The sequence below is a fragment of the Anser anser genome (genome assembly GCF_964211835.1).
Source record: "Anser anser genome assembly, chromosome: 3".
NCBI classification, from domain to species: Eukaryota; Metazoa; Chordata; class Aves; order Anseriformes; family Anatidae; genus Anser; species Anser anser.
Genome location: NC_139722.1, coordinates 15,329,798 through 15,454,666, shown reverse-complemented (window position 1 = coordinate 15,454,666; position 124,869 = coordinate 15,329,798). Strand labels below are relative to the sequence as shown.

At 38.7% G+C, this 124,869-nt stretch overlaps 1 protein-coding gene across 2 annotated transcripts; it reads right to left on the bottom strand.

Annotated features, from left to right (window-relative positions):
• Positions 1 to 5,253: 5,253 nt before the first annotated feature.
• ROCK2 (Rho associated coiled-coil containing protein kinase 2) lies at positions 5,254 to 110,011 on the bottom strand. 2 transcript variants are annotated; one of them, XM_083830563.1, is made up of 32 exons: positions 109,470 to 110,007; positions 67,028 to 67,109; positions 55,121 to 55,221; positions 48,031 to 48,168; positions 44,408 to 44,668; positions 38,762 to 38,906; positions 34,389 to 34,527; positions 32,577 to 32,668; positions 31,582 to 31,741; positions 30,812 to 30,875; positions 28,845 to 28,924; positions 28,510 to 28,558; positions 27,660 to 27,795; positions 27,449 to 27,540; positions 26,948 to 27,194; positions 26,498 to 26,604; positions 25,700 to 25,859; positions 24,445 to 24,605; positions 23,854 to 24,038; positions 22,561 to 22,630; positions 21,116 to 21,219; positions 20,799 to 20,985; positions 20,378 to 20,471; positions 20,181 to 20,275; positions 19,361 to 19,540; positions 18,957 to 19,125; positions 15,791 to 15,861; positions 14,742 to 14,830; positions 14,088 to 14,166; positions 13,614 to 13,875; positions 12,775 to 12,988; positions 5,254 to 7,377 (listed from the first exon to the last, which is right to left on the bottom strand). In XM_083830563.1, exons 1-32 carry the CDS (start codon positions 109,626 to 109,628, stop codon positions 7,374 to 7,376), a joined length of 4,176 nt encoding a protein of 1,391 aa, XP_083686689.1. In that variant the 5' UTR covers positions 109,629 to 110,007; the 3' UTR covers positions 5,254 to 7,373. The 2 variants fall into 2 exon arrangements, with proteins under 2 accessions (XP_083686689.1, XP_083686690.1); XM_083830564.1 differs by lacking the exon at positions 5,254 to 7,377 and adding an exon at positions 7,384 to 8,721 and having other exon boundaries at positions 109,470 to 110,011.
• Between the last annotated feature and the right edge of the window lie 14,858 nt (positions 110,012 to 124,869).

Here is a 124,869-nt window from a genome sequence, read left to right as displayed (position 1 = left end):
TGTGGTAAGCTAGTGAGTAACTTCTATCCACAGGGCTGGAAGTAATACTTCTCCATTCACAGAGCCTGTTGAAGCACTGAATTACACACCCAGCACTTACTCGCACCAGTTCACAATGCGTTGACAGGGTAAACCAGCTTTTCTTGGCTTGGAAAGTGTGGGGCCTACTGGGGCTTTCAAAAAGTATGAATTTTCTTGCCCATGACAATATAAAATTTGAATTCTAGTACAGCCCATTGAAATTTGAGTATAACCCCAAACCTCTCCAGCTATGAACTATGACTATGCCCTTGGTAATGGCTAAGCTGCAACCTGCATTTGGTGACAAAGCTCAGTTTAACAGCATGAAAGAGAAAACATTTATCATGACATATGGTATCAAAAAAAAAAAAAAGAAAGAATGAGGACATGATTCCAGAGATAACAGGTTGCAGTTTTCAAAGTGGGGATGTAGCCAGTGGAAGATGGGTTTGGTTTACGTTTCCCAAAAGCCTACTTCTGAACTGTCATTAGTGAACAGGAGTCGTACACAAACGCATACAGGCACCTCCCTTCCTTACAGGCCTCACTAACACTTAGTGGTTTGTGCAGAGTAAAACCACGTAGACACGGGTGTGTTTCTTTGCATTATTGTAATCCAGGAAAAGATTTTATTGCTTGAACAACTCAGAACTCCCTGTCCCTGAGCCTCTTCTGCTGGCTTGTGTGTGCATGTAGCTGCTTCCTAACCTGGCTCTGCTAAAGCAATCCAGCAAAACAGGAGAGCAAAGGGGTGGGGAAGGGGACTCGCACCGTAACTGCTGGCGTCCAGAAGCAGGCTTTTACAGCAGTTGGACTCTGGAGAAAGTCATCCACAACTAGCTAACAGGTCTCAGGCAGCCTTCATTAGGTCTTCTAGGTCTTCTACAAGAAGTAACATTACTATTCCCCCAACACTCAGAGCCCACAGGAAGAATTACCAGAATCGTGGCGATCAACACAAATGAAGTGGTTTCCCAGCCATGCATCTTTGATGATGAATAAATTATTTCCTTTATAATGCTCTTCAGGCTGATTTCCATTCCATTCCATTCCACATTCTTCATTGATAATCATCGATCACTGATAATTGAGATTCATATTCATGTATGTAGCAGAACATGAAATGTTCTGAACAATGCCCCAGGTTGGTATATGAGGAAGCTGAAAATTGTTGAAAAAGAAAAAATATATACAAAATCATAGAATTGGGTGTTATTAAATCTATTAAATTCTTGGTTTTCGTTGGAATTTAATTTGCTTGCTTTTGAGCTTCACTTCTCCATGACACTTAAGATTTCTCTGAGATAATGTCTGTTAGGGTCAAATAGGTGTCTGAGAGGCACGATAAACATTACCCAAGAACCTACCAGTTAATCACTGCTTTTGTTGTTGTTGTTGATTTGTTTGTTTTCCAGCTCTGCATAACTATCTTAAACTGCCAGTAGTTTAAGCAAGTACTTCTATATATTATGTGGTACTATTTATTCACAGGAAAAGCACTTTAAGAGGGCATAAATCTTGTTTTATCTGTCAAGTATTCTGGAAACTAAAGGGCAGTATCTGCACTAGGCTAAATGTGACAAGAAAAGCCAGCTAATAATGATTAAAACTGAATAGTAACATGGATCCATGCTAAAACATAATTTTACTTACCAGCTTACTGTAATTGCAGGTCTTCTGTGTATATGCCTGCTTTGGGACGTAGATAATTTTCACTTTTGAGTTTGGAGACATTAGTCAGCAGTACCAAGGTGCTGACCTGTCTCATACTATACCAAAAGGATAAATGGAAAAATTTGCTTCCTATGCCTCAGTGTCCCCCTGACGTGTAAAGCACAGTCAGCACTCTACTGAAGCATAAAGCTGAGCCAGTGTAAAACATATTTTTAAGTTATGCACTTACTGTAAAGAAATTGTCACCTTTGAGCTATTGACTACATACAGATTTCACTGAGCTGACTTCCAGAATGACTCATCTTGGGAGACTTTAAATTGTTTCCCCTGCAGTGCACAATCAGCATGACTTACCAGCGGTCCTCGTGGTCTCTCTGACCTCCAGGATATTTTATCTCAGCGATGCTGATGCTTCTTTTAAACTTGCGTGTATGCTCACCTTCCCAGTAACAAAACTCGCGCTGCCGTAGCTCTGAATGGTACAGGAAGCACAAAGGGAAGCTCCCATATTGCATTTATCAAGCCCTTCCATAGCTCCAGAGTGGCCACGCCGCTACACAGATCCTACTGATGTTTGTATGAATCTCGGTCGTCCCCCAGTACATCAAGGCTGTAGTACGCCAGACAACATCACACAGGTTCATGAAGCCATGGGACCCAGCAAATCAATGAGTCTTGAAGCTGCAGACCTAGCTGCAACCTGCACCTAGCTCCAAGATTAGCTTCCAGAGCCTGTCTCAAAGATGGAACACAGCTGGTTACAGAGACCACGCTGGGCCTGGCGAATGTGAGGGCGTTCAAACAGCGGGCTTCCTGGCTCTGTCAGAACAGTGAAGGTGTTAAATAGCTCAGAAAACTCCTAAAAAAGTTTCCACCAATTCACTTGTTAATAAAAAGTAGCACACGCTGAGATATGTTGCTAACAGGGCAATCTAGTGCTTAAGCTCCAAGCAGCTGGCAAGCTGAGGGGAACAAGGAGGACTGGCAGTGATCCCACAGGCCTTACATACTCCTTGTTTGGTGGCTGTGCTTACCAAGTGGTGCAACAGCATCCTGGGGGAAAGAATTCCTGGAGAGCTAGAAAGGGTGATGACAAATGACAAGCTAACTGGATTACCTAAGAGACACACTGGGACATGACGATGTAAAACTACACGTACAAGTAGGCTCACATTTCTGAACAAACGTTCAAGGCCTAGACCTCAAAATGGGGGTGATACGACTGAAGTGTCACACTCCGTTGCCTTGGCTGTGGAGGCATTGCTACGTAGCTCCTCCAAGCAACCAAAAAAGGGCCACAGGGACATAAAATTGCTGCTCTCTACCCTTTCGTTCCAGGGGGAAGATGCGTCTTTCCAGAGTTCTTTAGTTATGCACGAATACATACAGTTAAGGCTTCGTAATTTTGCTCCCTCGTACAGCAGTTCTTTAACTTTCATTTTGAAAGATCACTTTAATCTTGTGGCTTCTGTAGAATTAATGGAACAAGAGCAGTATTGATCAAATCTAGCTGCACACTTGCAATAGCAAGTATTAGACAGTAACTTGACATTCTTACCCTTCTCAAGCAATACTTCCTGCCTTCCAAGGGGCAAAGATTCAAAACCCCAATCTTCGTAACAAGACCTGGTAATTCGCAGCCCTGTGCTAATAAATTACAGTTCCTCTCATCAGTATTTTGGAGCTATGGTTTTACATTCATTGTAGTAGTTTCTGGAGTGAACTAGACTGGATGTGTTTAGACAGTGTTCCCATACATCTCAGCAGACTTGTCCCGTTTTTTAGATGAGTGTCTGAGTACACCATTGTCTACTTTACAGGTAACTTAACAAAAAGTATGAATTAGTTTCAGAACTGCTCTGCCAACATCTTTTACAGAGATCCAAATGAAAACTTCCCACTCTCATGAGGGATACTTCAAAGCAACAGGCAAAACCCTTTGATCTAATGGGACATTGATAATCCCTAGATTAGTTTATAGTGCCATTGCAAGATCATATATACATATGCTCAAATTCCTAACAACCATCTGAAACTGCCTGAGACAAAGCATGTTATTTCTAGCAGAAGCTTTGCTGGCCGTGGTGACTCAAGAGAGCCACTGAATGTCTGTCCAAGGTTCAGCATCCCCAAGAGAGCTAGCAAGAGATTCAGACACTTGCAGAGAAATGTCAGTGATGTTTTAAATTTGGCCACTGTTGCCGACTGCCAAGATACTTGAGCTTCTTGCATGTTTCCCAGTCCTTGGTGGAACTATGTTCCACGTCATGTTTTGGTTACAGCATCAATCATGCTAAGAAGCGCAAGAATGACAAATTTTTCTGTCCTACACACGCCTGGTGTTCTACCCGGCATCGCTGTGATGGGCTGAGCTTTGGCAGGAGTCCCTGGAACTAGGGAAGTGCAGTACACAACTAGGACAGAAGAGGAAATCTCCTTTCAGGAAGGCTCTTGTGACAGCTGCCACACACTGCTCTGATGGGGTCTTCCTGTCCAGTTTCTGTGCTGGTGAGCTATTGGATGGGAACCAAACAGCAACTTCACCGTGAATGTCTTGAGTTTCTGGCTCCCAGTCTGACCCCTGATATTTCCAGAAGGTTAATTTGCAGCTTGGCTATGCCAGCTGTGCAGTCTTGCGAAACAATAGGACTTGGAATAAGAGAATTTCTATAGATAGATTCAGCCAGGCCATAAAAATGTCCTGTTTGCTGCAATAGCCCTGTTACAAAAGAAAGCGTTTAAACTTCAGTGACTTTAAAACAACTATTCCTTAGTCCAGTAATATGTTCCATCTCTCAAGAATTTTAAATGATTACTACTGACAAAAAGGAAACAACACAATCCCCAGGAACTAATGTTGAAGAGTTCTTTGCAGTCCACAGCTCAGCAGGTGAAAGCCCCATCTCGCACAGAAGGACAAGCGAGAAGGACAGAGGAGCTGCTTTCCCTTTTCTGTCCTGGGTACAAAACAAGGTTTGCTCACATCATACCATCGGCCAAATTGTTTCCATGTTACAGCTCAGCGTGGCACACACCATTCCTTTGTTTTGATACAGAATTGCATGAAGTTGAGAACTGAGAAATGCTATGGTACTTCCATCCCTAGAGGCACTCAAAACTCAAATAGACCAGGTCTTGGGGAACTTGTTCCAAGTTGGCCTTGCTTTGAGGGAGAGGTGAGGCCAGAGCATCTCCAGTGTTCCCTACGAGCCCGTATCATTCTGTGATAGCTTCTCAATACAGCCTGCTGTATGTGTAGAGAATGTATAAACTGTGGCTAGTAAATACTGTAATACAGCACATTTCCAAAAATGTCAGGCTTAACAGGGCCCCAGGGATTCACAGTGAACGAGGGCAAGCCATGCAAAGAAGGTGCACCAGACCCAGCCCCGGTACCTGATGGCCTGCCAAACCAGCTCCGCTGAGTCTGCCCTTCCTCCACACACAGCCTTTGCTTGGCTTTCTTTTGAGCAGCCTTTGCCTTTCACATATCTGCCGCAGTAGTTGCCTATGTATTTAAATATTTTAATTAATTACCAGCTTGTCGAGTTCAGGAACTACTTTACCTTACTCAAATAGTTTATTTAAAAATATATATATAATACTCTCCAATTCAGAAAAGGATAGAACTTCCCACAATGTAACATTTTTTTTATATATATATATAAAATATTTATGCATTCAGTGAATGGAAACAGTTTTACTGTATACATTTTTAATGTTGTACTCTATGCAAATCTGCATTACCTAAAAATATACCGTACTTCTGTAAATCAAAACAAGCGGGGAAAAAACACCGTAGCTGTGCATTGGGTTATAATACCTAACAGAAATGATATGCAAGTTTTAGGTTTGGATTTAAGAACCCACAAACAACGTTTTACTTTGCGAGTGCATAAATAGAAGACTGAATACATTCTGGCTCCGTTAAGATGAACTGTAGTAGAGGTTACAAAATGCAAATATATTTATTCATTTTCAGTATTTCAGTGTTTCCAAGTCCACCTTTCATGATAGTGTTAAATAAATCATGGTCCTATCCTTCCAAACATTTCAACACTCTTTAAAAAAAAACAAAAACAAACAAACAAAACTTTAAAGTGAAATGTCCTCCTTCATTGAAGTGTTAGATCATATTTTAAATTACTGCACTCCCACACAATAGTTTATATATATATATATTTTAAATATATATATATATTTATATATATAAAGAGACCAAATAGGAGACTACATTTTTTACTGTCAATATGTTTAACATAGCATACTGTAGTTGTATAAAACATGCATTTTCTGGGATAATTATGAACACATCATGAATGAGCCCACATAAATTATATTTTTTGTACAACTCCAAGTAAAAAAAAAAAAAAAAAAGTCAGATTAAGTGCCTCTGAGGCCCTTTATTCCCAGCTATCAGTTCTCAAAACACACTACTGGAATATTTATCTATGCCTACAGCTATGTGCTGGAGAACCAGATTTAAAATTTTAAAATACATCTACAGTATGTTTTATTTTTTCTTTAAAGTTTGTGACAGTCCTTGGATACTGTGTTGTGAAATGTAAAAAATAATCACATATTCTCTTTTTTTTTTTCAGAAATAAAAACACATCTAGGAGAGTATGCAAAAACAAGGCAAAATGAAGTTTTCATAGCACTTAATGAGGGTTAATATAAGTTGATAACTAATATTGAGGTTTGTAAAAAGGGCTGGATGAGCAGTTACATGTATAAGCAAATGGTCTAGGAATTCCAATGTTATCAGACATTGTTTTTGTAACCAACACTTCTCCACCCTCAAAACCAGTCGATATACATTCAAAATAGATTGACATTGATATACTTACTAGGTGTAAAAATAGTGCACTATTTTTTCTGCCACGAAGCAAAATTGCATCCTAAGAGCTGGTAAACCTTCTTTTCCTTAAATACAGAGAATGGGCAAAAAACTTGAAAAAAATTAAATTAAGGCAATTAGGCAAAAACAGGACTGCCCATGATGACAAGCTGAAACTAGTATATACTTCAAAGTTAAACTAGCTGCTTAACATTGACACGCAGCTTCTGATAGACGTGTATGAATGATATAAACTTCAACATTATGGCTTTATACAAGTGCATAGTTGCAACTGCAATAAGTAACGGTATCTGATTAATAAGCATAAAAAAATAAAGTGGAAAGATTTTTAAAACCCTCTTGCAGTATTACAGTACAATATATATACACAGTATAATGGTCACTTCTTACAGATGCAGTCTATATCACTGTGATTGATCTTCCTCCTGTTCTTCTTGCAGACGTGCTGGTGGCATCTTTACGAAAGCTGAAAAGTCAGTTTCTTCAGTTTAAATATTCATTCCTCTCAATCCTTTTATGAAATGTAGTGTGTGTGTCTTGCCGAGAAAGCTTTTGTGGAACAGAGTTTAAAAGGTTACCTAACATATCCTTTTACTATTTACCAGCCATTCCTCATTTGATCAGTCACTCAGGGGAATACAGGAAAACCCTCAGAGATTAGTAATTTATATTGCAGCAAAAATGTAAACCTCTGATATATATAGCACAATCTCTCAGGAAAATATATATTTTTAATATATTTTGGGATATGTTTCAGTCTTGCTGTAACGGGAAGAAAATTATCACCTTGAATTGTGTCTGCATTCACGGAAAGCAGTTAGCTGAAAAAGAAGCAGGAAGTTTGGTCAGTAAAGGCAGTGAATGAAAATCTGACAAGAACACACTTCCTCAAAACCTTCATTTAAGATGAGCTCATCAGCATACTTGGGAGAAGTCATTCCTCTGCATTCAACAGCATCAAGTTACTTAAGTATAGTGCATCCTTACGCATTATGATCCCAAATCAATTAAACCCCCTTGTAATATATGAGGGTAAAGTACAATAGTCAGTAATAAAAGATTAGTAATTTAAAGGCTTTTTATACATAAAAATGCATTATATTTAATTAACGTAACGAGCTGGTATCTCAACTGAGTATATAGCTGAGGCACAGCCCTTGTGGTGCTGTCATTGCCCATTCTTTTATAAAGCTGAGACACACCTACGGAGTATTTAGAAAAATTCTTAAGAGGTCACAGTTTAATATTTAGGTTTTTCTGCAGTGTAAACGCAATATTTCATCAACATGTAAAATGACTAAAACATTGAGAACTACAAAATAATTTCATTCTCTCTTTCCAGTACATTCACGTTGCATATTTGAGTAAGCCATGGGGCAAATTAGATCAACAAAACAGCTGTATCTTTTCTAAAGCAGTCAAGGAAACCGTGTCACAGAAGCTGCAAAGCCTGCTTGTTTACATAGTTTTCAAATGCATTGTTAGGTACCCAAAAAGCACAGCACTGCAAAGAGAAGCCAAGTCAAATTCACTTCACAACACAGGTAGAAAAAGCAAAATGCAGAACTCCTGGGATTTCATGTCTGCTAGCCATGGACAAGTGAGTTCATGTTAAAAGTTTAAGAAAAAAAAGCATTTGTGAACACCGATTCTATTTCAGGTAAATATCCAACTTTTAAAACCTCCTTTTTAGCCTAAATAAATTATTTGCAGAGCAAATTATTTGCAGCACTACTAAGATTACTAATACTGCTAGTATTAGCACTACACATGAACAACTACTCTGACAACAACAGGTATTTTGTTTTGGGGGCAGGCAGACATGAATTTTGAACAAAGATCCAAAATTAGAAAAATAAGAACAGTGAAAAGGCAAATCCATCATTTTAATGAAAACAACTTCTCTAAAAATTTGACACTGTGAACAGAATCTCATTTTTGCAGTAAAAAATATTAAAATGAGATCTTGTGTTTTCTCTACTTTAAGAAACAAAATCCAACATAGCATGCTGTATTCAAAGGCAAACAAATCCATTCCTCACTATTTAGATTTACCCCTTATACTTCTTCAGAAATCAAAAACATCGTCATCATCATCATCACCATCAATATCATCAACATCATCAAATGACCAATCCCAGTCTTTAAATGCCAGATCAAGTAATCTGCAACAGGAGGGTTTGATATTTAATGTGTGTCACGCTTCTTATAGAATACACTTCAAAATTCCATTTGTTATCACTAAACCTTTCTAAAAAGACTGTCTTAAAATAGGTGGGCTCCTTCCTTTGTGTACCATGGAATATGAAGATTCAGTTACCTTTCATGTAAGCCACGAATGCTGTATTCAAAGGAAATGTATCTCACAAATCATTAAATTCTACTGAACACTTACCATATTGATTTTTCCCCAAAAATGTCAGTAGGAAAGACCATCTACATTTCATAAAATTAGCTGCTGTTTTGCTGCAGCTATTGTTGACCCAGGTGCAGTTTTATGCTCAGCTGCCGTCCCTTTCCAGACAATAATGCAAGACTAAATTTTTCCAGTAAAACTCAGTAATTTGGTTGTTGAACAGAACATCAAATTGAACAGTGTCATCTGAATTCACAAACAAATACAGTGAGATTATACTTCACAGCTGTCCTGCAGCTCATTATTTCACATTAGGCAATGCCAAAAAAAGAGGATGTATCACCGTGTTCTCTATGCATCGCTGCCGATGCTCCTTCTATGGTCACCAGAGAATGGAGGAGAGAGAGGCAGGCTTTTTCAGCAAATGAGTCATTTCACCTATTTTAGGCATTCGTTTTGGGATGGGATGAATCATTGTCTAAAGGCATTCATCTTTCTGCTATTATAGAAGGATTTTAGACAAACATCTCAAGTACTAACTTCTCAACTTACAAGAAATGAAATCCAGTGTAGTCATTTCTCCACTGAGCTCAGTGGATTTGAAATCAGGTTTATATGCCAACCTTATGAGGCAGAGATAGAAACTTTATTCTAAAGAAAGCCTTCAGGATATTTTAACTAAAACATGTTACAATGTTTAATATAGTTAATTGCATGCTTTAAACAAAGCAGGTTTCAGTTTTTATTGGGATTTCAGCTCTTAAAGTTTTTACACTTAAATGATATATCCCTAAAAAGGCTCAATATTAATCTATTATATGAACTGTGGTTATCATAATTCCTAAAACACAGAAATCATTAGGTATTAAAATATATTAAAGTTGTGTTTTTTTTTTTAATTTGGAATGATCCTTTTGGCACAATCTAGTTGAATGCGGAAACTATACGGTCTGTGTGACAAAATTCCTAGCACGGACGGCATTTATAGGACCATATGGGTTGCACGGGACTTCAGGAGGTCTCTCAGCCGACCTCCTGCTCAAAGCAGGGCCAGCTGCGAGGTAGGGCCAGCTCAGGCTGTGCAGGACTCCTTCCAGTCGGTTCTTGAAAGCCTCCAAGGATGGAGCCTGCCCAGCCCCACCAACCCTTCTCCCTGCTGACTGTCCTCATAGGAAGAGGCCCGATGGCCTCTGCTTGATTTTCCCCAGTTGGTCGAAGTCTTTCTTGAATCTGGCGGCTCTAAACTGGACGCGGTATCTCGCCGTAGAATAATGAGTGATATCTCCTCCCTCAGTCTCCTGGCTGAACTCCTTCAGTGCAGTCCCAGAGCCTGCCTCGCTGCCAGGGCATGCTGCTGGCTCATCTCCAGCTTGTCGCCAGCCACTCAGCTCCCGCATTTAGCTGGCAACTGGATCTTCACTCTCAGTGAAGTTTGTAACAGAAAATTAACTATTCCACACGGTAAGTGCTTGCACAAAAACCTCATGGAAGCACCAGTCAGATATTAACTGGCTATAGCAGTAACAGTGATTTTTAACTGTGTGGTTTCTAATTGAAAGTGTTTACATCCATACAGATTTCCACAGAACTTTGACAGACCTGCATTAAGGTGAGATGACCTCACAGAACTCCACTTTTCCATCTGTAACTCCTGAGCTGACAGGTACATTTCAAAAGTTAACTCGGAAAGTTTAACTGCAAGCATAAAACTGCTTACACAAAAAAATATTCATCCTCCTCCTTTTCCTACCATTACTAAACATACAGATAGAAAAATATACTGTTAGGCAAAAAACATTAAAGACTGATTTGGAGTGGATGAGAACCAAAATAGAAAGAAGGGCAAGCTAGATACAGTTCTGCAAGCATTCTGTAAAGAAACATCATGAAGATTGAAAGAAGGGTGTTACAACAAGAAAATTTTCTTTCTGAGAACACAAGCATAGCTGTGGAAAAAGAATCAGAGTATAAAATACACCCTTTATATGTCAACAATAAGAAACAGAATAATGCTGATGAATTAGAATGTAAAAATGCAGAAGAAAAGCTTTTTACTTGTCCCCCAGGTTGTCACGAATAATGTTTCCTTGCTCCAATCCAATTGTTGATATTTTCATTGATTTTGCACAAAGAATCCCTTCAATAATTAATCTCCAAAATGTGGAATTAAACTTTTCACCTCCATGGTTATAATCAAAAAATCTAATAATTTAAAATTCAAATTACTAGGTCAGACCTTCTTTTAAAGGATGGAAAATAAATCATCAAAAATTAGTTTGTATGGAAATTAGGAGGGAAGTGAAGTTATTTTGAGTCTTTTCACTATGTATTTCCCCATATTAAAATACATTTTTTATTTTTATTACTATCTAACTCTTCCTCCCATAAGGCTATTTTGCGATTGCAACAGCATCACAACACCAAGCATGCTTGCACTGCATTCCCCACTGTAAATCTGGTGACTCTTCCAACCCAGTTTTCAACCAGCCAGCTTAGATACTGGTGGCAGTCTGGTCACAGGGACAAGGAGACCAACACCATCTAGCCACTCCCAAATTGCTTCTTGAAGGAACAATTTTAAACCTTTGTTGAATTGTCCATTGCTGCTGGAATACTGCAACAAACAAAGCAAGTCAGACAGACCAAACCTTTCACAGGCTGTCAACAACCAGGGACTATTATGTTTAAGTATTAGCTTTATAACCCTAACTGTTCCTTCCTTCTTAACTAACTGTGCAGTACTCTAGACGATGAAAAAAAAGCAAACTGAAAAAATCCAGAAATTCTGTACTGTGCTATCACTTAACTGCAATCTGCAGAATGTTATCACTTCTATGGCTGCAACATAGGATTTTGCTCTTTAAAACTGATCCAATAGTAGATTACTGGGTTTTACATGCATATTTATTTCCCAAATTAGAGGAACTTGATGATAAGACTACTCTTTTAGGAAACATGAGACATAAGCATGAGTATTTCTAGGCTAAATAAGGAATTGAAACCAATCCCTCCCTTTGGCAAGTGCTCCAACTACTTGTCCAAACGGTGATCACCACTTCCCATCTACCAGCTCTTTCCAAAAGCATGAGTGATGCTCACACAGATGCCTACCACTGCAGAAAATGGCACCACACTGTGGAACCTGCATGGGCAGAGATGCAAAAGTGAGACTCATCTGAACTATTTTGCTGTGGATGTCCAAGAGTGCTTTATGCTCCCTTTCTTCATTAGGATGTTGTGAATTCAATCCTAAAACCAACTCTTCCTATATATCAACTGTAAGCAGAGTTAGACATAGTTATATACATTTGGTCAGATGAATCACACTCAAACACACACATCCTCAGTCATGGTTCTAACCTCAGAATGGGGCAGGAATTCAACACATTCCTCAAAACCACACAGTATGAAAGAAAAAGATGTGCAGTCTTTAGGTATGTGGAAGACCTTCTGGATCGCTTTTTGAAGGCACCCAGTTTTCTCCTAGGTTCATTAGAACCACAAGTACCTAATTTCATATTGCAACTTCAAATCATGTCCAGTAGTGGCCGTGTTGAAAGTCACTAAACCTTTTTTTTTCCCCTCAAAATCTTCACAACCCTGTCACTGACTCTGCCTAGTTAAATCCCACTTTCCCTACCAGCTGCCAGTTCACGGGAACAGTAAGACACATTATCAATGCATTAGGTTAACTATCATAATGGGTTTTCTTATAACTTAGATAAGGTTTATAGAATATGACATACTAGATCACACATCAGTAGTCAACAACATTTGTGGTCAGTTGCCCATATAAACATGTATCACATTAATTGTAGTAGAATGTTTAAAATAATAAATTAAATAGCAGCTCTTGTGTCACCTTGGTTTGTTTGGAGGAAGCTGTCGACTTGGTCGTCTGATGGACTGGTTTGGCTGTACCTTCATGGAAGTTCTGGGAGAAGATCGAGCAAAGGGGTCTGGTGCTGGAGGCTTCTTGGGTATTTTTTTCACCAGTCGGCTCACCCATTTTTGCTGTTCTTCCGTAGAATTAGCTAACAGTAGTAGATTCTTTGCCGTTGAAATATCATAATACACTGTAATAATAGTTTTTCAAATAAAAAATAATATTGTTATTTCTCTAAACATATACCCACAGCAAAAATTAGTGGTCAGATTACCATACTCTCATAATCAACAAGAGAAATCTGCAGAGAAATCAAAAGCAAAGTGAGGCAGATTTTGCCAAACTTAAAGTTTCCTTATGCCTCCTTATGTTTGTTTACAGGATAACAATTTAGTACTATGGAAGACACATATGTTAAAAAACAAGAAAAGGTAACACAAAGGCATGCCTGATCACCAGAAACCACAACCTAAGTCACAAGGAGCAACTTCACTGAATATCATCCATTTCCTAACCCCCACTAACATTATCATGTCAGATAGCAATGCTGCACAACATGCAACAGTGTGAGCAGTCTATCAACCACTAGGCTTTGCTGCATGAAGCTGACAACACAGCAGGTATGTACCTAATTAGCTACACGCTATTCACTCACAGCAGTGAGACAATCCTCTTGTAGACACCTTTAGGAAGTTTGACAGCTACATACCCATAAAAGAAAAACCTCCCTGTTTAAGTTGGTGTTAGACCATTACTGACATTAGAATGTTTTGTCATTCCTTGACTGTACACACAATCAAATACTTGCTAATTACCTTTGCAAGGTGCTATAATCTCTTCTTTTTTATCCATGTGATCTTTGTGACACTTGATATGGCAACGACGACATTCTAGAGCAGGAGGAGGTTTAAACATATGCCACAGAGGTTTCATACAAGCTTCACAATTGGTGGGAAAGTGATAAAGAGTAGGTATAAACTCATGTCCTTTGTGACAAATGTAATTTGACTTCTCTCCCATAGGCTCCACAGGAAATTCCTGTTCCTTTTTGCTCTCTCCTTCATTAGCATATAGAATCTAGAATCAAGGCAAAATAACCTCAGTACTCCTATATGACAAACATATATTCAGAGTAATTATCTAATTAGAAAGACTGAGGAATTACACCAGAATGGATCTTTTCAACAATTTTGTAGTAAATACTTCATTAGACAAAGTTATGAAAATATTTTTGACAATGTGATATACCATGTTTATTACATTAGAGGCATTTATTTATTATTAAGTACCTGGAATATCCTTGGAATTTCCTTGGCATCTGCTCTGTACACATCAGTCTGAGTGACTGGCCGGACGTGGAATAGTTTGCTATAGGAAATTATTTCAATAAATACAAAAATTAATGTTTCCAAAACGATAGGCCTATCTTAGAATCCTGCACATGAATTTCCAAACCCTAAATAAAAACAAGTCACAAGTATCCAGCTATACTTACAAAAAAAAATGACAACACTAAAAAACTGACATCATGTGACTTTAGTGATTGCTGGTAGCTTTCTAACACAATCCTCTGCCCACGCTCCAACCTCCGAATAGCCAGTCTGTATTTGTTACGGAAATAAATTAACTACGCCACCTGCTTATAAGCGCATGCTGTAAATGAAAATGTACAAACATTGAAAATTACAGTCCCTCGGCTACAGATTTCTTAACATTTCTTGCTACAGTGTGTGAGGTAAGCCTAGCTCAGCTAGTGGAAGCAGTTCAGTCAGGTCAGTTCAGTGGTCTGTGTAGGTCAACAAACATCAACAGAGCTTATTGCAAAAGTATGTCCCATTTGACATTGTGGTCTAAGACTGGATCTTTCTAAAAGGCCTTTGGTCAAAGCCTTTCTGACAAAGTCCACCTGCAAATCAGAGGAAGCAATCTTACAGAATACTTACTCTATATCTAATACCATATAGGGATTAGATTGTTCTTTATCTTGTTCGCTGTCATAGAACAGGATCTTCTTACTGCTTACAATTACATACTGTTCGGAGGCAGAAAAGCATACAATACACATTTTACTCCAACTCATCACATCAAAGATATCAGAGCAATTATCACAGATGTCAAAGCAATCTCTATCTATTGTTTTGTTAAATGGTAGCTAAAAGGACAATAGTAGTACTGTATTCTGAGTCCATGATTTGCCAATAAATTCATTGCACTACAGACAAGATTTTTATTACTTGATGCATCAGTTTATGTTATCAGATTAATTGGTATTTAAACAGATTTAAGTATATATGATGAGATAAGAATGGAAGTCGAGGAGAGAGTAACATTACATTCTATTTTACAGACTGAATCTTCACTTGGACTGACAGAATAGTTGCCATCTTACAATGCCTGTTTTACAGGTGCAGTTCACAACTAACAGGCATCGTGCCCACAAAGATCACTTATCAGTACTGCTAGCAGTTTTCATAAAACAGCTTGTTATCTATAAGACCTCAAATTTCTAGAATTTTGTCCAGAATGAACACTATGATTGAGCAGTAAGTGAACTAGTATAAAACTGTGCAGGCTATTCTTCGGGTGAAGACCCACCGAAGAGGCTACTGAAAAGCAGTTACCAAGTGAGGGCTGCACATAGTAGATGTGCAGCCACTAGTTTTTATCTCCTAAATAAAGTATTTCTCAAGGGCATCTTCTTCCAGACTACGTTAAGTTCCAGATACATGATGCTATTCAGATTGCTTATTGTTGATTGTATAAATGTCCAACCCCTGTTACTCTCAGACATAGCTATATCACCTAACATATTATACATACATTCACATATATATACACATTTAAGTAATGAGAGAGCATGTATCAAAAAAAATTAAAGTGCTGAAAATCTGTGGTGAGTGTAAAATCCAGTTTATGCATGAAAAAAGATTATATTTATATATATATATATATATTTACATATATATATATATACACATATATCTTTTCTTACCTTTTTAACCCATCCAAATTTTTTAGTGTTATTTCGAACAGGTAGTGATAACCAGCCTTCTAATCTTGATTCTGAAAAAAGAAATATTTAAGAACATAATTATTCACAAAACAATATTTTTGAGACTACTGTGCACTTAAAAATAGTCATTGAAGATCAATAATAAAGCAAAAGAGCAAACATGAGAACATGAACTATTTAAAAATACAATGTCTTGCAAAGTTTATCATAGTAAATTTTCAGGAATAAATTAAATTGCGTATTCCTGAATACAGCAATCACAAACAATGGGATTACAAAAAACTAGTAGGTATGAGGAAGAAGGTAGGAAGAGCAAACTTGCAATTATAGCACACACATTCCCTTAAGTTTTTGCTGGTTTTTTTTTGGTTTTGGTTTGTTTTATTTTTTTAAGACTTTAAGGTCTATCTAGCTTCACCACTTAGAACAACATCTAAAGATATTAGTAGAGACAACATGACATCCAGTTTTACACAAAAGACAAAACAATGCAAACTACTACCTTCAGTAAACATATATATCCTCTATATTCCAGGTAAAATTTCACAAGTTTTATATTCTTATTCATATTTTCCGCTCTATACATTTTTCTATTTTTCTAGTTCTGCCTAAATCTCCTAGACTTTCTAATCCAAAATAAGTGATTTTGGGCTAAACCCTAGGCCTTGCCTAAATTCAACTATGCTTTCACACACTTGTGATATTTTATATTTCACCATCACATTAGTCAAATGAGTTTTATCAATAGGATTAATAGGTCAACTGTTTTTTGACACACATTTCAGCAGCAACCAAAATCTCAACAGGATCAGACTTTCCTTGTGCTTGGTAATACATAGTAAGTATCTCACAGACTTTGACACTATTCTTATAGTTCCAAGTTATACAAGAATTTCTTTCCCCTGTGGTTTATTAAGAGAAATTCAATTGTAAACATAATTGGTTTCCCATCCTAGCAGTTAACCTCTCCTGCTGCAGACACCAAGGCTAAAATTCTGAAGCCTTCAGTATAAACAAACACAAATCCATGAAAGGAGCAAAAAAATTACCCCAAAGTGCAAATGTTATTTTTTTCTCATCAGATAGCATTTTCAATCCTGTGCCTATATTTAATATAGTGTAACAAATATTAGATATTCTTTGAATTTTTGTTACTTCTAGAGAGACTTGAGGAGTGGTTATTTACTGAGATGCGTTCTGTCTTCAAATTTTATTTCTCTGTAACCATTGCTATTGATGACACAGTTTAGTGTACGTGAAGCAGCTCTCTAACATTTATTTTGCCTCATACCTGTCACTTTAAATTATTCCTCTCAACTATGCCTGATACAAGGGGTAGCAAGCATAATGCTGATGCAAACATGCTTTCCCACGGTGGTACCCACATGCAGGAAGCACGTTTGGATTTCTTAATGTTGAGATCTTTTTTCCCAATTTTTCTCTGTAATCTCTCTGACTATAGCATGAAAGCGGACAAAAGAAGTTTCGTATTATACTGTGGCATTTCTGGCATCCATTCTATACTAACAGACCAGAGAAAAGCCAAAATATTCCCAAATTTTCACAGCACATGTTTGTAAGCACTAGGAGGAAAAAAAATCATCAAACCTCAAATCTGCTGCAAATATCTTAGTGAACAGTCCTAGCTTAGCTATGATTTTTACTTTACAACAAAATAAAACCATGCACATAACACAAGAGCAGCTAACAAGGAAAAAATATGTAAATACTCAATAATTCTTTCACCAAGAAGCATCATACCAAAAAAGCAGAGAATGAAGAAAATACAGGAAATGCATTATGCTTTACTCTAGTTTGAAGAAGTAATGTCAATATTCAGGAAAAAAAAATCAGCCTTTGATTGAAAGGTATTCACACTTTAGAAGAGCCTCAAGTAAAATACAGAAAATTGAATGTAATTAAAAAGCTCTGCTTCTGACATTAACACTAAATACAAGTTTTATTCAAGACAGTGTTCGTGTAGTCACGTAGAATGAGTATAGAATTAATAAAACAAAGCTCTGTTTTACCAGAGCTCTTTAATTATATTCTTTATGCATCTAGAAAAACAAATAGAAATGATTTTTTATTGCTTTATCATACAAGAATCAAATTTAAGATTCAAACTGAGGCAAAAAGAAAAAATAAAGGTAACACTCAGAAGACTGAATTTCTATGAACAAGTAATGAACACATATAGATTGTGAGGAGAGATATCTTGACATTTCACTGAAACACAAATACTTGACTTTTTGGTATCCAGTATCTTAAGGTCATGCAGATAACTTTAGATACTGCATAGAGGCTACCTATCTGAACAAGACAATAAGGAATAAGGATTTATTCAATGCTTTAATAAAAATGGTGTTTTGTAAATGGCAGCAAGCATCCGAAAACATTTAGATGAAACAGGTCAATTATTTCTTCATGCAAAATTTATCATGCCTTTGATTACAATGTTTGCTGCCAATTTTTTTTGGTTTGTTTAAATATATAATGTATTAATAGTGTTAGTTTTGAAATTGAGAAAAGAACACAATAAAAACAACACCAAGCAGTTCTCAGGAATGTCACCTGTGCTATCAACTTCTGTAGGGCTGTGGGAACAAGACAAAGGTTCTTCCTCTGAGTCAGAATCAGAATCAGAATCAAGAAGCATGCGAGAACTGGAAGGCTTAGTGGCAATACTGACAGAGGTGGAAGAGTGCTGGTAGGTAAAAGACATGGATTCCACAGTGTGGGATTGAGTGATATGGACTAAACATAAAGAACAAAGGAGGAAAAAGGCAGAAAAGAAGTCAAAACAGAATCCCTAAGAAGAGAGTATTAGTTTTACATTTCATCACATAGCAAAATAATTGCAAATTAACTACTGTCATAGAGATGAAAAAAAAATTAGTTCCAATGTAAGACAATACATTTTTTTCAAGAAATTTTTTCAAATAAATTTAAGAATGAAGTATGATTACAGATAGATGTAGTTAGTACATGGATAGTGAACACTATCAAAGCATTGATAAGATGACAGAAACACAAAGATAAAAAGCCCCAGAAACATCAGAGGAGTATTTCAATATTTCAGCTTCCATGGTAAAACGCAGATATACAACCAATTAATGCAGAAATATTAATAAAAATAACATACCAGGGAATCCATCATCTGTCTCAGTATCTCCAGGTCCACTGCCTATGCTACTGTTATCTAGACCAATGTGCAATGACTGTAGCTGTGAACGAAGCTGTTCAATGTCGCTATCTTTGCTGTCCAGAGTCATCTGCAGTTCAATGCGTATCTGACTCTCTTCTGCTATTTGCTGTAAGGATAAATGAAAAGATTTCCTATTGTCATTATATTCAGTTACTCAGAGAAAATGTAAGTAGAAAATTTTGGAGACTTTGCAGCCAGTCTCAGTAATATATACTGCACGTTTCTTTCGGACATGGAAATTCAGGAATAGACACTTTATATGCTACCTTAAAAAACTGAATCAATTCAATACATAATAAAGAAAATGCTATCAATGTTTATATTTGCAAAGAGAATCTTACTGCCTGCATTTCATTGATTTCTTTCTGATATTTGATCATCATTTGCGTTAACTTCTCTCGTTCAGATTTCAGTTCCATATGCAGTTTCCTATTTTCCTTTTCCTTCCGCCGTACATCAGTGTCAGCTCCACGTTTGACTGGACCCTTCCGATTCATGATCTCAGCCAATTTATTCACAGCCTTCCCATGGAAGAAAAAGAAGAAAAAACCACATCAATAAGTACATACTACTATGCTGTGAAGAAACAGTCTTCTCTCCCACCCATGACCAGGCACTTGTAACCTAATAGTAAACACTGCGTATCTGGTAGTACAAAGTTGTTTTAATTCATTGCATTGCTCAAAATTGTAAAGAAGGTCACGATTCCACTTTCACTTTAAGCAAACATTTGTTCAGAAGACTTCTACTCGTTTAAATATTCTCTTCAGTTTCCGTTAGCTAGCCCCAAAATACATATTTGGATTAAAATGTCACTAACTTTAAAAAACAACTGAGATTGACATTAGAAATTTCACATTTTGTAGAAATTACAGAGGAATATAAATCAAGAGGAAAACCATATGAATTTGACTGAAACCTAGACTTATGCTGGTGGACTGCATCCACCAGGAATTAGGATTAGAATGATTAGGAATTCCTCCATGATGAAACGTGAAGTTGAAGTTTCACCACACAGTAAGTCTACTTAGTACAGGCAAAATAAGATCAATTCAACATATTTTGATTCAGTGTAAAAAAAACGTAAACAGTAAGTTTTCTACTAAAAATTATTTGTTTCATGAACACTATCTCTTCATTCATTTACATACATTTGCTTACCTGAGTTTTCAATGTTCTTTCATTCAATAACTGTTTCTCAAACTGTGCTTTAATATTTCCTATATTTGCTTCTTCTTCTTTTAGTTTTGTAATTTCTGTAAAAAAAAAATCAATGAAAGTTCATTACAAAAGAAACAGTACTATTAAAAATGATACTGTTTTCATACTAAACTGTATTTGGTTCAAGGAATACATACGTTCTTGTACTTCCTTCAGTTTATTGTTCAGTTCTTCTTTCTCATTAGCCAGATTAGCCACATCGCTAGTTAGTGTTCTATTTGCTTCCTCCAACTGCAAACAAAAAGTACATGTGACTATGCAACTAAAAACATTTGACATATGAAAGCATTACAGTACATCAGGAAATGCCTGAGAGCAAAAATGGGACAACATAAGGGGACTAGTTATAGAGAGGTAGGAGCACAGAAGACAATGATCAGAGAGATTCATGGAAGAAACAGGGTATGAGATTTTTATTTCAGTTAATTCATAAAAAAGATGTATTTTTAAATATCAGTTTTACCTTTAAGTATGCTAAACAGCGTTGGATAAATCCAACTGCAAATGAAACTAACGCCCACATAAACCTTTAACAAAATTAGGATGCATATTACTCACAGAGGCTATGGTGGCATCTTTCTCAGTAAGTTCCTGTTTATGCCGAGCCATCATCTCTTTAATCTCCAGTTCTTTCATAATCTTCTCTTTTTCCAAATCAGAATACTGTTCTTCGGCAATGGAACGTGCAAGTTGTTCTGAATCTGCTTTTGTCAAGGTAATCTCTAGCTGAGCCGCCAAGGAATCTCTGCAAATTATTAGTACATACTATTAACTCAAAAAATAGAAAGTTACTTAAAAAACAAACAAAAAACACCTGAACAAAAGCAATAAAAAGCCATCCTTTTCTATGTATTAATAGCACTAGTAAAATCTACCTCTCATCCTGTAACTCTTGTATCTTTTGCTGTATTTCTTTACAAAGTTTCGTCTTTTCTTCACATTCTTCTTTAAGTTCTCGAACTTGTGTCTTATACAGAGTCTAGAATTTAAAGTAGGAAAAAAGGACGTGACTTCCATATTCTAGCTTGAAGGTACACAAAAATGATGTGATGATATAAGATGATGTAGTATACAGTATATGTACAGTACTGTATATATATATATAATCAGTTCAAGTACAGCAGTGCAATGCTTTCTCTAAATTTAACTAAAGGTCATCATCATTCCCGAATATGTCTTCATTTAAGATTTTTTGTTTTGTTTTGTATTAAACTTGTGTTATTTGTGAATGGATGTATGAGATACATTTTATATGCTTGCAAGCATACTGTGCGTAGGACTCACAATGTGAATTTTCTTTTCTCTACTATTTTAAATCCCTGTCAGAGGTAGATTAGGTTGAGCTTGGACTCTAACCATAAAAATGTATGAAAGCAACGTGACAGCCCAAGAGGAAAAAGGCATAAAGGAGTAAGAGAAAAATAGATTAGAAAAGTATTTGAAATTTAGATTTTTTCTTAAAGGGGTACAAACCTAGAGATACAGAGGAAATGAAAGAAAAATTACACTGCTCTGTGCACTAAGAATGACTGAAAACAGATAAAGTGCAAGTGGATTTAGCGCAGGACTTGTTAGACAACTCCCTCAGAATTCTCTCTCTGGCCCATCCACAGCAGTCAACTGACCTCAACTCTCCCATTCTGTCTCCTTTGAGATGTACAGCTTTTTGATCAGTTAGTCCTTTTCCTCACTGACATAAAGACCACAGTAGAAGCATAAGTTTCCTTTAATTTTCAAGCAAGTTCTCTGGCCTTTCCGTTGTGGCTGGCTGTGCACTATTAATATAAGTTAACCTTCATATGATAGTGATGATTTCTACCAACAATACCTATTTACTCTGTTGTACCTATCACACTGAAGCAAAAACTCTCAAAAGGTCTCTGCCAAGTGTAACTATAATGCAGAAATTTCCTTCAAAGCCTTAAATGCACATTTCATAATGCCATATGATTCTGAGAATACAGCTTTTTTCTCCCTTGCAGCACGGAACAGATGCTAAATACAAAATGCTTGAAACATGCAGAAAATCATTTACACTGTGGAAAAGAAGGAAAAAGCTGCTTGACTACCTCCCACTAAAAACTGTGCTTGGGACTCCCTTCCAAAGCTGTTACATTTCTTAACGCAACCACTTTTACACTGCTCAGTGATCAAGAGCAAAGAGTGGTAACAGGGCTGCAGACAAGACTGAAGACAGACAGAAGGAAAAGAACTAGCCTAAGATTTGAGCAGTGAAATGCCTCATGGCTGAGGAGGAAGAAGAAAAGCTAACATTACACCTAAACATATTAGTATAAAAATAAAGAAGCATCAAGCATACCGAGAAATACTGTTCAGCTTCAAGTTGGTCTTGAAGCTCTTTCATTTGTCCATCTGCATCTTGACGTTCCCTAGGAAGGAATATAATACCTTTAAATAAAAGATATGAAGATATTCCAAACAAGTAAACAGAAAGGAGTTCATTTACACTCTTAACATCCTCAGTCTGTCTAGATCAAAGTATAATCTGCAGTTAAACTTGACACTTCCTTCGGGTACCAGACTTTCTCTCATTTTCACCTGTGCAGCTCAGAACACTACACTAATGAGACATCAGTTTAACACTGCTCACTTACTAACTACAACAGTCTGACAGTTTAACCACTAAGACACACTGATAAAGCAAACAGCCACTGACAGAATCTTATTTCCATGTAAAACATCACTGATCTGATCTGACAGACTGTTTTGTTTCTTGTTTGCTAGAGCTCAGACTCTGAGAATGCCTTTATTCTTTGTCAGGCATCGTTTCTTGAATTCATCTTTTAAAACAACTCAGAAAGTCACTTAGTCACATAACAAAGAACAGTAATGTAGTAGAAAAGACTTCCACCATTATTTTATGTTATAGCAATCATCATATATAGTCTTCCAGGTGAGTAACTGCATCTTGCTCACAGAAAAGAAAAAGCACAAGGTACATCATCAGAAGTCTAAAAGAGCAAAGAATAAAACACACCTGATCTACATATTAAACTTGTCTTTTCTGTCACAAGAATGTTCTTTGTGTGAGAAAACCTTAATATTTATTTATTTTCAGTTGCAATAATTGCTTGTAAGCACTTGAAGAAGAATTGCTAGCATAACTCCTATTTGAAGGCCTACTACGTGTGATTAAACTCCCTTAGCACAGGCTATTTCCAATGGTTACACTTCACAGCTCTGTATTAGCATTACTGTCCAACTCTAATGACCTCTCCTAGACTAATAATGACAGCATCTTTCCTCTTTACTGAAGCTCGCAGTTGTTTAAAAGAAAATTTCCTAAGTATTCTCCTAAATAAATGTTTCTCAACTCTTCACGCTCCTGTGTTTAAGATTTTTCTTTTCCTTTACACCTTTTGTTTCTGATTATAGGTCTTCAGGGAAGCAAACATTTTCTATGGTAAATCTATACATTGCTCAATCACTAAGGCTAGAGTTGCTATAAATTATATTAAACAATTAAGTTTTGCATTATGGAATAGCATATTCTGTGTAAAAATCTTTAAAATTAATGTGGCTCTCAGCTTTTGCAAAAAGAAAATTAAAAATCAGCATTACTTTAAAAAATAGACTGAGCAGCTCTGCTTACTTGCGGAGTTCATTATTTTGTTTTTCCAGACTTAATTTGATTTCCTGAAGATGGTTATTCTCCTGTTTTAGCTGCTTCTCTGACATTTTTAAGGTATTGACCTGTTGTGTTTGCATCTTGAGGTCATTTTGAGTGAGACAACGCTTTTGTGTTTCTTGCTCTATTTTTAATGTCAGGTTTTTTACCTAAAAAATAAACAGAAATGTGAGTTTTACAAATCTACATAGGGAAATAACATTTAAACAGTGTTTCTTATTAACTCTTTCTACACTTTTGTGCAACTTGCACACATCTTTTGATAGACAAATCTATTTCTTGAATGAAGTTATTAGTACAGAATAAATAAGTTATTTTTCCATGTCCATCTCTTAGCATTTTACATTCCAGAAGAAAAACTTTTTAAGATCAAAAATGCCAGAATACTTCAGAAAAGTGAAACTACAGAAAGCAAAATTTAAATCCAAATACAAAGAAGTAAAAATTGCTACCATTTACTTTCAAATACATCCCTAAATACAGATATAACAGAGAAAATATGAAGACATTTAAAACAAGGTTCCAGCTGAGAATTCTTTTGTCATTGTTACGTACATCTTCATTTAGTATATCCTTTTGCCTAAGGAGTTCGTTTATTTTCTGTTGTGATTGTTTGAGATCACAGTCCAACATGGAACGTTGCTTTTCAGCTTCTAACAAACGATTTTCTACTTTTTGCTTTAAAGCTCTCTCTTCCAAAAGTTTCTTCTCCATTTCTGTGAAGGAGATTTAATATCAATGTAAAGCAGTCAACATTTCAGAGGGTTTCAAGAGTGAGAAGGAGGTGGGAGGAAGGAGGAGGTCTATCCCTTATTAACAACAAATAAAATGTTTGTTCTTTTAACACTGAAGAGAAAGATTGCTGAAAAGTAATTCATTAAAATTTTCACAGTAAACCATGAAAAAGCATCCAAGAGGATGCTTTGCAAGTATTTCTGCCTGAGACCTATTTCCTACTTCTGAGTTTCAAGATAACTTCTAGCTTATCTGCAACACATCTGGAATGGATAAAAGGGCGGTTACTTTTTAAAGAAATATTTTGTATCAATCTATGAAGCATTGCTTTGACAATAATAATCTGAAATCAATTAAGAAGTTGAAGCTGTTCAGGAAACTGATAGACCAAGTGACTCATACATTACCACTGCATTGTTTGTGCTTTTTTGAAACATCTGCAAGCTCAAAATTTTTGTGAATGCTCTGCAATTGGAATGATAAGATACATAGGTTGCTTTTTAATCCGTTGCAATAGACATAAGCAATTCAATTAAAAAATAAGAGCCATCTTCTGGAGTTGTTTGCTAACTCCCCTCTCTCTGAGAGATTTCAATTGTCAGGAGACACCAGAATACGCATGGTGACGATGGAAGCCTACCAAAGGCTTTACTGTTTTTAACGCTATCTAGTAACCTATTTAAGTTGTTACACTGCTGACATATTCTATTTAGCAAGACAATAAGAAATTTGACTACGTAGATAAGCTCTTGAAAGTTTATATTACTAGAACTGTTTGAAAGATTTAAGAAAAAGTAGTTCAGAATACCCTAGCACAGAAAATGAATTAGTGATGTCAGCAACAGAGAGCCTGCTTTACTCAGCAACTAACTGTCTTCAACCTAGCAAAGCAGACAGAGAGATTACAACTGATTTTTAAAATTGCTTTACGATGCTAATTGTGTTTAAAAAAAGAACAGAAGAACTGAAAGAAAAAAAAAACACACTACATTTAAGTTCCCAGTAACACTAAAAGATTATATTACCTACATTCTATAATTTATACTTAAGTCAAACTGTAATGTCAAATAAATACCTTTCATGGCTTCAGATTTTGCTTCCTCTATAGATTCATAAATCTTATTTTTGTCTGCTAGTCGTGCTTTTGTGGCTTTATGCTCAGCTTCCTCTTGTTCAAGGTTCTGCTGCATAACTTTGAATTTGTATGTCATATCTATTTCCATGTTGCTCTTTTCCTGTTAAAGAAAAAAAATACATTAAAATAAAATTTAAATACATCAGGTTAAATACAAAATTTTGGACAACAGTAACATCCTACTTGGAAGTAAGCTAACAGCAGAAGAAACAACACAGACCCTAAGGTACTAAGAATACATTTCATCAACTGTTTTTCTGGTGATAACGTGCTCTAGAAGTTCGCATTGACATTACCAGTTGCAAAAAGTTATAGAATTAGAGCCTTAAAAAACAGTGTTTTGTGAAAAGAGTTCAAAAATTACATTTATTGAAGAATTGTTTGAATACTTATGCTTCAATAAAAAAATATGAAAAAATATTAGCTGAAACCTTTTTTATTTTTGGCAATACTGACAGTTCAAAAAAGGTCAGATTTTGCACCAGAAATGACGTGTTATTTCTGCACTTCTAAGCTATACATTGGAGTGCATTATTACGTACTTCAGAAATACAATATATTGGAAAATGGTGTCTTTTTTCCCCACTTTTCAAATTGCAATAACAACAACAAAAAAGTGACACTGAAAACAACTTGTATTTTTTTCACAAACTTTGTCCCATGTCTCAATTAACAAATGCACAAGTTTTAAAATTAAATAAGAATGTAATACCAAAGTTTACTTAGAAGTGCTGTTACCTTCTCTAAATCTGTGAGCTTTTCCTGCAATTGCCTCTTCTCCATTTCCAGTTTGGCTAATGCACTCTTTCCATTTTTCACTTCTTCCTCCAGGCTAGATATTCGACCTAAAAATGAACAAAACATCTATGAGGCTGGGCAGCATTTGGAAAAAGAATGTACTGTATCTACTTAAACAAACATTTCAAACGTAACAGCTTCCAGTTCTGACTATTAAGAAGAGCTCCCTTCAGGGTGATTTTAGAAGTTACCAATAACATGCATTCTTATCTTATATATATCCTTGCTCATGTTCACTTTACTGTGTCCTCACTTAAATAACACTGTATAAAACAGCATACTAATCTAGTCACAGCAAACTAATCTAGTCACAGTTTGAAGCTCAAATAACATCACAAAACCTATTTTTACTTCTGAAACTAGAAGAAAGCTTAACAGTTGCTGTAATACCTTGTAAATCACTGATGATCTCTGATCCATGACTTCGATCTCTCCTTTCTGATTCCAGAGCTGACTGAAGATTGAGAAAGTCCTTCTCTAGTTTGAGTTTAGCATTCTCCAGCAGACAGTTCTTATCCTGAAGTTCTCGATTATTAGCTTCCAGCTGCTGGATTTGCTTTGTACTTTCTGTCTGGTTCTTCCTTAACCTGGTTGCAGTATCAGACTCTGATCGCAGCAAAGAATTGGCTTCATCCAACTAAGGATTGATAAAAACATACTTCAGAAACAATTAAAATGTTAACATCTGCCAGTGCTATTACAGATTATTACACTTAACAGATTAAAGAAATAAGAAGTGGTATTTTTTAAGATTATTTTTGAACACAAGAACATGAAAAAAAAGAATGGCTTTTAAAACTTCATTACACATTTTAACTCCCACCACTACTAACACAATCTGAACTTCAAAAAGCTACTATTTTAAAATAAACATATAAAAAGTTGGCATGCCTGTCTTTGTAGTTGATTGATTTTCTCATTGGATATTTGAGAGTTCTGATTCCTCTTTTTTAAATCTTCAAGCTGGTCTTTCAAACTGTTAACTGGAACAAAAACAATTCAAAATTGTTAATCAATGTAGTGAAAAAACTTTATAACTCATTTATTTTATCTTTTAAAAAGCCACATCAAAATATAACCCTTCAAACATTGTTCAACATACCCTCATTTTCTAAATTGCGTTTCTTATCTGCTTCATGTTCTGCTTTTCTCTGGTATTCTGTATTCTTATGCTGAAGAAGAGCCTTCTCTCTTTCTAGCTGTCTGACTGCAGACTCTACATTCTTCCTTGAAGTTATCTGGACACATTAAAAAAAACCACACTAATTACATACAGAATCCTGACATTTTTCAAGTGATAAAGGAACAGCTCATGCATTCAGTTTAGTTCAGAGTGGAGAAAGACACGTTCCATTTGCTTACTGCAAACACAGCATATCAGAGCACATGTTCAAATACAGCCCAGAATAACTACAGCCAGGAGCTTTTACCATTTAAGACTGTATGATGGCTTGACTTCAATGAATATTGTAATCTGTTAGCATCATGAAGCACAGAAACATACATGTACTGGAAGATCTCAACATTCACCTGAATGAACAGTACATTAAGTAAATTTGCAGTAGCATTAAGATGCAAAGCTGGGCAAAATAAGGACCTTTTACTGACACAGTTCGGACAGGTACAAAAAATGCTGCAAAGAATGGGCTTCCTTTTCTATCAACATCAATCTCACTTTCAAATACAATTACTAGAATTGTACATGGGGTATTTATATTATGTTATCCTCCAAATTAAAAATTTGGAGATTCTGAAGATAAGGAGATTAGAGAAGTCATAATGAAAATCTTTCAGGAAAGGCAACAATGTAATGCTTGTGAATATCAGGAAATCAGCTGGTGTTACTTGCCATAAATATACAGCTACTCAAAGGTAATTTTCTGGTTCCTAAGGAAAAAAAAAAGTAACACATAAAAACGCTCAAGTTCTAATTCCAGTAAGAAATAACTTACCTCTTCATCTAGCTCTTTCACTATCTTCTCTAAACGAGTATTAGTAGACCTGAAGGAATTTGAAAAATATTTTTAAACCTCACTGATCACACAATAATTAGACTGTTTGGATATGTCTCATTAATTTTATGTAAGCTACCCTATTTTCAGCAATCACATGAAATTTTGACGGCTGGGGAAATCACTCAAACAATAGAGAGATTCTTATGGAGAGATAAGGAAAAAAAAAAGTAGCCATGGGAGTAGCAAGAACTTTTAAGCTTTTAATCATTCAAAAACAAAAGGTGTAATAACACTTCTTTATGAACATATCAAATATTTCAAAATAATCTCACCTGTACTTCTGTTCTAGTTCATCTTTGGCTTGTAATTCATTACTGAGCTGTTCTTCTAACTTGCTTATTTTTTTCTGAAACTGAGCAAAATGTGAAAATAAGCATGGCCATTATATAAGATTGGAATCACAGTGTAAAACAGTTTAATAACAAAAAAAGTGAAAGCAAAGAAAATGAATTCAATCTACCATTATGTGTTTTTTGTGTCTTGTTTTTTTTAAACCATCACCAGAAGATTATTGCATTTCTATTTCTCATCTGTACAAGTTATTAATCTTGATAATTTTTAAAATACCGATGTGTAGTAATAGAATTTCCTACATGCTATATTAAAGCTAACTATCATAGAGTGATGTGCCACAGACTGAGAGTCATAAAATTTCTACAGGCAAAGAATGTGTCTGCTGGCCAATTGCTCTCCTTTTTCTCTGTCTAGAGGCCTGCTGGAGCAGAATTTTTGGGATAGTCTTTTCTAGGTAAAATATAAATCATAAAATAAAAAGGTGGGTACATAACTATATTGGACAATATTCAGAGAATATCAGACAATATTCAGAAAACACTAAACATGCTCAATGATCTCACATATTCAGAATATTTTTTCCATCTAGCACACGCAGAAGAAACACTTTTGAAATTTGGGAATGTTTTCTTTTCCTCAATAAAATATTAAAAAGATATTGTGAGTCAAGTAAAAATAAATAAATAAATAAATAAATAAAAAGGATTATAATTATAATGAGCTTTTTAAATTGACCCATGTCTTCAGGCTTTCCAATTAATTTCTTTTCCTCCCTTTCTCTTCCTCCTCCAACCCCTAAACATAAAATGTAAAAATGTGGTTTTCTAAAATACTTTGTAATTGTTACAATTATAAGATTACCGTAACAGGGACACTTAAAAAGACATCAAAACCCAAGACTCACTGCTTGAAAAAATAAAAATTAAAAAAGTTGTCAGAATGAAATGCAAAGTTTTACCAACTACATTTACTATCCCCATATAAAGCAAGTATCATGAACATGGCACTCTGTATTTTAAACAGTTGCATTTCGTATTAAACAGGAAACTAAAACTATTATTCTGTTCACTAATGACAGGAAGGAAAGAAGTGGAGTCCCATAAATATTTGCGCTTAAATTTATGCTGCCCAATACGTAATGCATTTCCTTTACAACTCCTTTTCAAAGTTTAACAATTAAGTAAGCTTTAACAAATGTTAACCATAAACTAGCTACACTTGAATAATACAAATGTTTAAGTAGTATAATGAAGTAAGTTTGTTACATGAAAAAATCTGTAGCATTCTCCTGTCATCTGCATATTTAAATTCAGTTGGCGATCCTCAAAAAAATGGATAAACGTGCTTCAGACACTCACTTCAACTGAGAGAAAGATTTATGCTCATAAACATTCCTTTATCAATGTAGGTGACAATTTACACTTCCAAACTCTGGATAAATCTGTCATGAATCACAGACAGTGTGCAGCCACGAATCACAACCTTTCCAAGAGTAATGCTGTTTGGAGCAAACAGAGCCTTACACATTTGTTTTCAAAACAAATTCTGGATTCCAAAAGAAGTCAAGAAAAATCTGTATTCATTCATCTTCACACAGGAGTGCCTTAACACTTGAATATAACAACTCATTCATAAACTATTTCAAAACATAATTGGTTTACTGTTAACAAACTGGTGAATAAACATTTACGGTATTTCATGATAAATCGTGTCCACACAAATCCTGTGGGAATGATTTGCTTCCTTTCATAATTCAAATAATACACTCACCTACCTCCTTGCTGTCCTGTAGACGGAAAACATAGTTTTTATCAATGAGCATTAAAAAACTAAAAGGCACCCCCCCCAACACCGGTTCTTGACACCGGTTTTGACTTTGCTTTTTCTTAACAGACTTAACCAAATTAGTTAACCATTCATTAATACTTACAAAAAAGGCACTAACCTCATTTTTACTAGATTGCACCGATTCATTTTCTCTGCAAGATTGAGAGGAGTCACTTAGCAACCTGTCAAAAACAAAAACAAATCCCTCCTGCTCTTATTCGAGTTTTCAACAACTCTGGCAACCTCACCAATCAAGGCATTTTAATCACTTCTCTCAAGTCTTAATTTGACCTAGGCTATTCTCAGAATGAAGCTTGTTTTACCTCGGTAAGAGCTTTCTAATTTGAATCTTTTCTAATTTGAATCTCTCTAATTTGAATCTTTTCTTAAGTGAAGTACAACATTGAAGACACTTCCAAATCCGTAACAGCTTATTTTTTAATTAATACTCACAATTATTTAATGACTACTCAAACACACTGAATACGACTAACAATGCAAAATAAAGGCAAGAGGGGGGCAAGTGATGCCTTAGCAAGCTATTATTTTGTGTAAACTTTTTTCTAATTCTACTAATATAAAATTATTTTAGAGCTAAATTACAAATCTAGTATTTTAAAATCTAGTATTTTAAACCCAAAACCAGATTTTCAAAGAGACTATAAATTTTTATGTATATAAAAATATTATTTATTTAAACAGAATTATCAAGGTAGCCACAATTGTTAAATTCTACTTAAATTCTGCATTTTGTATCTTCACAATTGGACACAAATGAAATAAAGCAATGAATAAATTATGTATCTAGGGTAAAAATAAAGGGGGGGATAGGATAGAAGAAAAATCTGCAGGTGTACTTCTAAAAATGCATATTAAATTCTCACATACAAATTGTCTCTATAGTAGGTAAATCCTATAAAAGGCAGCTGGTTTCCCACGAAGGCTTTGGGGATTGGAAAGGTTTCCACGTCTCCCTTGTCATCCTCAATGTCATCAAAATTACTGCTGTCTATATCACTGCTAAGCTCAGGAACAACAGGAGCAGCAGCTACAGAAAGGGGAGAAAAGATCAACTTTACTCCAGCCACTTTGCATATACTGGTATCTCTCTAATATTAAGAAGCATACAATGTAAGTTGTCACGCTAGTTAAATATCTATTAAACATGCAGTAGAACTGTAAATATTACTGTGAAGATTTTTTTCCCCTAAGGAAAAGTATTTTTTCATTATTTGCTTAATATATGGAATACCTAAGGCTCAAAATGTATTTGCTAAAGTAAGCACATTTTAGAATGGAACACTAAATACAATCACCATTTTAAGAAACTTCAGTAAATACTTTAGAAGTTATGATCAAGCACAGGAACAGAAGTACTTGTTTTTCTGCCTAAAGCTATCAAGTTCTCAATACTTTCAGTGAAAAGCAGTAAAACCAACAAGACCACTCTTATAGCTAGTCTTAATTACAGATTAAAAAAAAAAAAGGTTAAAAGGTTAAAAAATGAATAAAATAAAACAAAAACCCATCAGAACAACAATAACAAAAGTCACAAAAATAGAACCTAATAAGCATTCATTCTGCCAAGATTTCTAAAACATCCAGTTTTGCCGTTCAAATCTATAGAAATCTATAAATTCAAACATGATAAATGTGAGAATAATTTCAGTGGGAAAAACGTGTATTTATTATCTCTTACTGATACAGTTTTTATAATACAAATGATAAATAAGAAAGTTATCTGTAAGTTGTTATCTGTCCTGATAACAGAAAAGATTTGCTGAATTTATAGAGCCTAAAGTTTTTCATATATGCTATTACTGAACAGTAGCCTTATGCAAATACTTAAAAAAAAAAGCTTACTTTTAAACTAATTTACTTACTCTCTCGAATGTTGTCCCAGTTCCACTGATCACTCTTAAAGAAAGGGTGATGCTTTATTTCTTCTACCCCATTTCTCCCAAGTCGCACATCCCTAAACGTAGCAAAGAAACCAAATTCACATTAGGAAAAACTGCACTTTGTTTTGCTTTGTTTTTAAATTCTGACTTGCTCATAAGCAGCAAAGCAACTTTCTGTAAAGGCTGTCCCTGTAAACCGCATTAATAGTCAAATAAAAGAAAAAAAGAAAACCAAAAAACCACCAACCACAGATCTGTAGCTTCTTATATAAAATGTACTTGGTTTCTTAATATCCACTGCCTGCGACTGCTAAAACGTCCAGAAGTTGGAGTCTGCCACGTGGGGAGTAAAGCGAGAGAGAGAGCACTGAGGCAAAAATAAGAAGAAACTAAAAACAAAAACAAAACCCAACACCCTGGGGGAAAAAAAATTGCTGAAGTCCGGTGTCTGCCAAACCACATGACAAACCTTAAGACTCGAGTGCAGGAAGGTCTAACTTACTGCACAGAACAGTTATTCAAAGCTGAACTGAAATAAATATTTTAAGAATTCCATCCTCTGCCCCATAACTAACCCTGACACATCTTTTGCTGATATTTACAATGAAGCAAACCTAAAGTTCAACAAGAAACTTCCAGTTTGACCAAGAGAAGTTTCCCTTAAAATGATCTGCAGGAACAGAACATAAAACCAATGCGTGTAACACAACTAATAAATCACGGGGTAGATGCTTATTTCTTCTTGTCCCTTTAAGTGCCTCAGCAGTTATCACGCATACAGAAAGAAGGCATCTGTTTCAAATAAGTCGCCCGAGCACTGCATTAAATATAAACAGGAAGACGGACACACGTAGTGGAAGTACACCTCGCAGCATTCACATTATTAAATTCTACCCCTATTTTCTCTCCACCCTGCAGCTACTGGTTTGAAACACTTAACGCCTATCTTTCCTGAGCAAGTGGGATCCTGCTCAGCAGAACAAACAATTCTCTTTGAATGCAAAAAACATTATAAGACAATGCATTTCTGCATTTATTTTTACTAATCCCTCATTCTCTATAAGCTAGATTATCTACAAGTCAAATTTGGGTGATCACTGGAAAGCATAAAAAGGCATCATCAACCCATAGTTAACTTTGGACCTACAGCGTTGTTCGTTTAAATCAAAGAAATTTAACATAATCTGTGCTTTCTAACACTAAAAATTTAAATATTCAGGTCAAGAACAAGCTTACACAGCTAATATCAATGAGTAGAGCTCAGCTCTACCAAGGGAGACCTCTATGATTAATTTATAGCCAGAACAACATCCTCTTTGTTTGCTAGCTACACTTATCAATTAGTACCATAAGGTAAATGAAAAAAAGTTTAAACGTTCTATGAAAAAATGAACAAACTAGGTAAATGTATGCTTATCTTCATAAAAGCATGTTTTCATTTTTTATAAGCAACATCCACTTAGTCACTGAGCACAACAATTTGGTCCCCCTGCCTTTAGGGGCTTACAAATTACTTCCAACCTTACAGGTTTGTTGCTGTGTTTTACACCACACAACAGCTGGGAGGATTTGTTCAGCACAAATTATGTTGTAGCATGAGCCATCAGAACTACTCACAGAAATAAAATGGAGCACCTGGAAAACACCCCAAAAGAAAAACTAGAGCGCAGATGATTTTGCAGAAGAGATTTGAACATAAGTTAGGAAAAGCAATGGAAGGAATTCATTTTTACAACGTACATGTGCTAATACCATCTAAAATAGAAGCAGTACCAAAATAATACATACACCTACCTGTCAGTTAAAAAGGCACAGATGAGGTTCTTTGCGTGCTTAGAGATTTCCACATCATCTGGGAAATGTAATGAGTTCTTATGATCCATAATTTTACTGTATGTTCCTACTAAGGAGTCTGCATAAAAAGGAGTATCGCCTGAAAATAAAATAGTAAGTTGACTGATTTTCAGGCGTGTTCAAGTCATATAAGTTGAAGAAGACAAAAAAAGAGAAGAGATGTAAAGTCTACAAGCAGTTTAGCCTGAAATTGCCTTTACATTTAAGAGAGAAAAAAGGAGTACAAGGTACAAAATAGCATATCCTGCTAGAATATTCCTTTTTCAAAATGCCTGTTACACATTAAACCATTCTCTGTATGACATATCACTACCAAACTTTTGCCCAATGACTTGCATCTTTTGTTCTACCTGAATAGTGTCGCTGTGCTTTCTAATTTACGTGATGGATGACACCCACATGTAAGCCGCTCTTCAAGCACTTCCAAGGGTGTAGGGGAGGAAAACTCAGCAAGGATTTGCTGAGGCACATTCCTTGAAGAGACTCCACCACTGCTCTCCCAGCCCCTATCCAGGGGCAGGTGAGCCTGGGGCAAGGCAGTTCTGATCAGGAGCCTTCAGAGCACGTTACGGCACCACCAAACCCAGATTCTCAAATCTTGCTGACAGACAAATTATATCGGCTTGGGTGCCCATATTAACATGGGCAGGCAGCTTTTAAAATTCAGCCCTTTCTCACCCAGAAGCTTGCAGTGTAAGGTTTAGTTAATTTTAGTTTCTTTGCACACGTAAACTTAGAAAGGTAAAACTGGGACAACTGAAGAAGAATCAGTATCAATAAAGGTATGTGACATTGAAGTTCACTGACAACATCCTGCATATATAAATGGTTTGGGTCAGTAACCAAGAGGCCGCAACTTTTACAGAAATCCCTTTTCACAACCAATCCACAGGCCTAATGGAGGAGGTGAATAATTAATGGCTTATTAATTAAAATTAATTAACAATAAATAATTAAACAAGTGTGAAAGTCCACAAAGGCTTTTAAAAACGATTGTCAACTGTCTCTTGACAATGCTACTTCAGAATTGAAATGCTAATGCTAAAATTCTTTTATGTTAGGTACTGTTACTGGGGTGAAAAAAAAGAACTTTTCAACTGTCAAAATCCTGGGGGCTCAGCACAGGACAGGAAAGGAGGACTCAAGCAACACTCGGAAGTTCACAGGTCTTTTATTGGTGGTAAGTGAAAGGCAAGCAGGGGCCAGCTGCAGGAAGGTACCCCCGCTTCCCACGGGTGGTAAATCCACAGTCATTCCCCCAGTCCGTCCCTGGCTGGACATCGGCCTCCTCAGGCTGTGCCTTGATGGTCTGCCCCCATTTTCTTCATGGGTGCTTGTTCTTGGGCTGGACATCGGCCTCACGCGTCACCATGGCGGTCTGCACCAACTTTATTGGTGGGTGTCTGCCTGTGGCCTGGATGTTGTTCTCAGGCTGCGCCATGATGGTCTGTGCCAAGTCTGTTGGCGGGCATCTGCCTGTGGCCTGGACATTGGTCTTCTCAGGCTGAGCTCTGATTCCTTGCGCCAACACTGTTGGTGGCTATCTGCCCCAAACTGCCATCATTTTGTTAATGTCGACCCACGCCCTGATGGTCAGCAAATACTTTGTCAGTGGGTCCAATTCCAATTCTGCATCATCCACCTTTTGACGCTTACGGGGGGGTTGGCCATCGAGGTAATCCAGTTCTTGGGTGGATTTCCTCTTCCTCCCCAGCCGCACCATTTCATCCAGCCTTGGACGCTTACATGGGGGTTGGCCACTGAGGTGTCCAAATCTCACTTCTTGAGATTTTCTCTTCTGTCCCAGACGGAACATTACATCCATCCTTTGGCTTTTGCAATGCACCGCTCAAAGGCTGGCAGTTCCTGCCTGACTTCTCTGCACCCTGCCTACTCCAAGTCTCCTTGAACTGCAGGAGCGAGAATCTTGGCAAGATGTTGCCAGACACAGGGCAGCCCTTTTTATAGGGTGACCCTCACAGTAGATGGCAGGTGACATCACAGGAGGCCCCTTGGTGGCAAAGGAGGCAGATACTGAGTACACCCAGCATCATTTTGCTCATCCTTACCACAGATCTAAGAAGCAGTCTTCTCCATTTCATCTCCAATTCATCCATCTTACATGGCTCAACAAATGGTGTACCTTGCTGTGGGAGATGGTGCTGATCAGGAGAAACTTCTTAGAAAAAGTGGTTAAAATTGGAAGGGGTTGCCCAGGGAGGTGGTGGAGTCACCGTCCCTGGGGGTGTTTAAGGAAAGGTTGGACGTGGTGCTTAGGGACATGGTTTAGTGGGTGATGTTGGTGGTAGGGTGATGGCTGGACCAGATGATCTTGGAGGTCTTTTCCAACCTTAATGATTCTGATTCTATGATAAGAAAAGTGATAAGGGTTTCAAACGTCAGCTAGCCACTATCAAACACTCCAAGCCATCTTATAGGTGCCTGTTTCATAACAATACGCACGTGGGAGTAGAAGATCTGTCTTGAATAGTTCAAATACAAGAACCAAGAAAATTAAAAGGTTATCTAAGAGAAGCAGCATCTTGATTCAGACAGTGTCAAATGGATCTCACATGAGCCTCAAATACTGTGTTTGTAAACAGAGCCACTGAAGAAAATCATGTTGGTGCTGGTAGACAGGAAATACAACTGAGGTTGGAATAAGATGATGACTGTAGAACAACAAATAAACAAACAAATTACAGGGCATAACCAGGCCCTGTAATTTTCAGTATAAAGGTGAAGCAGGTTTTAACATTTCAAAAAGACTGCATAGATAGTAAATCACATATCCTCTTCAGAGGCAGAGAGAGGCTCAGATTAAATGAAAAAAGGGGGGGGGGGGCGACATGAGAAGCGCAAAGAATGAAGAGAGAGAGTTCAGCAGAAAGGGTACAGTGTTAATCACATCTAGCAGTATGACGTGGCTAAAACCAAAACAGAAACAAAGCCATGACTTAACTCCCATCAGAAAAAGTGTCTAAAAATCATAGCCTTTACAAAACCAAAGATTCCAGTCTAGAATATACACAATAAAAAATGATGTTGAATACTAAAGAAAAAAAAAGTAGTAAAAATAGTGTAGGTTCAAATATTATAACAAGATGGCCTTTGGTAGGAAAAATACATGAGACCTGTGAAATGTTAGGAATTTTTCAACACACAACTCCAAACTTTATGAAAAACTACACCAAATAAACCCTTTAAAATTAAATGACCCATACTGAAAGCCTGGAATAAAGCCACGATGATGCAGTGAAATGCAGATGGATTTTTGTCCTAAGCATGTATAGGATCCTTTACATAACCAAGCTTCTGTAAAAAGTGTACCTCTTCACTTTCACATCAAAAAATGTTTTCATTAGAGGGATAAAAAGGTGAGCAACCTCTTAGATACAGCAAAAAATGAAGTTCTGAGAAAACATTTCTGAGCAGCTATGTCCAGTATTCTAATAACTGAAGAATTCTATTTATTGCTAAAATTGTTTATGAGATTGATAATTACAAAATATACTTCTTGTACATCAGAATGCCTTAATTCCCAAAGGCATGGAGATTTCAATAGCAGCATACATTGAAGTGTCTTTCCTGGCTCAGGATGCCAGAAACATCAGATCTGCAACATTCCCAGAACATGCTGATTTGAATTTTGAGTAATTACATGCTCAATTCCATCCTTCTATAATCAAACTATAATACTGATCTTCAGTGTATTTTAAATCACAGATGACTCATCTCTTTAACAGATTATATTCTATGTTAGTTGCCATAGCAGTCCAGTTTACTTTATTGGAAAATCCTGACCCAAGCACAAAAGAAAGAATTAAGCTATACTTCCACAGTCATTTTGACATAACAGAAGCAATTGCTGGGAGAGGAGGGAAGAAACAAACCAAACCAAATACAAACAAAACAAAATAAAGCAACCATGAAAACAATCAAACAAACCAAACAAGTCTTGCCCTTCCCACTCTTTTCCCATCTCTGCATCCCTGACATCTCCATGCTGCCCCAAAAATGGGACAAGAATTTATTGAGATTGTGGGGTAGCTGATCCAAGTCAAAAACTATCCTAAGAATTAGTTTTAAGCTGAACCAAGTCAGGGAACTAATCGCTGTGCAAGCACCCAAACAGCTGTCGCAGCAGAAGAGTGACAGAAAGCCCAGGGAACAGGAATGAAACAACCGCACCAGGCAGAAGTCAGAAGCCGTGAGATAATGACGCACAACCAGCCCCCTGGCAACAAAGCACATGTGAAGGCACAGTAAAGACTAAATGCCAATGTTATTAGCAGAAAGAAATTGCTACTTACCAACTAGCATCTCAAAAAGGAAAACTCCTACAGACCACCAGTCACATTCCCGTCCGTAATAGCCATCGCCCCCTTGCGATTTCAAGACTTCGGGGGATATGTAGTCGGGGGTTCCAACAGCCGTGTCACAGCGCACCATGCCTGTCTGTGCAACAGCAGCAAGTCAAACAGCTCCATTAGACATACTGCTGAGTCTTCACACAAAACTGCAGTAGCGTATTAGTTAACCAGGATAACATAATAAAAAAATATAACCCGTAACGCTTGGTTTGAGGTACACGTTTGAAAGCTTCTATTTTTACTCCAAAAGCAATACGGATTGGAATGACAAATCCTGGTAACCTGCCCTCCTCTCCTTATTAAATATATCTCAAAAATTGAAAAATTTTGTGATTTTACTCATTTTCAATATGAACAAACACATGCTATATTGGACTGCTCCTTACCTCACTAAATTCAAGGACAAGTTTCTGAATAATTTTGATTAGCTTAGTTAGGCCCTACAAAGCAGGTACGTAACATTTTTGTGTAAATCAAACAATTCAGCAACTTACAGGTAAATTCTTATGGCCACGTCTTTTTTTTTACTTAGAAAAAAGTTAAAAGTTAAAGCTATGTTTAAAGAACAGCCAAGTTTTAAGAAAAATAAAGTAAAATATAACTAAGTGATTTTTATTAACATATTAACTTAGTTGTACTAATGGAGTGACTCTTTATCCTCTTTGCTTCACACTGACAGACTACAAATGCAGGGGCTAAGTAATGCAGAAATATCAGCAGATCTGCCAGCATGCTGGTTCAAACTTACAAGACTTATTTCCTTTAATGAAATTCATTGCATTCATGCCAGAGAGACCAGATGGATGAATGAAATAAAATCCTGGATGAAGCTAAAGAAGTACCAAAAATACATTCATCTTTTACTATGTCACTCAGCCTCGAGTCTTTTCTAAGTTACCTTACAAAGTTCTCTGTGCATTTTGCCATCACTTTTGGCTGAATATTAATACAGCCATCACCTTTGGCTGAATGTTAATACAGAGTATCAGTAGGAACAACTGAAGCCAAAATCCATATCTAAATAAATGAAAAGAATCAATTTTGCTTTTGGAACTATCTATATGCAGAAAAATTAAATACCAAATGAGAGTATTTCTTTTCACATATAATACAAACTGCCAGGAAATTTTATTTATGTACGAAAACAGGATCCTGGAAAGTCATGAACCAGTAGGCCAAAACACTAATACTGCAGGGACTTAAGGAGTACTGAAGATCTCTTCCTTGTAAATGCTTATCTTCCTCTACAACTCTATGCTGAAGCTAAAATGTAAAGGAAGTTTAATTTCTCAGTTCCAGAATGAAGAGCAGGCTTACTTCTGTTTCCTGCACAATGAGCCAGATAAAAGCATACCACTTGATCATCCTGGGCTAAGAAAATGAAGCAACTCATTTTAGAGGAGCTAATGCACTCTTTGGAGAAAGAAAAATATTGCGTTTTACATTAAATGACATTATGGAAATAGCACTGGAAAATAAGCTAAAGCCCAAAGGCTCCAGAAATCCAAAGCCAAGAACACTCAAAAACGGATCTGGCACAAGACGAGAACAATTACTTTGTCGTTCTGCTTCTAACAGCACTCAGGCAAGTAGGGCTGCGGCATCGTAATGAGGCAACTGCCTCCAGCACTGGTGCACGTCCACGCCTTCCTTACCCAAATGCAAAATTACAACAAGGGAATGTCTGTGCCTTCCCTCGGTGAAGCCTGGCTGAAGCCACCTGAATCCCTCCCCAAGTAAGAAGATACGTTAAATATAATGTCACCACAACGGTGCTGAGAGGCTTCTCTGAGGACTGCAGCTTCAGTCACAAGATCAGCTGCATCACCTTGACACCTAAGCACTTAATGACACCCCATTTCCCATTCCTCTGTAATTAATACAGCAAAACAAGAACACTTTTTAATATTTTATACATGTTAATGTTTTATGAGGAAAAGGCGGCCCTACCCAAGTCTGATGGCTGGTAGGTGGTGACAAGAAAGCTTCTCGTCAATGATGTTGTAGATGCTAAAGAATTCCACTGTACAAGGCCTTAAGTTTTTAGACAAGATGTCAAAGAACAAAACAAACAAACAAAAATATTTCTCCAGGCAAAACAAAAGGGCTCTGTGTGCTAACATCAGTTTTCAGAGGGCTGTATTTCTCTTAACCACGTGGCGTTGGTTACTCTTTCTCCCCACAGAACTCGCTACTGTCCGTCTCAGGAGCAAATCTAAAAATGTATTATCACTTGACTAGAAACTTGGGTGTTGTCCTGTATGTATTTTTAAGTACTGGGTACTCTTACTACCACAGTCGGACCAGCTTCTGTCATCTCTGGCATCTAAGCCAAGTAAACAGGGAAGTCCTCTCTGTGCGCTACATGACATCTTGACATTCTGTACATTCTGTGAGATGGCTTCTGCCTTCTGTATTTCATCAGCTGAGAAGAGATCTGAAGGGGGCCGTTTTCTCTGGACAAAGTGCCACTCCTGTGTTTCAAATCCTAAGCCCCTGTTTTATGCCGAACACCACACTTATTTATAGCAGTTCTGATACTAAACTTCCTCTCAGTAGTCTCAGGCTGGCATTTTTCCTGAGACTTTTCTCACCACCTCCAAAGATCAGGGTGGATCTTGGAACCCCATTTGAAGGAAGCTCCCGCAGCTATGTGACAGATGTGCAGTGAAGAGCTTAAAAAAAACACCACAAAACCAAACAACCAAAAAAAGAAGTTGTCAACAAGACAGTATGTTCTCACAGCTTGTGAAGATTTGGCTGTGAGGCTACTGTGTTTCCTAGGATCGATCGTACAAAACCATTACACTGCTGAAGGCAAAGCAGTTCTGGTTTCATCCTCAGCCAGACCCGAATGAGTTGCTGTCTTGGACCAAGGCTAAGAATTAGACTTTCATTCCCTCATGAATTTCTTATCAGCAAACAAGAGCTGGAGAGTGCTGGTGCGGATATGTTAGGACACTGCAGATCAGGTGTTAATACTACCCTCAGGCTGCAGACAACAAACTGAAGCAAGAAGGATCCAGCAGAGTCTTGGAGGAGCATCGAGGAGAAATCAGTGTCCTGCTGAGCAGGAGGGCTCGACCAGATGACCTCCAGAGGTCCCCTCCAACCTGAGCCATTCTGTTACTCTGTGAAATAAGCCAAGTTCTAAGGAGAGGCACATTTCTTCTTTCAGCTAAACTATCTGAGCCGAGGCAATAATCCCAAGTGATAAATGGTTCCTCTTTCAGTCACATCTCTTTTCAACAGACATTTTCTAAGCCTGTGCTGTCCTGAAAGCACAGTTAGCACAAGCCAGAGCTATGTACTGAGCCAGGCAGCACTAGCAGTTACTGGCTCTGCAACACCTACAGTAGTCAACCATGCTACTGCCTAGTTTATTACTTACAGCAAACCCAAAGAGTAGCATCTGGTGAAACCTGCACTGGGCTTCTTTTCAATACCTAAGTACCAAAAGGGAATTACAATTCCTACTAAACCTTTGAGGCCAACTCCATCCTTTATTCAATTACAGATATTCACGTTGTTGCAGATTTAAAAAAAAACACCACCACCACCAAAATATCACAACCAAGTTACAGAAAGAGGCCGGTTCCTTTCATGTTGGAAAACATCACTAAGAGACTTAGCAATTCTTTCCACATACTGGTAAGGAGGAATTCTGCTGCAAGTGTCCAGAGTGGCCTGGACAACTTAACACTCATTTCAATTCCACAGCAAGTATCAAAAAAGTCTCTCTTCCAAACTGTGTCTCTCACAAAAATTGAAGCAGAGTTTTCTTCAGCTCTCAACAGTGTAAGGAAGATGCTAATGTGTACAACTGCTAAAAGAACTGCAAGTCAGAAAAAATAAATAAGTGTTGGGTAAGCATATATTTTCTAGAAATCATCCTGCCAACATCAATATTATATTTACACAGCTGGGATGCGTTCATGTTTTGTAAGAAGTAGCATGAGATTTGGAGACAGTCCAGAGCCTCTCAACTTCTAAAGCTTCCTGTATAAAATATTTTTGCCATTCCACTGAGTCTGAGAAACATGAGGAACTTAAAATGTAGCCTGTTAAAAATTAACTTCTTTAAGAGATCACCGATTCATTGATAATGCCCAGTCCAAAATGGAGCTTGCTATAGCTCTTCACAAGAGCTGTGCATGCAGTTCTCATTACAGCATGATCAGCCACATTTTAGTATTCCATGCTTTTAGACAAAACAAACAAAACAAAGTAAAAAAAAAAAAAGAAAAAAACCAACTTAGGCTCACAAATTCTGGGCTCCCTAACATAGCATAAGTGATTTCCTTTTTTATAGATAAATGTTTTGAACTTTTTGAAGCTTTTTTATTGTCTCTTCTGATGAACATTAGATTTCCTTAAAACCTACAGTCTAATTGGCTCAAAATGAAGGATAATCTAAAGACTGTATTAAGAGATCAAATACCACTTTTGACTTTTCCAGTTAAAATAAAGGCTGTCCCCTACAATACAGGCAGCTAAATAAGAAAAGTGGAGGTAAACAATCTGTACATCTTTGGAATAACAACTACAGTATCAGCCAAACTAAACAGACTATTGAATCTCAATAAACAGATGTGTTCAAGAGTAATATATTGTCACTTGAAGGGGGAAAAAAATGACAGCAATTCTAGATACAGCTGGATAGATACTAACTTAACAATGCAAATGCAAATTAAGTAGGTTTCAGAAACTATACCAAGCACTACCTAAATAATACAGAATCTAACACATTAAAGCAAATAAGCTGAGAAAGGATCATCCTTGCCAACATTAACACAGAAATCTTTCAAAGCCCAAGTAAATGATACATTCATACAAGTTTTTGAGCATCTGTTTTAATTTCATAGGAAGAATGTATCATGTAAATTGCCTGACACTGTTTGTCAGGGAAGATTTGTGCAAACTATTAAAGATAGTTTTATTTCTATGTCTCCTTTAATAATACAAGGTAGCGCATCTTGTTAAAAATACAATAGCTATTCTTATGCAACTTCATTAGAAAACTGTATTTGGCTGCACATGATACAATCTAGACAGCTAAAATATGACATTTTGACTAATAGCAAACATAAATTTTAATCAATAGATCACATTCCACTGCTGCCTTACTGTGACCTCATTTTAATGACCACTAGAGGATGCTATGAGAACAATTAGACCTAGAAAAAAAAATATATATAAGAATGTTATATTGCCTATAAAATCATTTCATTTATAGAAAACTGTCAGCTTATGAACTGTTCCAAGGTTACTAATGTTGAAACTAGGAGTTGTCTCATAAGCTTTTCAGACATTTGGCAAAAAGATGAACCTCAGAAATTCATAAACACGCATGCTTTCAAAAATAACAAAAAGTAAGTTTATTTCCTTCTTCCATGTGCCAAAACAGTTTGTTATAGACAATGTTACAGTATTTAAAGTACCCTTGTATTTAAAACTAGGAGACAAGGAACAGCTTTCCAACCAAGTGGACCATTTGATAAGTATTCCTTTGGGTATTATAACTCATAAGAAAATATCCTTAGAATTACAGTTTATAGATGATATATTATTCAGTTGCATACTTACTTCATCCATTTTCATGCAAGTGCCAAAGTCTGCCAGCTTCAGATGCCCATATTTATCTAAAAGCATGTTGTCAGGCTTCACATCTCTGTGTATCAAGCCCATGGAGTGAATTGCATCAAGAGCAAGAACAACTTCAGCTGTATAGAACTTGGCCCATTTCTCAGGCACATCGTAATTGCTCATAAGGTTTACAAGATCTCCTCCTGGCATGTATTCCATTACCATATACAAGTATTTGTCATCTTGAAAGGCACAAAAAAGCTGCAACATAGAGAAAAAAAAGGAAAAGGAGCAATTATTTTTCAGAGACAGCTGGGAAAAATAATAAAGTACTTGAATACTTCAAGTTGCATTAAGCCTGAGCATACATTTGCAAGGATGTAAAATAACTTTATTTTATATATTCAAATAATCTCTATTTCCTACTAATTATTGCAGTAACTTGAAATTTAATGAGCTTTGAAAACTCTCACTTTCAGTTTTAAGGAAACAAAAAAGATTTCCCTGTTACTTCAGTGGTATGACTATGTAAATCTCCATGTTTCTTGGCATTAAGAAGTATCACTACTAATCAAAATGCCAAATATTGAATCTGAGAAAGGGGGTACCTTGTAAGGATTTGAAAATAGTTCAATAGTGAAGAGTATTTTACACATTTTCTGAATTTCATATACTATAAACATATATGTGTAACATTTCAATATATATTTATAAAAAAAAAAAAACAAAACCTGTCAATACTGATTTTTGTCCTAAAACATGTATGCTGAAATGAGAAAAAAATCAGAACAGAAATAACAACACAATAATACAATGTAAAGAAATTATCCTTAACAATGAAATCAACTGTTTGGTATGCATTGCAGCTACTATGTTTCCAACTGGCATGATAGTTAAAGTAAGTTTAGTCTTTTTAAAACATATTTCAGACCCAGAGCACTGAAATTTTATAGAATTTCACTCAGCAATCACCGGGTCTGAAAATGACCCAAAACAGCAAAAAGAATCACTATGTATCTGAAAGTCACTTTCTCAGAGAATACTGCTCTTTTACATTAAAAATTAAAAGTATTCACATCTTTAAGTTACTCACACAAAGTTCAAAGGCAATAAAAAAAAGGATGAATGGAAAGGAAGAAATCAGAACTAGGGAGTCTGTGGAGGACAAGGAACCCAGAAAGATAGGAAATTTATTACAGATTGGACCTTCATAGTAAAATTTACTGTGTATTACTTTTCACACACAGATAGTATATACAATACATAATGTGATCATGTATTTAATCATTAAAGTCTAAATTAAAATCCAAAACAGGGCCTGTATTCCCATACCTAAAGGCATTAATTTAACACAACGATAAATAACACTATGCCTTTATACAGCACTTTCAGTATAGTTCTCAAGGGATTTCATAAAATCAACAGTATGGGCTGGGGTCAACTGCATGAAGTTCAACAAGGCCAAGTGCCGGGTCCTGCACCTGGGCTGCAACAACCCCAAGCAGAGCTACAGGCTGGGAGATGAGTGGCTGGAAAGCTGCCTGGCCGAGAAGGACCTGGGAGTATTGGTGGATAGTCGGCTGAATATGAGCCAGCAGTGTGCTCAGGTGGCCAAGAAGGCCAACGGCATCCTGGCCTGTATAAGAAGCAGTGTGGCCAGCAGGTCGAGGGAAGTGATTGTGCCCCTGTACTCGGCTCTGGTGAGGCCGCACCTCGAGTACTGTGTTCAGTTTTGGGCCCCTCGCTACAGGAAGGACATGGACGTGCTCGAGCGAGTCCAGAGAAGGGCGACCAAGCTGGTGAGGGGTCTGGAGAACAAGTCTTACGAGGAACGGCTGAGGGAGCTGGGCTTGTTCAGCCTGGAGAAGAGGAGGCTCAGGGGAGACCTCATCGCTCTCTACAGTTACCTGAAAGGAGGCTGTAGAGAGGTGGGGGTTGGTCTATTCTCCCACGTGCCTGGTGACAGGACGAGGGGGAATGGGCTAAAGTTGCGACAGGGGAGTTTTAGGTTGGATGTTAGGAAGTACTTCTTTACCGAAAGGGTTATTAAGCATTGGAACGGGCTGCCCAGGGAGGTGGTGGAGTCACCATCCCTGGAGGTCTTTAAAAGACGTTTAGATGTAGAGCTTAGGGATATGGTTTAGTGGAGTACTTAGTGTTAGGTCGGAGGTTGGACTCGATGATCTTGAGGTCTCTTCCAACCTAGAGAAATCTGTGAATCTGTGAATCTGTATCTAGGGCTCTGCTTTCACTTTTTTTTTTTTCCCCCCACATGAAGAAGACACAGAGAAGCAGTGTGATCTGTCCCAGTTTCCACCTCAGAGAGCGGGACCTACATTTTCTTAAAACCAGCTCCAACCCCCCGGGACCACAATAGCTAAATATATCGCTCCTATACACTCCATCACAGAAAGCACAATTGCAGCTATAATACAGTTGACATTTTCCATTTACAAATATACATGCACATATAAATATCATGCAATACCCTTTTCTGTGATAATAGTCAGACATTTTCTTTCAACTGCATGATCTTTCAGTTCAACTGTAAAAAAATAAAAATACTTTCTAGACAACTTCTGTCACTAGAACAAAACCAAAGTAGTAAATAAGTCATCTATTCTGTTAGGTGTTTCGCCTGAATACAGGCAAGAATACAGAATATGCTCAGAAGAGCAAAACATCTAAATGAAAAAAAAAAAAGTGAAACGTTGCTTGCAGGCATGATGTAAAATATTATGAAAAATATATGGAGAGCTTAAGGCCTGTTTTTACTTTCTAAAAATACAGAAGCACAGCAATGTAACTGAGAGGATTTAAATGTATTAATTATTTAACAAAATATATTAGTAATACCATTCCCTAAACGTATACTTTCACTACACATTTTATTAATCCGTGTAGTCTACCAGTTATAACAAATTGCAGTATTTAGCACTAATTCTTCCCAAAAGGATAATCCATTTTACAAACATGATAACGACTACCATGAGACAGTTGCAAGCAACAGTGTTCAAGAACAGCTGAAGAAGTCAACTCTCCATCAGCAGGAGGATATTGCTTCTGAGCTGAGATGTGGTAACTGACCCCCAGAGAGAGGATGGTTTCAAGCAAACTACTGTTACAGTCTCCCGTCTTGCAGGACACTAGGAGTGTGCGCTCATCCACCTAGCATATCTCAACTTAAAGGCCAGTAACATCTTCAGGCACTCATAATACTAATTTCTTGTGATCAACTGACCATATCATCAAGAAAGACTGGAAGTAACGCTGGCATTTGTTTCTATATTCCTACACAGATTTTTTTCTAGCTGGAACCATAACTTCTCTTATCTCCGTTATTCCCAATAATTATTTGGATACTTAATTCTGTTCATTCTGGATACTTAAAATTCTGTTTAATTCCATTTTATGATGCATTTTAGTGACCAAAATACAAGTTAATCTACGTCCTAACATAACCAAATGCACAAAACTCACTGAAATTGCTGTAAACACGCATCTTTAAAAAGTACGATCTGAATCTAAACCATTGAGTTTAGAAGTAAATTCAAATCCAGCTCAAGACTAGGAATGATTTATGGCTTTAATATTATTATTTTACTCTTACATTTCTTCCTTACCTGAACCACCCATGGACTGTTGGCGAAGGCCATGATATCTCTTTCTTCCCAGAAAAAGGCTGAATCTGATCTCTTGATCATTTCAAATTTACTAAGTAGCTTCATTGCATAAACCTTCTGTGTCATTTTATGGCGAACCTGTTGGTTGAAAAGAAGCAAACCAACTTTTTCAATATGTCTCGTAAAAATAAAATGATAGCAATAAAAAAATTGAGTACCAACATAGCAAATTTCTCCTAACTGCAAACTGTTTGTTGGGATGAGATTCCTCCAGGTCTTCATATATCCAACTTGCTACACAGTAAGAACTTGAGAACTTTCAAACCTGGAAAGAAAAACCTGACAGCTGCTCCAAAAAACATAGTAGGGAAGAAACACGGATGCCAAGCAGATGCCAGAGCCTGGCCAACTCCCGCGGCTGCTGCTGCAACCCCAGAGGAAAAGTTGTGGGGCCACAGGAAGGACGTGCCTCAGGGCTGCAGGCTCTGTTTGGGATAGCTGCTTTACTGAAGATGGACTGATGCACAAACACATGTTCTTTGCTACTAAGGCTGTGACCGTAAAAATGAGAGCTGTCTTCAGTAGCCTGCTTAATCCAATTGCAACTGCTAAAAGATTTTCTTAGAATCCGAAACGTACCACCTTCCTATAAAGAGCAAGACTGCTCCTAGCATTTTCGGAGTGAATACGCCTACTTCAAATCACCAGAGTACTAGAAAAAAACAATAAAATAATTATTTTTACCGAAGAAAAAGAAAATGCTTTTCTATGCTCCCTTTAACAGTTTCGTCACGTAAGAAGAAAAAAATGCAACTCTGTTTACAATTTCTTATTCTGAACGCTATCTCTGCTTCATCAATCTGTTAGAAATTCTGCAAGCAGTCCACTTCAGATTCGTTCATCTTTTATGTTTTCATGAAAACACTGCTATTTCTTTTTTTGTTCTTAAATTCATTTTAAATGGTGTGAACTTAGTAATATGGATCTTGTTAGAAAACTGAAATTAAAACTTTTATCACAAAATCTGAACATATTTTGGAAAACTTCATCTGAATACGGACATGAAACAGAATCCTTACGACAGACTGTAAAGTCATTATCCTGTTAGTGAAATATTCCATTTATATGACTAATGAAACAACTACTAAAGGACCAATGTTGTAACATTGACAAGAGTTCCTTGCAGAAATCAAGGTGAGGAGTATTCATCTATGAGATGTCTGAGTCAGCAGAAATAATAAACTAACTATATCTTAAGTTTTGGCATATTTTATGCATAGAAAAAAAATAAAATTAAGTTGGCCTAATTTGTGACATCAAAACCAAATGGTAAAGACTTTGTGGTTCATTTAAAAACCTAACATTTAGTAAAATAAATCATATCCCCCAACCTGTTAGGTTGATGCAATGTCCAAGTTTAATCATGATTCTAGAAATACTGTTTAATAAGCTCTTTTCCTGTACAAATCGAAGCATTTCAGGTTCATTATAACTGCAACGCAAAGCTTCAGAGAAGCACTTATGCGGTCTACAAACATGGGAGCATCAGCCTCCTGTTCCTGAGGAGCCGTAAGCTTGAGCTTGTTGCTCAAGCCAACAGGAATGATTTGTAGAAACAGGAGAAACATTAGGTTAAAAATAAATAAATAAAAAAATCTTAGAAGAAATGAAAACATATATAGCAACAGGATTATCTATCAATTTACAGTTCTTGAAATTGTGTCTTTTTGCTTTCAAGAAACAGGTACAAAAATGTTAGTTAGCACCTTGCACAGTTTAACACTGACCAACAACTTTCTGCATAACTAAGTCAAAAAACCTCCAGCCAAACCCTAAGACAGAACCATGTCACCTGTGTGCATTACGAACATTAACAATTAATCAGCTAGTGAACATGTCTTCTAAGAAAATTTTGCAAACTACCTTCCTCCCATTTTCTAATCCCTGATGGAATTATTTACAAAGAATTGGTGGTACACCACAAACCATGCTCTGTAACGTAGAGCTTTTGTAATCCTGTTCAAAAACAGAAGAAACTCAGCAACAAGAAACCTCAAAGAAAATCTTGTTTAATTGCAGAAGCATTTTCTGTGAACCTGCATATACATCTCTGTAAGGCATTTTAGTAGTTTATGGTTCCTAAATTCATCGTGTACTCGTGCTTGGGTGTAGTTAGTATAGCTGCCTTCATTTACAAAAACAATTATCTCCAATTACTTAGAGAAAAAGACTCCAATAGTCAGTACACCCCAAAGAAGGCTCATGCATAAGAGGAGCAAAAAAAACTCGTGCACCTCTCTAAACAGTGCCATTAGATTATTAGTTGGCTAAATTATTTCTTGAGAAATTTCAAGATAGGTTTCTTCTGGCACATCCAAAGGCTGACTGTATCTTGGCTTGCTTCGCAGGTAAACAGACCTACCAATTATATTACTTCTTTTATCACGACGATGGCTGCTGAAGACAGCCTGTTTAGATGATGGCCACTGGGCTCTTCACCCAAGAGCTATATTTGTACATACATATATTGGCTCATATAGCAGATTGTTCATGTATTAAACTGTCATGACGTTTCATTTTCTTCCAACTGGTTAAATGAACTGCCAAATTTAAACTGCAGCTCACCAGAGTAACACTCAAAATAGGTAGGAAAATCCCTTCGTGCCATCAGCATAAAGTAACATGGCCTCATTTAACTCCTAAAACACATTAAGGAATGAGAATTTCCCTCTACTCTGCCTCGTCATTGACAGACCAAAAAAATCACATCAATCTAAGACTTTCAGGAAATCAGTATGCAGAAAATGCATCCATAATTTCTAGAGCATTCACATCAGATGATAATCTGCAGGCAAAGAAAACAGCAGATTAAATACGTAGTATGGATTAATAAAGGTAGCAACTCTTCTACCATGAAAGAAAATGAAGATTCTAGAGTGGAGTTGTGAAATTAACCCTCAGGTTTTGAAATAATCACAAATATTCTAAATTATGTAATAGAGCCATAGGAAATTACTGCAGATAGGGTCCTGAAGTTCACATCCTGATAAACTTTTGGGTAAGAGACCACGACTACTTTATATGCACTTTGACAGCAGCAGCGGCTGAGGAACAAAGCCTCATACAGCAAGCATTTCCTGGAAAATTCGAAACCAGCACCTGGTTACATATGCTATGACAACCCCTGGTTTGCAACACTAAATCATACCATATAGACTGTCACCCAGAGCATCCTTTACTACCCCAACACCAGAAGGATTCAGCTGTTAGTTTTCTGTTCCAGCATATGACCACGTCAGCCTGCTGCGTCACTGCAGTGTTACAGTACTGTGTAATTAGACCTGGGCAAAGGAACTGAGAAGTTTTGATTTCGGATCAAGAGGATTTTTCCTAAAGTAAAAACAAAAGAGGTACTCAGGATGTGCTTTCATAAATTGCTGTTTCTGCATGAGCCACAAGCAACAAATTAAGCACCATAATTCGATTTTTATGTCTGGCCTAGACACCAGTCACTTTTATTCGCGCCACTGCATACGAGAAGAAGAGATCTGGCTGCAGACAGGGATTTCTTAGCTTTCTTCACCATTACATACCCAGCAAAGGAGAAGGACAGAGTACAAGAGTCAAGTTTAATACTTCTCAAGTCCTCGGAAATTGCTTTTCCACCAAAATCAGATGCTCAGACCAGAGTCATCTGATCTCTCTTTACCGGACTGAATTTGTGTGTGATGGGGGGAAACTGAGGCGTTTTTTTTTGTTGTTGTTGTTTGTTTTTTAAATCTAGCTGTAAGATACAGCAGCAAAGAATATGTTTTTCTTTCTTTATAATCTGGGAAGTTGATATCTATGCTCCACTTGTTTCACCAGAAAATGCCATTCTGAAGCAGAAAGCTTGGGGGAAGAAAAAAATTACATGAAGGCAGTCACAGCTGTTTATTCTATGCTATATGTTAACGTGCTCATTTTTTGTCTTGTTATATTTAAATAGGACAAATATTTAAAAAATATTTGTTCTACATATCTTTATGCACAATGGCAGGCACTGATAACATGACAATCATGAATTTAACTCATACTCGAGCACATTTTATTTATGGTTCTTTCTGTAGCCCCCAGTGAAACAAATTTCTATTTTGATCACAGAATGTGTTGCAAAATATTTTGATTACTGCAAATCCATCATCTGCAACTGTGGTGTTAACATTATGAATGGAGTAGAAATAGATATAGCTTAGCTCAATAGTTTAAACTTGTATCATACCTTATGAGGCAAAAAATCTAGGTATGTATGCCCTCATCACCAGCTAATATTAGTTCAGATCTACAGTTGTATTTATTAACCCATTACTTTTTAGCTGTAAGACAATACAGCATCATGGTTTCTACTTGTATGTTTACATTCCAGAAAAAGAATGTTCTTTTAAGTTGGCATGAAGTACAAAAGAGCTCTATATGAACACAAAGAGATTTCCTTCCAGCACCAACCATTCTTTAGCTTTTTTATTTTAGGGCTTCAAGTGCCTGCTTAAAAAATAATAACAACTGTTTTGGTCATATATGACCAAGTTACTGTGTGTTTCAACATTACATTATAAAGATTAAGCAAATGAGAACTAAAGTTTGTCTTCAGACTACTCAAAACTACCTAGCTGAAGCATGTGCACTGTGAACAATTTCTACTTTAGAATTTTACAAAGGTATTCATGATACAGTACATTAAGAGGAAAAAAAGCACATTAAGAGGAAAAAAAATGTTTTCCTTCTAAGCCAGAACAAATTAAGAACTTGAAAATTAAATGTCAAAAAGCAAATGAAAAAAACAACTATTTAATGGTTTAGAAAAACAAAACAAAAAAAACATGAAGTGCTTAGAAATGTATATGAGAAAACAATGTATTTTCATTTTTGAAGCCCATTAAAAAAATTTGATTTTCTTGCATGCTTCCAGCAAATACATCAGTGTGACATCCAAAAAACGCAAACAATTTCTGTTATTGGTATCTTCTCCTTTTCATCTCCTCCCAACAATAAATGGAAGAGGAAATGCAGCTATTACAACTTGATTGTTCTTCAATAGCCATTCAAGCACATGGAAAAAGAGCATCTCAAAAGCATCCCTAGTAGATGCTCTAACTGCAAATGAAAAAATAATGAAAAAATGCCTAATAAAAGAGTTTAAAATGAAACAATTGACTATCAGTGAAAAGACAGGAGTAAGAATAGACCATTTTCTTACAAAGCTCTCTGCAGCAGTAGCTTCTCAAATACGTGGGGTTCTGCTGACAGTTTTGGTTTTGATCTCTTGCCAGCAAAGATATAAAAGCAATACACCCATTAATTCTTTAAAGTCTTGATTGAAAATGCCATCTTTGGAAAAATCCCTCTCTGTATTTCATAAATCCTTCTTGATAGAAATGAAGCACAACGGACCCAGAAAGAAATAGGGAAGAGGGAGCTACATTCCCATGTTGCCACACTTGGATGAAATTGCCTTAAAAAAATAATACAAAATAAATAAATAAAAATTGCAGATTCAATGCTGTTAACTGCCACATGAATGACGTCTAAACTTGCAAATTACCCATAAGGCACATAAGTAGTTTTAAGCTAGCCATCGTTTTCTCCCACTCCATTTTTTGTTTCATGTTGAAAAGCATGTTATACAGTTAGCCAGGAAGAGTAAGCAAGCAAAAGCTTCACCTTATTTACAGTGTATTAAACCACAAAGTCGAATCCACTATTCATCTGTTCTTACACCAAACCAAGACCTCTTGTATCTATTTTGAGACAATAAATATTGACTTATTGGTAATGAAGGATCAAAATTACATCTGTTTAAGACAACACAACTTTGATCAAGCCACTGCTGCAAAGTAAACAAGGAATAAAAATAAACAAACAGTTGTAAAAGCTTGTATTTATTCCCTGTTTCCAACCAATTTCACCAATACTAGTATGGAATATACAATTAATTTTATAAATGGGTAATAGGTTTATTACCATTACACATTGTGTGCCTCCTACAAGCACCGCAGATATAACAACTTGCAACATTTCTCAACAAAACTCCGAAATACTGTGTTTTCCAAAAATACCTTATATTACCAGGTGATATGACCTTCCCTTCTTTCTAGTACAAAGTTAGCACAGAACAGTAAAATGCCACTTCCATGCCAAAATCCCTAAGCAAAATACAGTTTTTGTTACCTTGTGGTAACGAGTAAACCAGCTTCAATTGCTGCAAATTAGTTGTTCCCCTTTCCACTGACTTCACATCTCTCACATCCTCTAAGAATGCTTACACAGAAAATTAGCATGGATCAGGCGATACACACGTACCTGTTAGCTCATGGAAACTTGTTTGTGTTATTCTCAGATTCCATTAGCTGCTTACACCTATAGCATGTTTCAAAACTGACATACCAATCCGTCTCATGTTCCAATGTTTCTGCTATTTATCTCACAGATTGTCCTGGGAATCCAGGACAAATCAAAATTAAATGCAAACTGTCTGTGCATGATATATTAAGTCAGACAGTGAAAACTTTTTTGTTTTGTTATTTGAAATAGAATTTCTCTGCAATATAAATTTTAAAAGTAATCCATCTCTGACAATAGAAATTATATAGGATAGGCTGTTTGGTAAAAATGTTAAGAGAAGAGTCTTAATGGGAAAAAAAATACACAAATCATATCAGTTAAATACAATGCAAGGATCAAAATTACAAGACAAAAACAAGTTTTTTTTTGGTTGCACTATTAGCTTCTTCTTTAATTGGAGGGTTCCAAACATTATTACATCGTGATAGTTGTGGCCAACAAAAATAAAACTGCCGTGAACTGCCTGTTTCATTTTGATGACAGTACGGCAAACTGTTTCCCAAGTCCTTCCCTTCCAATCCATCACATTCTAAACGTAGACTGTATCGGTTTACTATCCATAGAAATGACCTCAGGATACAATGAAAATGATTTCTACTTTAACATTTATTCTTTGTAAGAATGCATTTTTAGATATAAAGCATGCAAGACTGGGCAGAGTTTTGACTACAGCCATAACTCTGTTTAATCAATAAATTATCAATCTTACCAGCTGCACTTCTCCAAAAGCCCCTCTTCCAATCACCTTAACAACATCATAGTCTTCAGCTTTCATTTGTAAAGCTCGTATTTTTTCCACAATCTTCTCATCTAAAACAAATTAAATAAAATGTGTGATAATGCATGTGTTAACCAAACACAGTAATTTTCTTTAACACTTGCCATTTAGAGTCAAAATAAGACATTTGTATGCAAACGTTTAGAGCCTTCTTGGCAATTCTTGAAATCTGCAGTCACCATAAAAAAGCTCCTTTTGGTACTGTTGGAAAAACAACGAATGTGTATGTTTAGATGTAACAATTGAAATTTCCTTTGGATTTTGCCAATTCTCATTCTACACCTCTGATACTCATAAACAAGCTTCCAGGAAGGCTCTGATAAGGACAAGAACCAGAGATGCCCATCTTGAATTTTCAGACGTTTACTCATGGCCATATGCTGTGTTGCCACAACGATGGACGCTATGGAGAACACAGGAGCACCAAATCCCTCTTACACACAAAAGCGCTGCACGTGCAGCCTGCTCGTACGCAGCTGAAGGGTTCAACAACAGTCAGACAGTGAGGAATACAACTCAATAAACTTCACATACAACTTCAGGCTAGATCACACTAGGATACGATTTCCTATCAATTTGTTCATGATATTGTAATTCATTATGTTTATGTATCTACTGGTCATCACAAAGATCCTTCCTTAGTGTTCACCACTTCTGCAGTGTACGCCAACACCTCTAAAAATTAGATCTACAATATCACATTCTAGTATCCTCTGGTACAATATTCTGCAGGTAAGCTCATTTTTTTTTATTATTATTATTTTGGTTTGCAGTTGTGGGAATCTGTAAGGAAAGCCAATGAAATTCTGACCTTGGACAAATTCTAAAGAACTGCAAGGTCCAAGCCACTGTAATTTTGCAAATGCAGCATGCTAGTGAATGCGCTCCTGGCTAAATGCATTTAAAAAAAATAAATTCTATTCACAATGACAAAGCTAATGGAAGCAGTGAGTGGAATCCACAGTACTGGAGGTAATTTTTCTTAAATGTGCCAAATCTTGATGTTGCCCTCACACATACTTACAGGAAGAGCAGAAATGTGCAAAAAGGGCTGGCTCGAGCAAGACCTCTGCCAGGAAATAACATGAGCTTGTATGAAGAGCTGTGGATGCTTACATCCAGAGAGGAGTAAAGGTGTATATTGTGAGATCCCTGTTCACGGTCAAAGATTGTGGAATTCGATCCCAAGAAAGGAATTAAAAGGGACTTCAGACTTAATGGGGGAAAAAAAGGATCAGAGATGCAGTTAATTCAGTATGACATTAAAGACGGCATTGTCAGCGGGAAGTTAATGATAACAAATACCTGGTAAATAGTTTAACCATTCCTACATATTCCTGAAGGGCAACCTGGCAGGCTACAAGCAGTCTATGACATTCCTGACCATCGAGAGCATTTCTTTTAACCCCAGTGACCAGCAAGCCCAGTCAGGGAGGCACTCTGATCTGTTATTCACAAACCAGAAAGAACTGACCAGGGATGACAAAGTTAATGGCAGCCTTGGCTGAAGCGAGTGTGAGCTGGTGAAATTTAAGATCTGGAGAAAACTGAGGAGGGCAAACAGCAGGCCCTGGACTTCAGGAGAACAGACTACAGCTTGTTCAGGGGATTTACAGGCAGGATCCTGTGGGAAGCTACAGTGGAGGGCAGAAGAGTGGGTTGATCTTTGAAGATGACGTGTTCATAGCACAAGAACAGTCTGTTCTAGTTAGCTAGAAATCAAGCAGGCATGGCAGAAAGCCACGCTAGCTGAATGGGTAACCTCTGCCTCAACTCAAGCACAAAAAGCAAAGGTTTGGAACACGGAAGCTGAGCTGGGCTACCCCAAACCCAGCAGCAATACCCCAGGCACACGAGGATGGAATTGGGAAAGCCAAGCTCAGCTGGAGCTGAAACTAACCAGGGTTATGAAGGGCAACGAGCCTTTATAAAGCAGTAAAACTATCAATAAATGAAAGAATGATGCAAATGTGGGCCCCATGCTCTCAGTGGCGTAGGGCTTCAGTGGCAAAGGACATGGAGAAGATCAAGGTACTCTGTGCCTTTTTTGGCTCAGGCTTTACTGGCAAGCTCTGTTCACAGGCCTCCCAGCTCCCTGAAGCTAATAGCAGAATGTCGGGCAGCCACAGTAGAGGAAATCAGTATTAGGGACTTAATTACTACCTTCCCTGATAAGATGGAAGACGAAGGAAGAACAGTGTACGTGTCCTTTCCTTGACTGTAGCATGGCTTTCAATACAGCATCTCAGTGCATCTTTGCAGTCAAACAGGGAGGACACAAACTGCACGGAGAAATTACACGGCGAGTGGAAAACTTGCTGAAGCAGTGGTCAGAGGTTCACCTGTCCAAGTGGTTGCCAATTCCAAACAAGATGAGTTAGGATTGATACTGCCCCATATTGTTTAGTGTTTTTATGAATGGCCCAGAAGATAATAACAGTCTCCTCGTCGCAGGTTCACTGATAACATGGCAGGGAACACACTGGAGGGCAGGGCTGCTCTTAAGAGAACCACAGAATCATAGAACCACCAAGGTTGGAAAAGACCTTCAAGATTATCTGGTCCAACCATCCCCCTACTACCAATGTCAGCCACTAAACCATGTCCCTAAGCACCAGGTCCAACCTTTCCTTGAACACCCCGGGGACAGTGACTCCACCACCTCCCTGGGCAACCCATTCCAACGCTGACTGTTCTTTCTGAGAAGAAATGTCTCCTCATTTCCAACCTGAACCTGCCCTGGCGTGACTTGAGGCCATTCCCTCTAGTCCTATCACTAGTTACCTGGGAGAAGAGGCCGACCCCCAGCTCTCCATACCTTCCTTTCAGGTAGCTGTAGACAGCAATAAGGTCTCCCCCGAGCCTCCTCTTTCCCAGACTAAACAACCCCAGCTCCCTCAGCCGCTCCTCACAGGACTTGTGCTCCAGGCCCTTCACCAGCTCCGTAGCCCTGCTCTGGGCACGCCCCAGGGCCTCAATGTTCTTCTTGTAGTGAGGGGCCCAAAGCGGAACACAGTAGTCGAGGTGTAGCCCCACCAGCCAGAACGTAGCTTGAGAAAGGGGACCCAAGAGCCCTAGTGGACAACAGGATGAATGAATACGAACAAGCATTAAGCCTCTGCACTGACTGGACACCACCAGGCTGTTCTGGTAAATGCATAGCCAGTAGGCTGAGGGAAGTGATTCTTCCCCTAGTTGTTACTTCTGAGACCACATCTGGAAGGATGTATCCAGATTTGGTCTTCTCAGTGCAATAAAAAAAAATAAAAAATTAAACTCTCCCTAGCCTAGTGGAAGACCACCAAGATGCTTGAAGGGTTGGACCACACAAGGTACACTGAGAATATGAAAGAGCTGGAGATGTTCAGCTTGGGAAACCCAAATGGCTGGCCTAAACAGAAGCTGAAGGTTGTAGAGCCCAGCTCTTCTCAAGAGGTGCAGACTGAAAGGACAAGAGGCAACAGGTGAGTTGGCACATCAGAAATCCCACAGCACAGGAAAAAATCCCCACAAAGAAAGTGGTTAGCACAGCACAGATCGTCCAGGGGAACTGCAGATTCTCCATCTTTGGAAACTTTAAAAATTTAGCTGCACAAGGCCCTGAATAACCTGATCTAATGTCAAAACTGTTTTGCCTTTGAGCAGAGAGTTGGCCCAGATGATCTCCAGAGGTTCTTTCCAAACTGCACCATTCTACAATCCTGTGATTCTGCTGGCTTTCACTGCTGCTAGCACTGTGGCACACAAAATTTGGTGTACCAATAAGACTTGTGAAAGAATCCAGAGTGTGAACAGGAAAAGAAGCTGAGAGAATGCAGAGACCATTTTCTCGAGCAAATCATGAAAGCTTAGGCAGCAAGCACACAACAGCAACAGTGGTTCTCCCATGCAAAATTTATTATTTTGTTCATGCTGTGAACTAATTTTGCAGTCTGAGAAGGAAATGCAGTTATTCAAATGCAAATCAGAAGCTTTGGCACAAGACAGGGAGGACCAATGCAAATTTACAGGAAGCAGCAGTAGAGAAGGAGTATCAGCAGATTTCATGTCAGAGAGAATGTGCTATTCTCTGACTTGTTTGAGCCCAGAATGTTACATCTCACAAGGGAGAGGAATCACATGAATTTTATTTTCAAATGTTTCTGAGATGTTTCAAATGTTTTGAGGTATGTGAGATGAGATGGCACGGATTCAAACATGTAACAGTAGGTTGTAGATCTACATAGCTCCATTACTGGTCAGAAAATCACAGGAATACTTCAAAATATGTGTTCAAAATATAATAGAAACATTATGAACAATTTTAATACAGTTCCAGTGAAACTCTTTACGCAATTAGCATTGCAGTTAACACATTATATATATATAATGGTATATGTATTTTTATATCTATAAATATATATATCGTGCATATTTTGTGTGTAATCAAATGAGGTACCTGCTGAGGAATTACCAGTTTTATCATCCCTGTGAAATGTTAAAGATGGAATAATACTACTAACTCTACCAAGATTTAATGATCTTTGAAAAAAAATCTACGGAGACAGATGTTGTGGGTGTTATATAGATGAGATGGAGTTTCTGTTTTCTCATAAAGTTTAACAGATAGGGAATAGATAATCAAAGCATGGAACTAACTTGAAGCAAAACACAGGCTGCAAGAAGGCAAGCTCAGAGAAACCCTGAAGCAATGTCATATCTGCAGCATGCTGAATCATATGATTTGGTTCATGTATCACATAACACGACCTAACTCAAGGTGCAGAAGACCTTTCCAACACTATCCTTTTACTACAGAAAAACATTTCAGAAGGTTTGATGCAGCTCAGTTTGTATGCATAGATACCAGAGATTATATCTGACACACGAATTTGCAAAAACAGGAAGTCCAGCAGAAGAAAAATATCAACTTAAAATGTAGACACTAGATGGACTGCCCAGTCCCAGAATATGACGGCATTCTGACATTTGAGTTAAAATTTCTAAAATGTGAAAATATCATCACCTATGATTCAGGTTTCTTCATTGATATAGGAAGGACAAGGAATGCTAGACAGCAAGAGTGTTTAATGACACCTTCTGATTTACTACTTGAAAATGGCACTATAACCTTTAAACAAACGAAGCTTCACTTTCTGAAAGGGCAGAGTGGTTGGATCAGTCACTGACAGCTGGCAGCAAGAATGTAGCTGAAGGTTACAAGTGCTGGTGAAAATGGAACAAATACCTAACTAGAAGTATAAAACTGCGGGGGGCGAGGCTGGCGAGGCAAACTTTCATTCCTTTTAAAAAAAAAAAAAAAAGTTTCATATCCAGGTTATTTTCTTGGAAGTCAAAAAGAACATGTATCAGGCAGTTCTGGGGTGTGCATATACGAGGAATAGAGGAAGAAGAATGCAATGGAGTGAAATTTGACTATGTCTGATCTGTAAGAATAAATCACTGAGTGCTGCTAGGAAGTATAGTAAGTCGAAAGTGGCTGCTGTGGGCAAAAGTCTAGCCAGAAGTGAAGCTGAAGTACAGCCAGGAAGTGCTGCAATCTCACACCCTCCCAAAACCAAACAAAAAGCACAACAGAAATACTGAGGCAGGTATGCATTAAGTAAAGGTGTTTGGGGAACACAAGCTGCTGGGCAACTTGTGGAAGGAGCAAAAACTAGGACTCAACTTCAGACAGCCTAACGTCTCCTCCACAGAAAAGTAAGACAGACATTTTGTTTTCCACAGATAAAATGAATAGAATATACAGAAAGAGAAAGTAGCTTTCCTCTGACTCACAGAGGAGACATCCCTGACCTAATGAAAGTAAGCCTGCACATACCCAAATGGCAAAATTTTAATTTTCCATTTAATAACAATGACATATATTTCACAGCCCAGAGGAGGGCCACAAAAATGATCAAAGTGCTGGAACATTTCTCCCATGAAAACAGGCTGAGAGATTTGGGATTATTTAGCCTGGAGAAGAGAAGGCTCCAGGGAGACCTTAGTGCAGCCATTTAATACATAAAAGGGGCTTATAAGAAAGACAAAGAAAGACTTCTTACCAGGGCCCTTAGTGACAGGACAAGAGATAAGAGTTTTAAACTAAAAGAGGGTAGATTTAGGTTGAATATAAGGAACAAATTTGTTATGATGAGGGTGGTGAGATACTGGAATGTATAGCCCAGAGAGTTGTGAAAGCCCCGTCATAGCAAGTGTTCAAAATCAGGTTGGACCCCATTTTAGTAGTGACAACCTGAAAATAGTGACAGATATCCCCCTGCCCAAGGAAGGACACTGGATTAGTTTACATTTAAAGGTCCCTTCCAACCTAAACCATTCTATGATGCTATTTGTTAATACATGCAAGACATCCTGTCTTAAATTTTGTGGGCCTAATTCATGCTCCTCTTAGAAAAACTTGATTATTTGATATCTCCCCATCACTACGCTTAACAGAATGACAGCATTAAAAATGAAAATGAAGCCAAACCTGCTCTCGTGGCTGCAATGACCTGGCAAGTTGTAGCCTTAAAGAAGCCAAGAGAAAATAAAAGAGGAAATTAACTCATTAACTCAACATAAAATCTAAATTTCTAAGATTTCTCTTGGCATGCAACACTTCACCTGTGTCACTGACAAGAAGTACGTAACACAGAATTAGAATCATGACAGGCATTAATGCCATAAGAGATAATGAATTTCTGTTGATAACTGTATAGCACCTTCAAGTGACATAACAAAATGTAAGCGAAGGAATTAGAAATGTTAATTTTGCAAGAAGTTCATCTTAGTAAATACAACTCAAAGTAACCATAATTGCTTAGTTAACAATTGCTTGGAGACGAATATGGTAACAGCAACCTGCCAGGAAGTCTCTTCAAGCCTTTAGCTCACGCACAAGTGACATGCCTGCAGCAGAAGTTCCTTCTACAGTAAAGAAGTTTGTTGCCATTACACCTTGGAAGTTCACCATCCTCCAAAACATCAGCAAATCATTGTAACAATAGACGTTTCCAGTCTTTGAGTGGTGCTGGATAACGCATAGGAAGTTGTTGATCAGTTTACGGAGTTCAGGCTTCTGGATTGTACCAGGCCTGTTGATGGAACCATTCCCTATGCAGGCTGGTCTTCCTTGAAAACCATTCTTCATTCCCTTCTATTCTTGACAATAGATTATCAACAATTAAATATATTTTGTGCATAAAATTGTCGCTTAATTATTTAATTTTCCTTCTCCCAGAAGTTAAGGCAGCTAACAGGCTATGGTAGTACCATAGTGGAAGACAACTTGAAAAAGGCATAATACACAAGACATGATTCAACACTTAAGCAAATCTCAGATGGCAGAAAAAGAGACTTGGAAGAATTTACTCAATCTGTTGTCATAGCCTAGATGACAGGCAAGGAAAAGAAAAGGAAAGATTTATTACATCAAGACCATCCTGGAAAACTCAAGCTTCTTCTCTAAAATTAGCAAGCTAATTTTTGTTCTCAGAGGACTATGAAATTCCTCTCATTGTTTTTGGAATTAGATATTACGTTATGCTTTCCTGTCCCATGAATACTCAGAAAAAAAAAAAAGGCAGTTTAAACAGAATCCTAACAGTAGACTAAAGCAATTTAGAAAACTGAAAAGGAGTGCCCCATGTGATAAATACATGCTCTACTTTGGTTCCATGTTTTGGAAAAAATGGCAAGAAAACAGAATAATAAGGCATGGTGGCTTTTACCCATCTGCGCAGCTGAACTCCACCACAACTGCTCTCTCACTCCCCCTCCTCAAAGGGAAAGGGGGAGAAAATAGGATGGAAAGGGCTCAAGGGTTGAGATAAGGACAGGGAGATCACTCAACAATTAGTCATGGACAAAACAGACTCGGCACTGGGAGATTAATATAATTTATTGCCTACCACTTTCAGACTAGAACAGTGAGAAACCAAAAAGCACACTAAAACCACCTTCCCCCATCCACTGTCTTCCACCTCCTCCCCCCAAGCAGCACAGGGGAACAGGGAATGGGGGCTGCAGTCAGTCCCTGACACGTCTCCGCCGCTCCTTCACGGTCACTCTCTGCCCCTGCTCCACGTGGGGTCCCTCCCACGGGATGCCGTCCTTCCCGAACTGAGCCTGCGGGGGCTGCCCACAGGCAGCAGCTCTTCAAGAACTGCTCCCACACGGCTCCGTACCACGGGGTCCATCCCCCAGGAGCAAACTGCTCCAGCACGGGTCCCCCACGGGCGGCAGCTCCCCCCAGACCCCCTGCTCCTGCGTGGGCTCCTCTCCACGGGCTGCAGCTCCGGCCCGGGGCCTGCTCCTGCGGGGGCTCTCCATGGGCCGCAGCCTCCTCCAGGCCACATCCACCTGCTCCACCGGGGGCTCCTCCACGGGCTGCAGCGTGGAGATCTGCTCCATGTGGGACCCATGGGCTGCAGGGGGACAGCCTGCTCCACCAGGGGCCTCTCCACAGGCCGCAGGGGAACTTCTGCTGCGTGCCTGGAGCACCTCCTGCCCTCCTGCTGCACTGACCTTGGGGGCTGCAGGGCTGCTTCTCTTACATGTTCTCACTCCCCTCTTTCCATGCTGCTATTGTGCAGCAGGTTGTATTTTGTGTGTGTTTTTTTTTTTTCTTTACCCCTTTCTTCAGTCTTTCAGTCTGCTCTCCCAGAGGCCCACCCAGCATCGCCCACTGGCTCGGTGGTGGCCAGCAGTAAGGTCCCTTTTGGAGCTGGCTCTGATCTGACATGGGGCAGCTGCTGGGCTCTGCTCACAGAGACCGCCCCTGCAGCCACCCTGCTTCAAAATCTTTGCTACATGAACCCAATTCATAAGGGAAAGCAGGTGGTAAAAAAGTTTCTTGCATATTAGACACATGAAGAGACTTCTTCTGCAGCGTTAACAGAAGCAGAATATACCAAACTCTTACAGTACATGCAATTAATAAATTTTAACTCTGTGAAATGAGCTAACACTTGAATTTCAGCTTGAAACTATGCATTGAGCTGAGTATCAATTAATGTCTCATCTGAGATGTAAACTTTTCATATTAAAATAAGCCATCTACAAAACATTAAACCTACTACTAATGACTTGCAGTAAATTTGAATTAGGGTCTATTCAAATCCCTGGGACTATGGTAAAAAAATGCTCTTCTGAAAGTATTATAGTGAAAGAACTGATTAAATTGACTAAAATTGTCATGATTATTGCACCATTTTGCACATTTTTTAAAGATTCATGTAACGTGGATAAGAACACTTGCTTTACTTTGCATTATAGAGTGCTTAACTCACAAAATGGCCATGACACCTCTGTGCAGCTGCCTCAGGCCGCCTTTCTGCCTGGAAGAGGGATGCAGGCTCCAGATTCCCCAAACAGACCACTCACCAGAGGTCTGTCAGAACCTTTTGACAATAAAGCTCATCCAGGCATTTGCTACAGCTCTTCAGATGCTGACAAAAATGAGAAGAGACAAGAACTCGTTGTTCCCTAACCTAAGACAAGAACTTAGTCTTCCATAAATTAATACTACTCCCAACTCCTCTTCCAACACCACAACAGCAAGAGGCTTCAGCAAGCATGGGTATACTCTTCCCTTCAACTGATACTTACAATGGTTTCCAAAAAGACATGGATATTGGTTCAACTTTAAACTGCATAAAATGGCAAGGACAGTAAGAATCTGACTTTTTTTATTTATTTTTTTTTCCTGTACCTGATCAGATCCTTTTATGCTGGTACAAATAGTGGAGAAGTGATATGAAAATCTGCAACTGGTTGTTTTTTTATTTTGCCTGACTTGTTCTTACAAAAATAAACCAACAAAACTACCAACCCACCATCTGCATTAATTCTGATCAGTTCCCCAGCCTGGTTCAAACAAACCACACACACCTGAATTGGACAAGACTGAAACAAATCGCAGGTTTCTGATTCTTTCAGTTGCAATGCCAATGCATTACCAGCTTCAAAGGTCTAGAAAATTCTCACTTCAAAACACTTTTTTTTCAAAAGCTGTAAATCACAGAAGATATGCAGCACTACTTTTCATTCTCTCCCAGGCAGTACTGAAACACAAGTTACATTGGTAAATTCTTCAAAGAGATGAATGACTTCACAATGTGTGAACCAAAATAGTCACCTCTTACACGTTTTTGGTTTGTTCTCTCCCTCACTCCCCAAAGTACAACAGATAAGGATAAAGTGAAAACTCTTAATTAACTACTGTGAATTTAAAGACTTGTCTATCTGTAAGTGACAGATTTTTAAAAACATATCTGAGGTCTCTTTATCTGTTATTCATCTATTTCAACCAAAAACTGACAGCTGACTTAAAAAACAAGGGCAGTAATAAAACTGTGAACCAAATAAGGTGATTGTGTTTCTGCCACTGCTGGTAGCACGGCTGCCACATCAGATGCTTAGTAATATTTAACACAGTAACGGGAGAGAAGCTGGGGTAGAAGAAGGAGCAGCAGTCTTCAGAAAAGGGAACAGACAGCAAGAATATCCAGGGGCTGAAGAAAAAAAAAAAAAAAGCACATACATTTTCCAAGGTTTAGTTGTTTTCCCATAGCTTCTATTTTGAATGCCTCATGAATATTGGTCCTTGTAGAAAATGTTTATAGTTTTGTCTTACTGCAAAAATAGTATTCCAATGTACATGCGGATCTGAACAGCTCATAAAAGTTACTGTCATTTAAATCACTTTCATATTTTCTGCAAATAGGTCTTTTCCTCTCACATCACACTTATAATACACAGTTGCAGGTAACAAAATTACTTAAAACCCTGTTCCTGACCTTTTCTTTTAAAAATATCTACTTGCATTCATTTTAACTTAGGACTAAGAAAAATCCCAAGGTATGCCTCCACTTCTAACCTGCTGTTTCTTATTTATTCTGTATTCAAGCTATGGAGCTCTGCAAAACTTCACAGAGAAGCACTGAACTCCAAACATAAGAACTCACTACAAAGGACTACACCAGCAACCACTTATTTGAGAGGCATGAATGGAAATTCAAAGAAGTCCTAGAGCAATGGAGAGCAGACTCATAATTCTTACTGGAAATGAATCAAAAGAGGAGTGGCTGATAGACTGCATTCACAGTAACCTTGACACGTGCAAATTTTTTTTAGTTTAAACAACAAAGAGTTATCCCAAAAAGTCTTACTCACTGCAACTTATATTTTAAAGCAAATAATCCACTATTTGTACAATATTTTGTTTATGTATATATGTACATAGATGAAAAACATTTTAAGAAGATAAAGTACAGTTACTCTTAAGTTAAAGTCAAAATAAAGTTAACTCTTACTGTAACAGTCTTAGATTTTCACATGCTCAATAAACACTAAAATCCTGTCAACAATTAATTTGTGCAAAATCGAACATTTACACAAAGGTCCAAAAATGCACCCATAGATTTTAAGGTACAAAAATTAAGTTTTAAAATCAACAGAAGATGTCTTTGCCAGGTTAAATAAGACTTTCTATACAGTGTTTACATTTTGCATAATTCTTACTTCATAATAACTGGGATATGTTTTGCAAATTACTTCACAGCACATACTCAAAATAAATATTTAACATAGAAGGATTTTTCTAACTGTAGTTTTAAAAATTACACTCTACAGTCAGTATTTTCCAATACATTTTCATCAAAATAACAACTCCCTAAAATGAAACATCTCCATAACAAGTGGTCCTTCAAAGCCTTCTTTAACATCTTTCTTAATAAAGTCAGAGGTACAATAATTAGTAAAAAAAAAAAATCAGCAATGCATTTCTGACCACTCAGCTCCTACAACTACAATCACAACAATGTCATTGTTAAAAGGCCACTTGCAACTTACATCTATTTAGGAAATTATCAATGTTCTTGTTCTTCCTCAGTGCTGGGTAATCCAGATCAAGGACCAAAGAATTCAAGCCATCCTGAAAAGAAATAAAAATACGTTAACCGAGTACTAAAGGAATAACTACTAAAGGAATAATTACCACTTTTCTTAAGAGATACTATGCTGAGACTGGTTGTATGTTATTTAAACGTATTATATTCCTAGTAGGAAAATAAAACAAGCTCTCAAGTATGCTTATACACCACTCACCCCAAAGCAGTACACAAAACACAGTGACAGGTTCCAGGCTGGTCTAGAAACAGTGCAGATACACTACCACTAATTAGTGGCACTGGGACTTAAACTGAAGTAGTAGTTTTAATCTTAACCAGTAAGCAATCTTAATGCTTAAAGAGGGATTTAATTACCCACGTTATTATTTTGATCACATTCTCTCTACCTTCTCATTCTGGCTGTTCAAAATCTGACAGCATATTTTTGCTCTTCGAAGGAAGACATGACGGTTCACCACATAATTCAAGCTCACAAGACGATACCGCTTAATTTTAAGGTGAGTCAAAAAAAGAAAGCAGAAGCCTGTGAACCATCCTGCTAATCAATGCTTTCATCAGCTATCAATGCTGCCATCTCCACAACCGAGACCTCTCAGAACAGCAAAGAACAACATCACCAAAATCTGACCTAAAAATAGTCTCTTAAACGCCTGCTCCAAGGCTTAAACTCAATTCCACCTTTCAGCAGCCTAGAAGAACTTTACGGGTTATTCTCCAAAACACACAGCCTTTTCCAGTAACACAAGGACAAATAAAACTAAAAATTAGTTTCAGACATTGGGAGCCAGAGACTGCACTCATACTCAGCATCTCCAGTGTTTTGCCTTAACTGACGGTTTCGTTCACTGCTCTAAGAATAAAACCCAGAGATTCCTTCTTAAGGTTTTTGAACCTCGGCAGGGCACAGAGCTTATAGCCAGAGACCACATCATCTTTATTAATAAGCAACCAACAGAACTGCACAGCCTTCTTAACACCCAATACACATAAACGAGCCTATAGCTAACAATCCACACAATTATTTTTAAATATGCCTGGTAAGGGACTGTTTCTGTTGCAAATTCACTAAAATTATTATTGTTGTTCTAATAATATACCTACCTGGATAGACTTAAAGGCAGGGCCCAAGATTATTAGATACCCACCAAATGCCAGCCTATGCTAAATATGTATATATACAAATAAGACTCATCTGTAGAGATGTCACTTTTCAGTTTCACCGCATAAAAACATTAATGATTAAGCACATTTTCAAAGCTGAGACATTCAATTGCTTTGTTTTTATATTTTATCTTATTTGTTTTGCCTCCTGGCAAATGAAAGTGTCTTGGGAAACATCACTAGCAGCCACGAGACCGTTTATGGAAAACAGGAGTGGCTGAAGGAATCACAGATGTATTTGTGTGATTTCCTATACAGATGACTAAAGGTCAGAGACTACAAGCTTGCCTTTCCTCTTTAATTGGTGTGAAAACATAATTAGCATCCCATTAGGATCATCTGTGGGGTTCCTAACTGGACTACAATTATTGTATTTGACGTAATCATAAAACATCAGACTCACAGACGCATTACAACATTGCATGAAGCATAAAACTTCATCAAAGGCAAAAACTCTTGAAAGGTCATCCCAATAAGTAGGAAATCAAGCAAAGGAAGCAGGAGGCCTGCCTGGATGAAGAAAGAGCTGCACTCAGACATGAAAAGAAGCGAGGGCAGGTGACCCAGGAGGACGGACCTGATGTCCCATCGTGCAGGGACAGTGTCAGGAAACCCAAGGCTGACCTGGAGGTGAGGGAAGGGGATGGAGAAAATGCTCCTGAAAACCATTTCCAAACACATGAACGGCAAAGTGATCAGTAATAGTCAGCATGGATTCATGAAGGAGCAATCACGCTTTACCAAGCTGACAGCCTTCTGTAATGAGGCAACTAGTTTGTGGACAAGGGGAAAACCGTGGATGTTGTTTACCTCAATTCTATAAGATTTTTGGCACTGTCTTCCGCTGCATGCTCATAAACAAGCTGACAAAGCATGGGTTACACAAGTGGGAGGTGAGAGGATTGAAGACAGGCTGAAAGACTGGGCCTGGAAGACTTTGATCAGGGGCAGAAAGCCCAGTTGAAGGCCAGTCACTAGTGGTACACCCCAAGGCTCGATACTGGGGCCGGCAATGTTTAACAGCTTTATTAATGACTTGCTGCACCCTGCAAACAAACAAAAATAAACTAGGGCACGCGGCTGACACACCAGAGGGTTGGGCTGCTATCCAAATGGACCTCAACTGCACAGCAAGAACGTCAAGGGGAAATGCAGCAGGGGAGGAACAACCCCAGGCACAGGCTTCACTTTTTAGACCTTTTTTTATTTTTCTTTTAGACATAACTTTTTAGAACTTCTTTATTAAAGCAAACATAAAAGCATTAGTAAGCCCAAAGGGAAGGCGATGAATAATGCACAGTATCAATCGTTAATTACTTTAAGAACAATACTTATAGCCATTACTTAAGTCTCGATCATAACTGCTACTGCAAAACCCATTAAGGAGAAAGGAGCGATGCACTAGGACATCATACTCGTCTTTCAGAGGGATAGAAGACAGTACCTATTCTTAAATTTGATTAAATTTTTATGAAAGATACAATAAATCTAAAACAAAGTAACAAAGCTGTTAAATGCTCATGAATTAGTCCCTGCATGAATTGTACAGGAGTTGTCCGATGACCTGGACATAACCACCTGAAAGGATTCTGAGCACAGACGACTTCCTGCAAAATAATGTAATAGACTATGTCATTCCAAACTCTTTATTTAGCAAGTACTGCCTTCCAAAAAAGGACAACTTATTCTACCAGACAGAGCATGTCAGCAGAAATACACATCTTTACCTTGCAACATGTAGAAAAGGACCATATTGGATGATATGATGGAGAAGAGATGGGCCATCTTTTAAAATTTCACCTAGCACAATGAAGTCCCAATCCCAATGAGCTGGTAGTCTAGCTCTAACAACACGTAACTCTAACAACAAATACTTACACTATTTCTTTCTTCATAGTCTAATTCCTTATTTACCACTTATTTGCCATTCTTCCTTCTTTGTTACTGAAACTATCACTAACAACTGCCTGTGCATTTTAAGGGAGAAGATGTAAAACACATCTTCAAGATGTGTCAACACAGATCAGTGTGGCACATTTCTATTCTTCATATTTTGGGGGGAGAAAAGAGTGGAGCTCAATTGCTATTTTAATGCTTTCTAGGCAAAGATATTTTAGAGGTTGCCCAAGTAAAACATTGTTAGGATGCTCTATTTATATCTTATTCACAAAGGTAAAATAATAAAGTTAGCAACTCCAAAAGACGTTTTAGTGAAGCTGGATTACAAGGTCCAAAAGAACCATAACTTCCAATTTAAACTGAGCTGTACTTAATTATTTTAGATATCACCTTTTTTCCTTTGTCATTCCAATTCCAAAAGGTTTTTTTTTTTGTTTTATTTTTTGGGGGTGGGAGGAAGGCGGTGCAGGGATATAAAAAAACCTGAACCATATTTGCAGATAATTTTTGATTAGCTCTGTCTCCTTTTCATGGACCGCTGGTAACAATTTTCACAAGTAGCTATTAGAAACAGAAATTTGAGAAGAGCGCAACTGCCTGGTAACTATTTGGAAGTCTCCTAGCTCTTGTGGATATAACGATGCAGTTGGCATCAGAGAGGTGATTAGTATCAGCATCATGACAAACAGAGTGTCAATTTGTTTTTATCCCTGTGAACAAACCTTATTAGCATCTTTCAAAGACAGGATTCTATGCTCTTAAACATAATTTTAAGTTAAGGGATTGCAAATTCTTATCAACATGTACTTTATAAAGACTTGTGTCTTGCACGTTAGCATTTTGTTAAAAAGTGTTTCACTAAAGCTTTACATTTTCATTAAAAGGCCCTTGTTTACATTACTTAACACTAAAATTGCACTACAGTTAGGTTGGGTCAAAAGACTACACAGTAAAACAGAACACTCAAACCAAAGATAAGCAATCCAGGAAATGACATCTCCTCTGTCTAGGCCTCACAGATAAGTCACTTGAACCAGGAAATATGTTATTAAAGTGATTTCACTGTTCGCTTCCTCTTTCTGCCATTACAAAAGGTTCAGAAGCTAAACAGGACAAAAATAGCAGCTTCCAAACAAACACGTTGTTGGCAAAGACAGCTCTCTCTGCCCACACCATTCCATTAAAAGCCTTTTGCTCTTGGCAAACAGGCTGAAACACTCTCCCTAGATTGTCTTCCAACAGTGAAGTCCAAAGTAGATATTTTTGCACCACCATCCTACATCAGGAGAGAAGAGCTCCAGGCCACTGCGGCAGCAGAAATCGCCTCTGGGGACAACGTGGAGTTTTACTTTCTCAGAGAGCAACTTGTACTGTTGCAGACCTGGATGAAATCACGAAAAAATAGGCAAGAAAAATTCAGGAGATATGAGAACTAGTAAATGTTCGTTTTTTCTCTCTGACAAAAGCGACTGTTATAGGGAAAAATAACGGTAGCTTCCAACCAGGTCAATGTTAATTGCCACCGAAGCCCTTACAGAATTAAACCATGCCATGCCAATTCTGATTTTTAAAACTAAAACAGCTATTTTAACCCGTCCAAAGTTGATACACACATATACTTTCCACAGGATGCCAAAACAGCTTTGGCTACTTCAATTTACTTCTCATTTTCATGATGAGAAAAGAGTAAAACAAATCAAAACCAAAAAGTAAGAACACTCAATAGCAGCAGTATCAAATGCTTCCTTAGTATTCACAGGAAACAATTCATAACCCTGAAATATTTGGAAAAAAACATTACACGTAAGAAACCCAAAACACTTTTCCTTTCCCCTTTGCCAGCTTCCCAAATCCTCAAATAAAATTTAATAAGCTATGCTGCAGTAAGAAATAAGGACAGAAAAGTCTGTAACTTTGGACTACATTTTTCTAACTTGACCTACGTGCTTTTTAAAGCAGAACTTCCTCAATCTATGCACGTGTGAACTGACCATCTAATGATGCTTCACCATGATTATATCCCCACTATATTCTTCTGTATGCCACATGGACCCTTAAATGATTTTGGTCTTTCCTGATTAATTATGTCTTTCCATAATATAGAAGTTACCTTTGGATATAAGCTCAGTAACAGTATACAAAAGGAAAAAGAACCAATAGGTCATATGCAAGACAAACATACTGTTTTCCCAAGTTTATCCTACTCCAGCGATCATTAGGCTACCTTGTAATTCATTTTTATCTTATTAAACCTTAATTAGTTCCTGAAGGAATAATTCGCACCATGATAATGCAGCCAACATTTATTGTCAGAAGGTCTTATTTTTCTATAAGTTCTTTAACATTGTACATTAAATAACAGATTTAAGGTCAGACATGTACTGCGTATATATACTTTAGGAACCTAAAAGTAGTTGTTGCCACAAAATATGTATGTAAATACTTCACGGGTTGTACTTGCCATCTGATTTCTGTATGATATGGAGATAAACAAGTATTGATGCATGATTTAAATACTGTCTTTCAGTTGAATAGATGTAGATTCTTTTTTCATTGTACAATACCTCTCAGTGTCTGTCATCATGTGCTACATCCTACATGCATGTTTTAATGGTTTTACAGTATGTCAAACTCTTCAGTTGTAAAGATAGGATGACAACAGACTGAAAAGTACTTCATCCTTCAAGATTAGCAAAAGAATAACCACAAAGCAATTTTTCAAGATGCAACTAGAACAACAGAAAGGCAAAGATGTATAATCACTTATAGCTTACAAGTGACAAAAGGAAATGACAGAAGATATTTTATGTAAGAATGATTAAAATAGAATCATAAAATACCCCAAGTCGGAAGGGACACACAAGGATCAAAGTCCAACTCCTGGCTCCACGCAGGACCACCCCAAAATCAGACCATGTGTCTGAGAGCGTTGTCCAAACCCCCCCTGAACTCCAGCAGGCTCGGTGCTGTGCCCACTGCCCTGGGGAGCCTGTCCCAGTGCCCCACCACCCTCTGGGTGCAGAACCTTTCCCTCACACCCAGCCTGACCCTCCCCTGTCCCAGCCCCATGCCGTTCCCTCGGGTCCTGTCGCTGTCCCCAGAGAGCAGAGCTCAGCGCCTGCCCCTCCGCTCCCCTCGTGAGGGAGCTGCAGGCCGCCATGAGGCCTGCCCTCAGCCTGCTCTGCCCTGGGCTGAACAAACCAAGGGCCCTCAGCCATTCCTCATATGTTTCGCCCTCCAGACCCTTCATCATTTTTGTAGCCCTCCTTTGGACACTCTCGAATAGTTTTATGTCCTTGTAATACCGTGGCACCCAGACCTGCACACAGCACTGGCAGTGAGGCCGCACCAGCTCAGAGCAGAGCGGACAGTCCCTTCCCTCTACCAGCTGGCTGGCAGTGCTGTGCTTGATGCACCCCAGGGTACTGCTGGCCCTCCTGGCTCCCAGGGCACGCTGCTGGCTCATATTCAATTTGCCATCAACCAAAACCCCCAGATGCCTTTCTGTGGGGCTGATCTCCAGCATCTTGTCCCCCAGTCTGTACGTGCAGCCGGGGTTGCCCCTTCCCAGGTGCAGAATCCAGCACTTGCTCTTGTTAAACTTCATATTGTTGGTGATTGCACAGCTCTCTGATTTGTCATGATCTCTCTGCAAGGCCTCTCCATCCTCAATGGAGTCAACAGCTCCTCCCAATATAGTATCATCTGCAAACTTACTCAAAACACCTTCTGCTCCTACATCCAAGTCATTTGTGAAAACATTAAAAAAATGGAAAATAAAAGAGAACTGGAAAATAAAAGTCCATCATAGGTTAAGAAAAGCAAACCAAACACAGAAAGCTCAGGTTTTCCATGCTTTCTTCAACCTTTTTTCCTTAATGTTATATATCTGGACATATTTACAAGGGATAAGAACAAAAGAAAAAATCATAATGAACATCACTACACCTAAGAAAATGTCCTGAGAGCATCAAGATCAGCTGAAATTCACTCTAAAATACTTAAGGGGGCTGTCCTAGTCAGTCAATATTTTTTTTTTTGAGTACTCAGGAGAACAGGAGAGATCAACAGGACTAAAAAGGGCAATCCAAAGAATTACCTTCAAAGGGCAGGGGGGAACAACTTTCCAAACTATAGACCTGAATGCTCAGGGAGAGGGAGCTAGAAAAAGATTTTAAGTAATTTGTAAACACCCAGAACGGGTAAGATCCTCACTGCAAGTTTTTTGTATTTCTCTCAAAAATAAAATCATAGAATAGTATCATGTAACTGATTTCTGGCAGAACACGTGATAAAGCAGAGCATCTTACCATAGGAATAAAAGAGAAGATTCACCTTTCAAATTAGAAAAATAAGGAATTATACTGTACAGGGAATCATGGAGAAATGTCTGAAAGGTAATTATCAGGAGTTTGGTATAAGACTTTGAAAAGTGTGTCAAATAAATTCACCTGGGTTTGTCCTGTTCCAGTTCAACAGGATATTTTCCTTACCATAATAAAGAAAGAAAACGAGTAATTTATCTGTTAAAAGCAAACAAAAATCAGCCAGTGATACCAAGGCATAGAATTCTGAGCACATGGCTTTTATTGTATTTTAAATGATCTCAAAATGAAGAAATATTTTTTAAAGATATCAACTGAAGGGATGAGCATGAGAGAAAAGAACCCACCAACATATGCTTTTGACAGAAATGTAATTTACATAACATGAAAATGGGAATAATTAGTAAACAGTAAGATAACAGTAAAAGACGCAGGGTTACAGCAGACCAGAAGTCAAATCTAGGCTGTATAAACAGGAGGTTCACTGTGTAAAACCTCACAGAGGACTCATGTTGTTTACGTGCTGTTATAGTCTAAACCAGAGTATAATCCCTATAAGGGTTGCAAAAGAGCAGCAGCTGGAAAAGAACTGAGGGGAGGCTAACAAGAGTAGTAAGTGATAAGCAACATGTACTAGGGAACACTGTTGAAACCAGAGTCTTCAGTCTTAAAAAAGATCAGCTTAACAGGAGACATGACATCTCTTTTCAGAATGTAAAAAGCTGTTATGAGCAATGATGGATGGATGTTTCCCCACATTACCAGAAACACCGTAAGAAATTAGCTGAGTTTGGAGGAAGATTTAGGTTACAGATTAGGAAAAGAAAAAAAAATCTAAGTAGCAATAACGACAAACTGACATAATATACCTAACCAATAAAGCTGAGAAATCTGCCTTACAAGGGATTAACGGGTTAGACAAATAGCTGTTACAGTAGATCCATCCAACCATATATCCTACCTCTCTAAAGAAGACTGTACTAGTGATCCCTAAAATCCCTTCCGAGACTACTTGGAAACTCTTCATAAATGAGTTGAAGAAATGCATAAAAGCAGGAACTTAAGCCAGAGAGAGAGGACTGAGAAAAAGAGTCTATCAGGAGCTGTGGGTAAAGGTACAGCAATTTAATCTTTAAAATATTATTCATTTTAATAAAAACAATGATTAAACAGTTAACCATTGCAAAAATGCACGTTTTCTTCCCAAATACATTCGTTAGTTGTTTCTCTGCCAAATCAGTTGCTGCTATTTTCTCCTTAAACCTTGGTAGAATAAAACAGGTCTGCATGTCTTGCTAGTTAGCACTGTAGCCATGGAAAATTCAGCAGTTCAGCATAATCTGTTTTTATCTGAAGTCACTGTACATTTCCATGTTCTGTAGTTAGCTTTGATTTTAGAATTCTTTTTGCTTTCAAAAATTACTGTGTACTGAAGCCAAGAATTGCAAACCTGTTAAAGTAACACCAGAGATAATTTCCTATTAATTTGAATTCTCCAAGGCCTTTAATAGTAAGCTTAGCTTCTTAACAAGAGAACAAAAGCAGTATGGTGATTTCCACTGTTAACTCTCCTGCAGCAAGCCATTTATGCATCGATTCAGAAGATTTCCCAAGCAATCAAGCAGAACAGCACAAATACTAGAACTGCGAGTAAACTATCTACGGATGCACAGAAAACAAACACGAACCTAGAATTGCTTCTCTGACACCCTGAAAAAGTGGAATTACCTCCTGTTCCATAAAAATCCAAATGGAAAATGCCACGTCTTATTCATCTGTTTTCCTAAGCAGGACTTTCAAAGCCTACAGCTGCAGGAATCAGTGGTAATACAAAGAACACAGATAAAAGGTCAGGGAGCTCATCTGCGGTTGAGGTAGGAGACGGATGTACAGTCTATTCTTAAAATCCTGTTTTCACCACAAGGCCGTCCTTTGTTTCATATTAATTAAGGGCTCTGCTTCTCCATCATGAAAAATGTTTCTATTTATCTTTTCTTACCCTCAAGCAGCTCAATCTGTGAAGTGAGTTTCAGCAACAAGCCACTGCACCTTGCACCACCTGAGACATTTATCCCTCAATTTCAACATAGCTTATTTTTAGAGAAATATATTTCACATCTATTCCTTCATATATATGGTTTTACTAATCTATTTAGCAGTCTTGGATAATAATATGTAAGAACCAATCTGGCAAGTAAAAAAGAACACTTATTAGAGTACATAATGAAAATTGCAACAAGCTGCTTTATAGTAACTAGAATTGTAAAAAACGAGACCTGAAAGAAAAAAAATCAAGATGCCATTTAGAATCATCCTCCCCTAAAAGCAAGGTTAACTAGAAGTAACAAAAGGACTTTTATTTTTTTCCCCCAGTCACTTATTCGGAACAAAAGATTACAAAACCTCCTAGCACTAAAAATATCAGCGACTGTTTAGAATATTTCTAACCCCAATAAATAATAGTTTGCCTATCATAGTATCTCCTGCCTAACCTCAAAGTTGATGTCAGCATACTGATCAGTAGCACCACATATATCTTAAAATATAATTCCATGAACCCTGATTTCCAGTTAAAGTGATAAATAAAACTGAAGCAATCAAAACCACATCTAACTTTGGAGTAAACAATTTGCATGCCACATGGAGAAATGTAGAACACTTACTGTCACAGATTGATTTTTCATTTTTATTTTTTAAGAGGTCAAGATAACCAGACTAATCCAGGAAGCATCAGAATGCTTTGACCCATATACTAGCAAAAATGGCACTGTTTCTACATCAGGGGAGAAACAATTCATGTCAAATAGAAATAGTCAAAAGAGAGTTTTACCATTTACTGCTGTTCACATACTAACACATGGATATGTTTTATGAAAAACAATTGGAAAAGAAAATAATTGTAAAAATGACTGCCTGAAGAAAGGGAGTCTGCAGGTAAGAGAGAGCATGAAAAATGTAATGTCATGTAAACAGACACAGAAAAAAAGAAAATGGGTAAAAATTATTTTAAATGCTGATAAGTCAAAAGACCTTGCTCACCCTTAAACTACTCTTGGTCCACTGCCTAGTATTATACACAACACAATTAGCTTAAGATTTGCTTTGAATGAGTACCTACCTAATAACTGGAAGAAAATTAATGGAATTTAAACAAAATGAGTATGCATAATAATTTATACCAACCACCAATATCTCAAATAACTGAAGCAAAAGTTTATCAACATAAAGAAAACCAATTTTTATTTTTGCAATAATATATATGCATTATATATTGGTAAGGAGATAATTATTTTACTCCAAAGAAGCTAAGCAGCCCTAAAAAATGTCTCACATAAATAGATTTGACAAAGGAAAATTACAAATCATTTTAGCCTATTTAATTAAAAGCATATTTCAAGGAAACATTATATGAACGCCTTATTTTTTAAGGCAAAATGACAGTATTTGTATCCATTCGTAATCTTAGCTAATACAGGCTTTATCTTTCCCATTATAAATTTTAAAAAGGGCATCTAATTCTGTGGAATCAGTTTGAAGAAAGGTTAGTGCCTTTCTTTAGCAGAACTGTGTGTCCATAAAGCATAACTCCCACTTCATACATAAGATTAACTTCACTTGGAGTTTCAGACAAGCACAGTGCAATATCCTTCTCCACCATCCAATATGCACCCTACCCTAGAGACAACCTTCACTGATGACTCGACTGCAGTCAAATTTACTAATAATTTTGTCTCTCAAATAGATAATGTGCTCTTTGATAAAATAAACTTACATAATGAAAATATGTTTAAATACCTAATATAACGGAAATACCAATTAAATTCCAATTCCTGTGTCAGGACTACTAATGAGATATTCTAGGCTTTATAAAGTGTAACAGGAACTTTTGTAGATGAATTCTGCTGAAATTCGAAATGTATGCTTTTAGGGCCTGATTAGACTAATCTCCCATCCCATGTAAAATTCATGAGGACTATTTTTCATCAATGAACTGAAATTTTCTCACCAACTTCAATAATAAAAAGCTATTTAAGAGGTCACTAGCCTCCGCTTTTTGCAGTGGAAAGAAATACTAACTAGATTTAATGGTAAATTCAACTAGAAGTGTTTGATCTTCCATGTTTTTCTCTGGAATAAAAAGAATATGTCATGAAATCATTTGAAGAAATTTCCTATTACTGAAATAGTGGCAAAAATAAAAAGAGAAGAAAACCACATAACTGGCTGTCCTGTAAAAAAAACAGACCAGAATCACATTTGGCATAAACATTAAGTAGCTGCTTTGAGCAGGGGATGGACCCAGATGACCTCCCAAGGTCTTCAAAGCTGAATTATTCTGTGATTCTACAATTACATTTGACCTGAGCACGTGCAAGTCGGCACCGTTAAGGTCAGCTTTTATACCAATTGGTCCAAAAAGGTCTGGTTCAGCAGAAGATAGTCCCTAAATTTGGATTTTATTGCTTAAAAAAAAAAAAGTTTAACAGTGTGGTTGACAGCAACCTCTTCTCTACAGATTTTGACAGACTTAATTCTGATGAAGCCTGATGAAGTGAGGGTCTACTGTAATCTTCTGCTGTTATTACTCATTTTTCAAGTCCCTAAGCACAAAGTTTATTATGTGCATAAGTAGGTATTAATTAGGTATTTCATCTAGAAGATCAGTCAGGACTTTGACATTGCAAACAACTAACCCATAAGGTTGGGAACAGATTTTGGTAAGACCTTTGACCTCCTTAGTTAGACAAAGAGGCGGTCCAAAGGGGCATGGAAGAGATCAGGTAATTTCTTCTGAGGAATTTTTCAACTACTTAATCAATAAAATAATTCAGTCATGGAAGAAAAATGGTTGCTTAGTCACTAAAATCTTAAGATTTTAAAATAAGACTTTAACGTCAGGATAAGTGCAGAACCTTGTTTTAGAAGTAAGAAGAATTCATTATAAAATATAAATTTCTACCAGAGTCAATCACAAGCTGGGGAAAATAACAGCTCTTGGCTTCTGATCATTTTATCTAGCCATAACTTCCAGCCAGTGCATCTTGTTATATACTCTGTATTATGAATCAATTTGCAGATTCCTCTTCCAGCAACTAAATATTGGAATGACTGTGATTAAACCTACTTCTCTCAAACTTTAGAGTTATGCTGCCCTTGCAAAACCACAATATATATGCATACTTGTATATCCTTGCACACAGACATTCAGATCGTGGCAATGAAAGGATATAAGGGCAGTAAGAAAGGCTGCTATCAGTAAATCAGCACCAAACGTAAGTACATGTGGGCATCCTTTCTCAGGGGGGTAGGAGAGAGAGTGACGGAAGGCACAGAAAAGACCGGGTGAGCTTTTTTGCTGCTGTCTCCTGGGACACACACCACTCTCCTCCAGGGACCCCGATGGGATGCATCTGAGGGAGCTTTGGAGCAAGTCAGAATCATTACCGGGCTGCTCTCTACCACCCTAAAAAGGTCATGGCAACTCAGGAGGTTGCTGATAACCACAAAAAGGCAAGTGTCATGCCTGTCTCCAAGAAGGGTATGAAAAAGGATCTGATGAACTACAGGCCTGAATTACAGTTAGCCTCAGGTCCCAGGACAGTTATGAAGCTAATCTCTCTGGAAACTATTTCCAGATAGATGAAGAAAAAGATAACTGAATAAACTGACTGCAAGCAAATTGCATCCAATCAATCTGACGGCATTCTAACACAAGAGGCAACAGACACAAGCTACCACATGGGAAATTGCAACTGGCTATATGGAAATGTTTTTTCCACCAATGGAGTGGTCAAATATTGGAACAGGCTGCCTAGAGATAAGGTGGAGTCTGTATTTGGAGATTCTGAAAACATAACTCACCATAAAACCATCATCATCTAATGGACCTGCTTAAGAGCATATCAGTGGCTTGGGCCAGAAGACCTCCAAAGGCCTCTTGCTTCCTAGACTACTCTATGATGGGTGCCTTTATTCAATTCTGTAAAAATGCTTCAATCAAACAGAGCTCAATTATTGTCAGGATGCCATGTAAACCTTCAGAAATGCCACAAATTATTTGGCTAGACAGTGCTGTTAGAAGAGCTGACAGGAAATTTTGTAAAACAATGCTTCTTCGTGAGTTGTATTGTCACAGCGTCATCGATCAGGGATGATGGCCTGTCTGCGGAAGATCGTGACGTGGTTTTGTTTTGTACTGCTGTCATATCTAAGATAAGAGATGGATAAACACAAACTGGAATACACAGAGCATCAAAGGCAATCACCTTAGATCTGCTCTCCTACATCTGTGGTGACTCATTAAAATAATTTGCTATTTGGATCCCAGTTAACAATAGGATGGAAGGCAAATGAAGCTAGCATGCAAGAGACTCATCGTGGAAGATTTTTTTCACATCATAGAGTAAAGCTGGAACTTATTGTCATGGAATGTTTCTGCTGCCAAGAAGCTCGCGTTGGTCTGAAGGCTATTTGATTCAACAGAGATGGAGCTGTCAAAAGCTACGAGACAGAAAACACTCCAACTACCTCAGGAAGCTCCTGAATTGTGTTGCCAACACAGGCTGAGAGATTTTAATAGGACAGGAAGTTTTCTTCTCTTACACCCTCTCCTAGGCATTTCTAGCAATTGGCTACTGATGAAAACAGGGTATTAGGCTAGACAGATTCTTGGTTCAGTCTAGTTTCCATTCTAGTCATTCATTTTCATGTTATTACTCTGGGCAACTGTCTCATTATTCCTACAGAAGCTGCTACAATCCCAACAAGTAATTACAAGGAAATGAAACAGAGGCTGTTCTTCAGCCCCAGTGTTATATCCTCTGTACAAAAGAGGACATTAAGGGGTCAAACTCAAAAACACCCAAGGAAAAGGAGAAGAGCTTATCAATGGAGACCAGCACTCTGAAACTAGTAGTGCACTGCATCTTACCTCAAATGTAAAAAAATGGAGGCTGGGTTCAAATGTCAGTTCTGGCAATAACCAAATCAGGTGTCATTGCTATAAAGCAGGTTATGAGCTTAACGAAAATATTTGAAAGTACCTAGTATTGGCTCCAGATGGAATAAAATGGGTTTTCTCATCTTAGTGATACACAGAACAAGAAAACTATTTATCATTTAGTGATATTTTTATTTAAGTAATAACACATCTATTTTAAGCTAACATACGTATCTGGGAAATAGTATTACCAATATATACACATACAGTTTTACATTAAAAGCTTTCCAAAATTTAGATATAATAGACTGAAGGCTGGGCGCCCAACATCATTTCACTTCTCCTTCCACGTGATAATAATCCTTCCAGTGTGGAATGGGTGGATATGCAATACGGCTTTGTATCCTCTTCCCGAGATGCAACTTATCTCTGATTCAGTGAAAACAAAACCAACTGAGTACTCGTACTGAGTGTATAAAATTTCTCTTTGGTTATTTAAAAACAACATTCCAGGTACATTCAATGCTCTTAGGACTTTATTTTCATTACTGCACAAACAACGCAAAAAACACTCACACTGCAGTTTCTGAAATAGCATGACTGATTATCAATTTTACAGCTGGTTAAACCTCATTCTAGTTAGAAAAGGCTATTTGTTGTGGTAATACTCTAGATGGTAATTGTGAAATAAAGTGGGACACTTGGTCTGCCATTTGCATAACAAATTCCGAGCACATTTTTCTTCCCCAGTATCCCAGCTGTAGGTGCAAATCAAACAGTTGGGTGCACTTATGTATACACCAGATCTTTTTGTTTGCATTTCTGAAAAGGAATCGTATCAAATTAGCAAAGGAAACCGCAGTCTTCTAAAAATACCCCAAATCATACTGCAATTCCCTAGACTTCTACTGCTAAGAGTGAAAACAGTTAGAAGTTGTAAAAGAATGTTAAATGTATTATTCACCTTCAGGAGAACACCAGTGTCTTTTTTTTTTTTTTTTAATAATGACTATTTTGATCTTCAGTTTCTGTTTAGTTGCACAATTTCACCAACTTTGGAAATCAGACTTCTCAAATCCAATTCCAAATAAGGCTGATCTCCAATAACAAATAGTATTGTGAAATTGTCCTGAAATCAGCAGTACTGGAGTAAGAACAAATTTTTCACGAAGAGTTATGTTCCTGAGTCATTGTACAATCTCTCTTCTGTTCATTATAGATGAAACTTTTGTATATATGCATATTCATCCTCCTAGCCATGAAACTGTAATGTGGTTTTCAGACAGCCATACAAGTGTTACAGTCTTGAGAAACAATCACTTCCAAAAATACTACATTTTGAAGTCAACGTTTACCTTTTTACTCTTTAAGAGAATTCCTGCTCTCTAACTTCCTCAACACAAATCAAGAATATTTATATATCATTGCATATCTTCATAACATTCCCTTTTTACATGCAACTCATGTGAAAACATTTCAAAGCTAATACATAAACACAGCATTATAAAAATTTACTGTGTTGACACAATGCATCTTACTTTCTAATACTTATTTCTAAATTTTAATATCACCTTGTTCTACATACTATGCAATTCTATATTTAAGCCATCTCTTCACTGAGAATTGAAATACTTCACTCAGTGGAAATACTTGAGTTAGATACCAAAATAGAACTCCTAGAAGCATTAATCCCTTATGCTGACTCACTTACCTGAAAATATAACTTCAATTCTTCGAAAGTACAAACCTAACTTCATTAAGCACTCAAATCACAGATGTTAAACTACACTTTTCAGAAACATTTATTACAGTTACTACTTTCGTCATAGTAACAGCTATTTATGATATTTAGCTAGTATGCAAACCATGCTATTTTGTCTGATCCTGCTTTAAATCATCCTGAACAATAAACTGACCATGAAGTGCCTGTCTAAAAGTATAAACCAACTGCATTTGCTATGTATCAGCAAGTAAAACCATTTCCCTGAAAGACAGATAAAGAAGATTTCAAGAAGCTAGGAAATATTGCAGTAATCAAATTTGGAGATATTAAGATACAAAACATTAATCATCACAAATACTGACGCAAATTTAGCTTCAAAACTAGACCCCACTTGTTCATGAAAAGGATTTGGGAGAATGAAAATCCACAGACGAGTTTCTACAATAAATCACAGTACTGAAAATGAAGGTTTATAGTAAAATGACCCCCCCCAAAAAAAAAGGCCATTTTTTTTGTAGGCAAGACATAGACAAGAAAGGGGGTCAACAGTTGAAAAGATGAAAGTATAGAAAAGAATTACACAGGGAAATGCCTAGCATCATTCCAAAGACATTTTGAAAGGAATTCTAAATATTGTTATCACTCAGAGTTGGGCAGGAGGAGAAGACCAGATAAAATTGTTACAGCCTTTTCAATCTGAACAGCTATTTCAAATTATACAGTCATGTTTCCACATTCACTTTAAATCCTATTAACCACTGAAGTTTGTAACAAGCTGCAGCTAGATATCAAAATTTTAAAGAATGTCAGCAAATGATAGATGGATATTCATCTCTCTGTCTACCATTGACCAATATTGTGGGGGAAACTGAAGCTGCTTATTTTAAAAGAGAGCTTTCCTGTGAAATTATAAAATGCTACTAATACATACTATTTTTTATAGATTCACTTAAAATTTTTGCTGATAAATTTATTTAGTAAAAGGACAGTGCAATTTTTTGCAGGTATTCCTACATACAGATATAAAAAACAGCTTATCAATAAAGCATCAAAAATGACTGTAAGATGACCTCTTTTCTGAGGCCTTCCCAGTTTCAAGTAAGGAAAAAAATAGGAGTCTTAGAGTTTCTTGTTGAGTGAGTAAAACAGATTCCTTTCAGATCCACCAGCAACCCGGCACCTACAAAGCGAGAACGGGGAAGGCAGCAGCTCAGACATGAAGGCACAGAATGTCCTTCTGGTGGACTTCACAGGCTGTGTGGGGTACAGGTCAACTGAAAAAAACAAAAACTTAAGCAGTCCTACCATCTTTCAAGAAGGCAGCCCTGATTTAAGAATGACACACGTTCCAAATTCCCAGAGAAAGATATTATGGAACAAACAAGCCAGTGAAATCTTCCGCAGCAAAAATGTCCAAAGCAATGACTTAGACGCTGTGTAGACCGCGGAGCTGTATGTTATGCCACTGACTATTTTAGAGGAGTATCAGCAGCAGAATTACACCCCACAGAATCCAGTACAGCTCCTTCTTGCTCTTCCCATCATAAACTGAAAAGCAGACTGTGACTATTGCTTAGAGTAGGTGCACAATCATGCCAGGTTGATGACATGCTTCCTTTTTCCTCCCCCTTACTAATCTTCAGTGTCAAAGATCTTTACCCATTCATGACTCAAACTCACAATGCTGGTAATCAACTGATTTCCTTCACTGGAATCTGTACAGGATCAGCTTTAAAGCAAAAAAAAGGGGGGGGGGGGGGGGCAAAAAAGGCTATATATTTTTTTAAATGCCCTTTATTAGACAAAACTGGAGGACATTGTACATTGGGAACATGAGGGGTAAAAGACCTTAAGATCAAAGATAGGTTTGCCAGGTACCATAAATTAAAAGAAACATCTACCAGTGTCACCCATTAGTGAGAAAACATTCACCTATGCCACTAAAGCAGTTTACTTGCATCATTTTCTGTTGTGTCACCTCCTTATCCTCATTTTTACAGCAGTTTCTACAGTTCAGGAACAGAAAAAAAAATGCCTTTACTCAATACTTAGAAACTTTGCCCTTGATTGAAGTGTCCCTTGTCTGTATTATTATAAATATGTTTGTTAAAAGTTTGAAGTGCTGTATATAGTAAAAGCACTCCAAAACATGAAAGCAGGGCCTATTTTTATGAAGTATCTTTTAAATTGACAAACCCCACAATTTATTTTAGACTTCGGAAGAATCTCCATAGTCCACCATCATTGGAAATGCTCCTCATTGCCCCATCAAAGCATCCAACACCCATTGGAAGTGCTCAGTCAGGCTGGACGGGGCTTTGGCCAACCTGATCTAGTGAGAGACATCCCTGCCTGCTGCAGAGAGGTGATCTTTGTGATCCATGTCATCTTTAAAGGTGCCTTCCAACCCAAAGCCTTCGATGGCTCACTGATCACTCAATTTTCACACGCATGGAAGTTGACCCTCTTCCTACACAGTTCATCTGCTGACTAAAATTTTACAGATTCTTACTCGACTTTTAAAAACTCGATTTGAAACAAATACGCCAATTTTACTATATCCAAATACATGTGTTCAAGTGTTCTGTTGCTTTACCAGTTTGGTAAAACTAACAGCCGTTCGCACCTCTGCCAGATGAGGTCACGCAGAATCGCATCCCACCGCAGCAGCAAGGAAGACGCTTGGCAGAGAGGCGAAGCCGTGCCACCAAGGCCCGGTGCTGGCAGCGGAGCAGAAGCGTGGCCACGGCCGGGGACAACCAGTGCTCTCCTGCAGCTCCACTTTTCAGTTTCAGATGGGAGTGTGGCTTCCAGCACAAAAAAGACAGGGATGTCCTGGAAGGAGTCCAGCGGGGGGGCCACAAAGATGATATGGGGCCTGGAGCATCTTCCCTATGAAGAAAGGCTGCGAGACCTGGGTCTGTTCTGCCTTGAGAGGACTGAGAGGGGATCTCATCAATGTTTACAAATACCTTAAGTGTGGGAGACAGAGGGATCTGGCCAACCTCTTTCCAGGGGATTGTGGGGACACGACAAGGGGCAATGGCCACAAAATGGAGCACAGGAAGTTCCGCACCAACGTGCGAAAGAACTTCTTCACGGTGAGGGTGACGGAGCACTGGGACAGGCTGCCCAGGGAGGTTGTGGGGTCTCCTTCTCTGGAGATATCCAAGGCCCATCTGGACGCCTACCTGGGCAGCCTGCTCTAGGGAACCTGCTTTGGCAGGGGGGGTGGACCCAATGGCATGTCGAGGTCCCTTCCAACCCCTACAACCCTGTGATTCTGTGATTCCCAGCCCTCCTCTCATTCACCAAGTGGGGTGGCCAGACCGCAGTCTGCCAGTGCTGGGAGGACTGGTTGGGTGCTGATGTGCCAAAATCACCCATCCCCTCCTTGTGTCCAAAACCCTTCATAGCCGCTTCCCCCTCCGGTATTTGCCAGCTCTTCCCTTCTAACCCACAGCAACACTATGTGTTTGAAAACTGCAATGAGGAGGAGAAAAAATCCCCACACTGATAAGCATTTTCCAAACTTGGAGACTATCCTTCAGTTGCATCTTAAAGCAAATTCTGCCTTCAAAGTGCAGGCCTTACCTTCCTTTCTGACACACAATTCCATTCAAGTTGAAAAAAAAAAAAAAACAACCATAAATAAAAGCCAATCTTCTTTGCCAAAATGCAATTTACCAGAAATTAGGGTTGTTTGCAAGGACGTGCTGTTTTGCGTATCAACTTGACATGTACTGTTAACAAGAATGCTAATAAAGAAACAAACTCATCCACTTCGGCATGCAGAGATATTTTAATTGTGAAACTTCTTATTAACACAACTTTAGGTATTTTCTAAATATAAATACATAAATTCACAAGAAGTCTCCCAAGTTCCAAAGCTATTTAAAAATACGTGATCCAATCTTACTTTATTACATACATGCAAACTCACAAAAATGCTTGGCTGTATATTGATTTCTACCATTTCAAATGCTGCAATTGAGATTGTATGTGCAAAGTCAACAGAATTAAGTCTTCACCTTCTAAGAATGTTTAGAAAACTATCATCATACTTCATTTTGGAAATGTCTTCCATTCATACAGAAAGCAGTTGAACAAAGAACAGATCAGTGCACCTGTCCACCCCTAAAAACAGCTGCTCAAATAGCATCCTGTAGTAGGTAGGTGATTAGATGGGAAAATCATTTAATTTCCTCATCTGTCTCAAATTTAAGATGATACATAAGGTCCATCTGCATGAGCTACTGTGTAAACGTTTGTGTGAAGAGTAGGAATTTTTAACAATACTACAGTGAATTGCTACTTAACCAAAATGTAGCTATGTAAACTTTAAACTCAAAGTGTGACAGCATACACGTGTGAAACTCTGACGTTCTCAATAGAATAAGTGAAGTTACTCTCTATGATACAGCAAATTGCAGTGCCCTACGCAAAATTACTTTGACTACATAAGTATGTTACACTGTAATTAAGTGTATTCTTCCAACTAGCCACCATCCATCTCTGTAAACCAACTCCCTCCTTTTGAATGAATAAGCCAAAACCAAGGAAGCATCCAGAGACCTTCAAGGAGCTCTTCAGAAGCCCCATGACACAGCTGCATCCTGCTGGCACCTCATATCACACTAGAAGAGCTAAATCCTTCCCTGGACAGAAAGGGGTTGAGTGCAAATGTTCAAGTAAGGAGCACGAAGGGCAACTGAGGTGTATGCTGTGAATTTTTGGGCAACTTTGAGGAACATGAAGCACTGTAGCTGTAAATGCAGAGGCAAGCTATGCTGTACATTGGACTCAAAAGTGGGACAAACACTTCTGCAACTTCCACTTGGAAACCAAGCCGCATCGTTTCTGCTACTGAAATAAGGATGAAAAAGTGAAAGTTAATCACTACTTTGTACTGCAAGAAGATACTTCAATAAAGCTTCACCTCATTTATACTGAAGTCAGTGGAACTCTAATATTCAAGGCTTTTTTGAAAATGTGTGTTGTTTTTTTTTTAATGTCAAAAATAGTTATTTAACTAAGATGTGCTACTGTATACCTAGTCTCTTGCATTTTTTTTCTTGCTGTGGCTCCACCTCAGCTTCTTTTCCAGTGAAATGTCATTTTCTCAAAGCCAATTTTGCATTATTTCCATAATTTGCCATTAATTGATCTTGTGATTAAACAAACACAGTCATGTGTCTTCTTCAAAGCTGCCATGGATTATTCAACCAGCACATTTTTAGTTTTTTTTAAAAAAACTCGTCTTATTTACACAGTCCAGCTTGCCATGTCATTTTTTCCTACAACCATATTTTTCTTTGTTCTATGTGAACAGGTCTGCTGTATTAACAATGTGCATTGGCCTTCTCAGCAGACCACACAGCAAAAGACCTTTTCAAAGCTTCACATTGAAAAGATCACAAACTTTTGAAGACTGGGGACCTTTTTGACATAGAAAGTCAACCTTTTAAACAATAATTTTAGGAAAGCTATACTTTAACAGCTGAGCTGTGCTTCTCCCCCCACCCCCTCCACATGCACACAAAAACCTGCAGAGGACTTTGGATTTTTGTTTTCCTTGAAGTTAGTGACTTGTTTAGAGTTTAGACTGCTCTCTGAAAGTTTTTTCTTTTTTCAACCTACTCAAAACAATAGTCAAGTCTATTTCATGGCTAAACAATAATACTAACAATTTGGCAAAAGCAAAGAAATTCTAAAAACCTACTATTAATAACCATTTAGAAAGAAGTTCTGAAGGTCGGTCACTTTAAATGATACTGCTATCTCAGCATTTTCTTTGAAAGTATTAAATCTACCATACAGTTTTTGTTAAGTTGTAGCTTTATTATAACTATTTTACTTCCATGTGCCTCAAAAGAATTGCACTACACAGTGAAATTCAACAGAAGTACCCAACTTAACTGAAAAATTCTGTCAGCTAATTAGCAAATGTTTGATAGAACTGTTATTTAAGAGCACTTCAGAAACTTGACTAGGGAGCAAAAGAGGTTCTGTCTGGCACCATCTCCCAATGAGAGGCACATCACTGAATAAACCATTCAGGTTTTGGAACACCAACATTGACAGAACGCCTGGGTGGCCATATAAAGTTGCAGCTTTACATTCTTAGTATTTATTTTCCATAATTTCTTGGAATGCAGTTCGTGTTTTGTAATAGAAGTCTTTCCAATCTTCATGTTTTAGCTGTGTGATGTCATTTCACCTCTTTAACAAGAGACAGTCTTCAGCCAACTAAGCCATTTTATTAAAAAGGTTATGTAAATGAGAACATTAATACAAGCTCTCCATTGCTATGTATTCCTTCCCTAACATGACAGCCTCACATTAGGAACAATGCACCTAAGAGATTTAATTATAAAATCTATGCACTGTATCCTTCCTAAACCACATACCTCCAGGTCTCCTCTCAAAACAGCTGGCTTATACAAATAAATCATAACAGATACTGTACACATTACCTATACAGAATGCATGATTTTTTAAAAAATTGCATTTTAAATAAAGTGAATAAATTTGCAACATGTGACAATGTATTAGAGTTTATTAAAACCATTTAAACATGATTGTGTTAATGTTAAAATGAGAAAGAGCCAGAAGTTGTAGTGAGTCAATCTTACTCTTGTAATACATGATGAAGAAGCACTTACTTGCTACACCTTCTAACAAAGCCTGAAGGCCTTCCACAAATAACTAATGTGAAACTGTTGAAATTGTAAAAATGTTGGTAAGTGGTTTGTTTTAGCTCACTGAAGAAAAATAACCAAAATTTTAGAGGGTGGTTCTGAGGTGAAATTTAGCAAACAACTTGCACTTTTCCCTAAAAACCAACCAATTCTGGTAATTTTCATAGAAAGTAATTATCAGTATATGCCATTCTAATATACATGCTGTATCAAGGACAAGTACAGAAGACCCTTTTGAAGCCTACGTCATTGTTTGCCCCAAACTGTAGAAAACAGCCACTATATTCTTGGCACTGTCAAGAAGCATTTGAATAAAAACTGCAGAGACATCGGAAGCTCAAGCCTGTGCTATAGTTAAGTGGTATGTGATATCCACAGCAGTTAAGATGGATGTCTCAAGCACTTACTCCATCTGACGCTTCTCAAAACAAACTACGAAAGCAGCTTAACATTACCCTTTGCTTCCAAAGCTGTGTATGTTGCAGGCATCTAACATTGAATAAATCAATTACAGCAACTGGCAGTAATTTTCAGGGCTGCAGATTAACCAGTCAAGCAGCATATATTTGCATATAGCAATAATCTATTCAAGGTCTGAGGATGAAGTTCCAGGACAGTCTAAACCAGTCTCCCTGTCCCCTAAACAAAAATCCCCACCCCTCCTTTGACTCAGCAGCAGTGTTCTCATCCTGAGCAAGCCAGTTTAGGGAGCCAAACTGAACAGGTCTTTTGCAGTTTTCATTTTCGGCCATTTAGCTCCTTAAAGCTACTCACTGCAGCATCAGTTAAGCAAAGACAACAGAAAAAAAAAAATACAGCAACCAAGACAAATCAGATTAGATGCATGGGGAATCATCCCTGGTACAGTGTCCATTCATTCAAACTTGAAGGGGAAAAAAAAGAAAAAACCTGCTTCTTTTCTTTTATTAATACAATTTCAGTTGAAAAAAGATGTTATCAAGTCTGTAGAACTAATTGTTTCTGGTTGTACTAATCAGTCTATTTTAAGTACAGAAAATACTTTTGTAACTGTGTAAGTAAACTATGCTAAGCATATTATCTATCAATAGCCATTAGTTTACCCATAAAAAATGTTTTGCATTTCATTGAGTTATAGTTCACACCCAATTGGACTGATACATGTCTCTGAAACAAAACACCCCCCTTCATATTTTAAAAAAAAAAATGTCCAATAAGTTCACTCTTTATTTTCTGACTTAAAAAAAAATATACAAAGTGTCACAATAGGGAATGTTTCTATACTTAAATATAGAACTGTTCAAACATAAATATCATACTTTCTTTTGCTTAGAAGATAAGAAATTTAAAGAGAAAAAAAAGAAAGTTCTTAAGAAAGCCATATTTACATATTAAGCAAGGGCCACTTTCAGCTGTAACATACACAGCTCTATCAGTAAATTGGTATTTTGGGAAGAGAGTCATCATAAACTACCATGATTTAAAAGCTTCCATTCCAAATTGATTCATCCTCTATCTAGAAGAGGTAACATCACTGCACTCCTTCAAATAGATTTTTCCCCATTCTATTTAAGACTGTGGTCATGACCTCCTGAATAAAAGTGCTGTTTGGATTTATATTAAGTAGTTTGACTTATTTATCCTGGGTTTTGTGTAAATACACCTTGCAAAAACCTGAACAACACTCTTCCTCTTCAACTTCCTACCCCGCTCTGCAGACAAGCCTTATTCACTTATCTCAAACCTTGGATGGGGTACTGCCATACAATTCTGTGGACACGAAGACTTCTGGAGCCCAGTTGTGCCGTACAAAGCAGTGCAGTATTCCCTGCCAGACAGACGAGCTGTCTCAGGCTTGCCTTTGGCTCCTGTGGTTGATTTAAACTTTAAAGACTCTGACCTTAGCATTCCTTGAGAAACAATGTGTGCATGAACCGTACCTTATAATATCACACCAGTGGAATCTCCCACCTCAAGATCATGGTTTATAACCACATTCCTCCCGAGCAAAAGAGGCTTTCTACAATTTGAGGGACCGGTCCAAAACCTGGGGATGAAATTCCACAGAAATGAAGGATCACAGAAAAGCCCAACAACTTCCCAAGCGCAAGATGCCTTTTCCTCATCTGATGCTACTTATTTGCTACAAACATCATAGTGGGGAAGCAAGCATAACAGCTTATGGAAAAACAGAATATAATTCCCTAAATTCTAAAGATAAAGAGAGCTGACAGTAGCCATGAAGGCAGTCAGCCCTGCCTATCTGAAACAAACTGCACCTCTTCTGACAAGCTTATCTTTAATTAAAAAGTGTGTTCTTCCAACAATATTTGAAGTTTGTTGCAGAAGCCTTCTCCCACGTACACCAAAAAGGTTAGCAGTTACCACAATTACTTATAAAATAAACAGTAAGGAAAAACTTTCAGAATTTTAAATAAATACTTATTCTTTAAAGATGGCCTGCGCGCATACTAAGAAAAGGAGGGAGAAAGAAAATAGCTGGTTATTATTTGACAGCTGGTTATTATTTGATTATTTGGGTTGAAATTCCTCTTCAAAGGCTAGGCTAATGAAGGTAGTACAGCTCACACTAAGATGACCAAATTATGTATAAAATTGAAGTACCTAAATGCTTGACAAAATGAGATGAATGTGACAGAACATCTATCAACCAGTATCACCTGATTAAACTTACTGAAAAGTTCAGAGGAAAGAAAAGACAGGTAATGTACACATTTTCCTCACTAAAAATATTTTAAAATTATATATTTTGTGTTACACATTCATATTTATTTTTATCACCTGCATTATCCACTTAATTATTTAATAACAAGGTATGTGAAACATAGCACATTTTTGTAATAATTCGAGTCATGCATATGAAACAAACCTCAGGCCAAAGTTCACTTTCTACAGTAGAAAAAAATCAGTAATATGAAGAAATATTAACTTCTAAGTATGCATGTGCATGCATAACCATATACACTGCAGCTACTACTGGGAATGTCAAAGAAAAGCAGACAGTACCATAGAAAGTGTACATTATCTTTAAAAGATAATCCTTTAAGATGGGTAATGAAAAGGTTGTGGCAACTTTTTTTATAATCAGAGAGGTGATAAAATCATAATTTGAGTTCTGTAATTTTCATCACAGTGGCACCACTGTAAATATGCCAGTTATGCTCCAATTTAAGTTTCACATGGGTATTCTAGAAACAGAACAAAACATCTGGGGTCTGAAAAGAAAAATTAAATCACTGGATCCAGGACATCTGCCCTTTCCTCTTCCTAGAATTATTCCTCCATAAGGCATACAAAACTCACTCAAAAATACAATGACATACCTGAGAAACAAGGGGTGGAATTCCACAGAAATAAACTGAATGTATTACTAAATTTCACATAAGGTAAACTGTTTTATTTCAAAGCAGCAATGACTAAGCTTACAAAACTACGTGCTAACACGACACACATTCAAACATTAAGACTAAGATGTCAGGAATTTGTTTAAGCAAAACATATTTTTATTAGGAAATAGATTTCATTCGTTAGTCTCAACAGAAATGGCTCCCTGTTGCTCTAAGATGACAAGAAAGATTAAAATGAAGTGGATACAAGTATCATACATATCAAAGAGATGACAAAAAAAAGGCAACTGCAGACAGTCACTGACAACCACCACCAAATCCACAGTCCTCTGGACAAAACCACAGTCCTCTGCCTTATTATGGGCACATGAGTAATCCTATCTACTTCATTGCATTTGCTAAAACATTTGCAGCTAAACATGAATGTAAGTGCCTGTAAAAATGGACTCTAAGAATATTTCTGAGAAATGCCTATAAAAAAAATGTGTCTTTCAAAAGACATTGAGGAATCCATCTCTTTAGGATCCAGTTCACTTTTATATGATATGTTAGATAATAAAAAAAAATTACCTAGTCTAGCTATCTAATCTGTTCATCTTGGGAAAGGGAATTATAAAAAGAGAGAGATAAGAGAACATATAGTAGGATCCAGTTCACTTTTATGATATATTAGATAATAAAAAAAAATTACCTAGTCTAGCTATCTAATCTGTTTATCTTGGGAAAGGGAATTATAAAAAGAGAGATGAGAGAACATATAAACACACAAAGAAAAACTCCCCATTATGACAGAGAATTTTTTTTTTTTTTTTAATTTTTCAAGCTCACTAAAACAGATCAAAAATAAAATTTTGGGAATATCTGAACAGGAGAACAATGCAGATTTCAAATATGTTGTTTTCATTAAAAAAAAAATCAGCATTGTCAAAAAAGCATCTTCCATGAAAATAACTGAAAAATAGCATCCCCTGGGGTATATACATCTCTGCATGAAAATTTACTTTAGGATGCCTGACGAGGAGATTCTGTGTCTATAGAAAGTGGTCCCGCTGCAGTTCCTGCATTCTACTGTTGAAATGTACTTTTTGGTACCACCCCTAATCTGTTTTGTTTCCAAACCAGGACTCTGAACTGCTTAGTATTAAGCTACAAATACGAAATAAATTAAATATAAAATAGACTGAGATGCTGCTGCTAGTGACTATTCCCTCAATTCAGCATAGCTGATGTAGTTTTGTAAGATTTTAAAGACAAATAATCAAGAATATCAGTTCCAGTTGTAACTCCAGCAATTTATGGGCCTAACCTGAAAGTCTTCACCAGAACATAAGAAGACAGCCGACATCAATACCAATCTGTTTCTTTCTTAACAATTTAGAGATAGTACCAGTCATTAAAAATACTTTAAAACCAACTGTGAAATTAAAAGCATGCTTTCTGCAAAACATTAAAATACTTTTCTTTGTGATAAACACATCCACCTCTGTGTTAAAACCCAGAAGTAACTCCTTTTGTCCTTTAAGCCCAAACAAGATTCACTCAGCATTACACCACTGACGTAGCTGATGTTGTAGCCCTGGTGTAAGACTATTCCATCAGAAAACCCTAAGTATAACATCCAAGTAGCATTTGTACAATTTAATCCGGTCAGCTATCAAACCGAGCTGCACAGCCTGCTTTGTGCCAGTGTAACATGCTGTATGTATTTGAGGTTTACACTGGTGGAGCAATGGTAACATGGCACTAGGAATAATTTCCAAATAAGCACTGGCAGATAAGACCTCAAATTAGTCACTCTGGCATTTCGCATGTTGATGCATTCTACTATTTACAGCTATTTTCAGAAGAAAATGAGAGCCAGTATGCGTCTTTAAAATGAGCTTGTTTACACCCACAATTATGTTGTTTCCTAAAACGGGAAGACACAACAGATTAAAGCAATGGGCTACAATACAAAAAGTAGATTTAAGTTACTCTAATTTAAACACAGGCCAGTACTGATAGGAATCAGCCTTCTTCTCCCATGCAAGGGTTGCATAAAACAAGTTTCTTCAAAATAAACTTTTCCATTTTCAACTATTTTCTCTGTATATAGGCTAGTAAGACAGCAGCCTATCACCCTATTTCTTTCTTACATAGGCCTGAATGTGATAACTCATCTCTCTTATTCTAATTCGCTTACCTTCTAAGCTTATATTATCTCAGTTAACTTTCAAAAAAAGTAGCTTTGGGAGGAAATGTCTTGAAACGCTGCTTTTTCTAGGGCTTCAACTGTCACATAACAGTTAAAAAGCAGATTCTATCTGAATTGTTAAGCTTCTCTAATTTTGAAAGAAGGTAGAGTATTTGCACCGCGGTACAGAGCTTTGTTCTTGTCACCATGCTCTCTCTGTACTCATGGGTGCACACCATCATGGCCCACAGACTTGTCAATTTGCTCAAATTTCCTTGACTTGATGCTCTTCCACCAGAGGCACATCTTCCTTACTCCAGCCTTCAGCCTGGTCTCTGGGATTCCTGAAGGCAAGTCTTGCTGGTAAAGACTGAAGCAAAGCTGGCATTCAGTACCTTGACCATTTCACTGTCCCGGGTAGCCAGGTCTGCCGTTTCCTTCAGGAGAGGGCCCATATTTTCCCTAGTCTTCCTTTTGTCACTGAGGTACTTGTAGAAGGCTCTTCTTCTTGCCCTTGATGTCCTTGACCAGATTCAGTTTTCTCTGGGCTTTGACTTTCCTAACCTATAATCCCTGCCTGCTTGGATAACGTCTCTGTATTCCTCCCAGGCTACCTGTCCTTGCTTCCAGCCTCCGTAGGCCTCCTTTCTCTGCTCGAGTTTGGCCAGGAGCTCCTTGTTCACCCATGCAGGCCTCCTACCATTTTTGCCTGACTTCCTCTTTCTTGGGATACATCATGCCTGAGCTTGGAGAAGGTGATCCTTGAATATTAACCTGCCTTCCTGGATCCCTTTTTGCTCCAGGGCAGTATCGCATGGGACTCTACTAAGCCGATCTCTGAGGAGGCCAAAGTCTCTCTCCCAAAGTCCAGGGTTTGTGAGCTTGCTGCCCTCAGAATGTCCAGTGGACAGCACCAGGACAAGAGGCAGTGGGCACAAACTGGAACCCAAGAGGCTCCATCTAAACATCACAAAGCACGTTCTTAGCACGAGGGTGCCGGGGCCCTGGCCCAGGCTGCCCAGAGAGGCGGTGGGGTCTCCTCCCTGGAGGCCTTCAGAAGCCGCCTGGACGTGGTGCTGGGCACCCTGCTCTGGGTGGCCCTGCTGGAGCAGGGGCTGGGCCAGGAGCCTCGGGAGGTCGCTGCCAACCATAACCATTCCGTGGTTCATTACCAACATTGGTGTAGGACACCCAGATGATGGCCTGCATTCAGAAGCAGCATACTTTGATTAATAAGCAGACCATTCAACTGAAGCCTAGGTCTTTGAGGAAAGGAAGCAGTACAGATTTTCTGGTTTCCACAAATTTAGGATTTTTTTTTTTTTAAATATCATAGTTTTAGTTGCAGTCAAATTCTGACAGGATTAAATAGGAAAATTATTTGGTTTAATTTTAATCAAGATCAGTTTCCCAGGTCAGTTTACAACACACTAGCACGAGCATTTGCATCACTATAAAGGTGGTGCCCCATGGAAGGAGGTGGAGCTATTTCTTTAACTGATAGTGAAAGTATTTGTGGACCTTGACTAAGCATCTGTGTTTGTTTGTTTTTGTTGTTGTTTGTTTTTAAATCAATATAACTAGGAAGGTCAATATAACTAAGGGAGAAAGGTAAAAAAGATCTGAGATTGCTTTGCTGCAGTTTCCCATACTTATCTTCTACTTCCCCAGATTTTAACATTTCTTTTTCTAATATTAAAAGCTGCTTCATTTCTCCCTCAAACGATGTATAGTTTTATTGGTTGATCTACATTTTCAAAGGTAAACATTTTCATTAAGTATATATAAACTTGATTGTGACTATCCTTAATGACTGAAGCCCTTAAATAAATGTAAAAAATATACACACCTTAAAAAAACATCTAGATTAGAGAATAACCCTGCAAAAAAAAATAATTATTTCAAATATAAAGACCATAACATCTATTCCTCTTCTAAACATGCTACTACTGAGTCAGAAGAGCCACGCTGGTTCCATCAGTAACGTTTTTTACATATAAACACCACTGAGAACGCACGTCTGTGCTCTGCTGTGCACGTGTCTGACCTAGTTCCCAAGGGATGTTTTGGTGCTGCACACCCAGCCAGCTCGCTGGGCCACGTAGGACCCATTTAGCATAGTCACAGTTTCTTAGACCGAGGAATCTTGTGTCCAGCTTTTTAAAAATAAAAGGATCGCATTGTCATACCTTCCTTTGGAGTGCCAGAATTACCATTATAGACTACCTGAAAGCAGGTAGGCTATTATTAATTACTGCTGTATTTACCTCCACACTGCAGGCCAGTCATCTGGCCCAAGGACCACGCTCGTCCCATTTAATAAGCTTTTGTCTGCAATGCGTCATCTCTTTCTGTTTCTGAAGTCATTCAGAAACAGATACCGTATCCTACAGAATCCTAAGGTTTTCCCAGTCCCCTGACTACTCATGGATCTTAAAAGGATGATGACAGAGCTTATCTGGAAAGACAGAAAGGCATTCAAAAGGACTTTGTTTATGGTTGATATAAGTCTTCGCAAAGGAACCGATGTCCTCGGGAACTTTGCTCTGTCAGACAATTAAGCACCTTGTATCTTCGTACTTGTAGGTATATTTCACAGTCTTCCTCAGGAACTTTGCTCTCAGACAACTTAGTATCTTGTGCATACATACTTAGAGGTGTATTTCACAGTCTTTTTAAGATAAAGCTATTACAGTGAACAACCCCTAGGCACTATAAATCTTAAACTAAGTATGAAGTTTTTCTTTCGATACATACTGGCTTTCAAGTTTATGGTATTATCTCCACACACCTGGGCAACAAGATTTTGTCTTAATCACCGTATCATTGAAGATAAGATAAGCATATTTGCTTTTAACAAGACAGTTAAATTGCAACTCTACCAGGATTTATTTACATACAGATATTAAAAATATCAGCAGAGATTACAGTAGCTAAGAGAAATTTTATAACAGAAGAACATTTTTCATTTATTTAGCTTGCATTTACTGCAGTGTGATTAGTTTCTCCCTTCTGTGAAAATTCAGCTTTGGAATACAAAGAATTAAAAAAAATCATGAATGTTAAAAAAAATACAGCACAAAATTCAGGACTAAGTGAATATCCCAAGGTACTTGGAAAAGCAAAGCAAAATGAATAAAATAGATTTCACGTTCACAGCGGTTCTGTAAGTGGAAATAGTTTTCCCATGGGTGGTAACTTGATGTTTCCTAAAATTTCCTTAAGATTTGGCAGTAGGCATTTCCACCTCTGAGGAGAGGCCGAAAGAGCTGGGGCTGTTCTGCCTGGAGAAGAGGAGGCCCAGGGGGATCTCATCAGGGTCTGCCAGAACCTGAAGGCAGGTGCTGGGAGGACAGGGCCAAGAGGCAACGGGCACAAACTGGCACACAGGAGGTTCTGCCTGAACATCACAGAGCACTTTGTTAACGTGGGGGTGCCGGGGCCCTGGCCCAGGCTGCTCAGAGAGGCAGATTTACCCGTGTCTCTTGGAAAAGTACTGCAGCACGCATCCCATATGGTACATAGCAAGTACAGAGCACAGACCCGTGAGCTGTCTAGAAGCAGTACAGCCCCATTCAGTGCAGTGCCATCCTACAGCACGCAGAGACTTTTACTAAAGCTGCATTTAGATCTGGCGAAATAAAATCCTTACATCAACAAAAACAGCTTGTCAGCTTCACCACACACCATTGAAACAAGAGCACGACCTGATCATTTCGAGCCATTCCAGACCAAGTAGTGTCCCCTGACTGACTCTGGTTTCTTCTCATTCCTTGCTACCCTTCACGGAAAATCCGCGTACAACCACTGTATGCATCCCATTGTCAAAGGGAGTTCAAGCATAAAAAAAAAAAAGTCCAGTATTTTCAGAAAGTGAACATTGGAATATGGCTAGATAATTGGAGTGGCATTACTTTAGATTTAAAGACCTCCTACTTAACTACCTCCTGCTCTGCTGGAAGAGTGGTGATGCCCAATTTTACCAGAATACTACTTACCCTGCTCTGTCACACCATATCCAAGCCAGTAAGTCAAAACCAGTAAAATAATCAGCAATTTATGCTTAAAATAAACCCTGAGAGTACTCTGGCCAAATGATGCGCTTCAAGGCCTGGCCTGCAGCAGCAGGTTAAAGAAGAGCAGCAGCTGGGCTCACCTGAAAGAGCCCAGTCCCACACCCAGTTGCCCGTCCCCGCAGTGCACTTCTGGACAGCTCCAGGCTGTGACTTTAACCCCACGGCTGAGGTGAGACCATGCTGGCTGGAGCACAACAGGACCTGACCACGATCTGGGTCACTGCTACAGCTGCAGACTTACAGACAACAGAAATATTTTACTTTTGCAACTATTTTTCATGCGATGAAACTAAAAAAAAAGTCATGATCTTCTCACGATCCTTATGTACCTTCAGCATCACTGGCCCTAGGACATCACAGTGCCAAGCATGTTTGTTTCTCTTTTCCTCTCTTTTCTATTTTAGAGAATATCCATCTAAATGCTGATAAGATTTCATACAATAAAAAAAAAAAACAAGCCATTATGACAGTAAAAACAATACCAATTCTATAATGCAGAAGATTATTTGATATATAAAAACAAGAACAGTTCCTATGTGCCAAGAAAGGAGTTGAATCACATGGCAGTGTATGCTGGTATTTATGCACTAGAAATTAAGATTGAAATAAAAATATAACTTAAAAGTTCTAACACTTAAACATAACACCTTTTCTCTCGCCCTCCCAATTCAGCATCCATGCTATATACTATGTTGATAAACAGAAATAACTTAATCATGCATTGATTGCTTATGATTTAATTAAAAAAAAAAAAGGATTTGGATTGTAAGTATATTGAAACTTCACCAACTTACATCTAAGTCTGAAATACACGCTGTGCATCTTCCCTCCTACAGACAGTGTGATTTCAAAAAAAAAAAACCATTACAGAACATACTTTCAGCAACACAGTCTAAACAAAATGTCCCATACTTTATAGAAAATTTAAACTGCAGTAAGGCTCAACGCTGCCTGAGGCGTTCTGATTCACTGAAATATATCCTGCAGGGTAGTCATACAAAATCTAGGATTTTTTTTTTTTAACAATGATCAATGTCACATTTTACTCAACTGGTTTTAAAGTTCCATTCTCAGTTTTTAATAATCTAGGTTTTGATAAAGACATTTTGGCAGGTAGAAAGGGGACAGTTGCGACCTCCGGCAATTGAGAAACACCACAAGGCATATATGCAGAAGAATACTGGTATTCCTTCTGAAAATGAAGAGCAATTAAATAGTTTATTTTGACACCTAAATTGCCCTTCTTCAGAAACAGCCAGTCATGAAAATAGATGAAATGAGTCACGCCTCATACTGCTACTGTTTCAGCCTTCCACATGCGAACGGTTCTTCATCATACTGTCCATATTTAATGTTTGCTTCATAATCTTAACAGTTCGAAATTATTTTCAAGGCAGAAAACTAGCTGAATGTCTACACTTAAAAATACCATGGTGGCAAATCCTTTTAAGGAGAGGCAGCTTACAATAGTATATTTGTTAGATATTTATCTTTTCCTCATTCAAGCTGAAATTATTCCTGACATAGAACAAACACCACACGCACATAAAACAGTAGTTTTGCTCCTTTATTTGCTGCTACATTCAAATTTTGCACCAGAACTCTGAGAACTGGAGTTCTGCTATTCCCTACCCCAATAATGTTTGTGGAGTCAAGGCAAGACCTTCAATTCTGCAGATATGAACTCCGGGGAAACCCGCAGAGATGGGGATTAAGGAAAATAACTAAAAAATTTAATTAAAAGTACATTTAATGTAAGAGAAATTATTTGTTTACAGTAATACTGAACATTGAACTTGACAGAAGCAATGAAAGAACAGGACTTCACAAAAACTTTTGTTTAGCAATCATCTTGAAAATGTAGTTCTTTCTAGCTTATCCTACCAGATCCATAGCTTAGTTCAGGTGCTTATAATACCAGCATGGATCTCTCTCTTAATTTTAACAAAATTACTAAGTACTTTGTGCCCCCAGAGAAAATACTAAACATAGAATAACGTTTAAATTAACTGCAGTAGCTGCAATACACGAATAAACTGTCAGTATCTCCCTGCCACAGGAGTAATTCAAGTAGTTGTCTTCAGTTACCTTTCATACGGAAGAATTAAAAACAAAAAGGGTGGGGGAGGGAGGAGTTATAGTTTACAATCCAGGATTATACAACTTAAAGAGGTCATTAAGTTAAATAGGCCAAGAATTAAAAGTTATGACTTAATGCCTAAATGGGCCGACTTTTACTGTTGGAGGAAGAGGCCTGAAACTCACTAACAGAAACAGACTGTGCATGTACACAGCTGGCACTAGAAAGGTTTTTCATTACTCACTAAGCCATCAGCTTCCAACACGGTATTTTTTACCTGCTCTTCTCCATTTTCGTGCACTGTTAGAGGGAATAGATCTACTCCTAAGGGGGGACTTCGTGGTCATTCTATCACAAAGGTTTAAAAAACCTGCAAAAGAAGCATTCAGAAGTCAAGGATAATCATACGCTTGCGTATAAAAAGGGGCGGAAACAACCTTAAGCAACTCAGCAACATCTTATACCTACTTACTACAGCTGGTTCCACGTGTCTTCAGCTGCACATACCAGAAGTCTACCACAAAATATGCTCCCCTGTACACCAGCTGGTGATAAAAGATTTAAAAATGAAAACCTACGTCCTATACATGCAACGAATGACAACGCTCGTCTTTCTGATCTTGCACTCAACTTAATCAGTGCTAAACTGAAAATGGAGACCAGAACAAACCAGTCACAGAAACCACAGGGAAAACCAGTTTAAAACTAGTTTCTGCATGGAATGGAATATTTTCATAGCATAGGCAAGCCAAACTGAACGTATACCCCTCATCCGAACACTGTGCTACTGTAAATTTTTTAAGAGAACAATCTCTTTGAAGATACGCACACATACACACTACAGTGAACTTACTGATGTAGCCCTTCACTTTCAACAAAAGAAAATCATGGAGGATCAATCAAGTTGTACAGCAGCAGCAAACACAAGTAGACTAAGTGTTCCAAATTCACAACTTGTTCAATAAAAAGTAATTTCCAAGAAACACCCAAAGGTATTTCTCATCTACACCACTTCAGAGTAAACCCATGCTGTTGAGACAGCAATATTTGATTTTTAATCAACAGCTAAGCTACAAACTTTGGATAATTACATGTAACAGCAGTGACAGATGCGGACAAAAAAAATAAATGTATTAGAACCTCATAATAGTAATTGTAATTTTAGTTAAACTTTAAATACCATTCAGAAGAAGTGTAGAACTTCACTATTTTCTCTTTCAATTTACTTATTCAATAACAGTAACAGTCAACACTGTTTGTTTAGAGATTGAAAAAAGAATAGAAGGCATATTTAGTAAAGATTAGCTCGTCTTCCTTCCTCATGGTTACAAGCCTTATTTCATGTTTGTATCTGACCTCCACTTCATTTCCTCCTGAAGTAAAGCATGAAAAAAAAAAACCTATGTTTGGATCAGTCACCCAAACTTTATCCTGCTTAATGCAGGATCCTGTTATTCTCCGCTTTAAATGCAGACTAAAAGTCAGTACCCATGACTTGGAACAGTCAAGACAGAAAGCAACCGCTTTGTTATCCAAGTCCTCAAGACTCAGAATTAAACACTTTGCCATAATGTTTGCTCAATCACCCTCTCTATATCACATTAAGTCCATTCTAAACATTTAATTCTTCTCCAGCACAGGAGGGAAAAAAAGAAAAGCTTTTTGTAAAGCTGGAAACTGAGAAAGATGTGTCTGATGGCATGCAGTGTCAACGCGGGAATAGAGCGCAGAGCTTCCTGCACTGCGAGCTGGTCGCTGATCCCTGTCTGCAACATCTGACCAACATCGCCCTGCTAACAATATGACCACAGCAATAACGGGGCAGTGCTGCACATTACCGTTTAGTTTGGGCACACAGAAAACACAAAATATGCAATTGGTGACCATTTGCAAATGATTTGACTTCGGCAAGTTGTTCTACATTAAATAAAATTAATGGAAGATAGAAATAATAAAAAAAACATTTGCACACTCAGATTTTCTTCTCACATTTACCACCTTCCAGATCCTACAACAACTGAGGCAGAGACTGAACAGAAGGGCAAGTGGGTGACGAAAGCAACCCCCATCCCCTGATGTGAAAGAAAAGCTCAATACCAGGATATTTCACATAAGACAAACCAGCCCACTCTCTTAGTAGCAGTAACCATAGCAGAAGAACACAGAAAAGAGCTAAGTCCACATCACATAAGCAGCTGCTACCGATCGATACCATCCAACCACACAAAATTCTGACCAAGCTTACAGAATCGCCACCTTCCAAACATAGTTGGACCCCCTGCACATGTGGTGGTGGCCAAACGACCCCTTTACGCACAGCACCTTACAACTTTGTTAGCGGATAATTAATACAATGCTCTGAAGTAAGGACACAGGTGGCACTTCACCTGCACTAAGGAAGCCGTGACTTTGCTGGTTTGGAAGACGAACTCCCTCCGGCCTGAACTCCTTCTGTACAGCAAGCACTTCTGCAGTTTCACTGCTGTAGCAAAAGCGTCACACACAGTAGGTACAGCTTTGGAACCAAGCACCACGTTCAGCGTGCTGTTTACATAGCAAAAGACTCATTAAAATAAGTTTATTGCTAACAAAGGCTGCCAAAATAAACATAGTATTCTTGTTCTTAACCAGCGTGATGTATCAGGAAAAAAGTATTTGGGGTGAATTTTTCACTGGAATCATTTGGTGCTTTTAGGAATAGCAGTTTAAAACAACCTCTGAGTTCATACAGCATCCCCCTCCCCACACCTACACTTATGGGTTATTAAAAAAATACCTATAAAAAAAAAAAGCACATATAAATTCTTCTATTCTTTCATTACATAAAACTCTATTACCAAGTTTCAACCCCTTTCATCCCTGTAATCCACGGATAATTCCTCCACAGTAGCAATGCAATACCGGTTATTTTTATAGATCAAATATTGGCAAGAAAGCATCTACTGAGAGCTGCAGAGATTGTTTACTGTGGTAGCATTTTTTTTTCTTCAAATTAGGCAGCTTTTGGCATGAATAGCATCACTAGACAAATAGCCAAGTGCTTTGGCATTGCTCTGCCATTAGCTGAAACCTGAAATTTTATTTAACGAAATGGTTTTTAATCAGTATTTGCTGATTTGCAGAATCCCCAGTGGACACTGAGGCTACTAATATTTGGAAAAGAGATTTTTTTTTTTTTTTGAAGAAAATCAGAAAAGAATGGTGCTAGCTGTTACAAAGGCTGAACAACTAAAGGACACTAATGACCCACTCTGCAATCTGATCAATACAGGCAAAAATATTGGGAGCACGTATCTTTCTAGTGAATGCACATGAAATCTGGCTGCATCACATGTGTGGCATTAAAAGCAGAGCAGACTGGCTTTTTTTTCCCCTTTCTTAAACTAAGTGAAATGCTTTAATTCTGGTGTGTAATAATACAAAATATAAGAACACTTGTAAGTGTCAGAAAATAGAACTGTCCTTTTCCAGTTAAACTATATTGCTATATATAAATCCATCACCCAGGAACAAAGAACAAAAGGCAATTCTGTTTCTTTAAAGCTCATCTCTTCAACTCTACAGTAGATGTTCTGAAGTCACAAATTAAAAATAGAAAGTTTCTAGAAAGAGTTAGGAGCTAAGAAAGAAATAACAGCACAAGAACTATAACAAACAAGGAAAAAAAAATCTTCAGGAGCAGAGAAACATTTGGCTTGTCCACTCACTGGGCAATGAATTTCAGATCAGATCCTGATAGCTGCTACATTTTCAGCTCTTCACTGTGCTAGATGGTTAAAATTAACACAATAGATTGTTCTTACTCATTCAAAATTACGTGACAATAAGCTCAGGAAAGTAAGGTGACTTCAATATTATTTCTGAAATCCCCTGAAAGCTCCTAAAACTAAAATCCTGCAACAGGATAGATGCATGTCAACCATGAAGACCACATACGAAGAAAGCTCAGCTGAGCGATCTGCTAAGATAACACTGCTGTTGTCACACTGGTACCCATCCAGGTGGTGAGACAGCTGCAGAGACATCTCCTGAAAGGGTGACAGTCACAGCTGTACCGGTAACGCATTTTTCATCACCAGCAACGCTCTAGGGTCTCGATGGCAAGGTTAATTTTCTCTGAACTTCTATTCCTGTCCAAACTAGCGTAAATACAGCATTTACCCATCAATTTTATCTTAACAGAGAAACAAAAAGGCATTTTTTTCCCCAGTTTTAAGGCATGTATATTCCAAGACACTGAAGCACACCTCTTCCAACCGCCTCCCTGCTCTGCAGCGTGCCACAAACATGCCCACAGCCGGCACCGTGATCACTGCCTGACAGCAAGCACTGCTTCTCCTGACGGCTCACACCACCACGACGAGGCCGAAGCATAACGCTAAAACACCAGGGCTTGCACTTCACAGAACAAAAGGCAGCCACGAGCTCCTTTCTCTCCCCAGCTGCTGGTAAGATTTATGGGAGCTGCTCGTCACCACCCCGAAATTCTGCGCTCGAGTCCAGCATGTGCTGAAGTCGCACAGTGACACGGGGCAAGGAAAGGGAAGTCTGGATTAGTTTTGCACAGCCCACGTTGACCTGTCTGCTCTCCTTTTGGAGAACATTCAGTCTTCAGATAACGCTTATCAATGCGCCCTTAAATAACACGTATTCGATACTATATAAAACAGCTCCATTTACACTGTAGGTAGAGCATATATGCAAATAAAAAAAGCAGCACATGTATTTGAGAACTGTTAAGCTCTTCTTCAACGTAGCTGGCAGCTCAGAATCATTCAGTAGGACTGTATTTATAGTAGGGTTTCTTATAGATCACCCAAGGTCAAATGCCATTTAACACGATCATCAATGTGTACATGCAGCGCACATAAAAGCGTCACTTCACAGAATTAGCGGATGACACAAACTGGCAGAGGAGCAAGTCACGCGAATACAGTAGTTTTACCAACCAACCTGCGCAATCTAAACGTGATATACCAAAAAGGTTTTCATAACTGCTGCAACAGGACCAAAAAGAATAAGACTGTATCACAGAGGTGTAACAAAAAACTTATTTATCTTAGCACAGGCAACAGAGGCTTTCAGCATATTACAATGAGAAAAAGAACAGTCACCAGATGTCTAAATAAGGTTGCAGAAACCACTTTCCTTTGTAGAGGTTCTCGCTTGAGCCTACAATGGCATCATGTACACAGCTCTAGTGCTGCCGTTTTCATTTTCAGCTCTTTATCAAACCAAAACCAGAAGAACCCACCAAGTGCAGCACAGGCTATGCATCTGAACCACCTTAGTAACTTCTCTATGGTAACCTTTTTTTTTTTTTCTTAATTTAGCAGGAAAAGGATGGCGATAAGCATGCCACATATTTCAATTTGCGTATTTTAAAAATTCTGCCCTCGCAAGTTAGCTACCACGACAAACTAAATGGTGAGCTCTGAATTGAGGCTATGTGTCTTCTCCAAAGATAAATCTTATTCAATCACAAATGATTATGCTTAATACAGGCAAAATAGCGAAGTAGTAAGTCATATAATATAGCACTGGCCATACTAGAAAAATCTAATGGTCTCTTGGAGCCATACAGGGGTGGAGGGAAATAATCAGTTATCTGGCCTCATAGATGCTGCTGTTGAAGAAGCAGACGGTGTGGTGAGGAAGGTACACAAAGAAAGCCTCCTCGTTCACAGCCACCGCATAAATTAGCTCCTGATAGGCAACGGAACTGATATCTAGAGAAAGACAGCTTATTACCTCTGCTTTTCACTTTGTTCAAATTTGCAGCATGTGTTGTAGATTAACAGTTACTTTTTCGCTTTTTACAGCTTCCCAAAAATAAAACACGCACACGAAACGCAGAATAGCAGCTGTTTATGACTTTTTACAGCGTAAGGAAATGAATTCCATTTTGAATTCCATTCCACATTTTCAGTTTTGGTTATGTTATTTTTGGAGGATGAAATAGTAGCATTCCAGCCAGTCTTTTTAAGACCTTTTCCCTGACTCTTAGTTTCAGTTGCTGTATTTCTACTTTTAAACGAAAACACATTTCCACTTACGATAATTTACACTGAAAGTGAGCTGTTTACCAAACAAGTAAGTGTTGCAATTTGAATATGATTTTTTCATATTTGGATTGCAATAGGCAGCCTAAAATGCCGATACAAAATTAATGTCAAATAGCATAAAGCAACAATACCAAAGCCCCAAGGCTTTTACAGGAAATCCACTGCAAATTTCATAAGGTCAATAAAAAAGCCTAACCAATTTATTATTTCATACATAGGCATGCAGAATGCGAAACTAGGAAACTTGATTCATTAACGTTGTATTTTCCTTGCTGTTAATTATTTAAACAATACTTACAGAGAGAGTGCAGAGAATAAACTGATGGACTTTGCTACAAAAATATGCATTTACAATCCAGTTAGGATACCTCCACGGTTTACTGATTTGTCCAATGTATTACACGAACTGGTCTACACTATAAAATTACAAAACACATATTTAAAAAAAAAAAGGTGTTAAGCATCCTAGTTTTTGCAATTAGAATTTCTTTTCAGAAACTTAAACAGTTTTCAGTGTATCTAATCCATGTCCAAGCCACGGGAGGCAAGAGAATAAAAGTAACACTCCATTGAGTATAAAAGCAGAGTGTGAAAAAGTCTGCTGGGGTTAAACGTTAACCTGATGCATTTTTCAGAACGACTGTACTATTTTTAAACTGCTCTTTTTTGGCCACAGGTCAAAGTTTTCCTAGCAAAATACCAATGTGAAAACGCTGGGAGCGAAGCCCAGAGGCAGCTCTCTTTGCTTTGGCCTAGGCTAGAACTTATCTGAATCTAGCTAGATATGTAGCGCTGTTTCCCACTCCCCTTCATTGACTGCTATGGGTAATATGCCTCGTTACGCCTCTGAACGTCTACGAGAGGAATAATGCAGCACTAAAGCCCTGAGAACGACATTTTTCAGATGTTATAGGAAATTCCTATATTCTCCACACAGCACAGGCATACATACTGTTCAGTCAGTTCCTGTATTTTTGGCCAAACAGAACTGAGTCATTTGAAAGAGGAAAAAAAAAAAAAAGAGAGAGAGAGAGAGAGAAAGGCTCAGTGTAAGTGCCTTGAGGAACTCTTGGAAAGGCTGGGATTCTTGCCCCCTTTTCTGTTCCTCTTCACTGGGACACACTGGAAATCTTGGGAAAGATTGGAAATATCAGGCCTGAAGACCCAGAGATTCAGATTTTAAAATGTATTAATAAAAATAAAGCGGGGCGGCTCTCACGGCCTTTTCCAGGGTTGAGATGTTTTAAATGGGGAAACGTAACTCCCTTCCCACTCCTTCCTGAGGGCACGGATTTCTCGCTAAAGGAAATTCAGTTTCACGCACTCACGCCGAAAAATGCGACTTGCCACAGGAGACGGGGCCAAAGGCAGGAAAACCAAGGGGAGCCCGCGGGACCCCGGGGCCGACAGAGGCTCCGTGAGGCAGGTCCCCTTCCCCAGGGGCTGGTTTGGGCAGCGGGCGGCCGAGCCCGGCGCTGGCGGGCGGCGTTCCGGCGAGGTTTGGCAGCTCGCACAAAGCCAGGTACCCGCTCAGTTCACACACACGGCGCTCGGGAGGCGCGAAAGGGAAGGGTGGGAGCGATGCTGGAAGCAAAGCCGCCTCCCTCTGCGGCTCCGGGCTTTCCACAGGCGTCTCCGGGCTTCCCACAGGCGTCTCCCCCCAACGTTACCCCAACCTTTAGCTTGGTATTGAAGCACGGCGCCGTGCCCCCCACCCCCTGCCCTGCCCTCCTCGGGGCCCCACGTCCCCCTCGGGCCGGGAAGGAGCCTTCCCCGTCCCCGCTCAGCCTCCTGCGGGATGCCGGAGCTCTTCCCTTCCTTCCTCCCCGCCTGCCGAGGCGCTGCCTTTGTTCCCCCCCCCCCCCCCCTTTCCCCCCGCCGCCATCCCCTCACCAGCAGGCTCTCCACGTTGACCGGCGAGCGCGGGTCGCGGATCATGGACTCCAGCTTCCTCTGGCGGCCCTCGAGCATCCCCGCCGCCGAGTCGGGGAGGGGGGCCGCCGACATCTTCGCCGCCTGCTGCTGCTGCTGCTGCGGCTGCTGCTGGCTCATCCTGCCGGGGCTCGCCCAGCGGCGGCGGCGGCGGGACGCCTCCCCTTCTCGCTGCCGGGGAGGAGGAAGAGGAGGAAGAGGAGGAGGAGGAGACGGCGAGGGGTCGCTCCGGGGCCTAGCGCGGCGCGGTTGGGCCGCCCCGCGGCCGCCCGGCCATGAAGGAAGCCGGGAGGGGAAGGGAAGGAAGGGAGAAGCGGGGCGAGCGGCTCCCTTCCTCCCGCCGCTCAGCGCCGGGGCTGCCTCCCCTGAGCCGCTCCCGCTCCCTCCGAGCCGCCCTCGCCGCTCAGTCCATGCTGAGGCGGCCGCCGCTGCCCCTTCTTCCCCTTCTTCCCCTGCCGCCGCGCCCGCCCCCGGCCCGGCCCCGTGAGGCGGCCTCCATTACCCACAAGGCTGCGCTGCCGGCGGCCGCCTTGCTGGGGGCTCGCTCCCCGGCCCTGACGGGGTGGGGGCTCGTCGTCGCTGTCTCTCGTCCCTCAGGGGGCTCCCAGCGAAGGGACCCCGGGCCCGGAGGCTGTGGGGACGCGGGGTGGGGTGGGGGGTCAGAGCTTTTCGTGGGTGTGAAGAGAAAAATGGGGGGGGAAAGGGTTGAGCTGAGGGGGTGAGGAGGAGGTGGGCTGCGGGGTGTGGTGGGGAAGGGGCACGTAGTCCCAGAACTTGGAAAAAAAAAAATGAAATCCTGAAGAATTAAAAGACTTTCGTGTGGATTCCGACTCTGTGTGCTTATTGGCGCGGCGCACGAACCTCCAGACAACAGGCAGAGCTCATGTCTTGCAAAGGGGCAAAGGGCCACGCTGTCCTGTTGGCTTGCTGATAGCTGGATGGCAGCGGGCTGATGTCAGAAAAACGGGCAAATGCTTCGGCTTGAAAGGAAGAGGAGATGGATTCAAAGAGAAGTCACTACGTGACTCACTCGCGTGGTTTGGAGTGAGATCACCCTGTGCCGCGTTCTGAGTGAGGACCCTGGAGGCCGGCAGCCCCCGGTTCCAGGGGGTTCAGCTCTGGGTGTCTGGTAGCCCCAGCCTCAGCGCCAGGCTGCGCTGGGCAGTCGGCTGGGCCAAAGTCCCCGAATCGCATCTGTGCATGTCAAACTCACATTTCTTTCACTGAGATTCCTTCAGGAGTTTGGGTTTTCTGAAGGAATCAGTGAAAATACGTTTGGGAGATGTTCTTTTATTTATTTTGTAGGGCTACCTCATCCCCAAAACAGATCAGGACCCACTTCGCTGTAACATGCGCCCCAAAACCTCACAAAATTTGCTCGAGTGGTTTACGTGGAGACAAGATAAAAGATGTAGGTCCAAGGGATTCCACCAGGAATAGGATGTGGATGCTGGTAGCATTGTGAAGTTACATGAGCTAGCACTTCAGCCCTTAGAAACTCTAAATTACTTAAACATAATTTCTTCCCATATGGCCTACTTGTAAGTGAGTAGGCTAATTTCTTGTAAGCGGCAGAGCAGAAATGTGTATCTTCGCTTTTTTTTAAAGAGATTTAAATAGGTTGGGACAAAAGACCAAATGTGGGCAACATATTTCCAGTGATCAACATGCTGGGTTTTGTTAATGTCAACAGGAATCTTTGGGGTGATTTCAGTGAGCTTTGAGTCAAGCACCAGATGATTTGAAGATATCAGTTTCCCATTGACTGTAGGCAAGCTGTGTCTCTTTCCTCCTTTTTTTAATCTATAACGTTTGTCAAAACTAATCTATACTTTATCTAGCTCATATGATTTATGGACATTATTTAGGGCAGCGTTTAAATGACCGTAACAAAGAAATTCTTAAATAAGCGTAACAGCCCTTTTTGCATACAAAAAAAAAAGGTGCGATTGCAACTTCAAAAGTGAGTGTGTAGAAACAGTCCCTTCTTGAAATTCTTGCCCAATAGATCTATTCCTCCAGCCTTCAGGACATAGTTGCTTACTGACGAAACAAGTTTTACTCTGTTAATGTTAGAGAGACAAATTTACAATGGCAGCATCAGCTGAATTCCTTTGTACGGCACAAATCCTCAACAAAATCATCAGCTCAGTTCTAACAGCAAGATCTTTATTACTGGTTATAAATGATTAAGTGGCAGAAAGAGCACTTTGAAAGTCAGATCCTGCTCTCAGTTTGTAGGCTTGGTATTTGGGAAAACACTGTTTTAACATGTTAGTTGAGCAAATTGATACGGGTGTCCTAAAGGAAAAATAACACCACCTTGTGTGGTGTTTTTGCAATTCTACCTTTTCTGTCTATAGTACCATATATCTCATAGGATAACACCTATCCCTGATAGCATTTAAGGAAGAACTGGCTTTATTTAGTCCATGCACAATGGTTCTGAAGTCTGCTGCAGTGAATTGTCAACTGTTACTTAACCGTGTTTTGCAAGGCAAAGCCAAAGACTCCCAGGGTGCTCTGAAAGCAGACTGCAGCTGTAAGCATGTGAATCCACAGCTGGAGCCTTCTCTCTATCTCTCCTCCCTGGGATGCCATTTAACTCTTTAGGTGTCTAAATCCAAATATCTCTTAGGTGTCCTGAAGCACTCATGAGTTTGCTGTTGACCTTTTTCAGAAGTCTGTGTTTTTATAAGCAAATTCATAAGAAGCTGGTAAGCTGAACATTGATCAGCTTCAGTGCCTCGTGAAAAGCAATTTTTAATCCCCCAGTACAGCCCCTGTAGGAGTGTCACACACTTTTAATCCACAGGGCTGTGGATTAGGAGTCACCAGCTTCAGGTGTGAGGATGGTTAAATGTTGGAACAGGCTTCCTAGGGAGGTGGTTGATGCCCCATGCCTGTCAGTGTTCAAGAGCCATTTGGACAATGCCCTCAATAATATGCTTTAAGTTTTGGTTATCTCTGAAGTGGTCAGGCAGTTGGACTCCATGATCTTTGAAGGTCCCTTCCAACTGAACTATTCCATTCCATTCCATTCCATTCCAGATTGTTCCTTCAGGGTACTTCCAGAGGGATCAGGGCCTCTCAGGAAGACAAGGAATTTGAATCTGGACCTCAGACATGCTTTACCTACCAGCTATTGCAAAAGAGGAGAAAGGAGACAAGCCACTCACGTGTGCATCAGCTTTAGGAGAAGGGGCTGCTCTGTTCTTAGCACTTTCAGCTGGCTTCTTACGGCTTTTGTGAGCCTTCTTCCTAGGCTTCCGCTCTCTACCATCCATGCAGAAAGAGCATAAGAGCACTGTGGAGGGGGGAGTAGATTCAGCTTATTGGTAAGGTGCCTAAAAATTAGATGTAACACCTCATGTGGTTGGATTTTACATATGAGTTGCCAATGATCTCACGTAATACTTCTGTGTAGAGATGTTAGTGGACTCTCATCACAGAATCAAAGAATGCTGTGGGTTGAAAGGGACTCTTAAAGATCACCTGGTGCATCTGCATGGGCAGGGACATCTTCCTCTGGATCAGGTTGCCCAAAGCCCCATCCCACCCAACTTTGAACACTTCCAGGGATGGGACATCCACAGCTTCTCTGGGCAGCCTGTTCCAGAGCCTCACCACCCTCATCATTGTGACAACAGAGTAAGAAGGACAGTAAAACAAATAGTCCAGCATGTACATGGTCTTTGAAATCTGCCGAGCCTAAGCTCTGACAAACTGCTACAGGCAAAGGTGTGCAGCTGTCAGCCCTCCCCTTTTGGGAGCCCAAGGCACTGCTCTGACAGCTTGAACATCGCAGTCAGTTGTCGTGACGGAAATAGGGCAAGAGGCCATGTTTTAGGTAATGAGGTCTTGGGACATTAGAGGTTACAGCTAAAGATTGTCATCCCGCCTCCAGAAAATGATCTACATTGATTTCACAAGCATAACAGGTGCTTTATTTTTAGATTCATAGATATGAAATAGGGAAGGAAAGGAATATACATTTTGTTTGTTTAATTCATTTTTATTTTTCCTTTCTCACATGGTAGTGTTTAATCGGTCTGAGGATTAAAAATTTGTTTCTTCTGGATTAAAAATTAAGCCTTTTTTCATGATTTCAGGTTAATGAAAACAGACAGTAAGGAAGGTACATGACTTTGTATCTGGGAAATGTAAGAGGACATGTTTTAAGGGAGCTGTAAAGTTAAATAGTCAGCCACAGTCATCATCGCTGTTGATTTTCTGATTTCACTGTTGTCTTGGTGCAAATATTTTAGTTATGCAAAGTACACACGCAGAAAAAGCATTTTTTAATGTTCTTTTTCTTTTAGTTCATGATACGGCCTCTGTTGAATTGCAACTAGCAGCTTTAAATACAAGCAGCTTTTCAAAACCGATGCATTTCCAAACCAGCCCTCAGTAAGAATGACACCACCACATCAATCAATGGCACAGGCCAGCTATAAAATTACAAAACCACTCAGCCATCTGTATAATTAAATGCAAACCAAAGTAATCAAGCAAATGTTAAAGAAAATATCTTCATTTTGTAAACTTTATAGGTGAAGGCCTACATCTGCTGATTCTGATTGCGAAGAAATGTATGTCTCCGACAAATATGCCTTATTATAGCTTTCCACTCTTTCAAACAGCATATGCTGCTAGCAGATAAATGCAGAAATATTATTCGGTACTGTCTGCTCTCTAGAAGTCAGTAATCTAAATCACAAATACCAACAGATCAGGTAAAGGAGGTGTGAAAGAAAAGGTAAAGTGGCTGTGTAAGGACTGGGTGTGTCCTGATAATGCAGGACATCGCCTCTGCCTCTCTGATTTCATGTGTTACATAATTTTCCCCAGCTAGCTACGGTGGCTTTCGATAATAAGGTAGTTTTGTAGTCTCTTGGATGCATCGGGAAGACCAAAGTGAAACCGTGAATGTAGGTTAATTGAAATGCTTACGTGATGTTGATGTGCTAGATTCTGTGCTGCAGATCTCGGGAGGAAACATGTAGTAAGCATAATTTGGAAAGCAAGGACAAAGTGTCCTAAAGATTTCTTTTGCTGCTTTCTACATTTAGCCTAAAGTTTGGAGCTCTACAGCCCGTAGACATGAGTCACAGCAGTTCAAGGGGCTGCGCTGATTTATGAAATCCTCCCCATTGTGCTGTCAGTAGGCTGCTCACGGTACACTAGAGCTGAGGAGCATTTCTGCTATTCTTATTTCTGCTGCATGCATCATCTCTGGTGTGTCCCTTGTGTGACACATTTTAAAGGCTGAAAAATTGGAAGCGTGCACAGTGCAAAGCTGCTGGTCCCTCAGAAGTGCTGGCCACAGCTTCTCAAAGGTGTTTCAGCCTGCTTTTAATTCTGATGAGGAGACAAAGAGGATCAATTCACTCCTGCCACTTGCATGCCTGTAATACTTGCCTCTTCTAGTGAACACATACCAATATGAATATAAGCATTTTTGATAATTTATCCTGGATTTCAGATCAAACATTTAAATATCTGCCTCCCAAAATGGAACCCAAAGTCCAGAGTTGGGCAAATAGGCTGCTTATATAAAGCAAGAGGAGAATCAGACAGTTAGTAAGAAAACTTAGCTAGACAATAATTGAGAAGACTATATTTGGATTGCACTCTTGGGTTTTGGTGTAAAATCCATTGTAGTCATGTAAATCCTTCCTCTGATCTGGCTTTTAGCCATGAGTATGCAGCAACTGGCTTGGAGAGACAGTAAAACCCTGGGCAACAAACACTCCCGGCTATTAGGGTGAAATGCCAGTGGAAGATGACTCGTATATAAGAGGCTAAATAAAGATGAGTATTGCTGCAGTTCTGTGTGCATCTCTGAATGCCCACATTATGTATCTCCATACTAGCACTGTCATTCCTACGATCTGTTTTTCATCAGGACTTAGCTACTGTGAATTGTGGGGAAAACAAGCCAGTCTAGCTGATGCTGGGGGGTAAACAACTATGGTTGCTGTGCCTGCTCTTGGGGAGCTTGCAGAGGTTGTAAAATGGGCATAAAAACAGTCATGAGCATACTAGTGAAGACATAGCTTTGCAGATACAAGTTTACATGCTTGGAGAAATTGTGTCATTTTGTATTTAAACAACAGCAGAGTCAAGCAGAAAAGTCACAACTGCATAGGGAAGGAGGGAAAGAAAAATAGAATAACCAGACACAGGCAGTTTGCTTATTTTCTCATTTTGTCCAGCAAGAAGGACAGTCTTGTTTAAGAACTGGAACGCTGCAATTGAGGGCTACAAGGGGAGGGGGAGATTGCAAAGAGCTGCCTTTGAGAAACAGCCACAAACAGGCTGAACGCTTGTGGGTAAAAATTAAGGACCGGACTGACAAAGGACACCTTGTGGTTGGGGCCTACTACAGGCCACCCGATCAAGAGGAGCCTGTTGATGAGGCCTTCCTGCTTCCACTATGGGAAGCATCATGCTCACAGGCTCTCATCCTGATGGGGGACTTCAGCCACCTGGATGTCTGCTGGAAAAGCCACACAGCAGGCTGTGAGCAACCCAGGAGCCCAGGTATTAGACAAACCAACCAGAGGAGAAGCGTTACTGGACCTGGTGCTCACTAATGCGGATGAACTCATTAAAGAGGTGAAGATAGGAGGCAGTCTGGGCTGTAGAAACCATGCTCTGGTTGAGTTCCTGGTCTTGAGGAATATAGGCCTGGCAAAGAGCAAAGTCAGGACCCTGAAGTTTAGAAGAGCGAAATTCCAGCTGCTTAAAGAATTTGTGGATGAGATCCCCTGGGACACTGTCCTTAGGGACAGAGGAACTGATCAGAGCTGGCAATTCTTTAAGGACACTTTCTTAACACACAAGAGCTCTCCATCTCCGCACGTAAGAAATCAAGTAGGGAAAGCAAGAAGCCAGGATGGCTGAGCAAGGACCTGCTGGTCAAACTGAGGTGCAAGAGCGAAATGCACAGGCAGTGGAAGCAGGGACACATGGCCTGGGCAGAGAACAGGGATGCTGTCTGGATGTGCAGGGATGGGATCGGGAAAGTGAAGGCACGGATGGAACTGAGCTTGGCAAGGGATCCAAAGAATAACAAGAAGGGATTCTCTGGGTACATTGACCAGAAAAGAAAGGACAAGGAGACCATATTCCCTCTGATAAGCGAGAAGGAAGAGCTGGTAACGACAGGCATGGAGAAGGCTGAGGCACTCAACAACATTTTTGCCTCAGCCTTCAGTGCCAGTCGGGCTTCCCATATCTCTTGTTTCCCTGAACCTGTAGATGATGGCTGGGGGAGCAAAGTCCCTCCCACTGTAAGCAAAGAGTAGGTTTGAGAGCACCCAATGAAACCAAACAGGTACTAGTGCAGATATAAAATAATGGGGGGGAAGTGCCGCTCATTTACCATGTCTTCAATAAAATAATTTGATATGGTAAAGCTGGAGATTATATGAATTGATAAGGGAACTTTTCATGTACATTCTCTATAGGAGACCATCCATAAAATATTCCTGAAGGTAACATGCTATTCTAGAACTACAAAGAACTGACTGTAGACAGAAATGCCTTATGGGGTGAAATAGAAGGGTTTTTGTGGAATCATTGGAAATTCACATTGGTCGGAATTAAAAGGACCAGTCTTGGTCAGACTTGTTAAACATTTTTGAGTTAACCTTTTTGTTTAACAGCATGAAATCAAGGAGTGCGCTGACGATCTTGGTTATTTGCACAAAGTCATAAGACAGCACCAACAGAGGGTCGAGGGCTGGGATATTGCTTGGGAGAACTGGATCATCTCAGTGGTGGGAATGACAGAAATGGGTTGTAATTAAATAGGACAGTCTGTAGTGGGATGTGCTCTTTGGGAGTAGTAAGAAATTCTGTTATAAGGTGGGAACTTATCATTTGGAAACAGCTGAGGAGAAAGACCTCAGGCTGTGTTAGTTGGTAGCACTGTGGAATTAAAATGCGTAAGCGGTACTCTAAAATTTAACAGATACTCTAGTAAGATAGGGTAAGGCCAAGATGAAGTAAAACCACCACGGGGACATAAATAGCTCTATTCATGTGTCGAATGAGAGGGACTGAAATGGGAAATTGGGCAGAGGTAAAGGACCACGGGAGCCTGTTTTATATGAGGTGACTGTGAAGTGCAGCATATGGGTGACTGAGAGTATGGTGGTCTCTGTAGGTACACCAATGAAGTCAACGCCAAGGAGCCTAAGAGCTGTTTAAGTTACAGAGCAATGCTGACAGACGAACATATGCATGTAAACTGGCTACAAATAGATTTAGATTGGAAATAAGAACCTCCTAGCTACGAGCAATGAGGTTTTAGTACTGCCTTCATCCGAGTGAAGCAGCAGGAAGGTAATTGCGTTCGGCAGGAGCAGTACGTTTCTGAAGGGTTGTGTGATGCGGTGACTGGAAGGGCAGGGGCTGGGGTCGGGAGCCCTCCAAGTCGCTCTCAGCTATTTGTTTCTGTAGCTGTAGTCCTAACAGCTGGTAAAAAGAGTAGTAAGGCCTGGATGAAAGTGAAACTAAACGATTTCACGACCACTCAAAGACTTTGCGAAGATGGCATTTTTGTTCAAAAGCCACAATGAATATAACAAAACCAGCATGGTTTGGATGGAACCAAACTGACTGTTTTCCTTGCTGAAGGAAAATAACCTGGGGGGATTGCTTTGCACAGACCAAAGTTCTGCTTGAGCAATGCAGACCATTTGCTCTGGATGCTTGAAAGAAGAGTGACAATGGCTTTTTATCTCATAGCGCAGAGATACTCGGGATAAGGAAATCCTACTTGTGGCCAAGGGAATTTGAAGCAGAACCCTACTCTTTAGGAAGTTGCCCAAAGACTGAGGATCCCTGGAGTGGAAGAACGGGGAAATTCTTCATGCTGGAGCTGTTCCCCTGCACAAAGGCACCAAGTTCGTGGTGTCGGTGAGGAGGAGCACAAGAATGGTGGCTTCCCACCCTGTGCAACATCAGGGCGGGAGCAGGAAGGATTGGGTGTACCCTGCCTCAGGACACCCTGTGCGGAGGGGGCTCTGCTACCTACAGAAATGCTCTGATCAGTGAACTGGTGGTAACTGGGGACTTTCCTCCAACAGAGGTCACCTCCTCCTTTTTTTTATTTTTTTCTTTTTTCTTTTTTTTTCCAGACAAAACCATTCAGCAAACTCAAAGCAAATAGTTTAGGCATGACTGAAACCACATTTTCCAGGGAATTAGCTATTAAAATAAATAAATAAATCATCCAAACTCTTAACTGCTACCACTTTTAAACTCTGTGCTGCTTCTTTTGCACCTAAATTAAAATGCATTTTTAAATCTTTTTTTAAGTATAAGAATTTGACCTTTCTACCCAGCCAGGGCTATAAATTAGGGTTCATTAATAATGCTGTTCTACTGGGGCACAACACGTATTATATTGCTTACAACTAATGCTTAGTTCTTCAGCTTACCAATTTTTTCCCCTCTTTTCAGCCCCTTTCATCTGGTCTGGTCCAACAGCCTGTCCCTGGAGGAGGGGAAATGGTATTAAATTCAGTATTAAATTGCCACCCTTTTTGGATCAACTAATTTAAAACTAATAAAAGGAAGTATCCTTGTCACTGCTACTTGTTCAGTAGTTTAAATAGTTTGTGCTATGCCACAACACACAAGTGAAAACATAGGAAACAAAATAAATAAATAAATAAATATCTAGCAGGAGTCGATAGGAGTGCAGGAGGTGTTACAGTACGTCAGAGTTCCAGGTCAGAAGCAAATGCTGGAAGTGTGACGCTTCCCGAATGGAAATACGAAGAGATTTCACTTAGAAAAGGATGAAATTTGGGCATTTCAGAATTTTCCAAGCAGCTGCTCAGGACTCTCCCACAACAGGTATTGCAGGCAGCCGGGCCGCTGGAAGCCTTGGAACCTGGGATGGCAGAAAGACTTGGGTGCCTGATGTGTTGAGAGGAAAACAGCAGCTGGGCATCAGGGGGAAGCTGTTTCTTTCCACCAAATTAGAATTTCACAGTAGAAAACTGTTCAACTGGAAATGTTGTGATCTGCTGCCTTGGATCTGTGCAGCACAGCAGCATTGCATAGCATCTTCTCAGGTCAGCAGTTTCCGAACATTTTCCCTAGACTGTGGTATATACAGGATATATTCCATATATACGGTGTTTTCAACTGAAATGCTTGATGCTGAGGATTTTGCAGCTCACAAGAAATGCTGAGCGAGGTGGTGGAGTCAGAGTGGGCTTGGACAGCCCTCTGGTGGCCTGGGGCTGGGGACGGGGCTGGCAGAGCTGGTAAAGGCATAAGAAATAGGGATCATTCCTCTCTTCCTTTTCTCCAACATTTCCCTCAAAACTCCGCAGCAGTCCAAGCTGCTTAGAGGATTTATGTCGGGCCAGCTATGATGACGAAAGGATGTATTTCAGTTCCTATCTGGCCACTGTAAAAAGGACATATTGGGAGATGACAGAGGGAGGAGGAAAGGGTTAAGGTTATCTCCCAGCTTTTTTAAGTGTCTGATTATTTAACCTAGAGAGGGAACAATTCTGTCATTGTGCAGGTTACTGAAGATTAATCAGATTTTGCATATTTTCCTGTCTCATAATACAAGAAAGATGGGGCACCAAAGGAAAAAAGAACAAAACATGTCTATGTAAAATTAAAACAAGGAACATTTATTTGTGCATTTGTACATTTTTGGTTCTCAATTGCAGTTGTCGGTAAAATGCTAATTTTGATCATGTGCTTGGAACATTGAATTATTTTGTAATTTAAATTCTTAGTGGTTGTGCAGTGAAGTTTGAGAGCATCGGTAAACCCTGGAGCAGGATCCCTGAAGACAGCAGAGGCATTTCCAGAGCTGTCTTTGAGAGGATGCTCTCCTAGGGCATCTTAGGAGATGGTCCTGGCACTCCCACGGCTGCTTCAGGGTGCACAGCCTGAAGTCCTTGTTGTAGGATCAGCAGCCTGTGGAAGCTGATGAGGACTTAGGATTCATTGCAGAGCACAGCTGATAGTAGTTTGCAAAGGAGATCAAGGTAGTCACCCCTATTTTGTAAATGGGCACAGAACAGAGAAATTATCTGCCTGGTGGCAGGGCGACATGGTGGTGGTGGGATGTGCAGATGTGGTTGGATGCGCAGGTGCATGTGTAAGTGAAACTGTCCCTAGAGAACCCAACACTGAGGTTCTCTCTGCCTGGAAACAGAATACCCAAATCTCATCCGCCTGATGATCACAGCGGTGAATCTCAGTAATTCTTCTGCTAACACTATTACCATTGTGAATCCATTGTTACTTTTAAAACGTGAATTACCTATACAAAATATAGAAGTGTAACGATTCAGTTCCATGTGTAATTTATACAGCTTACTCATACCCACTTAAAGTCATCATTTGGTGTCAATGAAGCACACTGCTGAATATTCCTGATCAGAAGCAATTAATTGACTGAATAGACACCATTCTGATCAATTTTTGATTTCAAAGGTGGTAAAAGCTTTTCAGGTATTGTTCAGATTTATGATTTTTTTTTTCCTTTACAGCTATACCATTTTCTCTTCAAAATACCAGTACAGTTTAGCAGATTTCCCTCCTTATCCCACAACGATAGCTCCGACTTGTCACTTTTAGCAAGAGTCCAGTGAAGGCAGGCATGGAGCCAGCTGAGGGAGCATAAATGCATGAGAAGTTTGCAGGCAACCTCTATGTAAACAGTTTTTGTTTTCTTGTTTTCATTTCCAGGCAACAGATTCTCAGCGAGACATCCATAGCACACAGACTATCTGGACAGCTGTCTGACCCCTTCTATCCAGATTGTAACCGTCTGTATTTTCTCTGGGTATAAAAGAACAGTATTTTCGGATTGGCAATAAAAGATATTTTCATTTGTAAGATGCTTGCTTTTAAGACTCTATGAAACAATCATTTAATGTCACAAATTTAATTCCTTCTTGAAAAGAAGTCTGATTCCTGAGCTTAAATCTGCAGTAGATTTTTTAATAGAGTCTAGAGTCTTTCAGACTGGAAAACAAACAAACAAAAAATAATTTTAAGTAGTCAATAAATGTAGAGTAATCCATCATTTTCTTTTGTGCTACTCACTGGCTGAGGGCTGTCAGTGCTTATGACACTTTCCAAACAAATCAAATCCACTGATCTGTGCATTGGGACTGCTGACATACGTGTCAGATTTGGTAATTGAAACACTATATTTGTATTTATCCCTTTATTCATCTCCTTAAGAAAAAATCTGAAATTAAGAAATGTTTAAGCTCAAGAGAGGTAATGCTAATGTCTTCACAGTATTTTCTTTTACTTCGAACCTCTAGCCACAGGAAGAATTCATCCCGCAGGCCTAGAGGCAGATCTCCGCATTTCTCTCATGAATACTTGCCCAGGATGGGATCATTTTATATCATTTCACACGTGTTTGTTTTACCTTCAGCCAGATAAGGACAGAAATCATCAGCTCGGAGAGCCTCTCCCCACCTTGAGTGCCTTGCTCATGTTGCTGGGCAGTTGAGGTCAAATCTGGCTCCAAGGGGAGTTTTGCCACAAGACTTTGTCTCTTACACAAAACAAAATAAAGCATTAACAAAATGAATCCTTAACAATTTATGGAGAGCAGCATTATAAAGGAAATCACAGTTCTCTGTTCCAGGCTACAGATTCTGTGCAACCTGCTTTAGTGTAAAGGGTAGAGGCAGAACATGAACGTCGTCCCCTTCTTTTCTGAGGTGTCAGGGGAGAGGAAGTTCTGCTTCCACGAATAACCACTGGGAAGTTTGCTTTGATCCTTGCACACCCAGAAAATAGTAGTGCCTGGTGTTACTCGGACCGTTACTTTCATACGGTCAGGAAAATATCTTCTGAATGCTCATGGTTCTTGCCAGGGAAAACAGGAGTCCATTTGTTCATTCATTCATCCATTCTGCATGCAATTTATTTTTTGGGCCCTCCGATACAACAACGCAGGCAGAATACAACCTAGCAGATGAGAACTTCACAAGATCATCTCATCCCATCTTGGAAAAATATTGATCTTATCAGTAACACCATAGAGATATTTATTGTGTTCCCATTTTCAAAATTGCTTCATGCCTTCCATAGTTCCAGATGAAAGGCTAGAATTTTACTTTTCCTCTATCAGCAATATTTAGTAGGATGTTTTTCATAAAGGTACCCATTCAAGAACTTCTTTGTGAGTGCTTGTTAGGAAAACAAAGGAGTAGTTAGGTGCCTACAAGCAGCTACTGCTGCAAATAACAAAGGGAAATTTTCCGTTTGCTGATGTTTTCTTCTGAGCCCCAGCTGTCTGTTATTTTGGTCACGCTAAGTCTCAGTCAGATATCTTGATCTTAAGAAAAGTCTGTATCTAGCTTCAACTTTTACTGTTAATGACTGGTATAATAAACACGGGGCCTATTGACCTCGTTTTATTCCGAGTTGGCAGGTATTTGCTTCTTAGCTTGCACTGAAAGGTTTGGGGCCATCTCTAATTCACAATCCCCTTTAAAACTTTATTATCCCAATAAATTCTGAGATGTTTTTTTTTACTGGACTTTGAACTTTTCTCCTGATGAATAACTTTTATTTTCACGCTTGGAAATGAACTCTTTTAATGTTGAGGTCACAGTTTATGAACACAAATGTTATCCTACATTTAGGAGCCAGCAAGCCTCTAAAGAACGTGTGCCTTCTAATTAAAATCCATATAAAAAAAGATTTTCCCCTTTACCAGCTTGCTGAAACTTTATATCTGATCCACTACCTTTCTACTTTGCAAGAAAAATATCATCAATTCTTGTTTCATTTTTTCCACAACATTCATTTTGGCAGCATGTTAGAGAAGCAACTACTGCTGTAACCTGCCTGTGACATTTTTGTGGCCATAGATGAAAAAAAAAAAAAAAAAAGTTCCTTGGAAAACAACAGCCATACTACCAAAATGGCTTGTCTGGCTGGAAAAGACCATTGCATTATCTAAAATCAGTTCTGTATGGGATTTGCATGAGAATCTGTAAAGGAGTGAAAGCAAAGCTGTTCCAGGAATTCAAATAGCTTCTTGCAGATTTTTTGATTCCTACAGTTTCCATTTGAAGTGCTAATGCCAAGTCTTCCTTTTGAAGAAGGATGCCATAAAATATGAGAGGCCTAAGAAAGTCAATAAAAGGTTAACAATGTCCTGAGCTTTCATCTTTTGGATTTGCTGTTACAACTTCGAGGATTTAATTATTGTCTCTTACAGCCTCATCCCTTACTCGAGGGGTGACTACAAACCCCTCGTTCATGGGGCATGCTGTGAGAAGCTGCCACACATCCCCATGGGCTTGGAAACACAGCCACAGGGCCACTTCATCAGAAGGCCTTCAGGCCATCATCAGAGGAACTTAAAGGTTGGACGCGGTGCTTAGGGACATGGTTCAGTGGGTGACGTTGGTAGTAGGGGGATGGTTGGACCAGACGATCTTGGAGGTCTTCTCCAACCTTGGTGGTTCTATGAACTAAGTATGACTTACATCGACTTTTACATGACATACATGGGTATCACAGTCCTTTAGGAAACATGTCAGAGAAGCCTTGTAGAGAGTTACATAAACCATACACAACCATGTCTACTTTATTCAATGAACTTTTCACAAATTACTGTTGGGAACCCAAACCAGCAGATTACTGCTCTGGATAAACACTTGAGCGGTTCCGTAGGTTTCAGGCCTGACACTGAGGTGATGGAACAGGCAATAGCTTGAAGCTCACCATGAGCTCCAGCTACCCAGGAATAGCCGGGGCCTAGCAAACAGGCCGCCTTCAGCAAGAGCTAAGGTAACTTTTGAAATCACTATGATTTAATTTTGCCTATAAACAAAACTCTTCGCACACAACAAAAGACTATTCAAAATGAAGGAATTTGCTGTCTTTTAAGTACTTTCTGGAAGATACTAATAATTTAATCTTCTCTCTTCTTCGCAAATTGCATTATTTAAAAACTGCAGTTCACAACTGAAAATCCCAGGGAGTAATTTCCCATCCCAAATAAGGCCTGAACTGGCAACTTGTGGAGTTTGTTCCAATTACAGAGTCAGCAAAATCAGGACATTTTATAATTATAGATTTTGGCCGTTGTTCTTGCTGATTAATGCATTTAGATCCTCAGACATTCTTACTGAAGGAAAGACAAAAATGTTATTAGAGTTTTCTAATTTATTGCAGGCAGAGTCCTCAAATAATGAGGGAAACGCTTAGACAAATATGCTGAAAATAGACACATAGGGACTCAACAAAAATATTTTATCTTAATAACCTGCCAGAAAAAATCAAGCATTATTATACAAACTCAGAGTAAGATTCTATCACATTTACT

What these genes read in the sequence shown, in the direction of transcription:
- ROCK2 (XM_083830564.1), bottom strand. Translation starts at nt 109,628, where the DNA reads ATGAGCCAGCAGCAGCCGCAGCAGCAGCAGCAGCAGGCGGCGAAGATG. An exon ending in TCAACGTGGAGAGCCTGCTG is followed by an intron (nt 67,110 to 109,469) that starts GTGAGGGGATGG and finishes ATTTCTTTTCAG; the next exon opens with GATGGCTTGAATTCTTTGGT. An exon ending in TCAATCAACTACAAAGACAG is followed by an intron (nt 27,195 to 27,448) that starts GCATGCCAACTT and finishes ATCAATCCTTAG; the next exon opens with TTGGATGAAGCCAATTCTTT.